Below are 121896 nucleotides of genomic sequence, written 5' to 3'. Positions count from 1 at the left end.
GGCAGGCATCCTCAGAGGTTATGACCTCACAGCCTCTGAGAATGCCTACCACAGATGCAGGCGAAACGTCAGAAGATAATGCTTCTGGAACATGGCCATACAGCCCAAAAAACTTACAGCAACCCAGTGATTCTGGCCATGAAAGTCTTTGACAACACATAAAAGGATTTTTTGAAGGATGTTGATGTTTAAAATGGGTGCAGAGGCGTTTCTCCTACTCACCTTCCCTTGTTTGCATCCTGAGAAGAGAGAGCCCATTGAAGCCAACGGTGGTTGCAAGGAAGGAAGAGGAAGGCCTTCCCTAACAAAATGTAGGTTTACTAAACAACACAGTGGGCTGTTTGCCACCCACTCACTTTGCTGCTTGTACAGAAAACGCCGCCACGGGCTAGTCTCAAAAGCATCAGAAGTATATATACATATTATTATAAACAACCCGCCCCTCAAAAAACAAACAATGGCACACTTGCAACATCCTAAGTGGCCTAAGAGCTACCCAAATGGTCTTTTAAAAATGGTCTTCCTTGTAGTGACTGACATCCTCTTTTGCCGGTGAAGAGATCTCTTCTTGAAGTCAGGCAGCACCTTTAAAAAGATGGAGAGCCCTTCTTCTGTGCCACAAAACCTTTGATGGAGAAGAGGAGCGGCCAAAAGATGTTGAGTCTGCTCAGCGGACTGGCCGGTAGGGGAAAGCCATGCCGGGTATAAACGTCTGGACCGGATGGGTTGGAAGGGCAGCATGGGCGGGGTATCCCAACGGAGGGGTGTGGATGGAGGGGTAAAAGCCGGGTGGCAGAGAGGTGTGCGCCGGTTGTTGGACTGGACCCGAAATGACCAGCTGCAGGAGGCTGTCAGAGGAAGGAAGGAAGGCAGAGGGATGAGTTCAGCTGCAAGGAAGATGGTGGCTCTAAACCAGGCATAGGAAAACTTCAGCACTCCAGGTGTTTTGGACTTCAACTCCCATAATTCCTAATAGCTGGTAGGCTGTTAGGAATTGTGGAAGTTGAAGTCCAAAACACCCGGAGACCCGAAGTTTGCCCATGCCTGTTTTAAAGCTATCCAACTGCATAGACCTCCAAACCAAAGACTTGGCTTCCAAACCCAAACCCCTCAATGGAGGCAATGTCAACAATTCCAGGAATTTTACTTTAAAAAATCAACCCAAAAAGACTCGGGTTATCTTATCAATGGGAGTATTGCACCTTAACTCTTATATTTTTTTAACAAAGGGAATCATCTCTTTCTCTGAGTAGAATGCTGGAAAAGTCCCAGTAGTGTAATCATTTTATAGCAGTGTGATTGATATATGTATTCTGTTGTATGTATTTTATGTTGATGTGTTTTGACTGAACCCTGCCTCAAAACAGGAGGAGCAGAGGATAACAAATAAAATCATCATCATCTTTATCTCTAAGCCAGCTAAACCTTCCTGTTTCTTCTTCTTCTTCTTCTTCTTCTTCTTCTTCTTCTATTATTATTATTATTATTATTATTATTATTATTATTATTATTATATCATAGGCATTTCTTGGCTAGCTGGACTTCCTCTTCCCCCTCCCCTTCCTCCTCCTCCTTAGATAGGTATCTCTTAACCAGCTAGACCTTCCTGTTTCTATTATTGCTGTTGTGTCATAGGCATCTCTTGGGAAGCTGGACATCCATATTTTTAATTACTATTATTAAATCATCATTATCATCCCAGAAGAACCTAAAAGAAGCAATGACCCCTTCAACTGTATCCAACCTGGCATGGTTTCGGACTCTTACGAATGTCTAGTGGCAGCCAGGGACAGCTAACCCTCTGAGGCTGCATTGCTGCTTTCCCTTCTTCATATAATAACCCTTGACTTATCTACAGGTCATATCAAAATCCATAATTTTGGCCCCCAAAGCTGCCCTTGATTTATACATTAATATATGTGGTAATAATCAACCAAAAGGGGTGGATCTTCAGACACAAGGGGTTAAAGTGTAACTTTGCAATGGATGCCATTAATTTTCAACTTTCTGAAATCCTAGGGATTACTTGATAAGAGAAGAGGGTACTTGGGGTTATTGCTGGTCATAAATTGAATAGGGCCCATCAATATGATCCCACTGCAAAGAAGGCAAATCACATTTCAACTTGTACTAACAGAGCTGTAGTCTGAAACACTGAACATTTCCTTACTTGTTGTGTGGCAGTCTGGAACACACAGTCCTCAGATCCTCTGAAAGCAGGGAGAACAGAATGAACAAGGATGCAGTAACAATAAGGGTGGGGGGCAGCTTTCTATCACTTATATCCTTATAATGATCAAAAGGTTTCTTTTCCCATCCCAGACTATACACAGTGGCCTTTTGGCACAACCCTCCGACCCAAAGACTTAGCTTCCAAAACAATACCCTTCAAGATGGCATCTTGGCACCTTTCCCTGACACAGAGTGCAGCTTTCCTTGCCCCCATTCACTATTCTGTCCACATAGTACCCCATGTTCTTCCCAATGCCTGCCACCTGCTGGCAGGTACCTACCTCTGGTCCAGAGCAAGGCTCCGGAGGCCATGGCCACCTGCAAGGCCTGGGCCAGCCGATCAAGGGCCAGCTCAGTCTCCTTGGAGGCATTGAGGGGGTTAAGTTCATCTGCCAGGCGGCCAATGTCCTCCACCAGTGACACCACATGGTCCAAGGGCACCAGCCCCAGGCGCCCATAGAGATTCTTTTCGGACAGGTGTCCCTGCAGCATCATCAGCACTTGCAGGACGCTGAGGTGCAGCTTGGAGTACAAGGGCTGGCCGTCTCGCTTCTCGGAGCCCTCAGGCGCCTCCTTGGCCAACCCTTTCCCATTGAGGAGGGCACTGGAAGTTGAGGGCTTCTTCCTCTTGTAGGCCAGCGGGGCCTTCACACACCACCGGATCAGGCCACTGAGCGGGGTGAGTTCCAGGAACCCAATGGGGAGGCCGGTTGCGATGGGGGTGTTCAGGAAGGTGATAAGGATCAAGCGGGGGTCCTCAAAGATCCATGAGACTACCATTTCCAACAGGTCTGGAGGCGGCACAAGGTCGTCTGGAAAAGAAAGTGAAGTCATGCTCAAAGCCACAGATATACACATCCTTGACATACAATGCTATTCCTCCTTTGGGTCTGTTTCTTCTGTGTTCTTCCCTACTATTACTATTCTATTCAAAGTTCTCCCCTCCTATTACTACTTTCCAATCAGGAGATTCATCTCACCAGGTTTCGGAGATGTCGTCCTGGTTTAAGAGTTCAAGTTCATCTTGCTTATTTCCCATGCTCTGTGCATTAGACCAGGGCTTCTTAAACTTTTTCCACTTATGACCCCTTCTTGCCCCAGAAATACTTTGTGGCCCTTTTCTAAGTGGTCTTAGGTATATAAGTATATAAAAGATAGGCATAAAAACAAATGTTTACTAATCATAAATCAGCATTTGCAATGTTTGCCAAACAGGCTGATTTTCTGAGTTGCTGTAAGTTTCTCAGGCTGTATGGCCATGTTCCAGAAACATGGCCATGCAGCCCGAGAAACTTACAGTAACCCAGTGATTCCAGCCTTGAAAGCCTTCGGCAATAGGCTTATTTTCCTCTTTATGACTACAGCTAAAGCATCTTCTTCAGAGAAAATGCTGCAAGTTGTTGGTCACAGTTCTATGTAAATGTCTAGACAGAACTCATTTGTCAGAGAAGAGAAATACACAAATTAGAAACTACTGTGGAGAAGGCCCTGCTTCACATTCCCATCAACCCAAAATCTTTAAGCACTGAGAGAAAAAACTCAACCTTTCCCGCAAGAATGTGCATACATCCCTGGATGTATTTCAATGGTTTCAATTCTTCTGCTATCTAGCTTTTTAAAAAGACAGAGCCATCATTTTCAGATTAGGTTTTGCTTCCCTTTTTCCATTTGCTCATAAAAGAAAAATGCAATGCAAGAACACAGTCAAATCACGTAGGATGAAATCTGATCAGTGAGTTCTATAGGCCAAAGCCAACTGAAGACACTTCTGCCTCACTCATGGAATTTAAAAAAACCCCACTCTCTAAACCCAGTGTTGTCTGTTTTCTACCCCTGACATTACCATATACTGAAAATCATATTCTTTCCTGCAAGAATGTGCCTCTCCAAGTAAAGGGAAGAGTTGTACGCACCTGAGGACATGTCGAAGAGCATGGTGACTGCTGTTATGAACTGGCAGCAGAAGCGGGGGCTGGCGCTGAAGATCTGCCTGAGGGTCTGGATGGAGCCTGGCACAGGGCTGCAGTAGTCCTCCACCAAGGCCTGGGCCAGTCGGACACAGAAGACAGCTGGCGTCCGCTGAAAGAGGCACAAACCACCACAATGATACCAATGGTATTTAATTCTGTATTGTCAAAGACTTTCATGGCCAGAATCACTGGAGTGCTGTGTGGTTTCCGGGCTGTATGGCTGTGTTCTTGTAGCACTGCCTCCTAATGTTTCGCCCCATATTTAATTCTGTTTTAATGTTTGTATATTTGTAGATTTTAATGTAAGTCACTCTAAGTCTCCTTGTGGAGAGAAAAAGTGGGGGTATAAATAAATATTATAAATGTAACTATATATATATATAACATATATATATAAAAGAAAAAGTAAAGGTTTCCTCTTGACATGAAGTCTAGTCGTGTCCGACTCTGGGGGGTGGTTTGTTTTCATGTCAGTGGTACTCATCTGCATTTCTAAGCTGAAGAGCCAGTGTTGTCCGTAGACTCCTCCAAGGTCATGTGGCCGGCATGACTGCATGGAGCGCCGTTACCTTCCCACTGAAGCAGTACCTATTGATCTACTCAAATTTGCATGTTTTTGAACTGCTAGTTTGGCAGAAGCTGGGGCAAACAGCAAGAGGTCACTCCACTCAATGGATTCAAACTGCCAACCTTTCATATTTTCTCAGAACCTTCTGATAATTCCTGTTTTTCTATCCTTTACATTTCTATACTTATCAACCGCTTATACACATTTCCTCCTTCCTTTTTCTCTTCCCCCCTTCCCTCTGGGAACAGTTGGACTTCTGCTCTTTGTATTATTTTATTTGTTTGATCATGAAGATTGTCTGATTCAATTCCTTGTATTTTTATTTCCCTTTTACATTGGCTATAAGCCCTTTTCTTCTCGACTCCCAGTTTTCCTTGGGATGTCCATTTGTATATTTAATGCTCCTTTCAGTGATATAATCTTGAAGTATATAATCTGATAAAGATTCATACAATTGTTTAAATTCCCATTTCATTTGCTCTTTCTATCCTAAAGCTACTGTTGCTTGGGTGCTGCTATCATGTATTTTACGATCTCACCCCATTCTTTATTTCCACCTACATTTTACTATTTTCAGAGTAAAAAATGTTTTTTGGTCAAATCTACTTTTATCCCTAATATTTCCTCTATCTTGTTCTTGGTTTTTTAAATAAACTTTTTGTAGTTTTTCACAATCCCACAACAGGGTTGTTGTAGGTTTTTCGGGCTATATGGCCATGTTCTAGAGGTATTCTCTCCTGACGTTTCGCCTGCATCTATGGCAAGCATCCTCAGAGGTAGTGAGGATGCTTGCCATAGATGCAGGCAAAACGTCAGGAGAGAATGCCTCTAGAACATGGCCATATAGCCCGAAAAAACCTCCAACAACCCAGTGATTCCGGCCATGAAAGCCTTCAAAAATACATTAAATCCCACAACATATGGATAAATATGGATAAACAACAACAACAACAACAACCCTTGAGGGCACTCCAGACAGAGAGCTTGGTGTGTACAGAATGCATGCCCCGAAAAGAGAACTTTTTAGGCAGCTCTTGAAAGGGCGGCTGATACATAATCCATGTTATGTATCATGCTTATGTAGGCTTGCATCAACTGCTGTTTCTCACCTGCAGCCACGAAGCCGCACACTCCAAGACAGGTACCCTGCAAATGGCGATCGCCATGGAGACTAGCTTGCCTAAGAGGGCCATCCGGCTATCATCTGCCTTGTTCCCTTGTGGACTGAAGAGCGAGGAGAAGATGATCTGCCGTACTGAGTCCTTGCTCTGCTCCTGGAAATAGTTGCACATAATTTCCAGCAGCTGCAGCTCCTGCAGTGAACTCAGCCTCTGAGAGGAGAGAAGACGAGAGAATCAGTCACTCTCTGGTGTATTGAAAGAAAGTTCCCTAATGCTGCTAGAAGAGTTCCTAATGCTGACTCTCATGTCTGCGCATAAGGCCTCTTGAAGCAGAGCAGGGCCTCATGGTGTTCCCTTCTCAAACAAAAGGATAATAAAGGCATATGAAATACTTTTGAGGAAGAAGAGGGAAGTGACTTCTTTGTGCAGGGAGGAAGGAAGCAAAACACCTTGAGTTACATAAGTCTAGGGAAACAGAGATTAAAACAGACATGCACTACAGCAGAGTTTTCCAATTTGTGTGTTGGGACATAGGAATGTGTTGCATTGAATATGGTCCCCCATTCCCAGACCCACTGGAAGAGGCTCCCGAAGGGCTTCCAGTCTAACCCCCTTCAGACAGACAGGAAGACACAATCAAATCGCTCCCAAGAGATGGCCATCCAGCCTCAGTTCAAAAACCTCCAGAGAGGTTAAATCACTAAGAAAATGGAGTGCTGGTGCTATTCAACTGTAGATTCTGTAACAACTTTTACAATTTGCACAGTTTGTCAACTGGGTTGCAGTGATTACCATTAAAATGGATGCATTTCTAATTAAGTTAAGGAAAGCTGTTGATAATGATGTTTGCGAGGAACCCCTTGGAGTGGCTAGAGAGGAAACTCCACAAAAAACAAATGTAGTGCAAGTGTAAAGGAGAAATTACTAAACTTCATTTAAATGAAAAGATCATATGAAACTTATAAAATGTTATCTATATTGTATGAAACTGTTGTGACAGTTTGGTTTAACTTCCAACTTGCTAGTAAAACCGAATTACTGTCTCAGGAAAGGATGCAAGGCTAAAAAGTGTGTCACCAACAAGAAAAGTTGGGAAAGTTTTGCACTACAGGTTGAATGTAAAGTGTAAAACATTAAAACATCAAAAACAAAGTTGCAGTTTCTCAAGTCACTCCTGACATGACAAAAAAAAAGAGAGATCAAAAACAGTGGGGTTTTTTTAAAGAATTAACATTAAGACTAGAAATTCACAACATTAAAAGCAGAAAGTCTACAGTATGGAGTCAATTTACACGGCTTTATATATGAGCCGCTTCTAGACTCTTTGTGGAGTGAAAAAGTGAGGTATAAATAAACATGATAATAATAATAATAATAATAATAATAATAATAATAATAATAATACTTTGGTCTGGCTGCCTCCTCCGCCGCCGCCGCTGCGCTCCTTGGGGACCTGGAAGACGAATTCCTCCAGGAGCTCAATGGGGCCCTTGTCCACAATGGGCAGCGGGACGCTCTGAAGTTGGCTGCTGAAGTAGATGTCCAGGTGGTAGAGGACCTCCTTGGCTGCGCTCAGGGCATCCCGGCGGAGCAGCGAGTGCCGGATGTCACTCATGGTCCTGATCCTGGAGGAAGAAGAGCAGGAAGAAAAAAGGAATGAGCAGCAGGAGGAGAAGCAGCCACTTTACTCAGCTGCTCCTTCCTCGCATCTCAATCGTGAGATATAGATAAATATAATAACAAACAGGGATGTCCAGCTGGCCAAGAGATACCGATGAAGATGAAGATAATAATAATAACAACACTATGTAACACTTTTTTCCCCCTGGAGTTATAAATGCCAGAGGAAAGTCACAGCTTCACTGAACGCAAACAGGATGGTTGAGCCCATGTCACGAACACAAAGAGAGGCAGGAAATAAATAAATACATTATTGTTGTTGAACTCATGTCTTGAATGTAAGGAGAGGTGAGCAATAAATAAATGAATACATTGTTGTTGTTGCTATTGAGCCCATGCCTTGAATGTAAGGAGAAGCAGGTAATAGATAAATTATTGTTACTGTTATTGAATCCATGTCTTGAACTCAAGAAGAGGCAGATAATAAATAAATAAATACATTATGATTACACTGTATAACACGATTTTTGTTCCTGGGTTGCAAATGTCATTTCCTAATTGGTTCTATAAAAACATGGGAAATGTTTATTAAATTTTGTTTTTGCGGGATATCTTGCAGCATATTTTGTAATAGCAATAATAATAATAATTGTAAGCCATCTTGCGTCCCTCTGGGGAGAAAGGCAGAGTAGAAATAAATTTCATAATAATAATAATAACAACAATAATACAAAAAAAGGCATGTCCAGATGGCCAAGATATGCGAATGATATAATAATAACAACAATAACAACAACAAAATAAGGATGTCCAGATAACCAAGAGATACCTTGATATAATAATAATAAATATATATGTATAATAATACATATTATACATAAAATAAATATGTATAAGTATTAATAATAATCATAAGTATGGATTGTCGATATTGCAATTCCAGATGACAGCAGAATTGACAAGAAGCTACTGGAAAAGGTTACACAATATGAGGATTTAAAGACAAAACTGCAAAGACTCTGGCACAAGCCAGTAAAGGTGGTCCCAGTGGTGATCAGCATACTGGGTGCAGTGCCTAAAGACCTTGGCCAGCACTTGAAAACAACAGGCACTGACAAAATTACCACCTGTCAGCTGCAAAAGGCCATCCTACTGGGATCTGCACGCATTATTCACTGATACATCACATAGTCCTAAACACTTGGGAAGTGTCTGATGCATGATCCAGTACAACAACTAGCATGGTGATCTTATTTGATGTGTACTAATCTTGTTGTGTATCAAATCAAATAATAATAAATAATATAGGAGTGTCCAGCTTGCCAATATATGCCTATGATATAATACCAACTACAACAACAACAAAATAAGGATGTCCAGCTGACCAAGAGATACCACTGATATAACAACAACAACATCAACAATCATTGTAAGTCGGCTTGAAACTCTATGGGGAGAAAGGTGGAACAGAAATAAAGCTAATAATAATAATACAAAAAATAGGGATGTCCAGATGGTCAAGACATGCCTACGATATAACAACAGAGATGTACAGCTGACCAAGAGATACCATTGATATAATAATTATAATCTATATATCTACTAGCCGTCCCCTGCCGCACGTTGCTGTGGCCCAGTTTGTGTATATGTGTTTTGTGTATATATATGTGTGTGTGTATATGTGTGTGTATATGTAGTTTTGTGCATGCATTGTAATCCGGGGATTTCTTTTTTTCTTTTCTTTTTGCTTTTTAAGTCTCTTTCACTGTATTTTTCAGTGCTTTTATGAGTGACGGTCACTCGTTGGCCTGATATGTGTATTGTGTCCAAATTTGGTGTCAATTCCCCCAGTGGTTTTTGAGTTATGTTAATCTTACAAATGAACATTACATTTTTATTTATATAGATGTTGTTGAGTGACATCATAACTCAAGAACCGCTAGACTAATTGCCACCAAATTTGGCCGCAAGACACCTACTAACCCAAGGAGTGACCATCACTCAAAAAAATGGATTTGTCATTTGGGAGTTGTAGTTGCTGGGATTTATAGTACACCTACAATCAAAGAGCACTCTGAACTCCACCAATGATGGAACTGAACCAAATTTGGCACACAGGACTCCCATGAACAACAGAAAACAAGGGTTTGGTGGGCATTGACCTTCAGTTTGGGAGTTGTAGTTCACCTACATCCAGAGAAACTGTGGACTCAGACAACGAAGGATCTGGACCAAAATTGGCACAAATACTCCATATGGCCAAATATGAACACAGACGGAGTTTGGGGAAAATAGACCTTGACATTTGGGAGTTGTAGTTATTGGGATTTATAGTTCACCTACAATCAAAGTGCATTCTGGACGCCACCAATGATAGAATTGGGCCAAACTTTCCACACAGAACAACCATGACCAACATAAGATACTGTGTTTTCTGATGGTCTTCTGAGACCCTTCTGAGACCCCCTCCCAACCCCTCCCCCCAGGGGTCGTGACCCCCAGGTGGAGTAATGCTGCCTTAAGGCCATCCAGTCCAACTATTATTATTATTATTATTATTACTTTATTTGTACCCCGCTAGCATCTCCCGAAGGACTCGATGCGGCTTACATAGGCCGAAGCCTCAAAACACAGTACAACAATACAATACCTAAAGCAAATTAAAACAGTTAAGCAGAATAACAACTCCCTTCACCTGGGCAAGAAAACACAATCAAAGCCCTCCTGACAAAGAGCCATCCAGACATAGATATAGATAGATAGATATGATTCACACACACTCATGACAGATATAATATCATAGATTTGAAAGGGACCCCTAAAGAAGGACAATTATATATTGCATGTCCCAGAGTAGGCAAACTAGACAATCTCTACATTAGTATTGACGAAGAAACAAGAAGAAACACTGCTTACTCACAAGCATCAAGAAATTACATATTTATTATTTATTTATTTATTTCTTGCATTTATTAACCGCCGCTCTCAGCCCTAGGGCGACTCGTGGCGGTGTACAATACAAAAAAGACACTTTATATTAGAAACCAACCCTTTGTGATTGTGCCTATTGTAATTTTATATTGCTATGTTTTCATATGTTTTATGTAATTACGTTGTTGTTGTTTATTGTTTGCATTTTCGGTTTTATTTTATGTAATTGTTGTCTGGGCTTGGCCTCATGTAAGCCGCTCCGAGTCCCCATTGGGGAGATGGTGGCGGGGTATAAATAAAGTTTATTATTATTATTATTAGTCATTACTTTATTTTCCAGATCACCAGACTGGGCCACAGCAACGCCTGGCAGGGGATGGCTAGTAATAATAATAATAATAATATAGGAATGTCCACCTGACTCAGAGCCCTGTCCACACAGCCACAGAAACCAGAATATCAAGGCAGATGATCCACAATATCTCATTTGAACTGTGTGGAAGGGGCCTTAGAGAGATCTATGTTGTCTTCCGTGTATTTATGCGAGGCTGGCTCATCCACACGTGTCAAGCCCTTTGCACGTGTGAATCCATTTCAACCCGCGTGTCAAGCAGCTCCTTTCACTAAGAGCGGCCCATTCTCACGTGCACAGCCCACCCAACCCAGAAAGAGGGACCAACCTGCAAGCCTGGCCCCGCCCACCCTCTGTTCCGTGTCCTTTCCGTGTCAGCCGGCCCTTCTTCTCCCGAGAGCGGCCCATTCACACGTGCGGAGCCGTGGGTCCCGCCGTACACGTGTCGAGGCGGCGGCGCCCATCCCCTTCGAAGGAAACTGAGCGAGTGCGTGACGTCACGAGCCGACCCCCCTACCTCTTCCGCGTCCCGCCACGAGCTGAGTCCCGATGGCGGACGGAGACCCGCGAGGGCCAAAAAGGACGTCCCGGCCGCGGCGGGGCGAGAGCTGCCATTGATTGGCTGCGTCCGCGGATGCGAAACAGCGACACCTATCGGCTGCTCCAGGCAGAAAGAGGCGTGGCTTGATTGAGAGGCGGGGCTTCAGCCTAGGTTCATCGCCTAGGTGCCTCTGAACATGTGCAAAGTGCTTATGTCTCTCCCCTTTCCCCCAATTTATTTTAACCCCCAGGAAGGAAGAATCGCAGGGATGGTTATGATTAATATTAATCATAGTCAAACGTCTATGCATACAAACATGAAATTATTTGCATTGTTTTGGACTACAAAGCCCATCATTCCAGAAACACAGCCATTAGATCAGGCATGGGCAAACTTCAGCCCTCCAGGTGTTTTGGACTTCAACTCCCACAATTCTATGAATGCAAACATGAAATTATTTGCATTGTTTTGGACTACAAAGCCTATCATCCCAGAAATGAAATTATTTGCCTTGTTTTGGACTACAAAGCCCATCATCCCAGAAATACAGCCGTTAGACCAGGCATGGGCAAACTTCGGCCCTCCAGGTGTTTTGCACTTCAACTCCCACAATTCTATGCATGCAAACATGAAATTATTTGCATTGTTTTGGACTACAAAGCCTATCATTCCAGAAACACAGCCATTAGATCAGGCATGGGCAAACTTCGGCCCTCCAAGTGTTTTGGACTTCAACTCCCACAATTCTATGAATGCAAACATGAAATTATTTGCATTGTTTTGGACTACAAAACCCATCATCCCAGAAACACAGTCATTAGATCAGGCATGGGCAAACGTCAGCCCTCCAGGTGTTTTGGACTTCAACTCCCACAATTCTATGCATGCAAACATGAAATTATTTGCCTTGTTTTGGACTACAAAACCCATCATCCCAGAAACACAGCCATTAGATCAGGCATGGGCAAACTTCGGCCCTCCAGGTGTTTTGCACTTCAACTCCCACAATTCTATGCATGCAAACATGAAATTATTTGCATTGTTTTGGACTACAAAGCCCATCATTCCAGAAACACAGCCATTAGATCAGGCATGGGCAAACTTCGGCCCTCCAAGTGTTTTGGACTTCAACTCCCACAATTCTATGCATGCAAACATGAAATTATTTGCATTGTTTTGGACTACAAAACCCATCATCCCAGAAACACAGTCATTAGATCAGGCATGGGCAAACGTCAGCCCTCCAGGTGTTTTGGACTTCAACTCCCACAATTCCTAACAGCCACCTGGAGGGCCAAAGTTTGCTAAAAACATTGATTTACTATAATTGATATTAAAATATACGCAACTCTCGCTTAACTGGAACTGGTGGAGACAAATCAATAAATATACTTCATATAGAAGCACAAAGTGTCTTGTTGTTGTTGTTATATTTATACAATGCTTTATGTCTTACAAAGGGGACTCAATGCAGCTAGACATCAAAGCATTGGGATACAATTTAAAATATATAAATATGGAATCAAAACAGAGCTTTGAGAGCTTTGTGGTCCAGATAATTATAAAAAGTATTTTAAAAAAACATAGTTAAAATCGTCGAAGGCTTTCATGGCCGGAATCACTGGGTTGTTGTAGGTTTTTTCGGGCTATATGGCCATGTTCTAGAGGCATTTTCTCCTGACGTTTAATCATCTAATCACCTCTCAACAAAAGATTGCTCCAGGCACTGTCAGGCAATCAAATGCTAATCAAGGTAGTCAGCTGAAACATTCGCACCTAGCTCCAACAGACAAGAGTCCTTTGTCCCACCCTGGTCATTCTACAGATATATAAACCCCTTTTTCCTAGTTCCAACAGACCTCATTACCTCTGAGGATCCTTGCCATAGATGCAGGTGAAACGTCAGGAGAAAATGCCTCTAGAACATGGCCATATAGCCCAAAAAACCCCCTATAATAACCCATAGTTAAAATCTATTAAACATATTTGAAGTTAAAAACCACAATTCAATGAACTGCCAATCAATAACCAAAACAAACAAGTATTGGAACAGAGCTAGGTCTTGAGTCGGCGAGATCCATTATCTTTGCAAAAGTCCCGCTTTTGGCTCAGCGGGAAAGCTATTCCTGCCGTTGTTCCTGGGTCTGGAAACCGAACAGATGCTCCTGAAGGTCAAGATAAAGGCCAGCGATTCAAGGGCCAAACCACACTGGGTGACCACATTCAGGCTTTCCATCTGGAATTCTTTTGCCAAGGCTGAACCTTTTGCCTCTGGTTGGATTCAGCACATTGGAGAGCTCCCTCTCATTTAGTCACTTTTGCAGATCAGACCAAAACCTGGAGTGGATTCAGCCATGCCCTCCCATTTATGGATGCAAAAGCAAAAGCTCCCAAGTTACACCTTGTTCGGGACTGTATAGGCCTCTGGATGCCTCCCCTGGCAAAAAGAGTCCATGGTAAGGAATGCTGGGAGTTGTAGCTCCAGATAGACTTGAAAGATGCATACAATGATAGGTCTTCATTCAGCCCAGTACCTTCTAGATGGGCTGGACTACAACTCCCACCACTCTCCAAAATGATAGGTTTATGCATGCACTCATTCAGCCTAATACCTTTCAGTTGGGTTGGACTACGACTCCCATCACTCTCTAAAATGGATAGGTTTTTGCATGGACTCATTCAGCCCAATACCTTTCAGTTGGGTTGGACTATGGCTCCCATACAATGATAGGTCTTCATTCAGCCCAGTACCTTCTAGATGGGCTGGACTACAACTCCCACCACTCTCCAAAATGATAGGTTTATGCATGCACTCATTCAGCCTAATACCTTTCAGTTGGGTTGGACTACGACTCCCATCACTCTCTAAAATGGATAGGTTTTTGCATGGACTCATTCAGCCCAATACCTTTCAGTTGGGTTGGACTATGGCTCCCATCACTCTTCAAAAATATAGGTTTGCGCATGGACTCGTTCAGCCCAATACCATTCAGTTGGGTTGGACTATGGATCCCATCACTCTTCAAAAATATAGGTTTTTTCATGGACTCATTCAGCTTAATACCTTTCCAATGGCTTGGACTACAACTTCCATCACTCTTCAAAAATATAGGTTTTTGCATGGAATCGTTCAGCCTAATACCTTTCTGATGGCTTGGACTATGACTCCCATCACTCTCCAAAAAGGATAGGCTTTTGCATAGACTCATTCAGCCCAATACCATTCTGATGGCTTGGACTATGACTCCCATCACTCTTCAAAATATAGTTTTTTGCATGGACTCGTTCAGCCCAATGCCTTTATGACTCCCATCACTCTCCAAAAAGGATAGGCTTTTGCATGGACTCATTCAGCCCAATACCTTTCAAATGGGTTAGATTACTATCCATGTCCAAACCAGCAGGGGTACTATATTGGCTTGGAGAGTGATGGGGCTTGTAATACAATCCACCTGGAGGGTGCCAGACTAGAAAAAAGCTGCATTAGCAAGTCTATAGAGTTAAAACCATTGAAAATAAAAACATATCAATTTGAAACTTTCCGTGTTGTCTCCGTTTTCTTACAATATATAGGATTATTCGGGATTTTTCCAAAGTGGTTCTTCCTTGCTCTCAGACCTGGCAATGGAAAATCCTGAAAATCCTTATCTCTCCGTCTTTCTTCCTCCGAAATCTCCTCGATGGAACTTGAACACCTGTGCAAATATATAACAATATCGAAGGGGAGAAAGATACCCTCCGAGGCCAGGGTTGGACGCAGTATTTTAGGAAACTTGGGGCACGTTTTGAATTGTCAAACGAAGGACAACCTTGAAAGGAAAACACCTTGGGCATAGGTTTAATCCTTACTCATTGGCAGGATTCTCAGGGCAAAAGACTTCCCAACTCTGAAAAACTTTTTGACATTGAAGGCTTTTTGGACCTTCCTAGTCTTGGAGACTGACCGGTAAGTGGAAACATAGATTTGGGATGAATTTATGAATTTGGCCCTTCCTCCAGGTGTTTTGGACTTCAACTCCCATCATTCCTAACAGCCTCAGGCCCCTTCCTGGAGGGAGGGCCAAAGTTTGTCCAAGCCTGATCCACACTGTAGAATTACTGCAGCTTGGCTGCTGTGAGCTCAGAGCTATGGAAGAATGGAAGCTGTAGTTTGCAGCTGGCTTTCACCAGCTCTGAGAATGAGGAAGCCGGGGGATTTGTGGCGCCAGCCTTGGCAAGAATAACCCTATGTTTCCATTGGGGAAGGTCACCTTTGGAGAGAAGGAAGGTATCTCCAGCAGAACACCATTACCTGTTGCGCCAGGTGAGGAGGGGTAAGGTGGTGGGAAAATGGGGATTTGCATTTTGGAAGGGTCCTGCTTGGGATCTGAGGACTTTGTGGCCCAAGTATTATATTGCACTATGCAACACGATTTTGGTCTCTGGGTTATAAATGTCATTTTCTAATTGGTTATATCGTAAACACATGGAAAAAAGCTTATCAAACTGCAAAAACATTGATTCTATGGAAGGGACATCCTGCAGCACATTTTAGTTTTCCAATTAATATTTCATGGAGCAGCATTTCTCATCCTGGGGGTTGGGACCCCTGGGGAGGTCACGAGAGGGTGTTAGAGGGGTGGCCAAAGACCATCACAAAACATAATATTTTTATCAGTCATGGGGGTTCTGTGTAAATAAACAGCGTAAATAAATTCCATCATTGGTGGGATTCAGAATGCTCTTTGAACTATAAATCCCAGCACCTACAATTACCAAATATCAAGGTCTATTTTCCCCAAACTCCATCTGTGTTCATATTTGGGCATATTGAGTATTTGTGCCAAGTTTGGTCCAGATCCATCATTGTTTGAGTACACAGTGCTCTCTGGGTGTAGGTGAACTACAACTCCAAAACTCAAGGCCAATGCCCACCAAACGTTTCCAATATTTTCTGTTGGTCGTGGGTGTTCTGTGTGCCAACTTTGGTTCAATTCCATAATTGGTGGAGTTCAGAATGCTCTTTGATTGTAGGTGAACTATAAATCCCAGCACCTACAATTCCCAAATGTCAAAGTCTATTTTCCCCAAACTCCACCAATGTTCACATTTGGGCATATTGAGGATTTGTGCCAAGTTTGGTCCAGATTCATCATTGTTTGTGTTCACAGTGTTCTCTGGATGTAGGTGAACTACAACTCCAAAACTCCAAGGTCAATTCCCACCAAACCCTTCCAGTATTTTCTGCTGGTCATGGGAGTTCTGTGTGCCAAGTTTGGTTCAATTCTATCATTGGTGGGGTTCAGAATGTTCTTTGATTGTAGGTGAACTATAAATCCCTGTAACTACAACTCCAAAGTTACAAAATAAATCCCTCCCTGCAACCCCATCAGTATTCAAATGTGGGTGAATTGGGTATTTATGCCAAATTTGGTCCAGTGAATGAAAATACATCCTACATATCAGATATTTACATTATAATTCATAAAAGTAGCAAAATTACAGTTATGAAGTAGCAACAAAAATAATTTGATGGTTGTGGGGTCACCACAACATAAGGAACTGTATTAAGGGGTCGAGGCATTAGGAAGGTTGAGAACCTCTGTTATGTAGAGTATCTCAACCCATTCAAAGTAGTTTATGGCAGCCACGAAAACCAAGTTTCTGGGGTAGAACAACTACTTTCAAAGGACAGGATCAGAATTCAGAATGAACTTAACAGATTAGGACACTGATTGGCCAAAACAAACAACATGAATTTCAGCAAACACAAATGTAAGATACTACACTGAGCTAGAAAAAATGAAATGCAAAAAATACAGGATTGGTGACACCTGGTGGCAACATGGCTAATGGAATTTGTAGTCCAACCCATCTGGAGGGGCCCAGACCAGGGAAACCTGCATTAGCAAGTCTGGGATTCAACCCTATAAAAACTCTATATAAATAAAAATGTAATGTTTGTTTGTAGGATTAACAGAATTCAAAAACCACTGAGGGAATTGACACCAAATTTGGACACAATATACCTCTCAGGCCAACAAGTGACCATCACTCATAAAAATACAGAAAAACACAGCGGAAGGGACTTTAAAACCCCCCAAAAATAAAAAAAACATTCAATCACCTCTCAACTAAAGATTGCTCCAGGCACTGTCAGGCAATCAAATGCTAATCAAGGTGGTCAGTTGAAACATTCACACCTAGCTCCAACAGACAATAGACTCTTGTCCCACCCTGATCATTCCACAGATATATAAACCCTTTTTTCCTAGTTCCAACAGACCTCACTACCTATGAGGATGCTTGCCATAGATGCAGGTGAAACGTCAGGAGAGAATGCCTCTAGAACATGGTCATATAGCCCGAAAAAACCTACAACAACCCAGTGATTCCGGCCATGAAAGCCTTCAACAATACATTAAACCAAAAATACATTACAATGCAGGCACAAAACAACATACATATACGCAAACACATATATACACACATATATATACACACATATACACACACAAAACACATATACACAGACTGGGCCACACATTATAATGCATGTGCAAAACCACATATATACACATAAACACAAATATACACACACACACACATACACACACACACAGAAAACACATATACACAGACTGGGCCACAGCAACGTGTGGCAGGCGCAAAACCACACACACACACACATATATATGCAAACACAGATATACACAAATATATACACACACACATATACACACACAAAACACATATACACAGACTGGGCCACACATTATAATGCATGTGCAAAACCACATATATACACATAAACACAAATATATATACACACAAAACACATATACATAACCTGGGCCACTGCAATGTGTGGCAAGTGCAAAACCACACATATATACGCAAACACACATATAAACATATACACAAATATATATACACACACATATACACACACAAAACACATATACACAGACTGGGCCACAGCAAGGAATGGCAGGGGATGGCTAATTGGAAATAAAACCATGCCCCGTTTGGAGAGTGATGGGAGTTGTAGTTCAACACATCTGGAGGGTTCTGGATGAGAGGAAATCTGCATTAGCAAACCTGGGATGCAACTCTATAGAAACCATTGGAAATAAAGCCCCGTTCCATTTGCTTTGCCCTTGCTCTCTTGCCTTAAAAGCTGGGAGAAAAGAGATGCAGTGGAGCTGCAACTGTGTGCATAACGCACCATTGCACTGGGACAAGCCAAACTCTTTAGCAATGGGTCAGTAGGGAAGTTGTGCCACTCGGCGCATGCTCCGGTTCCAGAACCCATTCTGGGGAATCCGACTAGAACCAAATGTCTGGAACAGAGGAGAATGGCTGATACGGAGGTTCGTCTCCCTTCCTTTCTGCGCAGGAGGGAGCCATGTGGGGTCTGTGGGTCCTGGGCCTGGCTGCCTTCGTCCGCCCTTCCCTCACACTCAGGGTCAGCGCCTTCAATATCCAGACCTTCGGGGACGGCAAACTCTCCAACGACACCATCACCGACATCATTGTCCAGGTGACATTTGCATTGAGACCAAGGGAGCATCAGCCCCAGAGCTTCCTGAACATGAGGAAGAACTTCCTGACTGTGAGAGCTGTTCAGCAGTGGAACTCTCTGCCCCGGAGTGTGGTGGAGGCTCCTTCTTTGGAGGCTTTTAAACAGAGACTGGATGGCCATCTGTCGGGGATGCTTTGAATGCAATTTTCCTGCTTCTTGGCAGAATGGGGTTGGACTGGATGAGGTCTCTTCCAACTCTATGATTCTATGTGTGTCGGGACACAGGAGTGTGTCACCTGTAGTCCAAAGGTGTGTCACATGGAAAATACTCCACACAAACAAAGACAGGAGAACACAGTCAAAACCCTTATGACAGATGGCCAGTTCAAATGCCAAGAGAAGGACACTCCACTGGAAGGGAACCCCAAAGTGCATCTGGCCCAACCCCCTTCAGTCAGGTAGGAAGACACAGAAAAAGCCCTCCCAACAGATGGGCTCATCTGGAGACGTAGACTCCACTGGACTCCCAGGCTTTCTATATCTCTCTAAAGACCGTCAATGGGCATCTAGTCTAACCCCCGTCAGCCAGTCAGGAAGTCACAGTGCAATCCCTCCCAACAGACAACCATCCAGCCTCTATTCAAACCCCAAAGTGCATTTGGCCCAACCCCATTTAGCCAGGCAGGAAGACACAGAAAAAGCCCTCCCGACAGATGGCCACCCCGCCTATCTAGAGATGTAGACTCCACTGGACTTCCAGGCATTCTATATTTCTCTAGAGACCATCAATGGGCATCTAGTCCAATCCCCTTCAGCCAGTCAGGAAATCACAGTGCAATTCCTCCCAACAGATGGCCATCCAGCCTCAGTTCAAAAACATCCAGAAAATGAGATTTCAATAGACTCTCAGGCATTCTATGCTTCACTAGAGTTGGAAGGGATCCCAAAGGGCATCTAGTTGAACCCCCATGAGCCAGTCGGGAATGCACAGTCAAAGCCCTCTCAACAGATGGCCTTCTAGCTTCCATTTAAAAATGGAAGATGTCCCCAACATGGAAAGTTTGGAAAGCTCTGATACACGCAATCAAAGGATGCAGTTTGTTACCACTTGAGCGCTTGATGATATGGGATGCTGGGAGTTGTAGTTTCACAGAGTCTTCAGCCTTCTCTGGTGCCAAACTACAACTCCTATCATTCCATAGCATGGAGCCGTGGTGAAGCCAAATGAGACTTTGGGGGGGTCAACTCCAAGGAGAGATGACCCTTAGTTCCCACCAAAGAGGGAACGCTACCTTGGCAAGCCTTCAGGGAAGCCTGATTCCAGCAATTTTATTGATATTAATAATTGAAATGAGACTCTTGCCAAGGCGAAGAAGTGGCACTGAGGTTTATTAGCGATTCAGCTGAAGCGGATGCAATTGCAGTGATCATTCACATGCAGGCATACCAATGCATTGATCAGAAGCATATTTATAGCAAAATACAGGTTTGAACGTTTCAAAACTCCCTCCCTCTTCGGCTCCTTAGCAAATCAGGGAGAGGGAGGCAGGACGGAAGAGGGGCATTGTGTCCAGAGAGGACGATGACATTCTACTGTCCTGTGCCCGAGGGATCAGCCAGCCAAGGAAACCAGTTTTTTTGTTCTTGTGATGGATCAGTGATTTAGGGATAACCATTTGATTCAGGTTTTCCCTTCCAGGATCAGATAAGGAGTGTCCTTGATGGGTTTTGGCAAAAGGAACAAACAGGGCCAGGACGAGGGGACCTCTGGGGTCGTCCTTGTCCCTTTGTGATTCAATCAAAGTGCCCAAAGAAACTTCCTTGCCTGCCAGACAAACTCAGAGAGCAAACAGAGGATATTTCAATTTGTTATTGTCCATGCAAATGTTGAATGATCAGGCTAGTTTCGAGGGAGGTGGTGGTCCTCCCTCAGGCAGTGAGCAATCTCTGGTCACAATTTTCTAGGGCAGGGGGCAAAAGATATTTCATAGCAAGATACATACATTCAAATCATAAGCATTTCATAGCAACAAAACCCCATCTTTGTCCCACATCCCAAGTATATTTAATAAGAGGATTAATTTTCATGAAGATGCCTGAAGTCCAATGTTTTAAAAGGTCTTTGAGGAAAGTTCATGAGGGAGATAGTATGTACTGAAATCCAAGACATGCAGGCAGAGAGTCCATGATCATTGGGAAGGCTGGCAGATGAAACCCCAGCTGTGCTGCAACTGATTCACACTTTGGTCCTTGGGAAACTACAACTCTCACGAAGGGCAGAAGTCCCAAGATCCAGCCGTTTCCCAAAAGCCTCGTGGGGTCCTTGTTGTTGTCAATGCCTTGGCAATGTGACCAAGACTTAACCCCTATTGCGCAGTCTGATACCTTTGTCCTTTGAAGAACTATAAGTCACCATCCCTTGTTAGGGGGGGCATGCTTGACGTAATTGGCAGTCAAGTCGTTTCTATTATAATTATGGTTATTGGACCCTATTCCGTGTCTCCCCAGATTGTGTCCGGATATGACATCACTTTGATCCAAGAAGTCCGGGACGCCGACCTGAGCGCCGTTAAGAAACTGATGCACCGCCTGAACCAGTGCGTCCCTTATTCTAGCCGCAGAGGATAGGGCCATTCCATTTGCTCTCTTTATTCACCAAAAGCACAGCCTGAAAAAATGTGGAGATTTTGGGCAATGTCTGGTGCTTTGGAAATTTACATGTTACCCCTTTCCTCCTTGGTTTTCAATGAAAACTACAAACCCCAGCGTCCTTGGTTTGCCTGTATCCCCTGCTCAATAAACGGCGCTTGTGTTTGTCAGCCACTTTGGTTGATTTGCCAAAAGCACAGCTGGACTATGACTCCCAGCATCCCCTGCCCAACTGGGGGATTCTGGAGAGCTAGAGTCCCACCTCGAAGCTTCTGTTTCCCTCCTCAGGGCATCGCTCCAGCCTTTCAGTTATGTGGTCAGCAAGCCTTTGGGACGCAGCAGCTACAAGGAGCAGTACCTTTTCATTTACAGGTGAGTCCCTTTTTACGTAAAGGGGTCATTTAGGGACAACCCAGGATGGAGTAGAGTTACACTGGGGCATGGGTGCCATTTGGCACCCTTTGGATGTGCAACCTACTCCTGGGAGTTGTAATTCTGCTAGGTATTGAGCCTTCTCTGCCAAGGAGTGCTAAACTACAACTCCTGGGAACCCATGGCCTTGAGCCAAGGAGGTTCAAGCAGCACCAAACTGCACCAGTCCCACAATGTAGATGTCCTTCTTATGGCCCAGGCAGGACCAGGCCTCCTTCTTGGACAGCTACTATTTCGATGATGGCTGCGAATCCTGTGGCAACGACACCTTTAGCCGGGAGCCCTTTGTGGTGAGGTTCGCAACACCACTGACAGGTGAGGCTCTACCTGCTGGTTGCTGTGGAGGAGTGTGGGTTGATGAAGGACTGCAACGCCCATGTGCCTCTCTCCTTCCCAGAGCTGGGAGAGCTGGTCCTGGTGCCCCTCCATGCTGCCCCCAATGATGCTGTCTTGGAGATCGATGCCCTGTATGATGTCTACCTGGACGTGAAGCACAGGTGGGGCACCCAGGTAAGAGGGGCCCTTTTTGAAGTGTGTGCTCACCCTCTCTTCGTTCATTCCCCTTCTTCCCCTTCTCTTCCTTCCTTCCTTCCTTCCTTCCTTCCTTCCTTCCTTCCTTCCTTCCTTCTAAACCTGGAAAGGAAAACTTTGGGATGCATCTATGCTGCAGAATGAATCCACTTTGATTGCCTTGGCTCAATGCTATGGAGTCATGGGAGATGTTGTTTTATGGTGCTTTGAGCCTTCTCGGCCAAAGAATGTGGATGCCTCACCAAACTACCAATCCCAGCATTGCATTGCATTGAGCTGCGGCCATTAAATTAGAGGTGACGTCCCTCCAAGAGGAGCTTCTGAAGCAGCTTTGCTTTGGCTCACTTCTGAGTTTACTGTATTATGCAAATCTCATGCACATCTTTAGGTGAGGCCATTTAGCCCCGAAAAAGTGAGCATTAGATTTGAGTCAAAACGATAACATTGGTTCTGGAAATACAAAGAGAGAGAACAAGATGGGCTTCTTGTCTTCCTTGTTGTCAGGATGTCCTCCTCCTGGGTGATTTCAACGCCGGCTGCTCCTTTGTCCGGGCACAGGACTGGGCCCACATCCGCCTGCGCACTGACCCCACTTTCCAGTGGCTCATCCCGGACACGGCTGACACCACCGCAGGGCGTTCCGACTGTGCCTATGACCGGTAACTGCCAAGCCCAGCATTCCCTTTCTCCTTGAGATGGGTCTGGATGTGCCCTGTGACCACCTTTCGGTGCTATAAACACCACAGCTGGACCGGCTCACAATAAAAATGCACCTTGTGTTGTGTGGTTTACAACTCCCATACTCCCTTGGCTCTTAGACAAGTGCTGGGATGTTGTAGTTCAGTATATCTCAATTATCAGCCAGGGAATGCGTAAACATATAGGTCTTTGCACCGTCTTCCTTGCTTCTCCCAGCACTCACTGAAGGGATTGAACTACAAGTCCCATCACCCTGAAAAAGGCATTTGTAGAGCTTCCTTTAGACCAGTACTTCCTCAGATGGGTTAGACTACAAATCCCCAAACTCCCCAACATGGATAGCTTTCTTTAGCCTTGCACTCTCTAGATGGGCTGGACTACAAACTACCATCATTCTCCAACAGCACTAGGTCCTTGTATTGGCTCATTTTGCTTACCACCTTCCAGATGGGTTGGACTACAACTTCCATCACTGCCCAGAACATATATTGTACATCCTTGCTCAGGCTCCTTTAGCTCAGCACCCTCCAAATGGGTAGGACTACAACTCCCATCACTATTCAAAACATTTACATCCTTCCACAGGCTCCTTTAGCTCAGCACCCTCCAGATGGGTTGGACTACAACTCCCATCACTATTCAAAACATTTGCATCCTTCCACAGGCTCCTTTAGCTCAGCACCCTCCAAATGGGTAGGACTACAACTCCCATCACTATTCAAAACATTTACATCCTTCCACAGGCTCCTTTAGCTCAGCACCCTCCAGATGGGTTGGACTACAACTCCCATCACTATTCAAAACATTTACATCCTTCCACAGGCTCCTTTAGCTCAGCACCCTCCAGATGGGTTGGACTACAACTCCCATCACTATTCAAAACATTTGCATCCTTCCACAGGCTCCTTTAGCTCAGCACCCTCCAGATGGGTTGGGCTACAACTCCCATCACTATTCAAAACATTTACATCCTTCCACAGGCTCCTTTAGCTCAGCACCCTCCAGATGGGTTGGACTACAACTCCCATCACTATTCAAAACATTTACATCCTTCCACAGGCTCCTTTAGCTCAGCACCCTCCAGATGGGTTGGACTACAACTCCCATCACTGCCCAGAACATATACAGTACATCCTTGCTCAGACTCCTTTAGCTCAGCATCCTCCAAATAGATTGGACTACAACTCCCATCACTGTCCAAAACATATAGGTCTTTGTAAAGCTTCCTTTGTAGAGCCCAGCATCCTCCAGGTGTGTTGGATTACCATTCCCATCACTCTTTTCCTTCCTGCAGTATTGTAGCCGCCGGAGCTCACCTGCAAGGAAGCCTCCTACCTGGGAGTGCCCAGGTGAACAACTTCCAGGAAACCTTCCGCCTCAGCGACAAAGATGTGAGAAGATCCTCTTTTGATCATTTGCAAGGAATGGTGAACTCTGTGCATGGCCAGAGGAACCACAAGCATCTGTTAATGATGGCAGAAGGAGGAGGGAGGGGGTCTAGACCAGAATAGGGGACCCTGCACATGGCCAGAGGCACCCCAATCAGGTTTCAAGGCAGGGAATCATCCTCAATATTAATATAATATATTATCATATATGATGTTTTATACATAGGGTTGCTGTGAGTTTTCCGGGCTGTATGGCCATGTTCCAGAAGCATTATCTCCTGACATTTCACCCACATCTATGGCAGGCAACCTCAGAGGTTGTGAGGTCTGTTGGAAACTAGGAAAATTGGGTTTATATATCTGTGGAATAATGTCCAGAGTGGGAGAAAGAACTCTTGTCTGTTTGAGGTAGCTGTGAATGTTGTAATTGGCCACCTTGATTAGCATTTAATGGCCTAGCAGTTTCAAGGTCTGGCTTCTTACTGACTGGGGAATCCTTTGTTGGGAGGTGATGGGAGTTCCTTCTCCCACCATGGACATTCCAGATATATAAACCTCATTTTCCTAGTTTACAACAGACCTCACAACCTCTGGGGATGCCAGCCATAGATGCAGGCGAAACGTCAGGAGAGAATGCTTCTAGAACAGGGCCATACAGCCCGAAAACCTACAACAACCCAGTGATTCCGGCCATGAAAGCCTTTACCTTTATCATTTTTTCCCTTTCTTTTTTTCCTTTCCAGGCTTTGGCTGTCAGTGACCATTATCCAGTGGAAGTGACCCTGAAATCCAATTAATTCCCTTTTTGCACCCCGAAACTCAACTTTTATTCGGGGAAATCCCTTTAATTCCCACGAAGCTTTCTGCCGCTTATGAAATCACAGTTCCTAATCATTAAAGATAATTATAAAGATAGCTGATTCTTCCACTCACGTTTTTCTTGTTCTTATGCATGATGATGAGATGCACTGGAGGCCCAATTGTGAAATTTCACGACTCACGCAATTAATCTGAATAAATCTGCTAGAGGGCATTTAATGTTATAGTCTTCCTTCCAAAGAGGTTTCTTTGGGCGAAAACTTGTGTTGGACTACAACTCCCATCATCCCCAATCACTGCCTGAACGAATCGGGAGGAGTGTTGGGAGTAACATACAGCTGGAGTTTTCTGAGCTATGAAAGTTCCAATTGGTGCCCTCCACATGTATTGGACTACAACTTCCATCGTGCCCAGCCACTGCCTGAACTAAATGCGAGGCATGGGTTTTGTTACTCCAACACAGCTGGAGGTTGTTTTTTTTTTTGAGACAAGAAGTCACAAAACCCCACTTTTCCCAATTAGCACCTTCACTGTGTGTTGGACTGCAACTCCCATCATCCCCTGCCCCTCTGCTAGTCAGGAGGCAATGGGTTTTGTTAGCCCAATGCAGCCAGAGCAAATGGAGGAAGGTCTTTTAGTATCCCTAACTATAGTCCAGTTTGGCACCTCAGCAGTGGATGATGGGCTTTTCACATTGTAAAGAAATAAGTGATGGTTTTTGTTCATAATAAACATAAGGCAGGACTTGTTTTGTTTTTAGGAGAGGGGGTCCATTGCAATAGTGGTGTGAAATGCGCTCTGACCGCAAAGGTTGCCTCTCTTCCTTCCTGCACAACACATCCCCTTTTGCAAGAACCTTGTGGCCACAGGCCTTGGGAAAGATGATCACCGGGCCTTTCCATCTATCCTTCCATCCCTCTATCTGCCCACCTGCATATCTATCCACCCATCCACTCACCCATCTCTGGATTCATTCATATACCTTCCTATCAGCCTAACCATCCATCCATTCACCCACCTAAGCTACCTATCTACTTAATTAGCTAGCTACCTATATACCTAGCCACCCCCCCCCCCCCCCAATTTCTTTATCCACTCATCCAACTATGGTCCCTTCTACAATGCCATATAAAACCAGACTATATGGCAGTGTAGTAGCGGCCTACCTGCCCTCCATCCATCCATCTATCCATCTACCTATCTATCTATATATATACCTACCCACTTGCCTACCTGCCTGCCTGCCTGCCTACCTGCCTACCTACCTACCTACCTACCTACCTACCTATCAATTTACTTATCTATTTACCAAACCATCCATCCCATCCTCCATTCATTCATTCATTCATTCATTCATCCATCCATCCATCCATCTACCTACCTATCAATTTACTTACCTATTTACCAAACCATCCATCCCATCTTTCATTCATCCATCCATCCATCCATCCATTTACCTACCTATCTACCTAACCATTACCTGCCTGTATATCTAACCATCCATCCATCAGTTTATTCACACATTCAACTATCTATCTCATTATTTATCAATTCATCTACCTATCTATCTGCCTGCCCATCTATTTAGTTATGGACTTAACCATACATTCATCTCTTTACTACCTACCTACCTACCTGTATACCTATCCATCCACCCATGGATCCAACTCTTTATTCCTCCACCCACCCATCTCTTTATCCTTTCACCCATCCACCCATCTCTTTATCAATGCATCCATCCATCTCGTTATCCATCCACCAATCTCTTCATTCATCCATTCATTGATCTATTCATCCATCCATCTATCTATTATCCATATCTTTATCCTTTCACACATCCACTCATCAATCCATCTCTTTATCAATACATCCATCCATCCATTAATCCATCCATCCATTCATCACTTCATCCATCTATCCATCCATCCATCCATCCATCCATCCCTTCATCCATCCATTCATCGATCCATTGATCCATCGATCCATCGATCTCTCAGTCCATCAATTCATTGATCGATCCATTGATTGATCCATCCATATCTTTATCCTTTCATGCATCCACCCATCAATCCATCTCTTTATCAATAAATCCATCCACCCATCTGTCCATCCATCCATCACTTTATCCATCCTTCCATCCAACTTTTTATCCATTCATCGATCAATCCATCCATCCATCCATCCATTCATCCATCCATCCATCAATATCTTTATCCTTTCATGCATCCACCCATCAATCCATCTCTTTATCAATAAATCCAGCCATCCGTCCATCCATCACTTTATCCATCCATCCATCCATCCATCCATCCATATCTTTATCCTTTCACACATCCACCCATCAATCCATTTTTATCAATAAATCCATCCATCCATCTCTTTATTCTTTCACCCAACCACCCAACTCTTTATCAAAGCATCTTTCCATTTCTTTATCCATCCATTCATCTCTGCATCCATCCATCCATCCATCCATCCATCCATCCATCCATCCATCCATGCATCCCTCCATTTCTTTATCCCTCCACTCATCCTTCCATTTCCATAGGCACCTTTCTTTTATACATGCAGAAACCCAACAGGTTTCGCTGTGGAATGCGGTTTAGTGCGTCTCTGTTGTGCAAAGAACACAATTCGCAGTGCAAGGTTTGTGATGCAACACAGTGTGGTTGCAACGCCAGCATTAAAAGGGAGAATGCTAATTTCAAAAGGGCTGGGCCCCTTCCGGCAGCAATAGCAGCAGTCCAAAGAGAGGCAGGCGGCAGGTGCCAGGGAAGCCAAGCAAGGAGGGCTTGAGCCTCTCTCTTTGAGTATCTGGCAGGAGGTTCTGAGCCAAGCGGAAGGGAAACTTGCCTTTTGGGGAGAAGCACCCCTTGCTCACCAGGTAAAGGTAAGGGTCTAGGTCATTAGGACTGATTTCATCCCTGGATAAAGAATTGGGGATATATTTTTTAATGAAAGCAGTAGATCAATATGTATTTCCAAAGCCCTAAGTCTACCCACTTCTTAAGGCAACCATTCCATAATTTTGTGTTAACCACAACATTCAGTGGCAGGGAGTTCCAAAGGTCAACAACGGACTGTAGCTATGAAGTCTTATTGTGGGGAAAAAGATTCCACATAAACATTAGGAAGAAATCCTTGTTGGGAAGGAAGTGGAATATGTCACCTGGGAGTCTGGTGGCATTTCCTTTGGAAGTTTCGAAGCAGAGGTGGGATGGCCATCTGTTGGGAGGGCTTGGATGGTGTCTTTTCTGTTGGATGACTTTTGCATCTTCTGGCTCTTTAGGAACATGAAGCAACTTCTCTTGCTCATTTTCGGCCTGGTGTCGCTGGCACAAATGGTCAGCGCTTTAAAGATCTGTGCATTCAACATCCAGAGCTTCGGGGACACCAAACTGTCAGATGAAGGCACCTCCAAAATAATTGTGAAGGTGAGCTCTCCTTCTCTGGAGGCCTTTTAACAGAGATTGGATGGGCATCTTTTGGGAGGGCTTTAGCTCAAAAGCAGACTGGGGTTGGGCTGGATGCCATTTGGGTGCCCCTTCCAGGACTTGTGGAATATGGACTGCTCTGGAGGGTGGGAGGCTCTCCTCCTTTGGAGGTCCTTAAATGGAGCTTGGATGGGCATCTTTCAGGAGGGCCTTAGCTGTGCACTGCGGAGTGGGGCAGACTGGATGCCCTTTGGGGTTCCCTCTTCTAGCTCAGGGCAGGGAATGCACCAGAACTACAGCCAGGAACTTCAAAAAATCACATCCTCTCCAGATTCTCCACTGGTGATGCCAACTAGAGGATGATGGGCATTATAGTCTAGAAGTGTGCCTTCTCTTAGATACCAAGGATCCTCTTTCTTGCTGCAGGTCCTCTCCCGCTATGATATTGCCATGGTGCAAGAGGTGCGGGACTCCGACCTGAGTGCCGTCAATGAGCTGATGGAGCGACTCAACAGGTGAGACCCCACCTTTATGGGGCACCCAGTACAACTTCCTTTTATAGATAGATAGAGTCCGTCCAAGTTATAGACATCTGACTTACAAATGACTCCTAATGAAGAATGGGGCTGGACTGGATGGTTTTTGGGGTTCCCTTCCAAGTCTATGATACTATTTCTATCTCATATATTCAATAGATAGATAGATAGATAGATAGATAGATAGATAGATAGATAGATAGATAGATGCTAGCCCTAAGTTACTGACATCTGACTTACAAACGAGTCCTAGTGAAGAATGGGCTGGACTGGATGGTCGTTGGGGATCCTAAATCTTTGATAATGTGTCTATCTCATAGATAGATAGATAGATAGATAGATAGATAGATAGATAGATATAGGTGGTATCTAATTTACAGACATCTGATTTACAAACGACTCCTAGTGAAGAATGGGACTGGTCTGGATGATCTTTGGGGGTCCCTTCCAAGTCTTTGATACTATGTCTATCTCATAGAGATAGATAGATAGATAGATAGATAGATAGATAGATAGATAGATAGAGACCGTCCCTAAGTTACAGACATCTGACTTACAAACAACTTCTAGTGAAGAATGGGGCTGGATTGGATGATCGTATATACAATAGATAGATAGATAGATAGATAGATAGACAGATAGACAGGTAGATAGACAGGTAGATAGATAGAGATAGGTCATCCCTAAGTTACAGACATCTGACTTATAAACAACTTCTAGTGAAGAATGGGGCTGGATTGGATGATCATATATACATTAGATAGATAGATAGATAGATAGATAGATAGATAGATACTAGATAGATAGATAGATAGATAGATAGATAGATAGATAGGTAGATAGAGATAGGTCATCCCTAAGTTACAGACATCTGACTTACAAATGACTCCTAGTGAAGAATGGGGCTGGACTGGATGATCTTTCAGGGTACCTTCCAAATCTATCATACTATGTATATCTCATATATAGATATAGATCGATAGATTGATAGACAGACAGACAGACCGATAGAGACCATCCCTTAATTACAGACATCTGATTTACAAATAACTCCTAGTGAAGAATGGGGCTGAACTGGATGGCCTTTGGGGGACCCTTCCAAGTCTTTGATACTATGTCTATCTCATAGAGATAGATAGATAGATAGATAGATAGATAGATAGATAGATAGAGACCGTCCCTAAGTTACAGACATCTGACTTACAAACTACTCCTAGTGAAGAACAGGGTTGGGCTAGATGGTCTTTGGCGGTCCCTTCCCAATCTATGATACCATGTCTATTTCATGTTCGTCTCATATATGTTAATGGGGCGCTCTCCCAGACTTGCCCCTTGGCTCCCAAACCCCACCTCTCTCTCTTTGACCTTGCAGAGCATCGAAGGAGCCCTACGAATTTGAGATCAGCCAGGCTTTGGGTCGGGAGAACTATAAGGAGATGTACCTCTTCATCTACAGGTAGGGTCCCAAATGTAAACATACCCCATTTTCCCCCTTTTCTCTTCCTCCCTCCCACTGGTCTGTATATTATTTTATTTATTCGATCATTAAAATTGTCTGATTCAATTCCTGATATTGTTTTTTCCCTGTTACTCTTGTCCATAAGCTCTTTCCATTTCGACTCCCAAGTCTCCCTAATATATCCACTAGTATATTTTATTCTACAGTTTCATCCCCATCTTTGTTTCTGTCTATACCTTCTATATAGCAAACTATATATCCCTTTGCTTTCTCCTCCCTCCCCAGGACAAGTTCAGTCTCGGTGGTGGACAAGTACCAGTTCCCTAGCAAGAGCGACGCCTTCAGCCGGGCCCCTTTCATCCTGAAGTTCTCCGCTCCGGAATTGAGTCCGTAACGCAGAGAGAAAGCATCTCTTTCTTGGTGGTTCCCCCCCCCCCCCCCCCGGGACAACTTTGGAAACTTTACTCTTTTGCTGTATGACGAATGCAGTTTGACCCCATTTGAAGCACTCCATGTCTTCAATTGTATGAAAATCCCGGGAGATGTAGTTTTCTAAGGGCTCGAGCTTTCTCCGCCAAAGAGTGACACACTACAACTCCCAGGCTTCCATATGGAAACTTGACTCATTTTTCATTGGGGATGCAACTGTAGAACAAATGCAACCTGACCCCATTTGAACTGCCCCGTGGCTTAAATGTTATAGGATTTGTAGTTTTCCAAAGTCTTGAGCCAAAGAGTGCAAACTAAAACACCCAGGATAGAAAGTTTCATTTTTCATTAGGGCTGCTGCTGTAGAACGAATGCAGCGTGATCCCATTTGAACTGCCACGTGGCTCAATGTTACGGAAACCCTGGATTATAGTTTTCCAAGGCTTTGAACCAAAACGTGCAAACTACAACTCCCAGGATTTCATATGGAGACTTGACTCATTTTACGTTGGGCCTGCAGCTGTAAAACAAATGCAACATGATCCCCATTTGAACTGCCCTGTGGCTTAAATGTTATGAGAGTTGTAGTTTTCCAAGATCTTGAGAGAAAGAGTGCAAACTACAATTTCCAGAATTTCATATGGAGACTTGACTCATGTTTCATTGGGGTTGCATCTGTATAACCAATGCAATGTGACGCACGCTTGAACTGCCCTGTGGCTTAAAAGTAATGGGAGTTGTAGTTTTCCAAGGCTTTGAGCTAGAAAGTGAAAACTGCAGATCCCAGAATTCCATAGCCTGGCAAGTCAGGGACATTTGCTCCAAGTAAATACATTAAAGGGTAAGGAGGGTGGAGAGGGCCACCGTTGCTGCTCCGGATGCTAACCAGGACTCTCTTTTGCAGATGGGAAGGAACTCATTCTGGTCCCGCTCCACACTGCTCCCAATGATGCCGTGGCCGAGATTGACGCCCTCTATGACGTCTACCTGAAAATCATTGACAAGTGGGGCACCGATGTGAGCATCTTATAGGGAATTTTGGGAGTCTTCATCTGTGGTATCTTACTTGGATTCTTACTTGAAAGGCAAGGGAGAACACAACAACAACAATAACTGTAAGCTGACCTGAATCCCCATTGGGAATCCAAGGCAGGCTAGAAAGAAAATTAATAATAACAATAACAACAATGGGTTGTTGTAGGTTTTTTCGGGCTATATGGCCATGTTCTAGAGGCATTCTCTCCTGACGTTTCACCTGCATCTATGGCAAGCATCCTCAGAGGTAGTGAGGTCTGTTGGAACGAGGAAAATGGGTTTATATATCCGTGGAATGACTAGGGTGGGACAAAGGACTCTTGTCTGTTGGAGCTAGGTGTGAATATTTCAACTGACCACCTGGATTAGCATTTGATGGCCTGGCAGTGCCTGGGGCAATCTTTTGTTGAGAGGTGATTAGGTGTCCTTGTTTGTTTCCTCTCTGTTGTTTTGCTGTTGTAATTTTAGAGGTTTTTTTTAATACTGGTAGCCAGATTTTGTTCATTTTCATGGTTTCCTCCTTTCTGTTCAACCACTCTAACAACCACCATGTCAGACTACACAGAGAAGCCATTGAAATCCACAAGCATGTGGACAATGTAAACAGAAAGGAGGAAACCATGAAAATGAACAAAATCTGGCTACCAGTATTAAAAAACTCTAAAATTACAACAGCAAAACAACAGAGAGGAAACAAACAAGGACATCTAATCACCTCTCAACAAAAGATTGCCCCAAGCACTGCCAGGCCATCAAATGCTAATCCAGGTGGTCAGTTGAAACATTCACACCTAGCTCTAACAGACAAGAGTTCTTTGTCCCACCCTGGTCATTCCATGGATATATAAACCCATTTTCCTCGTTCCAACAGACCTCACTACCTCTGAGGATGCTTGCCATAGATGCAGGCGAAACGTCAGGAGAGAATGCCTCTAGAAACATAGCCATATAGCCCGAAAAAACCTACAACAACCCAGTGATTCCGGCCATGAAAGCCTTCGACAATACAATAACAACAACAATAATAATGTTATTGTAAGTCGGCTTGAGTCCCCATTTGGGGAGAAAGACAGGGTAGAAATAAAGATAATAATAATAATAATAATAATAATAATTGTTTGCCTCCTTGAGATCCTATTGAGAGAAACGTAAAGTAGAAATAAAGATAATAATAATAATAATAATAATAATAATAATAATAGTAAGCCGCCTTGAGTCCCCATTGGGAGAAAGAGGCAGGGAAGAGCTAAAGATAAAGTTAATGATAATACTAATAATTATTTAAGCCCCCCCCCCCCCGGTGGCGCAGCGGGTTAAACCACTGAGCTGCTGAACTTGCTGACTGAAAGGTCGCGGGTCGAATCCAGGGAGTGGGATGAGCTCCTGCTGTTAGGCCCAGCTTCTGCCAACCTAGCAGTTTGAAAATATGCAAAAGTGAGATGATCAATAGGTACCGCCTTGGTGGGAAGTTAACGGCGTTCCATGAAGTTATGCTGGCCACATGACCTTGGAGGTGTCTATGGACAACGTCGGCTCTTCGGCTTACAAACGCAGAATTGGACACAACTAGACTTAATATCAGGGAAACCTTTACATAATAATAGTTATAAGCCAGCTTGAAACTCTATGGGGAGGAAGGTGGAATAGTTAAAATAATAATTGAATCCCGACTTGGCCATGAAAGCCACTGAGAGAGTCACACTTTCTCAGCCTCAGAAGGAGTCTAAAGCAAGTGTGGGCAAACTTGGGCCTTCCAGGTGCTCTGGACTACAACTCCCACAATTCCTAACAGCCTACCTGTTGTAGTCCAAAGCACCTGAAGGGCCAAATTTTGCCCATGCCTGGTCTAAAGGCAGGTCGCGCCCTGAAATAATCTATCCAAGACAATCCCATTGTGAGGTTTGCTTTAGGGCTGCCGTAAATCGGAAACAACTTGAAGGCATGCAACGGCAAGGTGGTCAAATGAGGACATTGCCCCACAAATGAGAACTCGGCCCCGATCCTTCTCCTTTGGGGTTTCTTCTCTTGGCAGAACATGATGTTTCTGGGGGACTTCAATGCGGACTGCAGCTACGTGGGCAAGAAGGACTGGGCCTCCATCCGCCTCCGGACCAGCGAGGTCTTCAAGTGGCTCATCCCCGATGAGGTGGACACCACCGTGGGGGACTCCGACTGCGCCTACGACCGGTACGGGATCTGGGTTATATGGCAGTGTAGACTCATTTAACCCAGTTCAAAGCAGATAATGTGGATTATGTGCCTTGTCAAAGCAGATAATGTGGATTATGTGCTTTTTCAAAGCAGATAATGTGGATTGTATATGTTAGTGTAGAAGATGCTTCTGAGAACCACTTCCACTTGCCATCTAATTTTTGTTTGTTTGTTCCTCCCTTCAACAAACAAACAAACAAACAAAAATTAGTTGACAAGTGGAAGCAGGTCTCAGAATTTATGTTAAGTTAAGGCTTGATGGTAAAACTACAGATTGCTCATCCTTATTCTCTTTTTATTGCTTTCCCACCCCTTGATTGATTATAACATATCCCTGTTGAACCTCACAAAACTATTTAGATATTTCTGAAATTCTAAACAGAGCGATACTTCCTGCTCGATTTTACAACTCGTCGCTCTCCGCTCCGTTAATAACTTTGACCCTGAATGAGCTGAAATGGAAGTGAGCTGAGGCCAAAGGTTTTGTCCTTTCATCTCACTTGGCAAACAGCGTTTGCACTTTGCTCTTAACCGGCAGCAATGGAGGTGATCGGAGCAAAAGTGGGAGGAAAGCAAAGGATCCGGGACATTTTACAAGGTGTTAGATACATGGGAAGGCAGAGGTTTCATCTAAATTGAAGAGTATTGGAGGGTATTGTTGAGGCTGGGTGCTCCAAAAATCTCTAGTATCGATATTACAATAGCTCTTACCTTGCAGCAATGGAAGTGATCTGAGCACAAAGCGAGAGGAAAGCAGAGAAACCAGGACATTTTACAAGGCGTTAGATACATGGGAAAGCAGAGGATTAATCTAAATTGGAGGGTATTGTTGAGGCTGGGTGCTCCAAAAATCTCTAGTATCTATATTACAATAGCTCTTAACTTGCAGCAATGAAAGTGATCTGAGCACAAAGCGAGAGGAAAGCAGAGAAACCAGGACATTTTACAAGGCGTTAGATACATGGGAAGGCAGAGGATTAATCTAAATTGGAGGGTATTGTTGAGGCTGGGTGCTCCAAAAATCTCTAGTATCTATATTACAATAGCTCTTAACTTGCAGCAATGGAAGTGATCTGAGCACAAAGCGGGAGGAAAGCAGAGGAACCGGAACATTTTACAAGGCATTAGATACATGGGAAGGCAGAGGATTAATCTAAATTGGAGGGTATTGTTGAGGCTGGGTGCTCCAAAAATCTCTAGTATCTATATTACAATAGCTCTTAACTTGCAGCAATGGAAGTGATCTGAGCACAAAGCGAGAGGAAAGCAGAGAAACCAGGACATTTTACAAGGCGTTAGATACATGGGAAAGCAGAGGATTAATCTAAATTGGAGGGTATTGTTGAGGCTGGGTGCTCCAAAAATCTCTAGTATCTATATTACAATAGCTCTTAACTTGCAGCAATGGAAGTGATCTGAGCACAAAGCGGGAGGAAAGCAGAGGAACCGGAACATTTTACAAGGCATTAGATACATGGGAAGGCAGAGGATTAATCTAAATTGGAGGGTATTGTTGAGGCTGGGTGCTCCAAAAAAACTCTAGTATCTGTATTACAATTGCTCTTAACTTGCAGCAATGGAAGTGATCTGAGCACAAAGTGGGAGGAAAGCAGAGGAACCAGGACATTTTACAAAGCGTTAGATACATGGGAAGGTAGAGGATCAATCTAAATTGGAGGGTATTGTTGAGGCTGGGTGCTCCAAAAATCTCTAGTGTCTATATTACAATTTCTCTTAACTTGCAGCAATGGAAGTGATCTGAGCACAAAGTGGGAGGAAAGCAGAGGAACCGGGACATTTTACAAGGCGTTAGATACATGGGAAGGCAGAGGATTAATCTAAATTAGAGAGTATTGGGGGGTATTTTTGAGGCTGGGTGCTCCAAAAATCTCTATTATCTATATTCCAATCAGAGATGAGGAGATTAAAATAGGCTGCTAGTCCAAGAGCCAGTTGATGGAGCTTTTCCAAGACCTACTTCTTGGGCCTTTGAGACTTGTAGTTTGCCTTTGAAAAGGGCCCAGTGTTGCCCAAGGGAGTCCTCACTGGTTCCTCTTTTTGCTGTTCTAGGATCGTGGTGAGTGGAGCTCAGCTGAAGAAGTTGGTCAAGCCCAACTCGGCCAAAGTGTTCGATTTCCAGAAGGAGTTCAAACTGAGCCAGGAAAAGGTGCGTCTTTCCTTCATTGCACACACACAATGGCCAGTTGAACAGAATAATTATTCTGCAGTATTTTAATCCATGGATGGTTTGAATTCGTGGATACAGAGTCGTGGATACGGAGGCCCAACTGTGCCTCTGTAAGGAAGGGATGGTGGGGTCGGAGGTGCCTTTTGTGCAGGAATGCCATGCTCTTCTGAATGGGCCTTTTCTCTTTGCAGGCTCTGGCCGTCAGTGACCATTTCCCAGTGGAGGTCACTCTGAAGTCTCAATGAGGCTCCTTTGGCTTCCCTTCTGCTGCCCTGATGCCATGCTTGCCTTCCGTCTTCCAAATGCAATTTACACATATACGAAGCTACTGTCATGCTGCGCCTAGCTATCCCCTCGAGGTCCAATGTATTCCCTTTAGGGGTGTCACATGAGTGCTCCCCACAAAGGCTGTCTGGCAGGAAGGACACGGTCAAAGCCCTCCCGACAGATGACCATCCAACCTCAATTCGAACACCTCCAGGGAAGGAGACTCTACTGGACTCCAAGGCAAGGGAGTCCCAAAGAGCATCTAATCCAGTCCCTTCTGCTGTTAAGGGAGACACAGTCAAAGCCCTCCCGACAGATGACCATCCAGTCTCAGTTCAAACACCTCCAGAGAAGGAGACTCTACTGAACTCCAAGGTAACGGATCCCCAAAGAGCATCTAATCCGGTCCCTTCTGCCATTAAGGGAGACACAGCCAAAGCCCTCCTGACAGATGACCATCCAACCTCCATTCGAACTCCTCCAGAGAAGGAGACTCTACTGAACTCCAAGGCAAGGGATTCCCAAAGAGCATCTAGTCCAGTCCCTTCTGCTGTTAAGGGAAACAGTCAAAGCCCTCCCGACAGATGACCATCCAACCTTAATTCAAACACCTCCAGAGAAGGAGACTCCTCTGGACTCCAAGGCAAGGATTCCCAAAGAGCATCTAGTCCAGTCTCTTCTGCCATTAAGGGAGACACAGTCAAAGCCGTCCCGACAAATGACCATCCAACCTCAATTCGAACACCTCCAAAGAATGAGACTACTGGACTCCAAGGCAAGGGATTCCCAAAGAGCATCTAGTCCAGACCCTTTTGCCATTAAGGGAGACACAATCAAAGCCCTCCCGATAGATGACCATCCAGTCTCAGTTCAAACACCTCCAGAGAAGGAGACTCTACTGGACCAAGGCAAGGGATTCCCAAAGAGCATCTAGTCCAGTTCATTCTGCCATTAAGGGAGACACAGTCAAAGCCCTCCCGATAGATGACCATCCAGTCTCAGTTCAAACACCTCCAGAGAAGGAGACTCTACTGGACTCCAAGGCAAGGGATTCCCAAAGAGCATCTAATCCAGTCCCTTCTGCTGTTAAGGGAGACACAGTCAAAGCCCTCCCGATAGATGACCATCCAGTCTCAGTTCAAACACCTCCAGAGAAGGAGACTCTACTGGACTCCAAGGCAAGGGATTCCCAAAGAGCATCTAGTCCAGTCCCTTCTACCATTAAGGGAGACCCTCCCAACAGATGACCATCCAGCCTCAGTTCAAACACCTCCAGAGAAGCAGACTCCACTGGACTCCCTGGAAGTTTATACTTCCCTAGAACTGGAAGAGACCCCGAGGGCATCTAGTCCAGCCCCTTTCAGCCAGGCAGAAAGACATCCAGTCAGCCAGCCTCAGTTCAGAAAGCTCCAGAGAAGGCAATTCCACTGTAAGAGAGCCCCTAAGGATATCTATACCAACCTCCTTCGGCCATTTAAGGGACAGTCAAAGCCCTCCCAACAGATAGCCATCCAGCCTCCATCTAAAAACCTCCAGAGAGCTTTAATCCCTACCAAAGTGGGGTGCTGCTGCTATTCAACTGTAGGTACTGCTATAACTTTTATAATCCACACTGTTTTTTGATTGAGTTGCAGTCATTGCCATTAAAATAGTTAAGTTTTAGATGAGAAAATGTTTTGATAATGATGTCTGTGAGGAACCCCATGGGAAGGCTAGAGAGGGACCGACACAGGAATCAACTGAGGACATGAAAAGTATAAAGGGAAACAATTCCAAACCTTGTTTATATAGTAAAGATTATGTGAAACTTATATTTAATATGCTATATATGCGCGTAACTCTACATACTGGCACAATAAAAGTGTAATTGAAAGAAACTCCAATAAAATCAGATTGAGTTGTTCTTTGGTAGTTGAGTGACTCCTTTGTTGCCCAAAATGCCGGAAACCAAATGGGTCACAACTTGCCCAAGGCAAGGCTGAGAGGAACATTCAAAAGGCAGGTTTGCAATGATGATGATTGGCATTATTTCTATTATTATTATTATTATTATTATTATTATTATTATTATTCTAAAGGTAAGTTTGCGATTATGATGATTATAATGGAAAGAGTAGGTTTCAGATTAAGATGGTTACTATTGCTATTATTATTCTAAAGGTAAGTTTGTAATGATGATGGTGAGTATAATAATGGAATGGGTAGGTTTCCGATGATGATGGATACTATTACTATTATTATTCTAAAGGTAAGTTTGTGAAGATGATGATTAGTATAATAATGGAAACAGTAGGTTTCTGATGATGATGGTTACTATTACTATTATTATTCTAAAGGTAAGTTTGTGATGATGATGATGAGTATAATAATGGAATGGGTAGGTTTCCGATGATGATGGATACTATTACTATTATTATTATACTAAAGGTAAGTTTGTGATGATGATGATCACTATTATTATTATTCAAAATTTTGGTTTCTGATTATTATTATTATTTGAAACACAAGATGAGTCCCCAGCAGATAAGATCACTCTGCTGTCCGTTGTACTGGATCACTATAATAATAATAATAATAATAATTATTATTATTATTATTATTCAAAGGGCAGGTTTGCAGTGATGATGATTCAAAGGGTAGGTTTCTGATGACAATTACTATTATTATGATTACTACTATTATTACTCAAAGAGTAGGTTTCTGATGATGTTTCAAAGGGTAGGTTTCTGATGATGATGGTGATGATTCAAAGGGTAGGTTCATAATGATGATTCAAACAGTATGATGATTACTACTACTATTATTATTAGAAGGGTATATTTGTGATAGTGGTGATTCGTATTATCATTACAGTAGATTCTTGTTTATCCAACCTTCGCTCATCCAACGTTTTGTATTATCCAACGCAGTCTGCCTCCCGCCCGGATCCACAGCTGTTTCAATACATTGCTATGTTTTGGTGCTAAATTCGTAAATACAGTATTTACTACATAATATTACCATGTCTTGAACTGCTTTTTCTGTCAATTTGTTGTAAAACATGATGTTTTGGTGCTTAATTTGTAAAATCATAATGTAATTTGACGTTTAATAGGCTTTTCCTTGATTACTTCTGATTATCCAACATTTCGCTTATCCAATATTCTGCTGGATAATCAAGACTCTACTGTATTATTATTCAAAGAGTGGGTTTCTGATCATCATCATTATCATCATCATTCCCCTTTCCTCTCTTATACAAAGCTCTAAGAAGCCAGGAAAAAAAAACTTGCAAAGCCATTACCCTGTTTTAACAGTTTATTAAGCCCATTCACATTTAACGAAGGCCACGCCTCCCCTTGCACCCTTTTAGCAATTTGGCCCCACTTTAGCTCTCATGGCTCTGTTCTTGGCAATCTTGGGATTTGTAGTGCTAGCAGGGTTCTTTGAGAGATCTAAAATTGAGGGTCCCTGGAACAGGGATGAATCAACACAGAGGTTGACTGACAAGACCCTGCTGGGGCTGAAGCCCTAAACATCTCCAGGGCCAAAGAGAGGGATCCATTGGATTAGAGCTTCCGAAGAGAGGAGGGTAAGGATCTCCCCACAGTGCTTGGATGGGTCCAAGGCAGTGAGAATGGGATTGAACTGGACTCAGCCAAAATGGCTGGGCGTGGACTATCCCTTCCCCTCAAACTGGGCTCAGTTTGCAAAAATCCAACCATAATGCACCCCAAAACTCACACATAAAGGAGGGGCAAGGGAAGACAAAGGCACTTGGACAACTGGCCAAGACTGTGCGGCTACCAGTGAAGAGCCCTTTGCCGTGGTCAACCTTTCCTTTGCTTCAGCCTCTCCATAGCCTTCTGGAGGGACTTCTGGATGGAGTCCCTGGAGATGAAGCCCACGAAATTCTGGATGTCGGCCTCCCGATGCGCCACCAAACGATCCAGCGTTGGCTTCCGCATCAAAGATTTGGAAAGCTGCCTGGCGTGATCTGCAAAAAGAGGCAAGCACCTAGAATGAAGTCTCTCCATTGGCACAAAGTGTGGACAGACAGGGGAATAGACCCCAATCTAATCTTCACAGATATCCCTTGGGGTGCATCTACACTGCAGAATGAATGCAGTTTTACCCCACTTGACGTTTCCCAGCTCAATGCTATGGAATCCAGGGCAACTAGCTTTGTAAGGTCTTTCACCTTCTCTGCCAACTGTTATGACTCCTTAGAAGTCATGTCATACATGTCAACATGAGACATACAAGCTGAATTTTGCAATGTTTTTGCCTTCTCTGCCCATTGTCACGACTCCCTAGGATTCATGCCATAGATACGCAAGCTGAAGTTTTGCAAGGTCTTTCACCTTCTCTACCAACTATCACGACTCCTTAGAAGTCATACCATAAATGTCAACATGAGGCATACAAGCTGAATTTTGCAATCTCTTTTGCCTTCTCTGCCCACTTTCATGACTCCCTAGGATTCGTGCCATAACTATCAACATGTGATATGCAAGATGAAGTTTTGCAAGGTCTTTCACCTTCTCTACCAACTATTACGACTCCTTAGAAGTCATGCCATAAATGCCAATGTGAGACATCCAAGGTTCACAACCTGGGTGTGATCCTAGATTCATTGTTGAGCCTGGAACCCCAGGTTTCAGCGGTGACCAGGGGAGCATTTATACAGTTAAAGCTTGTGTGCCGGTTGGGCCCATACCTTGGGAAGTCTGACTTGGCCATGGTACTCCACGCTCTGGTTACATCCCATATAGACTACTGCAGTGCGCTCTACAGGGGGCTGCCTTTGAAGACTGTTTGGAAGCTTCAAATGGTCCAGCGGGCGGCAGCCAGGTTGCTAAGAGGAGCGGCGCTCAGGGAGCATACAACTCCTCTGCTGTGCCAGCTCCACTGCCTGCCAGTTTGCTACTGGGCACAATTCAAATTGCTGGCTTTAGCCTATAAAGCCCTAAACGGTTCCGGCCCAGCTTACCTGTCTGAACTCTCCTTATGAACCATCTAGGAACTTAAGATCGTCTGGGGAGGCTCTGCTCTCAATCCTGCCTTCTTCACAGGCATATTTGGTGGGGACGAGAGACAGGGCCTTCTCAGTGGTGACCCCTCAGCTGTGGAACTCCCTCTCTAGGGATATTAGGTCAGCCCCCTCCCTCCTGACTTTCCAGAAAAAAGTAAAGACAAGCTTTTGGAAATGCAGTGTAATAGATAAATATGGTACTATGAAAGAGTGAACATAGAACGGCTTAGACAATGATAATGAAACATGAGTTTAACTAGAAGATATTGGTGATTATATGTTTTTAATGGTTTTTATATGGTTCTTATATGGATTTTTGTTATGTCATGTTAAATGTTTTTAATGGTATTTATGACTGTTGTGGCCTTCTTGAATCGCCTTCGGGCTGAGAAAGGCGGGATAGAAATACTTTAAATAAATAAATATGGATTGTGTTCTGTTCTGTTGCAAGACAGATCTCTTAAAGTGCCAGACCAGTATTTAGTAGCAATAAGTAGTAGTCTTTCTTCCCCTCCTAATACTCCCAGTAGTATCACTACTCGAAGACTCCATCACAACATGTACTATAGAGAAACTTACAGGGTTTTGCGGCGGACTCTAGAGCAACCAAAGAACCGAGGAAACCATAAACAATCTGCTTATTCCTGAGATTGGTGAGATCTAGTAAGGTTGAACCTCTTACTATAGATTTACATTACAATACAAAACTTTATCATGGTCCATGACCAGGACAAGTGCCCTGGGAAGGGGAAACACCGTTCCCAAGCAAGGCAGATATTAAAAAACAGAACAGAAAATAGCCTGAAACTACAGCCCAAAAACACAGGTCAATGCAGCAGGTATGGAACCAAGGGGAGCGGGAGACTGATAGGAGGAGTCAAAGCACTGGGGGGGGGGGCACTAAATGGGACGGGAGGGGCATATTACATTTCAGCTGCAACAGGTTGCTCTAACTACATTCCCAACAGGGTGTTGCCTTGCGGGGTCAGTCATCATCTGTCTAATTTTAAGTGCTGCAGCACAAAACTGAGCAACACTGTAAGTTATTGTAGTGCTAGAGTTCAAAAGCAGCAGGGTGGAGTAATATTTTTCAGTGAGCCCTGGATATTTTAGAAGACTTGGTGTAATGAGATGACTTCTAAGATCTCTGTAGAAGAGTGCTTCTCAACCTGGAGGATGGGACCCCTGGGGGTGTTGTGAGGGGGTTTCAGAGAGGCCGCCAAAGACTATCAGAAAACATATATTTTTAGCAATCCCTTTGGAAGAAGGCTGAAGATCACTTCTCCTGTCCTTCTCTTCCTTTTTGGAAACAGACTGCAAATCGCCAAAGGCCCTCCTTTGTTGTGATTGACCAGCCTCTCAGCCAAGGGGCGGGCTGTTTCAGAGACTCAAAGTGGAAGGGGAAAGTAGGCATGCTCTGCGCATTGCAGCATTGTGCACATGAGGGAGAACATGTGAGGCTGGAGGGAGGTTTGCGGCAGTGAGTAGCTTCAAGGCATGGGGGTTCTGTGCGGGAAGTTTGGCCCAATTCTCTTCTTGGTGAGGTTCAGAATGCTCTTTGATTGTAGGTGAACTACAAATCTCAGCAACTACAACTCCCCGATGTCAAGGTCTATTTTCCCCAAACTCTACGAGTGTTCACATTTGGTCATATTGAATATTTGTGCCAAGTTTGGTCCAGATCTATCATTGTTTGAGTCCACAGCGCTCTCTGGATGTAGGTGAACTACAACTCCAAAACACAAAGTCAATGCCCACCAAACCCTTCCAGTATTTCCTCTTAGTCACGGGAGTTCTGTATGCCAAGTTTGGTTCAATTCCATCGTTGGTGGAGTTCAGAATGGTCTTTGATTGTAGGTGAACTATAAATCCCAGCAATTACAACTCCCATATGTCAAGGTCTATTTTTTCCAAACTCCACTAGTGTTCACATTTGGGCATATTGAGTATTCGTGCCAAGTTTGGTCCAGATCTATCATTGTTTGAATCCACAGTGCTCTCTGGATGTAGGTGAACTACAACTCCAAAACACAAGTTCAATGCCCACCAAACCCTTCCAGTACTTTCTCTTGGTCGTGGAAATTCTGTGTGCCGAGGACAGAGCCATGAGAGCTAAAGTGGGTCTGTGCCAAGATTGGTTCAATTCCATCGTTGGTGAAGTTCAGAATGGTCTTTGATTGTGGGTGAACTATAAATCCCAGCAACTACAACTCCCAAATGACAAAATCAATCCCAAACCCCATCTGTATTCAAATTTGGGCATATTGAGTATTTGTGCCAAATTTGGTCCAGTGAATGAAAATACATCCTGCATATCGGATATTTATATTACAATTCATAACAGTAGCAAAATTACAGTTATGAAGGAGGGATGAAAATAATTTCATGGTTGGGGATCACCATAACATGAGGAACTATATTAAGGGGTCATGGCATTAAGAAGGCTTAGAAACACTGCTGTAGAGGCATTGAAGGAGAACGTGCTCAGTTGTTTCTATGTGCCCGGACTCTCAGGGGCATAATCTCTCCTTGAAGGGGGTCTTCCAATACCCCCCTCCCCCTCCAATACAGCCAATGGGAGGGCATGGCATCTTGCAACTGTACTCTATTAGCTCAGACTGCACAGATCCTGACTCAAATTACAACTCCAAGGATCTCATAGCATTGAGCCATTGGTAGTCAAAGTGGTGCCAAACTGTATTCGTTATTCCAGATGCATCCTTGGAGCGACTGGCAACCTTCCTTGCCACACCTGGGGAAGTTTGGGAAGCATTTCTCACCTGGGATGGCCAACCACTGTGCCATGACCTCTGTGGCTCGGAGGGGGACCTTCTCTACCGGCACCAACTCATCCACCAGGCCAATTTGGAGGGCCTCTGCCGGGGAATAGAGGAGGCCCAGTTGGAGGGAGCGCTCTGCAGCCCGGTGTCCGATGGTGTTCGTGATGGTGTCTTTGAACCTGGGCAAAGAACAAAAAACAATTATTGGAACTTGGAAAATAGCAGGTAAAGATGGGAATAAAAAATTATTGGAACAATTATTGGAACTTGGAAAATAGCAGGTAAAGATGGGAATAAAAATGGGCTGAAATTGTAAATTGCATGTTTGCAGCTACCCAAACAATAGTACCTATATATTCAGTATAAAGGTCACTACTTGGATGGCACCACGAGATGCAGAGCCAACCTTCAGAAATGGGGCTACAAAGTGGAATCCACGATATGCGAGTGTGGAGAAGAGTAAACCACAAGCCACCTGCTGCAATGCAACCTGAGCCCTGCCACATGCACAAGGGAGGACCTTCTTGTGGCAACACCAGAGGCATTTCAAGTGGCCAGATACTGGTCAAAGGACATTTAATCAACTACCAAGCTTGCAAACTTTGTGTTTTGTTTGACAGTTGTTTGTTTGTTAAAAAATGCAATGCAATTATTTGGTCTGCCCCTGACATGATAAATAAATACTTGGATGAGCAACACTTGAGTTGTTCAGCAACACTTGAGTTGTGCCTCAATAGGATCATATACATTTAGGTATTAAGAAACACTGTCAAAAGCAAAGTTAAAACCCAGTATTGAATATGATAGTTAAAATGGTATTTAATATTTGTAGGGTAAGGTGACGATGGTAAATACTGAAATAAATATTAAAACCTTCTAAAATTGTGATAGCACCTGCAAACTTGATAAGCATGCCTATTGTGGATTCTCATGGATTTGTTTTAAATAGTTTTAATTCCTCCTCCTCCCTGCTAAGGCAAAGAAGCCCTCACCAGAATGGGGCCACGATACCCAGCTGCGTCTCATTCAATCCAATGCGGAACTTGGGGTTGTCAGCCATGATGCGGTAGTCGCACGACAGGGACATCAAGCAGCCTCCAGCTGGACTAGATCCCTAAGAGAGAGAGAGAGAGAGAGAGAGAGAGAAATGAGAGAAGGACAAGGTGAGGATTTGGGGCATCTCTGGATTTAAGTCCTTGCAACTGTCCTTTTTTGCATGTTGAAATGATTAACCCCTCGGATGGATTTTTGGGGAGATGGAGGTGGCTGGTTGATTTTGGGATGAGGAAAACCCTTCCAAACTGCATGCATCACCTCCACAAAGGTAATTTTTAAAAATGTGGATGTTACACCACATAGTTTCAGCATTAGACCAGAGTTTGAATCCATACAAACCCATTGGGAGATCCTGGGGAAGCCACACTCTCTCAGCTTCAGAGGCGAACTCTGTGTGGATGAATTTGGCCAAGAGAACCTCATGAGAGGTTGATGTTAGGGCTACCGAAAGTCAAAAATAATCACAACAAGCAATGGGATTTTTTTCAGGAGCTGAAAAACTTGTTCCAACCCATTTTTGCAGGGTGTTTGCTAGAGTTGCAGTGAACCAGATCCCAAATGCAAGAGGAATGGACTTTGCCAAAGAGAAAGGAAGGGAATTCGGAGCCCAAAGGCCAGGAAACTCACATTAATGGCAGCGACGGTGGCCACGCGGGAATGGTAAAGGGTCAGCCAAATCTCCTGGACCACTTTCCAGAACTCTGTATAGTGAGCCTCGTTCTTGCCGCTCATTTCAGTGATGTCCAGCCCTGCGGAGAAAATGCCTGGCAGGGCCTGCAGGGAACAGAATAGGGAAGAAAAGTTACCCTGTTTACTTGAATCTAATGCTCACCTTTTGGGGTTAAATGACCTCGCCCAAATTAAGATGCACGCAAGATTTGCATAATAGTCATCTTAGTGCTGAGCCAAAGCCAAAGGGAAAGCTGCTTCTGAAGATCCTCTTTGAGAGCCATCATCTCTCATTTAATTACACTGAGTCAATGCTATGCAATCCTGGGATTTGTAGTTTGGTGAGAAATCCACATCCTTTGGCAGAGAAGGCTGAAGGCATTGTAAAATGACAGCTCTCATGACTCCACAGCAGTGAGGTGAGGCAATATGTGCATTCATTCTGCAGCATAGATGCATCTGATTGGATGATGTATTAGATTTGAGTAAAAATTGGGTATATTCCCTCGTTGTTTCCTCCTACTTCTATGTCCAGACTAAGCCCCTGGGAAAATGAATAATTTGCATGGTTTCCCATAATAATTTATTGCGTACCGAAGTCAGGATGACTCCGCGGCAAGCCTTGTCATTCTCCAGCTTCTCCAAACTGATGGAAAACTCAGTTAGTAATTCCAGGTTGAGGCTGTTCACTGGCGGATGCTTCATCGTCATTGTTGCGACTCCTACAAAGCAAACGAAAAAGGAATTATAACTCAAGACAAGAATCATAACAATGAAGAGAAAAAAACCCTACATTACAATGAAGGGTTTAGTTTGGGCAGCGGCTTGCAGTAGGATGAGCACATTTCCATGTTCTAACTTGGCTTAATTTCCTCATTTTATTAGACTACCAACTTAATAAAACAATCTAGCACATGAAACTAGAAATCCCAGCTTTGTATGATAGTTCTACCAATGTAAATGTGGCATTATTATTGTTGTTGTTGTTTATATATTTTTTGAAAAAATGAAATAAACATGATATTTTTGGCAGCCTTCAAAACTCAGGCTGAAGGCTGTTTTATTTACCTGTGTTTTCATCCAACTCCACCAGGATTTTGCTGTTGCTGAAGAGCCTGTTTTGGACGGAGGGCCTTCTGGTCAGTCTCTGGACGCTGCTCTGGTTGCCTTGGAGCCGGGAGAAAAGCCCTGCAAAGAAGTCCAAAGGTCGCCCCCCCACCCCCAAAGGGACAATGTGAACATTTCTCCTTTGAACTGCATGATATGGTCAGTGTAGACCCAGATAATGCTATTTAGATGCACTGAATGGCTGAGATAGTGAGTGTAGACCCCTTTACTGCCCTTTAACTGCACTGGACAGCCTGACATGGTCAGTGTAGACCCACATAATTCCGTTTAATTGTATTGAACTGCATGCTATGGTCTGTGTAGACCCATAGAATGCCTTTAAACTGCATTGAATGGTCTGATATGGTCTGTGTACTCATATAACATCCTTTAACTGCATTGAACAGCCTGATATTATCAGTGTAGACCTATTTCATGCCAATTTTTGTTGTTTATTCGTTCAGTTGCTTCCGACTCTTCGTGACCTCATGGAAGGAAAAAGGAAGAGGGGCCGTCACCACCCCCAGCTCCTTCAAGGTCAATCCAGTCACTTCAAGGATACCATCCATCCATCTTGCCTTTGGTCGGCCCCTCTTCCTTTTTCCTTCCATTTCCCCCAGGATCATTGCCTTCTCTAAGCTTTCCTTTCTTCTCATGATGTGGCCAAAGCACTTCATCTTTGCCTCTAATATCCTTCCCTCCAATGAGTAGTTGGGCTTTATTTCCTGGAGTATGGACTGGTTGGATCTTCTCACGGTCCAAGGCACTCTCAGAACTTTCCTCCAGCACCACTGTTCAAAAGCATCTATCTTCCTTCTCTCAGCCTTCCCTATGGCCCAGCTCTCACATCCGTAGGTTACTAAGGGGAATATCATTGCTTTAACTATGCAGATCTTTGTTGCCAGTGTGATGTCTCTACTCTTCACTATTTTATTGAGGTTGGACATTGCTCTCCTCCCAAGAAGGAAGCGTCTCCTGATTTCTCGGCTGAAGTCTGCGTCTGCATTCATCTTTACACCTAGAAATACAAAGTTTGTCACTGCCTCCACGTTTTCTCCCTCTATTTGCCAGTTATCAGTCTTGTTGCCATAATCTTGGTTTTTTGGATGTTTAGCTGCAACCCAGCTTTTGCACTTTCTTCTTTCACCTTGATTAGAAGACTCCTCAGCTCCTCCTCCCTTTCGGCCATCGAAGTGGTATCATCTGCATATCTAAGGTTGTTAATGTTTCTTCCAATTTTAACCCCAGCCTTGCATTCGTCAAGCCCCGCACGTCGCAAGTTGAATAGATTGGATGAGAGTATACAACCCTGCCGTACGCCCTTCCCAATCTTGAACCAGTTTGTTGTTCCGTGGTCTGTTCTTACTGTTGCTACTTGGTCCTTATACTGATTCCTCAGGAGAGAGACAAGGTGGCTTGGTATCCCCATACTACCAAGAGCAGAAGACAGTTCCATCTTGTCTTTACTAATAATATATAATGTATATACATAAAATATTTATATAATGTAATACAATATACTAGTAATAATAATACTACAATATTATAATTATATATTTACATTACATGTAATATTACTAATAATATTACAATATAATGGTATAGTGCAATATAGTAATATATAATACTGATATATTACTAATATAATAAATTGTATGTATATATATCTTCTAAGCTGCTCTGAGTCCCCTTCGGGGTGAGAAGGGCGGCATATAAATGCCGTAACCAAATAAATAAATAAACTTGCCACAATTTATTATGATCCACACAGTCAATTAATGCCAATTAATTGCACTGAATAGCCTGATATCGTCAGTGGACACATATAATACCATTTAGCTCCATTGAACTGTGTGTTATGAATGAGGCTAACCCATGTAATGCCCTTTAATTGCACTGGATAGCCTAATTTGGTGAGTGCAGATCCATATAATGCCATTTAGCTGCATTGGATGGGTGTACTACGCTGACCCTAGCATGCATTATATGGCAGTGTCAGTCTAGTCCAGGAGTCCTCAAACTTTTTAAATGGAGGGCCAGGTCACAGTCCTTCAAACTGTTAGAGGGGCGGATTATAATTTGGAAAAAAAACCCCAATGAATGAATTCCTATGCACAGTGCACATCTCTTATTTGTAGTGCAAAAACCACTTCAAAACAATACAATAATTAAAATGAAGAACAATTTTAACAAATATAAACTTATTTGTATTTCAATGGGAAGTGTGGGTGATGAAGTAGGATTGTTGTTGTTGTGTGCTTTCAAGTCATTTCAGACTTAGGTTGACCCTGAGCGAGGGCCGGGTAAATGACCTTGGAGGGCCGTATCTGGCCCCCGGGCCTTAGTTTGAGGACCCCTGGTCTAGTCCTTCCTCTTTAGCAAAATAATACTGTTTTGGCATTGTATTGTTGAAGGCTTTCATGGCCAGAATCACTGGGTTGTTGTAGGTTTTTTCGGGCTATATGGCCATGTTCTAGAGGCATTCTCTCCTGACGTTTCGCCTGCATCTATGGCAAGCATCCTCAGAGGATGCTTGCCATGGATGCAGGCGAAAAGTCAGGAGAGAATGCCTCTAGAACATGGCCATATAGCCCAAAAAAACCTACAACAACCCACTGTTTTGGCATTGTTTGGCAGAGAAGGTTCAAGACCTTGCAAAGCTACAAATCCCACGGTTCCTTAGTACAGAGCCATGGCAGTCCAAGTAGAGCCAACCCGTATTTGTTCTCCAGCGAAGACCCATAGTCTCCTTTTACAAATGGACCTTTTTTGTGGGGAGGGGGCAAAAGGGGTTCTAACTTTCCAGCCAAGAGGCGACCCTCCAGATTGGGAAAGTGCCCCTTTTTGTTGGAGGACTAAAACTCCCAGAATTCACCCGGCCAGGATGATGGGAGTGTCAGTCCCGTAAAGAAGACCCTTCCCCAAGTTCAGAAAGACTATCAAGGCATCCTGGAAGATTCTGGGAGCTGCATTCCCCACAAGAGAGCAAAGTTTTGCAAAGTTGTCCCTTGCAATAAAAGGAGGCCTTTTGGGAAGTTGTCCCTTGCAAGCTGGCTGGCCCTTTGCACCCCCCCCCCCAACCCTCTGCAAGGTCCTTGATACCTGAGGAAGGGAGAAAGTGCCGACCCCACACCCGGGACCCCGCTGCTGCCGCCTGAGCCGCCATCTTCTTCTGAACGAGGCGGAGAGAAGAGGCTGGCTTTCTGGCTTCAGCCAAACCCCTTTCCTCCCTTTGTAGGACGCGGCCCCTTTAAGAGGAGGCCTGGGAAAGACCTTAGGTTACATAGAAGAGGTGGGTGGGTGTATAACTGGAGAGAACTATAACTCCCAAGGGCTGGGAGCTGTAGTACACTCGACCCAAACAGGCTGGGTGACTGTCCCCAAGCTGGGAAGTCTGAGTAGTGCTGAAAGGAGTCCATTAAATGGGGGAAACTATAACTCCCAAGGGTTGAGAGTTGTAGTACACCCGACCCAAACAGGCTGGGTGACTGTCCCCAAGCTGGGAAGTCTGAGTAGTGCTGAAAGGAGTCCATTAAATGGGGGAAACTATAACTCCCAAGGGCTGGGAGTTGAAGTACACCCGGCCCAAACAGGCTGGCCGACGGTCCTCAAGCTGGGAAGCATCGATAGTGCAGAAAGGAGTGCATTAAATGGGGAAAACTATAACTCCCAAGGGCTGGGAGTTGTAATACACCGACCCAATCAGGCTGGGTGACTGTCCCCAAACTGGGAAGACTGGTAGTGCAGAAAGGATTCAATTAAATGGAGGAAACTATAACTCCCAAGGGCTGGGAGTTGTAGTACACCGACCCAAACAGGCTGGCCGACGGTCCTCAAGCTGGGAAGCATCAATAGTGCAGAAAGGAGTGCATTAAATGGGGAAAACTATAACTCCCAAGGGCTGGGAGTTGTAATACACCAACCCAATCAGGCTGGGTGACTGTCCCCAAACTGGGAAGCCTGGTAGTGCAGAAAGGAGTCAATTAAACGGAGGAAACTATAACTCCCAAGGGCTGGGAGTTGTAGTACACCGACCCAAACAGGCTGGGTGACTGTCCCCAAACTGGGAAGCCTGGTAGTGCAGAAAGGAGTCAATTAAATGGAGGAAACTATAACTCCCAAGGACTGGGAGTTGTAGTACACCTGATTCAAACAGGCTGGCTGACTGTCCTCAAGCTGGGAAACATGGATAGTGCAGGAAGGAGTCCATTAAATGGGGGAAACTATAACTCCCAAGGGATGGGAGTTGTAGTACACCCAACCCAAACAGGCTGGGTGACTGTCCCCAAGCAGAGAAGCCTGGTACTGCAGAAAGGAGTCAATTAAATGGGGGAAACTATAACTCCCAATGACTGGGAGTTGTAGTACACCCGACCAAAGGTGTGTCAAGGCAGGAGAAACCCGGATAGTGCAAAGATTTCAGGGGGAAAGGAAACAATGGGGTACTATTCGGGGAAACTACAATTTCCAAGGTCTGGGAGTTGTAGTACATGCACACAAGGGAGTGAGAGTGTAAAAAATGAGCTCATTTTAAACTTTTCCCCTTCTCATTCCTTTTCCAGATGGGTTTGGCTACTACAGGTCCCATCATCCCCTCGTGGGAGTCGTTCCTAGAAAGGAGAGCAGAGGTCAAAAAAAAAAAGCAAGCCACAAACAGAAAGATCTAAAAGGCTCAGTGCGCATGCGGCCTCAATGAAGGGTCGCGCGGGCCGTGACGTCATCGCGCCGCGCGCAGGGAATTAGGAAAGGCAGGAAGGGGTTGTTTCCGGAAGTGGCGGGGTTTCGGCGGACCCCCGGCCTGACCCGACCCGGGAAGAGGCCGGGATGGAGGTCACCAGGAGCAGTGAGTGCAAAGCCGGGGGGGAAGGAAAGAGGGCCCCTGAGCATGTGCAGAGGACTTGGCGGCCTCGGGGCCTCTCCCCTTGAGGGCCTCATCGGGGTCTGAGGGCTCCCTCATCCTAAGCATGTGCAAAGTGCACCTAACGGGGTCCAAGGTCGTTTGGGATGGTTTTGGGGGGCTCCTCTGAGCATGTACAGAGTGCATACCTATGCAGAGACCCTCTTAAAGGGCCACAGATCATATGGGGCCTCTTGGGATGGTGGCATGGGAATCTCTGAGCATATACAGAGTGCACACATATATGTTGCCCATCCTCCGGGTTCCTAGATAATTTGGGGCCTGTTGGGAAAGAGGCAAAGGGGTCTCTGAGCATGTACAGAGTGCAGACATATACATTGGCCATCCTCTGTAGTCCTAGATAATTTGGGGCCTGTTGGGAGAGGCAAAGGGGTCTCTGAGCATGTACAGAGTTCACACATACAGAGACCATTCTCAGGGGTCCCTTGTAATCTAGGTGTTCTTGGGATAGTTCTCTAAGCATGTGCAGAGTGCACACATAAAGAGAGACCATTCTCAGGGGTCCCTGGTAATCTAGGTGTTCTTGGGATAGTTCTCTAAGCATGTGCAGAGTGCACACATACAGAGAGACCATTCTCAGGGGTCCCTGGTAATCTAGGTGTTCTTGGGATAGTTCTCTAAGCATGTGCAGAGTGCACACATACAGAGAGACCATTCTCAGGGGTCCCTGGTAACTTAGGTGTTCTTGGGATAGTTCTCTAAGCATGTACAGAGTGCACACATACAGAGAGACCATTCTCAGGGGTCCCTGGTAACTTAGGTGTTCTTGGGATAGTTCTCTAAGCATGTACAGAGTGCACACATACAGAGAGACCATTCTCAGGGGTCCCTGGTAACTTAGGTGTTCTTGGGATAGTTCTCTAAGCATGTGCAGAGTGCACACCTACAGAGAGACCATTCTCAGGGGTCCCTGGTAATCTAGGTGTTCTTGGGATAGTTCTCTAAGCATGTGCAGAGTGCACACATACAGAGAGACCATTCTCAGGGGTCCCTGGTAACTTAGGTGTTCTTGGGATAGTTCTCTAAGCATGTACAGAGTGCACACATACAGAGAGACCATTCTCAGGGATCCCTGGTAATCTAGGTGTTCTTGGGATAGTTCTCTAAGCATGTGCAGAGTGCACACATACAGAGAGACCATTCTCAGGGGTCCCTGGTAATCTAGGTGTTCTTGGGATAGTTCTCTAAGCATGTGCAAAGTGCACACATACAGAGAGACCATTCTCAGGGGTCCCTGGTAATCTAGGTGTTCTTGGGATAGTTCTCTAAGCATGTGCAGAGTGCACACATACAGAGAGACCATTCTCAGGGGTCCCTGGTAACTTAGGTGTTCTTGGGATAGTTCTCTAAGCATGTACAGAGTGCACACATACAGAGAGACCATTCTCAGGGGTCCCTGGTAATCTAGGTGTTCTTGGGATAGTTCTCTAAGCATGTGCAGAGTGCACACATACAGAGAGACCATTCTCAGGGGTCCCTGGTAATCTAGGTGTTCTTGGGATAGTTCTCTAAGCATGTGCAGAGTGCACACATACAGAGAGACCATTCTCAGGGGTCCCTGGTAATCTAGGTGTTCTTGGGATAGTTCTCTAAGCATGTGCAGAGTGCACACATACAGAGAGACCATTCTCAGGGGTCCCTGGTAATCTAGGTGTTCTTGGGATAGTTCTCTAAGCATGTGCAGAGTGCACACCTACAGAGAGACCATTCTCAGGGGTCCCTGGTAATCTAGGTGTTCTTGGGATAGTTCTCTAAGCATGTGCAGAGTGCACACATACAGAGAGACCATTCTCAGGGGTCCCTGGTAATCTAGGTGTTCTTGGGATAGTTCTCTAAGCATGTGCAGAGTGCACACATACAGAGAGACCATTCTCAGGGGTCCCTGGTAATCTAGGTGTTCTTGGGATAGTTCTCTAAGCATGTGCAGAGTGCACACATACAGAGAGACCATTCTCAGGGGTCCCTGGTAACTTAGGTGTTCTTGGGATAGTTCTCTAAGCATGTACAGAGTGCACACATACAGAGAGACCATTCTCAGGGGTCCCTGGTAATCTAGGTGTTCTTGGGATAGTTCTCTAAGCATGTGCAGAGTGCACACATACAGAGACCATTCTCATGGGTCCCTGGTAATCTAGGTGTTCTTGGGATAGTTCTCTAAGCATGTGCAGAGTGCACACATACAGAGAGACCATTCTCAGGGGTCCCTGGTAACTTAGGTGTTCTTGGGATAGTTCTCTAAGCATGTGCAGAGTGCACACATACAGAGACCATTCTCAGGGGTCCCTAGTAATTTAGGTGTTCTTGGGATAGTTCTCTAAGCATGTACAGAGTGCACACATACAGAGAGACCATTCTCAGGGGTCCCTGGTAATCTATGTGTTCTTGGGATAGTTCTCTAAGCATGTGCAGAGTGCACACATACAGAGAGACCGTTCTCAGGGGTCCCTGGTAACTTAGGTGTTCTTGGGATAGTTCTCTAAGCATGTACAGAGTGCACACATACAGAGAGACCATTCTCAGGATTCCCTGGTAACTTAGGTGTTCTTGGTATAGTTCTCTAAGCATGTACAGAGTGTACACATGCACAGAGACCATTTTAAAGTATCTAAGGTAATTCGGGGCCTCTTGGGAGGGAGGGAAAGAGGTCCACAGAATAGCATCTGCACTGGAGAACTAATTCGATTTGACGGCACTTTGGGTATCCGTGGCTCAGTGCTATGGAAGCATATACAGGGTGCATACATACAGAGGTAGAGGTCATCTTAAAGAATCCCAGGCAATTTGGAGCCTTTTGGGATGGGGCAAGGAGTTCCCAGTGCTTATATACACAGAGAACGTCCTCAGGATCCCAGATTATTTAGAGCAGTGGTTCTCAAACTGTGGGTCCCCAGGTGTTTTGGCCTACAATTCCCAGAAACCCCAGCCACTTTACTAGCTGTTAGGATTTCTGGGAGTTGAAAGCCAAAACATCTGGGGATCCACAGGTTGAGAACCATTGGTTTAGAGCAGTGGTTCTCAACCTGGGGTCCCCAGATGTTTTTGGCCTACAACTCCCAGAAATTCTAACAGTTGGTAAACTAGCTGGGATTTCTGGGAGTTGTAGGCCAAAAACATCTGGGGAGCCAGGTTGAGAACCACTGGTTTAGAGGCTCTTGGGATAGGATAAGGGGTTCTCTGAGCATATATGTAGTGCCTGCATACACAGAGACCACTTTAAAGCATCCCAGGTAATTTGGGGCCTTCTGAGAGGGAAGGAAAGAGGTATTTGAACATATACTGGGTGCATACATACATACACACAGAGAGATCATTTTAAAGAATTCCAGGCAGTTTGGAGCCTTTTGGGATGGGACAAGGACTTCTCTGATCATGTACAGAGTGCATATATACACAGATACTGTCTTTAGAGTCTCTGGGGATAGTAATAAGGGGTTCTCTGAGCATGTATGTAGTTCATAAATTCGCAGAGATGCTTTAAAGCATCTCAAGTAATTTGGGGCCTTTTAGGAGGGAGGCAAGTGGGTCTATGAGCATATACAGAGCATATACATACAGAGAGACCATCTTGAAGAATCCCAGGCAGTTCTGAGCCTTTGGGATGGTGGCAAGGGCTCCTCTGAGCGTATACAGAGTGCATACATACCCAGAGATCCCTGTAAACGATGTGATGGACGATGCAACGGAAAAATGATTTTAGTGATGAGACTCTGAGGACTTGTGTTTTATGGTTTTCGTTGTTTTATTGCTTTTATATGGTTTATATTATATGTAATGTTTTTAACTATATTTATGTTGTTTGGAGGCATTGACTGCCGACTGTAAACCGCCTCGAGTCGCCTCCGGGTTGAGAGGCACAGTATATAAATATGTTAATAAATAAATGAAGATTGGCAGGCAGTTTGGGACCTTGGTACTTCCCTCTTTGAGATGGCTAGGGGTCCTGATGTCCCCTCTAAAATAACCTCCTGCCCTAATATTTCTTACGGTCCCAAACTTGTGAGTTTTACCTGTCAAGAAATAAATGGGTGGCTGTTCTGCCTTTGCCATCTTCTTCAGTGTGTTGGGATTGTGTGTCCCATCAGTCAGGCTGCCTGGGATGAGTGATGGGAGTTGCGATCTAGAGGCATCATGCCAGGTTGGGTTGAGTTGCAGGAAGGGTTCTGAGTTTTCTTTCTTTTGGCCGGTAAAGGATGTAAAGGATCAATCTTCAAAGCCTTTGTCAGGAAGCCTCCAGTGCTGACTGCACCTTACTCTTTGCACCTGCTCAGAGACAGAAGATAACAGGAAGGGTACCCCCAGAGGCCATGTAGTCCAACCCAATGGTCCTCCAGCTGAAGTATCCCCAGCAGCAGGGAGCTGTCCAACCTTTTTTTAAACATCCGAGAATGAGCCCTTACAGTTTGCTCCATTGTCACTCTTATTGTCCAGAAACTCTTCCTAAGATTCTCTCTTTTTTATTCCTACAGATTTTAAGGATAATCTCAACAAAGTCTATGAAGCCATTGAGGAGGCAGACTTCTTGGCTATTGATGGGGAGTTTTCAGGTACAGAGTCCGCAGAAGTGCAACTGCACTGGGGAACCAATTCAGTTTGACGGCACTTTGGCTATCCATGGCTCAATGCTACGGAAGCATCGGTGTTGTAATTTGCGCCCTTTTGCAGAGAAAGCTGAGGACCTTACAAAGCTGCAACTCTTACAATCACTCTCACAATTCCATAGCATTAAGCCATGGCAGTCAAAGTGGTGTCACACGGAATTCATTCTGCAGTGCCCCTGTAGAATTTGAGCTCATATTGTGGTCTGCTGTCCCAGGCTCAGAGCATTAAACTGAGGAAAAGAACAATATGTTTTATGCTTTTATAGGTATCAGCGATGGGCCGTCAGTTAGCGCCTTAACAAATGGCTTTGACACACCAGAAGAAAGGTACCAGAAGCTTAAAAAGGTAAAAATCTTAATGTTTTCCCCATTACGGTTTATGTTTTTGAAATGTTTTGAGTTGTAGGAATGCAATATCCATGCCTTGGATGACTTTCCATGGCCAAGTGTGGGAAAATATTGATTACTAAATGGGCAATTGATGTAGGATAAGTCATTGTATGAAATAGAGGACAACTGATTTTTCTGACAGTAATACAGTGGAATCTCGACTTAAAAGCATCTCAATGTAAAAGCTCTTTGAGCTAAGAGCCATTGCTCGCCCCTTTGAGTTCAGAGGGAGCATTAGCACCAGAATTGAGGAATTTAGAGCTTCAAGGGGACAGCCTCCAGGTGTGCTCTTGTCTGCTTTGGGAGATTGCTATCCGCTGTGCTCTTGTCCACTTTGAGGAACTTTAAGTTAGTTGATTTTGTGTGGTTTTTATTCCTGGTATGTTTGGCTTCATGAAGAGAGAGGGGGAGAGAGAGTTAAACTTTTAACTCAAGGTATCACTGTATTCGCAAGAACTGTTTTTATTAGAATAGAGTTTTTCTGAAATTGTTTTTATATTACTGTTATTGCTGTTATTATTATCATCATCATCGTCACCACTATATTATTGTTGTCATTGTTATCACTATATTACTACTACTACTATTACTACTGATATTATTATATTGTTCTATTCTTATTATTATTTTCTGACAGCAATATTTGCAAGAAGAGGTTTTATTGGAATGGAGTTTTCCTGAAGTTGTTAGTTGTTTTTATATTATTATTATTATTATTATTATTATTATTATTTTACCACTATATTATTGTTATTATTATTACTGTTATCACTATATTATCATTGCCGCTATATTATTATATTGTTATATTATATTCTCTTACTATTATTTTCTGTCAATATTTGCAAGAATAGTTTTTAATGAAATGTGGGTTTCCTGAAGTTGTTAGTTGTATTATTATTATTATTTCTATATAATTACTATTGTACTGTTGAAGATGATAAAACATGAACTAAATTCTCTGATCTCCTCAGAGTTGTTCTGAATTCCTTGATCACACTGTTGTCTTTTCCCCTTCTTTAGCATTCCATGGATTTCCTGCTGTTCCAGTTCGGCCTTTGCACTTTTAAATATGACCTTGCAGAATCTAAGTGGGTGACTTTCTTGATTTATTCCTTCTTTGAAAACTGCTTACTCTAAACTGTTCATTGACTTGTCTTCCTATATGTTTCCGTAGGTACATCATGAAATCATTTAATTTCTACATCTTCCCCAAACCTTTCAACCGAACATCGCCAGATGTCAAGTTTGTCTGTCAGGTCAGTTAAGAAAATGTGGTTCAAATGGCTATTAACTTGCTTTCTTCCGATTCCATAAAACAGGAGAAATCCAAAGCAGCAAGATAATAAAATTTGTAATTATAGGCTGGAAAATTTGGTTTTATCTCTCTCTGAAACTCATTTAACAAAAAAAAAAAAAAAGGATGCGAGTAATTGGATTAAAAAATTAAACAATCAATATGCCTTGTGTTATGATCTGTAGTCCATATTCCTGTATTGCAGTTCTCCAAAATTCAGACTTGGGGCTATTTATTATTGCAATCGATTTAATTTCACTTTATTGTATGCACTTGTGATTTTATTGATTTTTTTAAAAAAAAATCTGAGTTTCTTAGAGAAAGCAATATTATTACCATAATGAAGGAATACGAATAAAGATCTTTCTTTCTTTCCTTCCAGAGTTCAAGCATAGACTTTTTAGCAAACCAAGGATTTGATTTTAATAAAGTGTTTCGCAATGGTAAGCTTTCGTTTTGTATCGGGAAAGGTTACTGCGAAGATTCCAGCCTCTCTTTTGTTTGAGAGAAAAAGCGGGATATAATAATAATAATAATAATAATAATGACATTTTAATGAAAAAATATTTTTATTTGTGGGTTTCTCTATTTGTGTGCCCTTAATCATTGTGATAGTGGAAGGCTCCTGTTGTTCTCCTTCAGTGTAGAAAGAGCATGCTTTCTTCTATGACTGAACTGCACCTCCCATAATCCCCAGTCATTTGGCTGGTATTTGAAGTCCAAAACAATCGGAAGTCACCAGGTTGAGGATCTTCAATATGCTTTCAGTTTTGCATATATATGTGATGGGTTTAAAATTGTCATCGTCTTGTTTTTAGCACTCTTCGCTACTTTGAGTCCATTTAAGTGGCAGAATATAATAATAATAATAATAATAATAATAATAATAATAATAATAATAGAAAAAAGAAAAAGTATGGATCGCCGATGTTGCAATCCCAGGCAACAGCACAATTGACAAAAGCAACTGGAAAAACTTACACAATATGAGGATTTAAAGATCGAACTGCAAAATCTCTGGCACAAACCCTGTGAGACCCAGTGGTGATCGGCACATTGGGTGAAGTCCCTAAAGACCTTGTCCTGCACTTAAACACAATCAGCGCTGACAAAATTACTATCTGCCAGCTGCAGAAGGCCACCTTACTGGGATCTGCACGCATTATTCCCTGGTACATCACACAGTCCTAGACACTTAGGAAGTGTCCGACGTGTGATCGAATACAAAAGCCAGCATAATTATCTTGTTTGCTGTGTACTAATCTTGTTGTGTTTCAAATAATAATAATAGAGAGATCCAAAGCATTCATAATTATTGGCTGGAAAGTTTGGCTTTCTCTCTCTATGAAAGTCGTTCACCAAGCAAGCAGCGATTAATTGAATTAACAGCCTTGTGTTGTAATATGTAGTTTATGTCCTTATATTGCAATTTATAATTTAAAAATACAATACAAAAGAATTCAAAAAGTATAACAATATAACAACAACAACAATAATAATAGATGAGGAGGAGGAAATCCCAGTCCATTCATGCATTAACTAGCCAATAATAATAATAATAATAATAATAATAATAATATGCCAATTCATGCATGTATTAATCAGATCTCACCAATAGTATGGGTAGAAATAATAATAGTAATAATAAAGAAACCCTGGTCCATTCATTAATTAACAAGCAACAACAAGTACAACAGCAACAACTGAAAGATTGATCTATACCAGGCCAGCATCGCCTATGTGTTTCGGCTCCAGAATTCCTCACCATTGGACAATGTTCACCAATTGGGCTCTTTTTATGAGAGAGAGCCCCTTTTAAGTGACATAATAATAATAATAATAATAATAATAATAATAATAATAAATTTATAACCTGCCCTATCTCCCTGTGAGACTCAGGGCGGGTTCCAATGAAAGAGGCAAACATTTAATGCCAATAATAATAATGGTGATAACTATAACAACAGTAAAGTTGGTGGTCTATATCAGGCTGGCATAGTCTGTGGGTGTTTTGAGCTTCAGTTCCCAGAATCCCAGGGCATTAGACAACGTTCACTTTGAGTCCCTTTCAAGAGAGTATCTCTTTTAAGCATTATTATTATTATTATTATTATTATTATGGCTTCAGCTTCCAGGATCTCTGGCCATTGGACAAAGCTGGCCATAGGGCTTCAGGGAGCCAGTGCCTCAAACACTTGAAGGGCCTCAGTTTGTGCAGGCCTGATTGGCAGGTGTCCCATGGGTTATGAGGTTGCTTTTTTCCCTTTGGGCTTCACCCTTCCCACTTCCAAGCTGGGCCCCGAGACCCCTCTCTTCCTCTCTTCCCAGGGATCCCGTATTTAAATCAAGAGGAGGAGCGGCAGCTGCAGGAGCAGTACGAGGAGAAGCGCTCGCAGGCCGGCCGGGTGGGCAGCCTCTCCTTCACCTCCCCCAATGCCCAAAGCAAGTGTCCCGTCACTATCCCAGAGGACCAGAAGGCCTTCATTGACAAAGTGGTGTAAGCAGATGCAAGGGATGCAATGGCAGAGCTTTGGGGGCATTGCAGCTCCCAGAATCCCCCAGTAGGCCCCGAGGACACACATTTCTTGTTCCTGGGCTATAAATGTCATTTCCTAATTGGTTCTTCCATAAAAACATGGAAAAAGTTTATTAAACTGCAAAAACTTTGTCTTTGTGGGAGGGACATCCTGCAGCAAACTATTTTGTGGGCGGGACATCCTGCATCAATAGTTTTTTCATAAATTCCATAAATTTCTCATTGAGTCTCAACCAATTCAACATAGTTTGTGGCAGGCACAAAAACCAAGTTTCTGGAGTAGAACAACTACTTTCGAAGTAAGGACCGCACAATTAAATAGAAAATAACATTTTCAAGATAGAAACAGATTTTTTTTTTCAAATTTTGTTACATAGTGGGGTCTTTTTTTCTTTCTTTCCTCTTTTGGTGGGTCTCCGGTGCAAAATACGGTGCTCATCCTGCCCTTTTCTCTCCCCTGTTCCCAGAGACAGAGTCGACGCTCTCCTGCAGAACGAAGAAAACACCAGTTTGGAGCTGGAGCCCTGCACAGGGTCAGTTCGCCCAAAAGGAATAGCAGGGGAAGGCCTCATAGCCATCTCAAAAGATTGGAAATTGTCCTTTTGATGCTTGAAAAACCTTTCTCGTTCTTCCTCCAGATTCCAGAGGAAACTTATTTACCAGACGCTCAACTGGAAGTAAGTGTCTCTTGTTATTGAGCCGCCGCAGAGTGGGAGGGATTGGGGCAAGCCTCATTGACCCATTATTAGATGAGCCCCCAGTGATGTAATTGGTTAAACCCTTGTGCCAGAAGGACTGCTGACTGAAATTTGATCAGCGGTTCAAATTTGGGAAGTGGGGTGAGCTCCTGTCTATCAGCTCCAGCTTCCCATGCAGGGACATTCCCTGGGCAGTGTCCTTGCAGACGGCCAATTCTCTCACACCAGAAGTGACTTGCAGTCCCTCAAGTCACTCCTGACACAAAAAATATACATTTATTGCCTGCCTCTCCTTGTGATTTGAGATAAAACACTATTAAAACACATCCAACACAATACACAGAGTGAAAATACAGAGGCCAATTTCCACATTAATATTATATTTATTTATTATTTCCAGAGATTCAGAGTGGCTTGCAATAGAAACCAATACAATACAATTTCAAACCATATATATACCTATATAAATAAAAATGTCATGTTCATTTGTGGGATTGACATAACTCAAACACCACTGGATGAATTGACACCAAATTTGGACACAATACACCTATCAAGCCAACGAGTGACCATCACTCATAAAAACACTGAAAAACACAATGGAAGAGACTTAAAAAGCCAAAAAATAAAAATGCATTACAATGCATGCTCAAAACCACACATATACACATACATACACACACAGAAGACATATACATAGACTGGGCCACAGAAATGCGTGGCGGGACGGCTTGTGTGTGTGTGTGTGTGTGTAAAACATAAACCATATTTCCCTGAGCAGCACTTTGCCCATATTCTGTACACTTCCCCAAAGATATTCTGATAATAATAATAATACATTTATTGCTGGCCTCTCCTTGTAACTACATAATAAAGGATACGTTGAATTATCCTTTATTTTTTCCCCACTTGGCTCCAGGTATCCAAAAGGCATCCATGTGGAAACTCTGGAAACGGAGAAGGTAGTGTTGGTTTATGTCTAGGAATTTCTTTGAGGGGTCTTTGGGGCTACAAACTGTATTCATTGATGAGGATTTCTATCTAATATTTTGAATTATTTCCATAATGATGTTTGTGGTTGCAAGATGGACTGGGGGCTGAGCAATGACAACCATATTTGTGTGTTTGTTGTTATTGAAAAATTAGCTAAGAAGCAAATGCCTCAGATCTTCAAATCCCAATTGAAATAATAATAATAATAATAATAATAATAATAATAATCAACAATGAATGTGAAGCTGGCAGGTCATTCCTGTAAGATATCATGATAGGGCCCAACATAGTTAAAATAACATCATAAGGCAGTGTAAAATACAGGAAACAGAGTTACAAATTACAGAATAAGATATAAACAAGTGGTTGAGACAATAGGAACGACAAGGAATACAAAAATAAGAGAAATGCAGGGGAAAGTATTACATAAGTGGTATCATACACCCTGTCAATTAGTGAATTATTATAAAAAGGGGAGCAGTCAATGCTGCCATGGATGTCCACAAAAATGTGGTATATGTACATGATGTGGGAATGCGAACAGGTACAACACTTCTGGAAGATTATACTATATGTGTCAAACCAAATATTAGGAATCGATTGAGTGATAACAAAAGAAATGGCAGTCTTAGTACAAAGAGAGGAAATGGGAAATTACAGGGAAATAAAGAAAGCAATAATTGAGTGCACACAAGCAGTGATAATATTGGGATGGAAAGACACATCAAAGTGGGCAGTAAATAAATGGTATCAGTATATGGTGGACCAAATGGAATTCGAAATTACAGATGTAAAATTAGATGATTCAAAATATAAGGAAAATAGAATATGAGAAGTTGAAGAAAGATGGAACCGGATCAAGAATTATATTATGTATAAGTCTAGAGATCAGGCCATCTATATAAATAAAAATGTAATGTTTGTTTGTGGGATTAACATAATTCAAAAACCACTGGATGAATTGACACCAAATTTGGACACAATACACCTATCAGGCCAATGAGTGATCACTCAAAAAACAAAACAACAAAAAAACTCAAAAACACAGTGGAAGGGACTTAAAAAGCCAAAAAACAAAAATTACATTAGAACGCATGCGCAAAACTACATATACACAAATATATACACACACAAAACACATATACACAGACTGGGCCACAGCAACGCATGGCAGGGGATGGCTAGTAAGAAATAATATACAAATGTTATGTAGTATGTAAATCTATAAGGATTGTCTCAAAAAGGATTAATATGTAAAAGAAAATAATCCTCGTGGTGGTGGGAATTGTCAGTGTTGTGTATGTGTATGTCCTAAAATTATATATATATGCAGTGTTAAATACATATATTAAAATGTATTTCTATGAAACGCATGTGTTAAAATACACTAAACAAAGATTAAATAATGTAAATGCTGGCAATGTGTTTAAAATGCATAGAAAGTGCTGTGGCCTTACACTTCATTCTGAACGATGATGTGTCTTTTTGGGGCCTTAGAAGGAGCGCTACATCATCGTCAGCAAAGTTGACGAAGAGGAGCGCAAGCGGCGGGAGCAGCAGCGGCAAGTGAAGGAGCAGGTCTGTGGCCCCAAAAGGGACCCATAGCTCTTGGAGGGGAACCCCAAGGCCCAAATGGCCAGAACCGTCCCTTTAAGGCTTTGCATCATGGTCCCATTGGCCCTTTTTTTGTTCCCAGGAGGAACTGAAGGACGCTGTGGGCTTCTCCCGAGTGATTCACGCCATGGCCAATTCCGTACGTCAATCTCTCTTTCGTTCAACACCATAAGGTCATGTTTTTTCTACCTTGTTGAGTTGCCCCCTTGCTATCCTAACAGTTTCCCTACCTTTCACCTTCAGGGAAAACTCGTGGTGGGGCACAACATGCTGCTGGATGTCATGCACACCATCCACCAGTTCTATTGTCAACTGCCAGAGGTAGGTCATGGCTTCAACAACCATAAACAGGAGGATTGAACCCATGTGTTGATCACAAAGATAGGCAAGAAGTAAACAAACAAATGAATAACAACTATTATTATTATTATTATTATTATTATTATTATTATTATTGAACCCATGTCTTGAATGTAAGGAGAGCCGGGTAATAAATAAATTACTATTGTTAGTGTTACGGAACCCATGTCTTGAACTCAGGGAGAGGCGGGCAGCAAATAAATAAATAAATAGTTGTTGTTACTGAACCCATATTTTGAACACAAGTAGAGGCTGGCAAATAATAATAATAATAATAATAATAATAATAATAATAATAATAATAATAATTCATTTGGCCTCCTTAGCAAAAGGTTCATCCAAAAGTTCTTATTTTATCATTATCATTATTATTCATTTATTACTGGAGAAAATATACTGTTTAGCCAGTATTGCACCACCTGACATCTGTTGGGAAGTAACAACCTGTAATGAAAGGACAAAGGCAGTGACATTTCAGGCCCATCTTCTGCCGGCATGCCAATGGCTTAAATCAAGAAACAGCTTCCTAAGCTCTACAGAGATACTCACAGGAACATCTCAGCAAGCAAGAGTACAAAAGTAGCAGGTAAAAACCTAGAACCTCAATCAGTGGCCGAGACTGGATGAGAAACTCCCTCCTGGGCACACAGAAGACTGTGTGACTTGGGAGGCGCTGAACAGACTGCGCTCTGGCACCACGAGATACAGAGCCAAACTTAAGAAATGGGGCTACAAAGTGGAGTCCACAACATGCGAGTGTGAAGAAGAGCGAACCACAGACCACTACAATACAGCCTGAGCCCTGCCTCATGTACAATGGAGGACCTTCTTATAGTGACACCAGAGGCACTCCCAAGTGGCCAGCTTCTGGTCAAAGGAAATTTAGTATAATGCCAAGTATTGAACTTTGTTTGTGGTTCTTCTATACATTATAACTGTATTCTCAATTCGCTTCCGACATAATAAATAAAAACATGTATTTATTCTAATTTCTCCCCGTAGGGACTCAAGGTGGCTCCCAATTACATGACACAACTCAATAAATTTAGAAACATGGCAAATACAAACATGGAAAGCAGTTACATATTATTAAAACCCAATAAAAACATCTATACAATTAAAATTACATTTAAAACTAAATGTCTTCCCCAGCTTAATATTAGCAGTCCCATTTCCTAATTATTCTAATTGGCATGGAGTTTGCCATACACTTTTTTATATGCTCCTATTGCCTTTATATGCTCCTATTGTCAGTAATCCGAGTGTTTTGACTTTTTAGGACCTCAGCGAGTTCAAGGAGCTGACGACATGCGTTTTCCCAAGGTCAGACATGGAAACTTCTCCTGATTTGGTGGGGCATCTTTTCACAGAAGAGCCGCCTTTAAAGATTTGGGAATATTTTATTTCTTGTAGGTTGCTGGACACAAAACTGATGGCTACCACTCAGCCCTTCAAGGTAAGTGGAAGTCACATTCTCTCAGCCTCAGAGGAAGGCCAGCTTTCTCTGAACAGATCTTTCCAAGGAAACCCGATAAAAGGGTTCCCATAAGTCAGAAACGACTCAAAGGCACACAAGAACAACAAAAGTTCTGTAATTGGTACTCATTGAACCAATTGAATTAAACTGTGACACGACTTTTGTTCCTGGTTTATGAATGTAATTTCCTAATTGGTTCTATCATAAAAACATAGGGAAAGTTTATTAAACTGCAAAAATGTTGTTGTGGGAGGGGCATCCTACATTTGCTATAGTTTTTCCATAGATATCTCACAGAATCTCAACCAATTCAACATAGTTTGTGGCAGCCACAAAAAAAGAACATTCTGAAGTAGAACAACTACTTTCAAAGTAAGGACTACACAATTAAACAGGAAATAACAATTTCAAACCAGGAACATTAAAAAAAACTGGGAGAAGTAGGTGTTTTGTTTTCTGCATGTTTAGTTGACGATTAATCCTCCATGTTGTTTTTACCAAAAAGTACTTGCTTCCAAAGGTTTGATGTCCTGCTTCCTTGGCTCCTTGAAAACCCAAGTTGTTCGTCTTCTGCTTTCAGGACCTCATCAACAACACTTCTTTGGCAGAGCTGGAAAAGCGGGTGAAGGAGACCCCCTTCAGCCCCCCAAAAGTCGGTAAGGAAACTTACTTGTGGGAAGTTATGGAGGGTGCCTTTGGGAACACCGCAGAACACTTACTTACTTACTTATTTAGGCAGTCCCTCGTTTTCCGAGGAGGATTGTCTTCCAGTATTCTTGTGGGCCCGTATGTGACTGTGGAGCCCTATTCTTGCTCTGCATCTTCTTCCGCAGTGAAGGCATTGGTTTCCAGGTGGAAGGTGGTCTCGGTCGGGGTTGGCTTGACGCGCCTTCCTCTTGGCACATTTCTCTCTTTCACCCCCCTTTCGTGCCTCTTCAAATTCTGCAGCACTGCTGGTCACAGCTGACCTCCAGCTGGAGCGGTCAAGGGCCAGGGTTTCCCAGTTCTCAGTGTCTATGCCGGAGTTTTTAAGGTTGGCTTTGAGCCCATCTTTCAATCTCTTTTCCTGTCCACCAACATTCCGTTTTCCGTTCTTGAGTTCAGAGTAGAGCAACTGCCTTGGGAGACGGTGGCCGGGCATCCGGACAACGTGGCTGGTCCAGTGGAGTTGATGTCAGAGGACCATCGCTTCAATGCTGGTGGTCTTTGCTTCTTCCAGCACGCTGATGTTTTTTCCGCCTGTCTTCCCAAGAGATTTGCAGGATTTTCTGGAGGCAGCGCTGATGGAATCGTTCCAGGAGTTGCATGTGACGTCTGTAGACTCCACATCTCGCAGGCATATAGCAGGGTTGGGAGGACAATAGCTCTATAAACAAGCACCTTGGTATCCCTATGGCTGTCTCAGTCCTCAAACACTCTCTGCTTCATTCAGAAAAATGCTGCGCTCGCAGAGCTCAGGCGGTGTATTTTGGTGTCGATGTTGACTTTGGTGGAGAGGTGGCTGCCAAGGTAGCGGAAATTTTCTAATGTTACACCATTAAGCTGTATCACTGGCAGTGGAGAGGGGTTGGCTGGTGTCTGCTGGAACAGCACTTTGGTTTTCTCGATGTTCAGTGACAGGCCAAGCTTTGTGTATGCTTCTGCAAAGGTGTTTAGAGTGGCATGTAGATCTTCTTCTGTATGCGCACAGACGTCGTTGTCATCAGCATACTGGAGTTCTATAACAGATGTTGTTGTAACCTTGGTTTTGGCTTTCAGTCTGCTGAGGTTGAATAGCTTGCCATCTGTCCGATAGATGATTTCCACTCCGGTGGGAAGCTTCCCATCAACAAGGTGAAGTATCATAGCGATGAAGATGGAGAATAAAGTTGGGGCAATAACACATCCCTGTTTGACACCCGATTCCACCTTAAATGGGTCACTTTGGGAGCCACTGCTGTCCAAGACTGTTGCCATCATGTCATCATGGAGGAGCCTCAGGATGTTCACAAATTTGTTAGGGCACCCGATTTCCTGGAGAATGGTCCAGAGAGCGCTGCAGTTCACTGTGTCGAATGCCTTTGCAAGGTCAATGAATGCCATGTACAGAGGTTGATTTTGTTCTCTGCATTTTTCTTGGAGCTGTCGTGCAGTGAAGATCATGTCCACGGTTCCTCTGGAGGGGCGGAAGCCGTTCTGGGATTCTGGGAGGGTGTCTTCTGAGAGGGGCAGAAGGTGGTTTGCAAGGATTCTTGCGAGGATTTTCCCAGCGGAGGTTAGAAGGGAGATACCTCGATAGTTTCCGCAGTCTGTTCTTTCCCCTTTTTTGAAGAGGGTGGTGATGGTGGCATCCTTGAAATCTGCTGGGATTTTTTTGTTCACCCACACTTTTTCTATGAGCTGATGGAGTTGTGTCAGCTCAGGTCCTCCCTCTTTAAAGATTTCAGCAGGGATCCCATCTGGTCCACTGGCTTTGTTATTTTTTTTGTTGGTTGATGGCATTGCTAACTTCTTCCAAACTAGGCAGTGCTGCAAGCTCATCCCTGGTTTGTTGTTGCGGGATTTGTGAGAGAACCTCTTCGGCCACAATGGAGCTGCGGTTCAGGAGGCTTTGGTAGTGTTCTTTCCAACGTAGCGCAATTGACTTTTGGTCCTTCAGGAGTTTGGTTCCATCTGATGAGCGGAGAGGCTGTATGCCATGGTTTCTTGGTCCATAGATGATCTTTGTGGCTTTGAAAAATCCCTGAGCATTATGGGTATCTGCCAAGTGTTGGATTTCTTCAGCCTTCTTTGTCCACCAGATGTTCTTGAGTTCTCTTGTCCTTCTTTGGACCTCAGCTTTTGCACTGGCGTAGATCTTTTTCTTAGCAGCACAGTTGATGTCTCTCTGCCATGTTTGGAAGGCTTTCCTTTTCTTGTCAATTAGCTGTCGGATCTCGATGTCATTTTCATCAAACCAATCTTTATGTTTCTTGGTTTGGTATTCGATAGTTTCTTTGCAGGCTGTGACCCCTCAGTGGACTGTCACCTTGTCGTGGTGAGGGGGTTTGCGTGTTCTGACCCCAGAACAAGAGAGGATTCCTCTCCACTGGAATGATACTTCCTTTAGAGACAGGAAGCGATTGAAGGGACACCTTGTTGGTCCTTTTAAAACATTTGTTGGCCTCAAAGCAATCTCTGTGTGCACGGAACCTTCCGGTTCTTTTCCTTCTTTTCCTCTTCCCTGGGTAGCTATAATGTTTGTTAACTTGAGAGCTTTTCTGTCTCTCACAGACCATCTGTGGACCACAAACCACTCCTTGGGAACCACTGTTTTGAGGAGATGTTGACTAAAAGGCTTGTTGAATAAGACCCCATCTACACTGCCACAGGATCCAGTTCAACCCACATCATAATGGCAGTTTAGGTGGGGCCTAAATGAAATAATAGACTTTGAAAGCCATGTTTCCCTCTTTGCTCAGAAACGGCGGAAGGCTTCCCCAGTTATGACACGGCTTCGGAGCAGCTGCACGAGGCTGGATATGACGCCTACATCACCGGCCTGTGCTTTATCTCCATGGCAAACTATCTTGGTACGTTCATTGTCTTCTCAGTCCAATAATAATAATAATAACAATAGTGGTTGTTGTAGGTTTTTTCGGGCTATATGGCCATGTTCTAGAGGCATTCTCTCCTGACATTTCGCCTGCATCTATGGGAAGCATCCTCAGAGGTAGTGAGGATCCTTTTATGATCTCCATGCGCAAAACTCATGGCAAATTCAACCCACCAAATGATCAAGAAAGACTGGAGGAAAATATTTTACAACAATTATATGTCATGGGTGAAACTAGAATAAGTTGTAGTATGGAATGGACAGAGCTGTATTGTATGCAATACTATGCTGAGGGAGGCCACTGTATTATAGGAAATGTTCTGAAATTAGGTAATAAACCGATAATTTGTTAAAAATAGTTTTAGGAAAGAAATCATACATTTTTTAACCTTATCTTCCGCTCACTAGGTTCCTTCCTCAGTCCCCCGAAAAACCACGTCTCTGCAAGATCAAAGCTCATTGAGCCTTTTTTCAACAAGTGAGTCACCCTTCCTTTCCAATGCATGATCCCTATGGCTTTTATCTCTTACTATCTTAGGGACCCGGGTTAGGTCTTTTCTTTGCTATTTATTAGAAATAGTCAATGTTTGTTTTTGGATTTTATGAATTGTCCCATTATAAAATGCACAAGGATGTGGGCAGAGTACAACTCCCATCATTCTGGATCCATCCCCCCACAAACACTGGCAAGTATTTCGAATGTGTCATGATGGGCCTGTGTACTACGATGGGATCAGATCCATCTCTCTGGAAGCACTCCCTGAAAGTGGGTGAACTACAAATCCCATCATCCAGGGTCAGTTCACCCCCTCAAACTGCTCCAGCCCTTAAAGTGGGTCTTTGGGGGCTCTGTGTGCCACGTTTGGTCAAGATGTGTTGTTGACAGGAGTCACAGGGCTCTCTGGATGCGGAAATCATCTTGGAAAATGCATTCAAACAGAGATAGATACAGAGACATATATTTTGATTGTGGTTATATACAGGCCGTCCCCAAGTTACAAACAAGGGAGGTTCTTTAGATTTGCTCTTAAGTTGAATTTGTTTGTATGTCGGAACAGGGACATTTTTAAAGTGTAACTCCAGCTCTCTCTCTTGCTGTCTCTCTCCATATATATATATATATGTGTGTGTGTGTGTGTGTGTGTGTTTGTATGTGTGTGTGTGTGTGTGCGTAGCTATATATATATATATATATATATATATATATATATATATATATACACACACACACACACACACACACACACACACACATGTATATATATAGGGGGGCCCTGGTGGTGCTCCGGGATAATCTGCTGAGTTGCTGAACTTGCTGACCAAAAAATTGGCAGTTTTAATCTGGAGAGCAGAATGAGCTCCTGATGTTAGCCCCAGCTATTGCCAACGTAGCAGTTCGGAAACGAAAGCTGACTGGCATAACCTGGGGATCACAACCAGACACAGTGAAGACATCTGCCCTTGCGCTTTGCTACTTTGCTGCTGAGTACGCATGCCCAGTGTGGAACACATCTCACCACACTAAAACAGATGTGGCTCTTAATGAGACATGCCGCGTTATCACGGGGTGTGTGCACCCTACACCACTGGAGAAATTACACTGTTTAGCTGGTATTGCACCACCTGACATCCGCTGGGATGTAGCAGTCAATAGTGAAAAGACCAAGGCAGTAACATTTCCAGCTCATACCTTGTTTGGGTATCAGCCAGCACATCAACGACTTTAATCAAGAAATAGTTTTCTGAGATCCACAGAGACACTCGCTGGAACACCCCAGCAAGTGAGAGTCCAAAAGTGGCAGGCTCAAACCCAGAACCTCAACTAATGGCTGATACCAAATGAGAGACTCCCCCCTGGGCACACAGAAGACTGGGCGACTTGGAAGGTGCTGAACAGACTGCGTTCTGGCACCACGAGATGCAGAGCCAACCTTCAGAAATGGGGCCACAAAGTGGAATCCATGACATGCGAGTGTGGAGATGAGCAAACTTCAGACTACCTGCTGCAATGCAACCTGAGCCCTGCTACAGGCACAATGGAGGACCTTCTTGCGGCAACACCAGAGGCACTCCAAGTGGCCAGATACTGGTCAAAGGACATTTAATCAACTACCAAGCTTGCAAACTTTGTGTTTTGTTTGTTTGTTTGTTAAAAATGCAATACAACCGTTTGGCTTGCTCCTGACACGATAAATAAATAAAATAAGTTCGAAAACATGCAAATGTGAGTAGATCAATAGGCATTGCTTCTGTGGGAAGGCAACAGTGCTCCATGCAGTCATGCTGGCCACATGACCTTGGAAGGGCCTATGTACAATGCCGGCTCTTTGGCTTAGAAATGGATATGAGCACCACCCCTCAGAGTTGGACTTGACTAGACTTAATGTCAAGGGGAAAACTTTTTCATATATATATAGAGTGAGAGAGAGAGAGAGTATGTATCGCATAGGGATGGGTTAGCACCCCTGTGGTGCCTGTGCCTCTGTTGAGAATATTTCATTGCACTTTCTGTCCCTGTGATGATTGGATTTTGGAAAATATGGCTTGTTGTGGAAACGAGGATTGGAGATAAAGCTTCAACGGAGACCCCTTTCCCCCATGATAATAATTCTTCCAGGAGTGGATTTCCCTTCCAAGGGGAAGATCTCCCTCACTTCCTGTTGTCTCAGTCCTGTTCTTAACTAGAAGTTGTTTCTAAGTTGGATGGTTGTAACTTGGGGACGGCCTGGACATATATAGATTCTTTGATGCTCTTCCGGTTGAGATGGAAGCTGTAAGAATGAGTTAATGTGTCTTCAAGACAGGGGTCCTTTCTGGGCCCAAATTACATCACTGGAAATTGTGGATCTGCTGAGTTCTTTTTAGTCACCTCTTCCTTCCTCTCTGTGTCATTCAATCCCACACTGCTCAAGTCTGTAGTCCTCAATAAGAAGCAGATAGATAGAATTAAGCTAGGCTAAGGGAATCCCTTCTTTCCCCCTCATTCCTGAATGCCTGTTGTTGTTCTGTTTTCTCTCACTCTCTCTCCAGTCTCCTCCATCCTAACTCATGACTAGAATGGAACTTCTTCGGGATGCATGTTCCTTTGTTTTAAGGCCTCGTGGTCATTCATTCGTTCATTCACCTCCCTTTCATGCTGGTCTTTTCAGTCTGTGTCTCTCTCTCTTGTCGTATCTGAATGGGAACATAATGTCTTTAGAGATTTTCCCCTTTTTTTGCACTTAGAAGTCATAGAGTTAGAGAGAAAACTTAGGCCCAATCCTTTTCTACCAAATAATGTAGTTCTTATGTTTTATCAATAAACCCTTTGAAAAGTTTAAGATTGAACTCTGCTCCTTGCTTCCTTAAGCTCAAGAATTCCTTACAGTCATACTATATCGCTGCTGCTTGCTGTGAGCTGAATGCTCTGCTAAATATTGTATTTTTAAATAACTGCAATTTTGGGGAATTTCCTTATGAGAAAGAGAATCCAAATCCACAAGTGACTTTTCCCCTATTTCACTTCAGGTTGTTCCTGATGCGGGTGATGGACATCCCGTACCTGAACCTGGAAGGGCCAGATTGTGAGTTGACATTTTTGTCATTACTATTATTAATATTTATTGGGTTGTTGTAGGTTTTTTCGGGCTATATGGCCATGTTCTAGAGGCATTTTCTCCTGACTTTTTGCCTGCATCTATGGCAAGCATCCTCAGAGGTAGTGTGGTCCGTTGGAACTAGAAAAAGAGGTTTATATATCTGTGGAATGGCCAGGGTGGGACAAAGGACTCTTGTCTGTTGGAGCTAGGTGTGAATGTTTCAACTGACCACCTTGATTAATATATAATGGCCTGGGAGTGCCTGGAGCAATCTTTTGTTGAGAGGTGATTATATGTCCATGTTTGTTTCCTCTCTGTTGTTGTGCTGTTCTAAGAAACAAACAAGGACATCTAATCACCTCTCAACAAAAGATTGCTCCAGGCACTGCCAGGCAATCAAAGGCTAATCAAGGTGGTCAGCTGAAACATTCACACCTAGCTCCAACAGACAAGAGTCCTTTGTCCCACCCTGGTCATGCCATAGATATATAAACCCTTTTTCCTAGTTCCAACAGACCTCACTACCTCTGAGGATGCTTGCCATAGATGCAGGCGAAATGTCAGGAGAAAATGCCTCTAGAACATGGCCATATAGCCCGAAAAAACCTACAACAACCCAGTGATTCCGGCCATGAAAGCCTTCGACAATACATTAATATTTATTATTTATATAGAATGATATAACAATACAAGCAATTACAAACAAAATACAATCATAACAAACACAACGAACGGTTGAGGATTTAGGTTGAGAAGATATAGTTTTATAATTCACCGTTTTTATGGTTTTAAATGCATTGTGATGGGTTTGTTTTTGCTTTTTATTGATGTATGTCTTTTATATTTGGCATCTAATTGTTGCCAACTTGTACATCGCCCTGAGTTGCCTTTGGGCTTATATGGACGGGATACAAATATCGTAAATAATAAACAAACAAACAAAACATCACCCGTGAACTTACCATCTAGGACTTCAGTAGGCACTTTACTGATTTTATACCATATAGTAACTACCCTTGTAAATTCCTTAAAATATTCCCCTTGCTGCTTCCATAAAATTCACTTTTGCCTTTCTTTCAAAATATATACAAAAGCTACCCCCCCCCCCCATTTATTTCCAAACACTTAATTATTTTTACCTCGTAGTCCATTAGCTTTCTGGTGGCAAAGCGGGTTAAACCGCTGAGCTGCTGAACTTGCTGACTGAAAGGTTGGCGGTTTGAATCCAGGGAGCAGGGTGAGCTCCTGCTTTTAGCTCCAGCTTCTGCTAAACTAGTAGTTTGAAAACATGCAGATGTGAGTAGATCAATAGGTACTGCTCCACAGGAAAGGTAACAGCACTCCATGCAGCCACATGACCTTGGAGGTGTCTACAAACAACGCTGGCTCTTCGGCTTAGAAATGGAGATGAGCCCCCCCCCCCCCCCCCCCCCCCCAGAGTCGGGCACGACTAGACTTAATGGCAAGGGAAACCTTAGATAGATATAATAATTTTCATATGTATGAAACCTGTATAAACAAGGTTTGGAATTGTTTTCCTTTACGCTTTTGATGTCCTATAATTGATTCCTGTGTAGTTTCCTCTCTAGCCGCTCCATGGAGTTAATTACAAACATGGTTGTCAACAGATTTTCCTTTCTTAATTAGAAACTTTATCAATTTTACTGGCAATTACTGCAACTTAAACCACAAATTATACAAATTATTAAAATAATAACAGTGCCTACATTTGAATAGCTCCAGCACTCCCAATTCTGAAGTAATTCAACTTCTGTAGAAGGTTTTAAACAGTGGCTGGATGGCCATCTGTCGGGTCTGCTTTGGTTGTATCTTCTTGCTTGGTAGAAGGGGGTTGAACTGGATGCCCTTTGGGGTCCCTTCGAACTCCAGAAGTCTATTAATTCTATAGCTGAACTGGCTTTTATGTATTTTTGTTTATATGTATTTTATTTTTGATGTACGATGTTTTAGATTGTATTGTTAGTATTGAATCGTTGCTGTTCGCCGGTATGAGTCCCTCTATGGAGGTGGAGAAGATCGGGATACAAAAGTTTTAAATAAATAAATAATAGTCCTTATTACTCTATGAACCTGCTAATGTTTATGAGGTTGGTGGCGATCTGTCAGGAGTGCTTTGATTGTGCTTTACCTGCATGGAAGAAGAGGGTTAGACTGGGGGATGGGGGAGCCTTTTTCATGTGACACACCTAGGGACCACAGGTGACACACTAATGCGTCCCAACACACTGTTTGGAAAGTTCAGGTTCAGAAACAGATTTTTCTTACCCTTTTGTATATACATTCCCAAACTGATGTTGAAGTGTTTTTTTTTCTCCCCTTCTTTTGCAGTGCAGCCCAAGCGCGACCACGTCCTTTACGTCACGTTCCCCAAAGAGTGGAAGACGAGTGACCTTTACCGCCTTTTCAGCGCTTTCGGTGAGTGGGCCTCCTCCCTTTCCCTTTACAGCCCTCTCTTTGGGAGACTTGAGGCCATCCATCTGCTCCTCCTTCTCTTTTCTTGCAGGCAACATCCAGGTCTCCTGGATCGATGACACGTCCGCCTTTGTCTCGCTCAGCCAGGCAGAACAAGTCCAGATCGGTAAGCCTTATAAAACAGGGCCTCCTTTATTTGGAAAGTGGCACTTTTGTCTCTTCAAGGACAAAAAGAAAAATAAACTAAAATTTATACACACAAATGAGCATTCTAGCATTTTTTAACAAACATAAAATGAACAAGTACACACACATCTACAATAATAACACAACTAACTAAGAGAAAAACTAAACGCAGGAAGTAGAAAACGAAAAGCCACAAAACTAATCTACAAACCTCTTACTGCAGGCTGGTTTTTAATCTCTGTTCTGTTTCAATGCTGTTATAATGTATAGTCACTTATAATAACATCCTGCTAATTCCTAAAGACCCCAATCAAGAAATGTCCCTCTCAGTAAGTCCCAATCTTGCTTGTTGTTGGATGAATATATCCCTTTATCAGCTTAGCTAATGTGTCCATCTCTATATTCATGAATTTTCATCAGCTGTTGTATTCATTCTTGTCTTTCATTCTCTGTATTATTATTATATCATATTATATTATATTTGTTATTTTATTATATTTTATATGATTATACTATTATTTTATTTTACTGTAGTGTTGTAGTACTATTATATTATCATTATTTAGTTTTGTTATTATTATAATTATATTTTATATTATTATAATTTATTTTTGTTATTTTTATTACATTTTATATTATTATACTATCATTTTATTTTACTATATTGTTGTAGTACTATTATATTATCATTATTTAGTTTTGTTATTGTTATTATATTTATTATTACTATATTTTATATTATTATATTATTTTTGATATTTTATTACATTTTTTATAATACTATCATTTTATTTTACTATATTATTATATTACTATTATATTTATTATGTCATTTTGTTATTGTTTTATACTTATTGTTGTTGTTATATTTTATATTATTACTATTATTTTTATTATTTTACTATATTATTATTATTTGTGTCCTGCTTTTTCTCTCTAACAAAGCGACTCAAAGCGGCTCACATCCCTTCTGTTTTTCTCTTCCCCTTTGTACGCCAGTCTTGTTTCCCAATCTTTTCCCAATACAACCCATTGATAATAAAGACTCAGGTCCCCGATCGGCTGTGTTGTAAAGTTCACCGTTACATCTCTATGAAGCTTTCTCTCTGACTGATCCCATGAGAATCCAGCGTTGTAGATTTGGGATCCGGACTTTGTCCCTTTGGGGTCTTAGCTCTCCCCAATTTTGTATCATCTGCAAATGGGACTGGCTTGCCATTGTCCCATTCATGGGAGCAGAGCCCTTTGTAATGAATGGCTCCTCCACCTTCCTTGCAGCTGTCAACACCAGCAAATATGCGGAAAGCTATCGGATCCAGACCTATGCTGAATATGTAGAGAAGAAGCGCGAGGAGAAGCGGCCAGCAAAGCGGAAGTGGGCCGAAGACGGATGGAAGGAGTCTGAGGGCAAGCGCCTCAAGACCCAGGCCACCCCGTATGGCACGGTCCAGGGCCGGTATTACAACCCCAACAGGTGAGTTTATGGCACGCATGGACAAACTTCGGCCATCCTCCAGGTGTTTTTGACTTAAACTCCCACCATTCCTAACAGCTGAAAGGCTATTGGGAATTGTGGAAAGTGGAGTCCAAAACACCCTGGAGGAGGGCCAAATTTTGCTCATGCTTGCTTTAGAGCACGGAAGCAGACCCACCCTCTTTCACTCAATTAAGACAGTATAACACACTGTATTATATCCCACTCTCGTAAACTTCTCTAAAGTTACGGATGTAAATACACAAAGACATTCTTGTGCCTCCATCAACAATTCAGTAATTTATTCAGAGACAAAATATGACTCTTCAAAAGATAGTTGCATTTCTTCTGAAAGGACATTTTCACATTTTGTATAGGCAGTTATGCAGTGAAATGATATCATGTCATCAAACATATCTGGAGCCCCTGGTGGTGCAATAGGTTAAACCCTTGTGCTGGCAGGATTGCTGACCGAAAAGTTGGCAGTTCGAATCTGAGCAGCGGGGTGAGCTACCATCAGTCAGCTCCAGCTTCCCATGCGGGGACGTGAGAAAAGCCTCCCACAGGATAGTAAAAAATCCAGGTGTCCCCTGGGCAATGTCCTTGCGGACGGCCAATTCTCCCACACCAGAAACGACTTGCAATTTCTCAAGTTGCTCCTGACATGAAAAAAAAAATAAAATTAAAAAAATGCAAAAAAAAAAAAAAACCCAGAAAACCCCAGCATTTACAGGAAATGGAATTGTAATAGAATATAGTTTATTAATACATCTATAAATACATAGATGTTACAATATGTGTGCATTTAAAACATGCCTAGAAAGACCCAAGTTGGAAATAAATGCATGCAACATTTCATTTACCGGACTAACACGAGTTTTGTGCGTCATCGAAGCTAAGGCGCACCTTAATTTTCAAAACCATGAAACCAAAAAGAAGTATTGTTGCTGAATGTAATGCGATCGAGATAGATAGATAGATAGATAGATAGATGGCACCCTGGTGGCACAGCAGGTTAAACCACTGAGCTGCTGAGCTTGTTGACTGAAAGGTTGCAGGTTCGAATCTGGGAAGCAGCGTGAGCTTCCACTGTCAGCCCCAGGTTTTGCTAACCTAGCAGTTCGAAAACATGCAGATGTGAGTAGATCAATAGGTACCACTTCTGTGGGAAGGTAACAGCGCTCCATGTAGTCATGCAAGCCACATTACCTTTGAGGCATTTACAGACAATGCCGGCTCTTCTCCTTAGCAATGGAGATGAGCACCACCCCTCAGAGTCGGACATGACTGGATTTAATGTCAGAGGAAACCTTTACCTTTACACACACAAACACATCTCTCCCCCCCCCCCCCTCTCTATATATGTATGTATGAATGAGATAGGTATAATATCATAGATTTGGAAAGGACCCCCAAAGGCCATCCAGTCCAGCCTTCTTCTGCAAGGCCGGCAGGCACCATTAGAGAAGATTTATCTCCCTTCCTGTTGTCTCAGCCCTGTTCTTAACTGTGATTCATTTGCAGGTCGGATGTTTGTAACTCAAGGACTGTCTGTACTCTTAAGATGGCCAGAAATATTCTTAATACACACTGGAAATATATGGGATTTGGGGAAGACTGTACATTGGGTGCAGCTTAACCTTTGTGTGGCTTCGGCTTTCCATTTCTTCCAGCTTCACAGCAAGCAGCACAGCAGGAAAGAGGAGCATGAGCCCTATCCAGGAGGAAAGCGGCTGTGGAGACGGAGAGGAAGAAGAGGAGGAAGAAGAAGAAGACGAAGAAGAGGAGGATGAGGAAGAGCAGGACTCCACTGATGCCAACACAGACTCTGTCACCCAAGAAGGGAAGAAGAAGGCCAAGCGGTTTAAGAAAGCCAAAATAGAGCCGGACTCACCAGGTGAGTGGGAGCCAGAACAGGGCAGGGCTATTATTAAACAGAAGCTGGATGTCCACCCGTAGGGAAGGCTTGGCTGGTGCTTTCCTTTATGGGAGAAGGGGGTTGGGCTGGATGGCCTTTGGGTGTCCCTTCCAGCTCTAGGATTCTATGGTTCTGTTGTTGTTGTTATGGTTATGAAGAGGCTGGGCTTTCATCTGTGGGGAGGGCTTGACTGGTGCCTTCCTTTATGGCAGAAGAGGGTTGGGTTGGATGGCCTTTGAGTGTCCCTTCCAACTCTAGGAGTCTATGGTTCTATTATTATTATTATTATTAAACAGAGGCTGGATGTCCACCTGTAGGAAAGGCTTGGCTGGTGTCTTCCTTTATGGCAGAAGGGGATTGACCTAGATGGCCTTTGGGTGCCTCTTTCATCTCTAGGATTATATGGTTCTATTATTCTTTATTATTATTATTATTATTATTATTATTATTATTATTATTATTATGCAGGTGCTGGATGTCCATCTGTGGGAAGGGCTTAGCTAGTGCCTTCCTTTGTGGCAGAAGGGGGTAGAGCTAGATGGCCTTTGGGTGCTCCTTCCATCCCTAGGTTTCGATTCCCCTTGGCCTTGTTGTCCAGCTGTGGGAAGGGCTTGGCTGGTGTCTTCCTTAATGGCAGAAGGGGGTTGGGCTGGATGGCCTTTGGGTGCCTCTTTCATCTAAAGGATTATATGGTTCTATTATCTATTATTAATATTATTATACAGGTGCTAGATTTCCATCTGTGGGGAGGGCTTGGCTGGTGTCTTCCTTTATGGCAGAAGGGGGTTGGGCTGGATGGCCTTTGGGTGCCTCTTTTATCTCTAGGATTATATAGTTCTATTTATTATTATTATTATTATTATTATTACTATTATTACTATTATTATTATTATTATGCAGGTGCTGGATGTCCATCTGTGGGGAGGGTTTGCCTGGTGTTTTCCTTTATAGCAGAAGGGGGTTGGGCTAGATGGCCTTTGGGTGCCCCTTCCAGCTCTAGGATCTTATGGTTCTGCTGTTGTTATTATTTATTTATTTATTTTGGTTGCTTCTACCCCGCCCTTCTCACCCCGGGGGGGGGGGGGGGGAACTCAGGACGGCTTACAAAAGCGAGGCACAATTCGATGCCTGCGTCACATAACAGCAAAAGACAATAACATCATTTAACAACAGCAATTCTAATAATAACCACAATTACCATAAAGACAATAATTATTATGGGTAAAAACAACCATAAAACCAATAAAAGCAATAAAAATCCATACAAACCTCCTTGATGGTCAGCATTTCACAATCTCATAGTTAAATTCCAATCCCACAATTGTCAGTCCTTTTAGTCCTATCCATCTGGTTTCCATATCTAATTGTCAGGTTGCCCAAAGGCCTGGTCCCACAACCACGTCTTTACCTTCCTCCTGAAGGTGAGGAGGGATGTTGATGCCCTGATTTCCCCCGGGAGTGAGTTCCACAAGTGAGGGGCCACCACCGAGAAGGCCCTGCTCCTCGTCCCCACCAGCCTTGCTTGTGATAGCGGTGGAGTCGAGAGTAGGGCCTCCCCGGATGATCTCAAATTATTGTTCTGCAGAGGCTGGATGTCCATCTGTGGGAAGGGCTTGGCTGGTGTCTTCCTTTATGGCAGAAGGGTGTTGGGCTACATGGCCTTTGGGTGTCCCTTCCATCTCTAGTATCCTATGGTTCTGTTGTTGTTATTGTTCTGCAGAGGCTGGATGTCCATCTGTGGGGAGAACTTGACTGGTGTTTTCCTTTGTGGCAGAAGGGAGTTGAGCTGGATGGCCTTTGGGTGCCCCTTCCATCCCTAGGTTTCGATTCCCCTTGGCCTTGTTGTGCCTCCACTTATTCTCCACCTTAATGATCTCTTTGTTGTGCTTCTTTTAGGCAAAGACCTTCCAACTTCCTTCCCGGCTGGGATCTTTGATGTCCCGGACACTTGGTAGCCACAGTCTCCCCTCCTGGCCTCTGCTTCGGGAAATGGGCCGGCCCCATGGAGAGAGGGGTCTGGCTGCGAATCTGGATCCCTTCAGGCCCCGGTTTGATTCTTCCAACTGCCTCCTGGACCTTTGCGGCCATTTCCTTCAATGTCCGTTTCCTTCGAACCCTTTCGGTCCCGAAACCGGAGCGGTCAGTCCCATATCCGGACTTTGATGTGGAATTATGACCTTTCCTTGACCTTTCCCATTTTGGAGAGATTCCCCTTTTTGCGTCCTTTATTTCCCGAAGGAGAGAACAACAACGTCTTTCCTTCCTTCCTTTCATTCATTTCAACAGAAACAAGAACTCTTGACTTTGGGTTTGATATTTAACATGTTTTCTTTTTTTTTCTATCATGGAAAACCAGAATTGAAAACACATTTAAGAAAAAAAAATGATGTATTTCCATAAAATGAAAATTAAAGGATTTTTTTTTTCCTTAGGAGTCGGGCTTTTGAGAGTGTTTGCAAACCCAAAACCGCATCTACATTGTAAGATTTGATGCGGTTTGAGAGCAATATAATAATAATAATAAAAAAATCAGGGTATAAATCAGGCATAAGCAAACTTGGGCCCTGTGTCTTGGACTCCAACTCCCAGAATTCCTAGCAGCCTCGACCCTCTGCTGCTTTAAAATGTTAGAATGTTGAGGCTGGCCAATCAGAAACCATATGCAAATGAGTAGGTCAAGATAGCTCATGCATTGGCCAACTTGGGCCCTGGAGGTGTTTTGGACTCCAACTCCCAGAATTCCTAGCAGCCTCAGGCCCCTTCCTTTTCCCCCTCAGCCGCTTAGCGGCTGAGGGGGAAAAGGAAGGGGCCTGAGGCTGCTAGGAATTCTGGGAGTTGGAGTCCAAAACACCTCCAGGGCCCAAGTTTGCTTATGCTTGCTAGAAATACATATAATGGTGATAAAAATATTTTTGCCTTCCTTTACTTGTCTTTGAGAATCTCCGAACTCTAAATCCCAGCAATTCAGCCATGGTGGTTAAAGCGGTATCAAACTGCATTAATTCCACAATGTAAACACATCAAAAGTGTCATTGAAACAAAGCATTCTGCACTAAACTGGAGAAATAAAACTATAAATGAGCACAAAGTTGGTGCAGACTGGTCCTAAGAATGGATTAGGGAAAATCCCACCCGACACGTGTCGTTTTTTTTTTTGTAACGTGAGAATAGGAAACATGCGTGTTTCGGCTGAAATGGCCCTAAAAATGAGCCCCTCCCGCTTCCCCGCGATCTCCGCCCCCCGGAATGAGAGGCATGCGGACGAGAGAGGCTTATCGCGATTCCATCGCGAGCGAGGCACGGACGGGGTTCGAACCCGTGATCTTCGGTTTACGAGACCGACGCCTTACCACTTGGCCACCGCGCCTGCGTTGAAGGGGCCGCCTCGCTCCCTTCTAGGCTGGCGCCGCTCCCGACGTGATGGAGCGCGTTCTCGCCCGCGCCTGCGCACAAGCTGCTAGTCGCTTGGTAAGAAAGGTTCAGAGATGCCCGACTGCGCACGCGCATAAAGAAGTCCTTTCCTCCCTCTCGTTCCCTCACCGCAAGATACAACTACGCATGCGCCTCGTTTCACTTTTCCTTTGAGTATCTTTGTGTCTTAGTTTTTGTAACTGTTCAGCTTCCTTTGGATTAGCAGGAAGGGGGTCTGAAACAGAAATATATTGCTGTAGATATATAAAAATATAGAAATATAGATATATAAAAATATAGAAATATAGATATATAAAAATATAGATTTTTTTATTTACAAAAAACAAAACAGAATTGGGAAATGTAACTTCTTGGCTGGTTGGGGGATGATGGGAATTGTAGTCCACAAAAGTAAACTTTCCAAGCTCTAGTCAAAAGATAAAAATGATACAAAGGGCTTGGAAAAGTTACTTCTTGGGATCATAGTCCCCAAAAATGAACTTTCCAAGCCCTAGTTAGGAAACAAAAATAATACAGAGGACTTGGAAAAGTTACTTCTGGATGAAGGGAAATGTAACTTCTTGGCTGGTTGAGGGATTATGAGGGATCATGAGAATTATACAAAAAACTAAAACAGAATTGGGAAATGTAACTTCTTGGCTGGTTGGGGGATGATGGGAATTGAAGTTTACTGTTTGCATTTTCGGTTGTGTTTTGGTTTTATTTTTATTGTAATTTGTTGTTCGGGCTTGGCCTCATGTAAGCCGCTCCGAGTCCCCACTGGGGAGATGGTGGCAGGGTATAAATAAAGTTTATTATTATTATTATTATTATTCCACAAAAATAAACTTTCGAAACTCTAATTAGTAAACAAAAAATAATACAAAAGAGCTTGGAAAGGTTACTTCTTCTGGGTTAAGGGAAATGTAACTTCTTGGCTGGTTGGGGGATGATGGGACTCATAGTCCATGAAAGTAAACTTTTAAAGCTCTAGTTAGAAAACAAAAATAACACAAAGATCTTGGAAAAGTTACTCCTTCTGGATTAAAAGCAATGGCCTTGTTTGAATGGCCTCTCTGGAGAGTTTGACTCCATGTTTAACCCAACGGGAGAGTACCATGCTCTCAGCCCTAGGAAAAAAACGTTATTGGGTTACCATGAACCAGAAACTATTTGTAGGCACCTCAATAACAACAACAATGCTGAGCGTACAGAGCTTTATGGTGTTTTGGACTTCAACTCCCACTATTCCTAGCAGTCTCAGGCCCCTTCCTTTTCCACCTCAACCACTGATGCGGCTGAGAGGGAAAAGGAAAAGGCCTGAGGCTGTTAGGAATGGTGGGAGTTGAAGTCCAAAACACCTGGAGGGAGGGCCTAAGTTGGCCCATGCCTGATATATAATGATGATAAGGGTATTGTGTTTTACCCCACTTCAAGCTGTTAAGAGAGGCAAGTAAGAAATAATAATAATACTAATAATAAAGCAGCTCTGGCGGGATCCCTCATAATTACGGTTCTAATTGAAATCATCAAAATGATGAGCTTTGCTTCCATGGCTATATGTGTTTAATAGTTTTTCCTCCATTTCATTTCATTCCTTTCATTTCATCCCTTCTTCCTGTCAGCTGGATCCTTGCAGGAGAGTTGTCTTTACAAAAGGGAGAGCTCCCTTCCCGCTGCTACAAAGGTGTTTCCCGTGTGCTTCATTTGCACCTGGTGGTCTTTCTCTCGAAGCGGGCCACACGTGGCACCCGGTGGCCATTCATCTCCAGGATCCAACTGGGCAGCGACCAGCAGACGGTCTTGACGGCTGAGCCGCTGTCATCCAGAGGCATGCAGACATAGCAGAAGGGCCGGCGGGACCGGGACCCAGACCGAGAGGTTGGGCGGTCACTGCGGTGGGGATGGCGGTGACGATGACCCTTGGCCTTTCCATCCAGCCCCATGTCAAGGTCCAGCCGGGCCCCTTGTTTTGGCTGCAACGTGGTATCCAGCTTCTTCTGGAGGTGCAGGTTGAGCTTCTCCTTGGCCAAGTCCAGCTGCAGCATGAGGCTGGCCCTCACAATGGTGGCATCTTTTGGACGCTTGGACACTTCCTCTGTCCCAGGTCTCAGGACAGCCTTGAGGGACGGTGGCCTCTTCGGCTGCTTTAGGGGTCCTCCATCCTCCTTGATCTCGGATCTGTCCTCATCTTGATCTCTTTGGCTGAAGGGAAGTGGTGGAGGCACTTCACCAGACCTTGCAGGCTCCATCTGTTTCAGGAACATTGTGGTTTCCTCTGTCCCCATTGTTTGACCACTATCCACTCCAGGCAGGGCCTCTCCGGCCACCATTTGTGGGGGGACAGCACAAGTCAAATGTTGTTCTGGCTCCATCCCTGACTTTTCCTCATGTCCAGTCACTTCTTCAGGAGGCTTTGGGCTTTCCACAGAGGAAGACAGGAGACCCTCCTTGGACTTTTGGTCTTCAGCCTCTTGCATCTCCTCTGGATGTTGCTCTTCCATTTTGACCAGCTGTCCCTCTTGCATCATCTCCAGATGTTCTTCTTTCATTTCCTCTTCCAGTAGTTGGGCAGGTCCTTCTGTGGTTTCTTCAGCAAACACCAACTGAGAGGAAGGCGGCAAACCAAGTGGCATTTGTGACCCCGGGGCCACAAGAATTTGCCCCGAAAGCTGAGCCTCCACCATCCCTTTTTTGGCCAAGGCAGGGGTCTTCTGTTCCTCAGTAGCACCACTGGGCTCGCGGAATGGTATGGGGAGCCTCCACACATAGACCAGGTACTTGTGTTTGATGTTGAGGTCAAGGAGGCATAGGACCTCTTTGGCGATGAAAGGCAGGGTAGCTTGCTTCGCGCGGGGGACCTTGTTACCCAGGCGGATGGTCTTGGGCAGCGGGCGGCAGGAGAAGCGGCTGAAGGTGTGGAAGGAGCCCTCCACGATTTCGGGAAAGCCCCCCCTCTTGATTTCAAGCATCTTCGCCGTGATGTGGAACACGATCCGCTTGAGTTCGTCCGGCTGCATCGAGAGGAGGACGTACTTCCTCTTCAGAACTTGAGGCGACATCATTGCGGCACTAGGTTTCTTAATGGAAGAGGTGACTCTCCCTGCTTCCGTCGCCTGACGTAAGACGTAATGTTCCCTTTCTTTGAGAGGTTTCTGCCAAGGTTTGCCATAGATCTCCTTGACATTTCTGCGTGCCAAAAGAAGGCTAGCCGGACTCCTGGCACAGATGGGCATTAACCCCTTTGCTGACCGCTCCATTGGGCTGAAGTCCCCCATGGAGTGGAAATGCTGCAGTGACCGCACCACAACCGTGGGCACCCCACACTGATGCTGCACCATTTTCTTTTTGACATGGTACTCCAGGAGACCCAGAATTCCCTCGTCCATTTTGTCCACAATTAAGGCATTCGGGTCAAAATCCGACGGAGCCGAAGTGGTGCGGACGGCTACATTCCAGCCAAAATGTCCAGTTGGTGGAAAGGCCTTCAGTCTCGGAGTTCTCTCCACCTTCGAATCCCCTTCGGCGTTTACTATTCGGCCTAGCAAGGCTAGCATGTTGCGTTTGTTGCCTCCTTCTTCCTCAGTTAATATTGGGGGCTTTTCTCCATCTGGGGGCACCATGCGGATTTGGAAGGATTTCTCCACCAAAAAGACCCCATCGTCTTTCTGAAATGCTGAGCTGTGGACAAAGATTTGTGCAAATGAAGGCACGCGTTTCTCTGGAAGGGGTTTCTCTGGAAGGCGTTTCTCTGGATGGTGTTTTTCTGGAAGGCGTTTCTCTGGCTTTTCACATATTTTTGAGCATTCTGTTATTTCTCTTGTTTGGGGCTCAGGCTCTTCCACCTCAGGCTCTGGCCTTTCAAATATCTCTAAGGACTCTTGTATTTGGGGCACAGACTTTTTCACGTCAGGGTATCTATGATATACAGGGGAGGAGGGTTCCTGCTCGATTTTATGTGATCTGTGAGCATCTACTTCGGAGGACAGATCAAACGTTTTGCTTTCCAGCTCTTCCAAGGAATCGGAGACCATGCATGAAGAGTCCACTGTGGTCACCGTCGGAAATAGTCCACAACTGGTCTGAACCGCCAGATTTTTCAATTGGATTGAAGAGGAGGATGAGGAAGAAGAAGATGATGATGAAGAGAGGATTCTCGGAATGACGAGAGGATATTTCCTTCTGTAATTCGATTTGTTGACATTTTGGAGCCTGGCTCCGGAAATATGACAGATCACCGAAGAAGAGCGCCGTCTCCTGCGAATTGGCTCAAATCTGCAAGAAAAACAATAGGAAGAAGAGATTTTCGTACATGGTAAAAGTATCCTAATCTATCCAAACGGTTACATAGGGAATTTTTTTTTTCGTGTCGGGAGCAAATGGAGAAACTGCAAGTCGCTTCTGGTGTGAGAGCATTGGCCATCTGCAAGGACGTTGCCCAGGGGATGTCCGGATGTTTTTGATGTTTTGCCATCCTTTTTGGGAGATTTCTCTCATGTCCCCGCATGGGGAGCTGGAGCTGACAGAGGGAGCTCATCCGCACTCTCCCCAGATTTGAACCTGTGACCTGTCGGTCTTCAGTCCTGCCAGCACAGGGGTTTAACCCACTGCACCACTGGGGGCTCCACAGGGCTACTAAATGACGTGGAGAAGAACTGAGTTAGGAATTGAGTTTTAAAAATACAGGAGTTACTTTGAAGGATGAGAAAGAGGTTTCACCTACCTTGCAAATCTGGGAATTAGTGGTTCCCCACAGATACACAGAGAGTCTGTAAGAAAGGAAAGGGAAAAAAAACAGAGATCAATGGTTATTATTTAACAAAATTAGTGGTAGGTCTGAGTGATCAAATTGTTAACAGAGAGCCAATGTGGTGTCGTGGCTGGAGCAGCTTGGGTCAGTGATATGGAACTCTGGAAGTTATAGTTTGCGGAGGCCCCAATGCTCTTTGGCAGAGAAGACCTCAAACCTTGACAATGGCAGCCAGATAAGAGGAAAAAGGAACATACCTCTTTTCTGTGGGATTTGGAAGTCCACTTCTCTCTGTGTCTCAGGCTTTGGCTGCAGAGAGAAGTAGGAGAGAAATAATGGTCTGTGTCATCTGCCTGTCTCATCTATGCATGCATGCATGCATCTATCTGTCTATCTATCTTCCATCCATTCATCCATCGTTCTGCCTGCCTCATCTATCTATCTATCTATCTATCTATCTATCTATCTATCTATCTATCTATCTCTCCATCCATCCATCCATCCATCCATCCATCCATCCATCCATCCATCATTTGTTTGCCTCATCTACCTACGACTTATTATCTGCCTGCTCTATCTATCCATCCACCCATCATTTGCCTATCTCAGGTAGATGTTAGATAGATCTATAGCTATCTACCATTTGCTTTCTCTATTTTCCATCCATTCATCCATCCGTCCTTTTGCCTCATCTCTCTATCTATCTATCTATCTATCTATCTATCTATCTATCTATCTATATATCTATCTATCTATCTATCTATCCACCCTACTACCTACCTACTACTTATTTGCCTGCTCTATCTATCCATCATCCATCCATCCATCCATCCATCCATCCATCCATCCATCCATCCATCATCTGCCTGCCTCAGATAGATCGATCTACCGGTATGTTGTTTATTCATTCAGTCTTCTGACTCTTCCTGATCTCACCACCCCGAGTCAAGCCAGTCACTTCAAGGATAACCTCCATCCATCCTGCCCTTGGTCGGCCCCTCTTCCTTTTTCCTTCGTTTTCCCCCAGCATCATTGTCTTCTCCAAGCTTTCCTGTCTTCCTGTTATGTGACCAAAGTACTTCATCTTTGCTTTTAATATCCTTCCCTCCAGTGAACAGCTGGGCATTATTTCCTGAAGTACAAACTGATTCGATCTTCTTGCGGTCCAAGGAACTCTCAGAATTTTCCTCCGACATTACAGTTCAAAAGCGTCTATCTTCCTTCGCTCAGCCTTCCTTATGGTCCAGCTCTCTCATCCATCTATTTACCTTTTCCTTGCCCTATCAACTTTACCTACCTACCTACCTACCTACCTACCTACCATTTGCCTGCTCTATCTATATATCAATCTATCAATCTATCTATCTATCTATCCATCCATCCATCCATCCATCCATCCATCCATCCATCCATCCATCCATCCATCCATCCATCTATATCATCTATCTATCTATCTATCTATCTATCTATCTATCTATCTATCTATCTATCTATCCATCCACCTATCTGCCTGCCTGCCTGATCCATCCATCCACTTGCCTGCATCATCTATCCCTCTCTACTAACCATTTGCCTGCCCCCCCCTCTCTCTATATATACATATATATATATCTACCTCTGGCGGGGTCCCTTTGGTCCAGGTCTGGGCCCACACCCAGAGGAGGAGGGCAGCAACTCCGGCCAGGCGCAGAGCCCATTGGGACTGGGAGGAGGCCCAGCAGAAGGCCTGCGGGTAGCCAAAGGTGTTCTGGAGCTGGACCCACTTGACTGGTGGGCTATGCCAGGGAGGGGGTGCCCGTCGCTCCCAGTCCCCACTCAGGTCCTCCCGCAGGAACAGCGAGCTCAGCACCAGTGCCCCATAGGCCAAGCGCATGATGGTGGGCAAAGGCAAAGCGGGGGGCTATGGGCAGAGCATGGCCGCAGCAGTCAACAAAGGGCTCCCCAAAAGCCAAGGAGGCAAGGCCTGGCCAAGGAGACACAGCCCCCTCCGTGGCAACGAGTGACCACATTGTGACACAATGGAAATGTGGGCATGGGGTCTCCCCCTTAAGGCAGAGGGGATCCTGTTGAAGCGATGCTTTTGGACAAGGAAGGAGTGAAGAACCACAAAGGAGTTTGCCTTTTAATAGGCTTGACAACCACTTCTTATTACACAATGTAACACAATTTTTGTTCCTGGGTTATTTGTGTCATTTCCTAATTTGCTCTATCGTAAAAAAGTGGGAAAAGTATATTAAATGGCAAAAACTTCGCAACGGGGACATCCTACAACACATTTTGCTATAGTTTTGCAATGAGTATCTCATAGAGTCTCAACCTATTCAACACAGTTTGGGACAGCCACAAAAACAACAACGTTTCTGCAATAGAACAACTACTTTCAAATCAAGGACCGCACAATTAAACAGGAAATAACACATTCAAACCAGGAAATGAAAATGTTACAAATTTTGTTACATACTGTTATAAGAGATGCCATTTATTTCAGGACCGAAAACCTTGAGTTTCCATACTCGGATGAAATCAGATTAGAAATAATAAAAAGTAGTGGTAGCAATAAGGGCCTCCATGGTGGCGCAGCAGGTTAAACCACTGAGCTGCTGAACTTGCTGGCTGAAAGGTTGGTGGTTCGAATCCAGGGAGCGGGATGAGCTCCCGCTGTTAGGCCCAGCTTCTGCCAACCTGGCAGTTTTGAAACATGCAAATGTGAGTAGATCAATAGGTACTGCTTCTGTGGGAAGGTAGCAGTGCTCCATGCAGTCATGCTGGCTATATGATCTAGATGTCTACGGACAACGCCAGCTCTTCAGCTTAGAAATGGAGATGAGCACCAATCCCCCAAGTTGGACATGACTACACTTTTCTTTTGTGTCAAGAGCGACTTCTGCTTCTGGTGTGAAATAATTGGCTATCTGCAAAATGTTGCCAAGGGGGTGCCTGGATGTTTTTGATGTTTTACCATCCTTGTGGGAGGCTTCTCTCAACATCCTCGCGTGGGGAGCTGGAGCTGACAGAAGGAGCTCATCCATGCTCTCCCCAGATTCGAACCTCCTGCAGGCATAAGGGTTTAACCCATTGCACCTCATAGTGCATCTTCATGTCCTTTCCGCAACCTTCAGGTCAGCAGTCCTGCCGGAACAAGGGTTTAACCCATTCCACCACTGGGGGCTCCACGACGAGATTTAATGTCGGGGAAAACCTTTACTTAATAATAATATGTCCCTTATTTGATTGGCAGATGTCTCTTATTATATCTTCAAGGAAAGAATATCCACAAATAAGTTCGCTTTTTAAATAGGGCTGTTAACTGTTTCTTATGGATGCCACTTATTTCAGGGATGGAAATCTTGGGTCTCAATCCTCATAAAATTGATATAATTTATTTATTATTTATTTACCACTTTTGTATATCACTTTTCTCAGCCTGGAGGCTACTCAATGACAAGAACAACAACATGTCCTTTATCTTATTGTGATACCTTCCTTATTATAAGGCAGTGGATTTTTTTTACCAGGAACCACTCTCCAACATTAGTACCCAAAGGGTTACAAATCAGTTTTTGATCAACTTTAGATTTGGTTTGGTTATTTGGGGTGCTGATTCAGAAAATTGCATCAGCTCTAGTTTCTGATACAGAACATATGCCATTCATTAGTTGTCGTCTGCTTTCCCACAGAAAATCATATTTAATAAGCCTTGGCGCTATAAGGTTTTGTGAGACCAGTCGCTCTCGTTGCATCAGTGTAGTAATGGTGAGGCCATGGACCATATTTGAGTTATTGCAGACCACTGGTGGTCCACGGACCACAGTTTGGGAATCAAGGTTATAAGGGGTGGACAGAAATCTTGGGTCTCAATTCTTATGAGAAAAAAGGCAGAAATCATCACACATTGCAACAACAAACAGCAAGGGAAGAGTCTCCACATCAAAGCAGGAAAAGTATAAATAGCTTGGGTTTTTATTTCAGCAACAATTCTTTCCATAACAAAGTCGTAATCCTTTGCAAAGTGTCAGAAACTGGTCTCTGCCAGCAACAGTGCAAAATACTCAGGAAAGTACAGCCTCTCAGCCTTTCTTTTTCCTGGGCTGCAATGCCTGATTGTTGGATGATGGGAGTTGCGGTCCCAAATAACCATTCTTTAAAAACCCTGTCACTTCTCCAAGTGCTGCAGATGGAGCTGAAGGAGGTGAAGGCATGTGTCTCCCGCTCTGCATGCAAATTTGTGCAACACACAACTGAGTCCCGGATATCGCAATATTGGGATTTTTCCAGGTGAATTCACATGATCGGGCCCCCAAACTGTCCAAACTGGGGAGTCCTATCTTAGAAGGCACGATTGGTGAGAACTGGGGCACAGCCTATTTAAAGGAAGCAAAGAAGACCCTCCAGAAAAGACGGGTTGGGTCAATGAGGCAGCTGCCTCATCCCTCTCCAGGATCTGTAGTGCTAGGCCTTGCCCTGGACCCAATCCCAGCTGAGTATCCCGAAGGAGCAGAGAAACGGAGAAGAGAAAGGAGCCAAAGAGACCCAGGAAAAGGGGTTTTTTGGGGGGGAGCCAGGGAGAAGATGCCCCTGTGACCTCAGCCCCTTCTTCGGTGGTTCTCCCAAAGGCCTCTGTGGGATGGAGAGGTCTAGGATGCCAAGGGCAGGGTCACGTCTGCGCCAAAGGCACCTCCTCAATGCCTTCCTTGCCCAGGCGGTAACGGGCCAGGTCCTTCCGGGTCACCAGACCCACCACCTGCAACCAGGGGAGATGGAATATATTATTATCATAATCCTCATCACCATCACCACCATCATCACAGTAGACCAGTTTCCCAAACTTCCCATGTTAGGGACACACTTTTGAGACAGGCCTCCTTTCACGGCACAGTCATTCAGTTTTACTAGCAAATCAGAGTAAAGTAAGTTTTCCCCTTGACATTAAGTCTAGTAGTGTCCGACTCGGGGGGGGGGGGGGGTGGTGGTGCTCATCTTCATTTCTAAGCTTAGAAATGCCAAAGAGCCGGCGTTGTCCGTAGACACTTCCTGGTCATGTGGTCAGCATGACTGCATGGAGCGCCGTTACCTTGACTCAAATTTGCATGTTTCTGAACTGCTAGGTTGGCAGAAGCTGGGGCTAACAGCAGGAGCTCATCCTGCTCCCTGATTCGAACTACTGACCTTTCAGTCAGCAAGTTCAGCAGCTCGGCGGTTAAACCTGCTGCACCATCAGGGGTTTAAACCAACCCCTTATAAGATTTTCATACAAATTATTATATTATATTTTCATCATTACTGCATTTTCCCTTGCACTTCTGATGTCCTACAGTTGATTCTTGTGTTGTTTCCTCTAACCGCTCCATGGGGTTCATCACAAACATCATTGTCCACAGATGTTCTTTTCTTAATTAGAAACTTATCGATTTAACTGTTAATTGTTCAAATTATAAAAGCTATAACGGTACCCACAGCATCACCACCCCACTTCTCTCAGGAATAAACCTTTCTGGAGGTTTATAAAGAGAGGCTGGATGTTTGTTTGTGGGGAGGGATTTGACTGTATCTTCCTGCCCGACCCAAGGGGGTTGGACTGGATGCCCTTTGAGGGTCTCTTCCATACTTCCCTTCCCCCCACCCCAGTCCCCTATTGGGGGGGAGCATTATTTGTGCAACACACCTGTAGTAGACCCTCTGCAGGAGACCCTCATGTCTAGACACCTTCTGCCCCAAGACTGCCCCTCCTGCAATGCTAAGGAAGGTGTGTGTTGAGCCCTCACCTGCCTTGGGCCCTTACCTGGTTGTGCTTGTCCACCACCACAAGGTGCCGCAGGCCCAGGGCCCGGAAGAGCTTGAAGACGCGAGGCAGAGAGGCCTCCTGCAAAGGGACAGATGGACAAATGGATGGTTGCAGCCAAAGCACAGCCCTTATCCAGCCCCAAAGACCACAAGCCTTACCTGTAAGGGGACCCTGACTCTTCTTTCTCCATTGCAAATACGTTACCTGGGAGACCCATCTTTCCCACCCTCTCGGACTCCAAGACCCCTTCTACAAAAAGGGGGACTCTTCCCCTTCTACCTAAAACCCAAGTCTAAACCATGCTTTTTATGCAAAGGAGATATACCCCCTGTTAAAAAAATGCACACAAAAAAATCCAGTCCCTTTAAGGGTGTGTGTCTGTTTTGTTTTCCCAAAGCCCTGGGACTCAGATTTTGGCAGAGGCTCCTCACTTGGGAGGTGATGATGATAGTATTTATGTGTCTCCTACTCTTATCTCCTCATCTGGAGGTGACAATGATAGCATTACTATATCTCTTGTGGAATGATTGTGGAATGCATACTAATTTCAGTACCACCATAAGAAAAAAAACCCCTTATATAAAAATGGGATGCATATATGTGTGTGTGTGTGTGTGTGCATAAATGCATATGTGTGTGTATAAATTTGTGTGCGCAAGCTTGTGTGTGTATATATATATATGTATGTGTGTGATATATTCATGTGTGTGTATATATAGGTGTGTGTATATGTATGTAGGCACACATATATGTGTGTGTGTGCGCACGTGCCTATATATACTCATGTGTGTGCATATATATAGGTTTATGTATATGTATGTAGGCACACATATGTGTGTATGTGCGCACGCGCCTATAAATATTCATGTGTGTGCATATATATAGGTATGTGCATGGGTGCAGGTACCTATATATACACACACATATATACATATTCATGTGTATATTTCTATGTGTGTATATAGATCGATCGAGCGATCGATAGATAGACTGTGTCTAGCTTTATTTCTGTTGGCGGTGCTGAAATTAGCGTATGTCTTACAATCATTGGCGTCTTAGCATCTAAGAAGTATTATTTTTATATATATATATATATATATATATATATATATATATATATCGCCTGCGTTTCTAGGATGCACCCTGTTTGTGGGGGAAAAGGTCTCGCTTCGAATAAAAAAACACATTTGTTATCATAACTATTATTATTACTATTAATATAATTATTTCTATTAGTATTACTATTATTATTACTATTATCATTGTTTGTATTATCATCATCATGATGTTTGTATGGCTAAAAAGATCTGCCTCCGAATAAAAAAATACATTATGATTATTACTATTACTATTATTATTATTATTATTATTATTACTATTATAATTATTTCTATTATTATTACTCATATTTCTGTTATTATTATTACCACTATTGCCACCATTATTATTACCATTACTACTACTGGTATTATTATCATGATTATTATTATTACAATCATCACATTTTTATTCCTATGCAGCATTTGGGGGAATGGAGTTGGTATTATTTGGGTGGGGGACCCCATGTCCATGATCCCGGGGGATGATGGGTGTTGCAATCCCACCTCCCTTTTTGGGCGCACCTGGGGCACAGTGTAGGGCGAGGGGTTCATGAACTCGGAGAGGTCCATCATGCACTGGCGCTCGTCCTGGGAGACGTGGATGGACTGGATGGGCGGGAAGCGGGGGTAAGCGTCCCGGAAGTCCTTCAGCTTCAGCCGGTGCTGCACCAGGCTCAGGTTGGCCCGCTCCACAAAGACCTGCGCAGAGAGAGGGAGAGAAGCCCCAAAGTGTGGAAAATTCCTTTTACGAAATCCCGAAAGGTGAAAAACTATGGCGAAAATGCAACGCTGCATCTCTGACCTTGTGCTTGAGGAGGACGATCAGCTGGGAGCGCAGGATCAGGCCCCGCAAACCTGCCATCTGCAGAGAGAGATAGGGATGCTTTGGGATTGAGGCATACAATTACAGCATATTTACGGTGTTTGGGATTTATAGTTTTGCGGGGAACTCTGCCAGAGAGCTCCAGGTTTCAAGGAAATGTGGATTGAGTCAAGCAGTAGCCCCACTGGAGGGCTGAATGTGGGAGGACCAAGAGTCCGAATTCCTATTTGGGTGACACTCTCTCAGCCTCAGAGGAAAGCCATAGAAACCCTCCATGGACAAACTTCCACAAGAAAACCCAACAATATGTTTGCCTTGGAGGTTGCCATAAGTCGAAAACGACTTCAAGGTGCACAACACCCAAAAGGATTGCTAGGATGTATAAAAAATTTTTTAATTTTAAAAATTTTTTAATTTTTAATTTTAAAGAAGCATTTTTAATCTTTGGTTGATGTTTTGTTTTATTGTATATAGGTTTTGTTTTAATCTGTGTACATACAAAAAAATTAATTATTTTTTAAAAGGTGCATGAGAATTAACACATATACTTCTATTTTCAAAAACCGAAACCCAAAAAAAGTATTTGCTGCTGAATGTGATGCACAGAAGCAAAAAGTGCCCCAAAGGTGCGCATTACAGTTGCTACCTGCTTAGAATTCCTTCTTCAGAAATAAAAGTGTTAGAGTGCCAAAGTTTCCAGCAACAGAAAAGTGCATCTCTGCTGCACAATGAATGCACTTTAACTGCTTTGGTTCAATGCTATGGAGTCATGGGGGATGTAGTTTGACAATGCCTTGAGCCTTCTCTGCCAAAGGATGCTTTGTGGTCATGGTGGTCCACGCTCTCGTTACATCTAGGATAGACTACTGCAACGTACTCTATGTGGGGTTGCCTTTGAAGACTGTTCGGAAGCTTCAAATAGTCCAACAAGCCTTCTCTGCTAAATGATGCTTTGTGGTCACAGTGATCAATGCTCTCATTACACCCAGGATAGACTACTGCAACACACACTACGTGGGTTTGCCTTTGAAGAGTGTTCAGAAACTTCAAATAGTCCAACAAGAGGCAGCCAGGTTAATAACTGGAGAAGGATACAGGGAACACACATCTCCCATGTTACGCTGGCTCCACTGGCTGCCAGTTTGCTATCCGGCACAATTCAAAGTGCTGGCTTTGGCCTATAAAGCCCTAAACAGCCTCAGCCTTGTTTACCTGTCCGAATGCATCTCCCTTTACGAACCACCATGAAGACTAAGATTTTCTGGGGAAGCCCTGCTCTTGGTCCCGCCACCTTCAAGGCGCGTTTGGTGAGGACAAGAGAGGGCCTTCTCAGTGGCTGCCCCTCAGCTATGGAACTCTCTTCCTGGTGAGATTATATCAGCCCCCTCCCTCCTGTCCATCATAAGAAAGGCTGTGGAACCAAGCCTTTGGGGCAATGCAATGAGATAGTTCTTAAGGAACTGACTTTAAAGTGGATATAAGTGATTTTAATGTTTATGTATATTTATGGTTTTATGACCCAGCGTTGAATGTTTGCCGTATATATGTTGTGCTCTGCCCTGAGTCCCCTTCAGGGTGAGAAGGGTGGAATATAAATGTTTCTAATAATAATAATAATCATCATCATCATCATCATCTAGCCAATAATAATAATAATACTATACAGCATATAATAATAATCCAGCATATAATAATAATCCAGCATATAGATCTCATTTGCTGTGACATACTGTGGTTTTATGTCAGTAAAATAATAATAATAATAATAAGAAGAAGAAGAAGAAGAAGCCAATCCATGCATGTATTAATCAGATCTCACTAATAGTAGTAGTAGGAGTAGGAGTATTAATAGTAATAATAAAGGAATCCTGGTCCATGCATTCATTAACAAGGAACAACAACAGCAACAACAAAAATGGAAAGATGGTAAAGACTTAGCTGTGGGACCAAGCCTTTGGGGCAGAGCGATGAGGCAATAATAGGAAACCTACTCCACTGACCGGAGCCAGTATGGTGCCTTGAGATGGTTCTAAGCAGCTGATTTTAAAGTAGATATAATGTGTATATTTATATTTATTTTATGTCTCACCATGGAATGCTTTCCATATATATGTTGTGCTCCACCCTTCGGGGTGAGGAGGGGGGAATATAAATGTTTCAAATAAATAAAAAAATAATTCCCAAACAAACTACAAATCCCAAGAATCCCAGAGCATTGAATCAAAGCAATTAAAGGAGAGATGAGGTCCCTTAAAGGGGAGCTCCTGAAGCTGCTTCCCCTTTGGCTTCGGCTTAGCACTAAGATTTACCGTATTACCTGAATCTAATGTGCTCTCAAATTGTGGAGAGATTATTTAGCCATCAAAAGGTGAACATTAGATTCGAGTAAATAGGATAACTGTTTCCCCCCTTTGCTGACCCCCCAAAACAGGATCTCTTCTCACCTGTTCATGTCCAGGGACGCCTTCGACTACCGGGAAACCGTTGTGATTGGAGGTCCTGTCGCTCAGGACGTCCACGATGGTGCCTACTTTCTCGATCCGTCGCAGGCAAGTGACCGGGGTGCTCATCACTTCTCTATTGGGGGGAGAGGGCAATGTACACATGTGCAGCCCGCCTTCCCACACAAACACATTGGGAGACAGGACCTCTTTGACCCAGGGGGTGGACTCATTCAACCTTCCAGAGCTCAATGGGCTACAAGTCTGAACATGGACAATTTTTCAGTGCAGCTCACAAACATACACATAAACACAAATATAAGCTTTGGACTATATAAGGGAGGGCGAGCACCCCATGGTGTTTTCACCTCACTTTCTGTCCCTATGATTTTGGAAAATATGATTTGTTGTGGAAACACGGATTAGTGAGAAAGCTTCAGTGGAGACCCCTTTCCCCCTGATCATAACTCTTTCAGGAGTGGATTTCCCTTCCGAAGGGGAAATTTCTCTCACTATTTGTTGTCTCAGCCCTGTTCTTAACTAGGAGTCGTTTGTAACTCTTATATACACAGAAAGATAGAAAGGGGCTAATTTTCCAAATGTTGCAATTCCTAGCATTCTTCCTCATTGCTACCTAACAGAGCTGATGGGAGTTGCAGTGTGATAATACTGGGATGATGCCTCCCCTTGCCAATAGCAAACATGAAGGCAACTGAACAATTAGTCCATTGCTAGGAAGAAGGCAAGATAGAGGCAACCATGCTAAGACCCACGAAAGTCCCATGAATGAGGGAATAGGGAGGAGCCAATCCTCCAGGTGTTGCTGTACTACAACTCCCAGCACTATTTTCTTGGAAGGGGTGTGTGCTGATGGAAGTTGTGGTCTCACCTGGCGGTGAAGGAGTGGGAGGTGACAGGGGCCTCCCAATGGAGGAAAGGCACGCTCTGCAGCTGGATGTGCATATCATACAAGCCCTGGAAAGGAAGGGAAAGAAATTCAGTTTCAGAGGAAGAGATGTGGGTGAAACATCTGGAGAGAATGCTTCTGAAACATGGCCAGACAGCCTGGAAAACTCACAGCAACCCAAATTAGAGGCAGTCTTAGTCAAACATCTGTATACTTTTGCCTTAGGCATCAATTAAGTCCATTAACCCTAACCATTTTAATATTTAATGTTTTCTTTGCATCTCACCTCCGCGAAGTAATCCCCCACGATCTTTGCAGTCATCAGGACCAGCATAATGGGGAAGCCGTAGGTGACATTGCCGGTGGCCTCCATCATGATGACTGTCAGGCTCAGCGTCATCCGCACAATGCCCCCTTAAGAGACAAAAGTGGGTTAGGACCTCAAGGGAGTTGGACTAGATGGCCTTTAGGGACCCCAATGAACCCCATGGCTCTCCCAAGGGAAGGGCCTGAAGCTGAGGCTTCCAACTCCAAAAAAGAGAGAGGAGGGGACTAAGTTTATTTACAGTATTTATTTATTTTTATCCTGCCCTTCTCACCCCACAGGGGATTCAGAGCAGCTTACAGAATACACACACAGAGCAAACATTCAATGCCGATTATATATTTAACAAGGACAGACACACAGCAGAGGTAAAGGCTGTTTTTCTGGCATCTTGGAGGCTGTGCTCAATTCCGGCCACAAGGGGTTGCTGTTGCTTCATTTTCCATGCCGAAGAACTTTCCTCCGATGAATCGATGTTCTTAAGGGTGCTTTTATTACCATCTGCTAAAAGCAGTACCTATTTTAGGTTAGGTAAAGGTTTTCCCCTGACGTGAAGTCCAGTTGTGTCCTATTCTGTTGGTTGGTACTCATCTCCATTTGTACGCCAAAGAGCCAGTGTTGTCCATAGACACCTCCAAGGTCATGTGGCCAGCATGACTGCATGGAGCGCCATTACCTTCCTGCCGGAGCAGTACCTATTGACCTACTCACATTTGAATGTTTTCGAACTGCTAGGTTGGTAGAAGGTGGGGCTAACAGTGGGAGCTCACACTGCTCCCCGGATTCAAACAAGTTCAGCAGCTCAGCGGTTTAACCTGCTGTTTCACCGGGGGCTCCTGGTACCTATTTTATCTACTCACATTTCTTCTTTCAACCTGCCAGGTGGGCAGGTGAGCTGAGGCTAACGGCGGGAGCTCACCCCAACTTGGGCTCGAAATGCTAACCTTTCGATCGGCAGAATTTTTCTGCAACACAGCAGTTTAGCCTGCGGTGCTAAGACTGGTTTAACCTGCTGTGCTAAGTTGTGGTTTCCTCCATCAAGGACTGGACTAGATGTCCCTTAGGGGACCCTTTCACCTCCATAATATTAATATATTAAGTTTTGACATTCAAAACTCACACACACTACATCTATCCTTTCCTGTTTTGAAATACAGAATGGAAATAGAGATCTGCTAGAAATAAAGGAAGGGAATACGCTGGTAATAGAAATACGCTGGAAATATAGGAAGGAAATAGATATGCTGGACATTTAGGGTGGAACTATAGAACCAGATGGGGAAATATAGATGATGAAGAAAATAGGAGCCCCCGGCGGTGCAATGGGTCAAACCCTTGTGCTGGCAAGACTGCTGACAGACAGGTACGAATCTGGGGAGAGCGGGTTGAGCTCCCTCTGTCAGCTCCAGCTCCCCATGCAGGAACATGAGATAAGCCTCCCACAAAGATGGTAAAACATCAAACATCCAGGCATCCCCTGGGCAACGTCCTTGCAGACAGTCAATTATCTTACACCAGAAGCGACTTGCAGTTTCTCAAGTCACTCTTGACATATACATACACATAAAAAAGGAGATGCTAGTACAGAGCCCCTATATCTTAAACCTGCTCAATGTTGTCTAAATGCACAAGCCCCCCTCCTCAGCCTTTTCTGCTTCCCATCAACCCTTTGAACTCCCCTTCAACAAAGAACCCCTCACTCACCCAGCTGCGCTGCAGCTCCCATCAGGGCGTATTTCCCAGGATCGGCCCAAATCTGGAAAGTCCAAGATGGGAGAGGGGGCGTTATAAGACTCCTTGAGCCATGGCAGTTAAACTACATAATATCTGCAGCAGAGATGCAACTCAGTAGGGGACATAGATCTCCGACCTTGCCGACTAGGACCAGGACTTCCATTCCATTTCCTGGAAAAGGCTGGAAAAGCCAGGTGGGACCCTGATCCCAAAGCCCCCCCCCAAAAAAAAGCCCCCTCCCTGCCCCAAATGCCTCACCCATCCGCTGTTGATGTAGGAGAGGGAGATGCCAAAAAGCCGGCCCCAGGCAGCCCCGATGAGCAGGGAGGGGATGAAGACACCGGCCGAGACGGTCAGCCCGTAGGTCCAGCAGGCCAGGAAGAAGTACACCAGGGTGAACATGCCCAGTGTCATGGGGTCATAAGTCCCTGGAAAAGAGAGATAAGTCCAATGGGACTGTCAATTGCTGGCCCTAGCGTGAACCTCTGTTGAGTGACCACTAGGGGGTAGCTGTGCTTTCTCTCCATGCTGCTGTGTGCATTACTTATAACAACAACACTACACAACACAATTTTTGTCCCTGTTTTATAAATGTCATTTACTGATTGGCTCTATCATAAAACATGGGGAAATTGCATTAAACACAATTAAAATGGAAATAGAACACTTTCAAACCAAAAACAGAACATTTTTCAAATTTTGTTACATAGTGTAATAATAATTTTATTTCTTGCACGCCTCTCCTTGTGGCTCAAGGTGGGTCACTGTGCAGTCTGAACACACAAACATTGCAAAAAATATATATCTAAAAACATACATAAAGAAATGTATTTCTATAAAAGATATGTAGGTTTTGGCATGAAGCTGGCACCAGAAAGTGTGAATATATTGTTGTTGTTATATTGATTTATATCCTGCTTTAATTTCTAGACTAGCATATAAACCTAATTTCTCCCCCTCCACTTCCATTTCTCTTCCTTCTTTCCCTTTCTTTCCCCTCTTTTTCTCTTTCCTTCCCTCTCTCTCTTTTTTCTTTCTCTTTTTCCTTCCTTCCTTCCTTTCTTTCCCTTTCCTTCCTTCCTTCCCTCCCTCCCCTTCCTTCTTTTTCCTCTTTTCTTCCCTCCCTTTCTCTTTTTCTCTTTCCTTCCCTTTCTATTCTTCTTTTTGTTTTTTCTTTTCTTCTTTCCATCCTTCTTTCCCTCCCTTTCCCTTTTTTTCCTTCTCAATTTCCTTCCTTCCCTTCCTCCTCTTTCATTCTTTTTCTATTTCTCTTTCTTTCTTTCCTTCCTTCCCTCCCTCCTTCCCTCCCCTTCCTCCCCTTTCCTTCTTTTTCTCTTTCTCTCTTTTCTTCCCTCCCTTTTTTCTTTTTCCTACTTTCTCTTTCCTTCCTTTTCTCTTCTCTTCTTCCTTCCTTCCTTCCCTTCTTTTCCTGTCACACTTTCCTTCCCTCCTTCCTTCATTCTCTCTCTCCTTTCCTTCTTTTTCTCTTTCTCTCTTTCCTTCACTTTCTCTTTTTCTCTTACCTTCCTTCTCTTTCCCTTCTTTTCTCTTTTTTCTCTTTTTCCTTCCTTCCCTCCCTCCTTCCTTCCCACCCTTTCCCTTCTTTTCCTGTCACACTTTCCTGCCTTCCTTCCTTTCCTCCCTCCTCTTTCCTTCTTTTTCTCTTTCTCTTTCCTTCCATCCCTTTCTCTTTCTCTCTTTCCTTCCCTCCCTTTCTCTTTTTCTCCTCCCTTCCTTTTATTTCCCTTCTTTCCCTTCTTTCCTCTTTTTTTATTCCTTCCTATCCTTTCCGTCCTTTTCCTCTGTCTCACTTTCCTTCCCTCTCTCCCCTTTCCTTTTCTCTTTCCTTCCCTTTCTCTTTTTCTCCTTCCTTCCTTCCTTCCTTCCTTCCTTCCTTCCTTCCTTCCTTCCTTCCTTCCTTCCCCTCCTACACATGCCATCTTTTCTTCCCAGTGACATCACAGAGGGCCACTTCACCTAGCAACAGCCTTTGTGGTACAAACAGGCAGACATACATACATACATACATACATACATACATACATATATGCATGCATAAAAGACAATACCATTTAAAATCCACAACATACCAACATTAAAATAAAATGGATGGCCCACAGAGGGGGGGGGGGAGGTTGTCATATCAATAGGTGTGGAATTGGAAAGACTCCTGGAAGCGTCTTTCCAATTCCAAACCTCCCACTCCTAAGTGAGAAACCAGCAAGCCCCATAAAAATTCTTTTGAGCGAAGAGCTTCCCAGAAGCAACTGGGGCATTCAGTCGTCGGATGGGAAATGCATCCCAGACTGAGTCCAGTGGGGATTTGGGAAATCAGATCCTATTCTTCTGTTCATCCTTTTGCTTTAAGGGCATCAGGTAAAGCCTTTAAGAAGAAGAAGAGAAGAGTCAAAGACTGGAGGAGGGCCCTCAGGAATGCAAGGTTCAGGCCCAGAAACATGGAGGGGGGGGGCAATGGGCTTTGCTCAGTTCGGGAGTGGATTAGGAATGAAGAAAGAAATGCAGGCAATAGTCTGCCTCTTGTACAAACAGAAAGGAGGAAATGGAGCTGCGAGGTCCATTTGAGGGCCCTGTATCCCAGCATTTGGGAAATGGTTATCTGATATGAACACAGCTGGCTTACTCTTCTCCCCGGCTTTCAAATGCAAAGCTTTCCCAGGGATTTGACATACAATTTAATCCTATTTTCGTTGCATTTTTCCAAGCCATTTTAAAACAAACCCACATAAGCTTTTACTTATATCATAGACTCTCAATGAAGCCATGGTGATGGATGGACAGAAGTAGCAGGCAGATGATAGGTAGATACACAGACAGACAGACAGACAGCTATGTTAGGGTAGGCTGCTGTGTTATTAAATGTCCCAAAAACCTCCAGGGTCCTTTTATCCCAGTGGTTGATTTTGTCATTTGGGAGCTGTAGTTGCTGGGATTTATAGTTCACCTACAATCAAAGAGCATTCTGAACTCCACCAATGATGGAATTGAACCAACCTTGAACTCCCGTGACCAAGAGAAAATACTGGAATGGTTTGGTGGGTATTGACCTTGAGCTTTGGAGTTGTAGTTCACCTTCACCCAGAGAGCACTGTGGATGGATCTGAGCCAATCCTGGCACAAATACTCAATATGCTCTAATGTGAACACTGGTGGACTTTGGGGAAAAAAGACCGTGACATTTGGGAGTTGTAGTTGCTGGGATTTATAGATTTATCACCTACAATCAAAGAGCATTATGAACCCCACCAATGACAGAATGGGGCCAAACTTCACACAGAGAACCTCCATGACCAACAGAAAATACTGTGTTTTCTGATGGTCTTTGGCGACTCCTCTAACACCCCTTCATTACCTGCCCAGGGTCCCGACCCCCAGGTTGAGAAACACTGTTTTATCCAATCAAACGCTGGAGGAAAGGAGATCGTTCAACGTGTTTATTTGATCAAATCATCCTGCTGGGTGAACAGAGAAAAGTGCCACACAAAACTGGGACGCAACTCAGCTTTATAGCCAATACCTTGAGCATGCACACATCAGGCTATTTTCTCTCATTTATGCCTCATCTCTATCTCTTTCTTTGTTTCCTTCTGGTGTCAAATTTTATCAGTACTCCTCAGCAGCCGATCCCCCCCCCCCCCCCCCACACACACCTACTTGTTACTAGGCATTTCCTTTTTGAACGTTCCCCTTGTCTGAACTCCCCATTTGGCTAGTAATTTTCTACTCCAACTGTCCCTAGCCCTGGCTGGTAGTTTCCCTCTCCAAGCTCTAGTCCCTTCAGATAGATGAGTCAGTCAGACAGACAGGCACATAAGGCAGGAGATAGATGGATGGATGGATGGATGGATGGATAGATAGACAGACAGATGCAGTAGGCAGATGATAGATTGATTGACAGAGATAGGGCAGGTAAATGGAAGGTTGAATAATAGGTAGATGGGACAGGCAGGCAGGCAGGCAGGCAGATAGATAGATAGATAGATAGATAGATAGATAGATAGATAGATAGATAGATAGATAGGATGGGTGGATGCCGGATAGACATAGTATCTGGTTGCTTGAGAATTCCTCTTAAACATATACACTATCTCATAGAATAAGCTGCACAGAGACAGGAAGGAAGGGCTGACCTGCAGGGTCATGGAAGAGCCGGACGACGCTCTTTTCAGGAGTGTTGAAGAAGGCGGCCGCCATGGCATTGTATTCACCATCGGGACAGAAGAGCTGAAGGGGAACAGAATCAGAACGAGTCATACCATTATTCTGTTTAATGAATGCACAAATAATTCTTATTTCCAGGAGATTTCCACCCTGGCTGGTCCTATGTTAGAGTTCAACCACATCCTTATATAGTCCATAGTCCTCATCAAGGAGACAGATAGGCAGCAAACAAGATTACGCAAGAGGCCTTCTCCATTATCCTCCCTGAATGTCTGTTGCTTTGCCCTAAGTCTTCGCATGAGAGTTGAATGCAAAATGTAGTCTTTTGAGTTTTTCCTTGCATTTGACTTTAAGATGGAAATGGAGATTAAAACCAAATCTCTAGTTATACTTTGTAAAATAGTTTAGACCCTAACTTAGTAAAATAGCTTAGACCGGGCAGTGGCACAACTGGTTAGGAGTCAGCTGCATTAAATCACTACTGTCTGAAAGGTCATGAGTTTGAAGCCAGTCCAGGTCAGAGTAAGCTCCCAACCATTAGTCTAGCTTGTGGTTGACCTTTGCAGCCCAAAATTCAGTTGCATCTGTCAAGTAGGAAATTTAGGTACCGCTTTATGCGGGGAGGCGAATTTAACTACTTTATGACACCATAAAAATCTCCAGCTATGTGCAAAAGAATAAGGAAGTACTCCATGGGTGTCACAAGTGTACGGTGAAGCGGCAGCTCCCCTGGAATTCAAGAATACCTTCATGAAGCTGGAATGTTAAATAGCCTCTGTGTGTCTGTCTATATATGTTGTGTGTCTATGGCATTGAATGTTTGCCATGTGTATGTGCATTGTAATCCACCCTGAGTCCCTTGCGGGGTGAGAAGGGCAGAACATAAATGCTGTAAATAAACAATAAATTGAGAAAATGTACCTTTGGGAACTTTAAGGTAAACGCTCTTGCTTAAGACTGAGAATCCTTCAGCCAGACTGCTGCGTGAGTTACTTTGCTGTGCGAAGCTTTGCTTTTGCCTGTTACTGTCTTTACTCAAATCTAATGTTCACTTTTTTGGCTAAATGAACTTTCCCAAAATTAGGATGAGCATTAGATTAACATAATATGATAAAATTAGAAAAGGAAGAGGCCTGAGGCTGTTAGGAATCGTGGGAGTTGGAGTCCAAAACACTTGGAGGGCCCGAGTTTGCCCATTCCTGAACTATTAGCATACAGTCAATGTAAGGAGCATATTTTGTGCCAAATTACAAAGAATGCCCTTTTTGTACCTGCACATTACATTTGGTAGGAAATCCTTTTTTTTTTTTTTTTTTTTGGTTTTAGGGTTTTGGAAATTGAGTTGCGTATTAAATTCAATGGCACACTGGACTCGAGTCAATATGGGATTTCCACAAAAACACCGTAGGTCTCAGTGGCTTTCTACCTGGAGCGGGTAGGCCATGCTGTCGCCTTGCAGAGGCTGGCAGTCACTGGAGGTGTAGATCATGACAAAAGCCACGGCTGCCGTCACTGCCCCCACCAGCACTGCCTCGATCACCTGCAGCACCGGGCGGTGGATGTACCTGCGGAGAAAGACACCAAGGGTCATCCTGCAAACAGGGGAAACTGAGGCACGGCAGGGTAGGTGGTGGGGTGGGGTGTCTGCATATCACTCTGTCTTGACAAGGTTATTGTGCATTTGCAAAAGGAAGCAAACAACTGGCCAAAATGGGAAACCGAGGCACAGGAGGGTTCCGTATAGCATTCATCTAAAGAAGTATGTGTATCTATATGTGTGTGTGTGTGTGTGTATAAGTAAATAAAAGTATGTATGTATCTATCTGTTGCGGTTCAGCCAACTGATGGAGATGAGGGGATTGTTATTCCAGAGCCTGGGAGAGTGGATGGGTTTTTCAATGAGGGAAATGAGGGGAGTTTAGATCCTGTCTGTGAGAATGGGCTTGAAAGTGAAACTGCTTCAGAGTCCAGTAGACAGGGAGATGCAGCAGCTGAAGACTTTTCGTCTAGTCATAGCAACTCCAGATAAGGAATTGGATGGATGAGAAAGTTCACCCAAAAACAGGAATCTTAGGCTTCATCTTAAGGAAGAAGCAAGCAAAGTAAGGAGGTTGCAGAGACTCTGTGAGAATCAACAGTGTGAGAAATATCACAAGCAAGGGAGTTAAGGTCACAGATATGACTTCATGGCTTGTGGTCCTTAAATCAGAGAATTGTTTCCTTTAGAATTCAGATCAGGCAACGCTGCATTACAGTGGGGATCTCGAGTCTCATTTCAAATTCATGTTTTAGTCTAAGATCTTGGGAGTTCTGATTCATGTTTTTAAGAAATCCCTATAGTCTTGGTTTTGGATTCATATTTATGTTTTGACTCTTGTTTCCCTGGATTTATGCTCATGTTTTGATTTTGGTTTTTTCCTGTACCTTGTTTCATGGAACAGATTTGGACTATTTGGATTATTGCCTTTGGAATGTTTTTTTTCCTATTCCCAGTTTGGTTTGGCTATTTACTTGTTGACTGCTTTTCCCTACTACCTATTGTATTTTGCCTATCTTATTTCCTATACTGATTTTTTTTTCTTTTTATATGTGCTTTTATCAATAAACTACTACTACTTTGGGATTCCTGGTTGGTGTTGAGTGCAAGGTGAATTCTGGCTGGTGTGCAGCACTTTATATAGTTTTCAAAATTTTTATTGTTCATTGTTTTTATTATTTTAAATGTACTGTAATGTTTCTTTTTTGCTTTTTATCAATGTATGTATTTTATATATGGCATCGAATTGTGCCAACTCTGTACGCCGCCCTAAGTTGCCTTTGGGCTGATATGGGCGGGATAGAAATAGCGTAAATAAATAAATATTTTCCAAAATGGTTCCCACTGCCACTCAATTCAAAATGGCTGGAAACTGGTGGACCAGTTGGAAATTGCCTATTGGATTAGAAAGGCCTTTTTGTAGCTAGGATATTAAGATCATCTGGGGAGGGCCTGCACTCGGTCCCACCTGCAACACACGCGCACCTGGCGGGGACAAGAGACAGGGCCTTCTCAGTGGTGGCCCCTCGGCTGTGGAACGCCCTTCCTACAGATATTAGATCGGCCCCCTCCCTATTGCCATTTCGGAGGAAAGTGAAGACGTGGTTGTTCGAGCAGGCATTTGAATAGGCAGTGTAATGAATATAGGAATACGGAACAATGGATGATGAGATTGGATCTTGATTCTACTTATGAGACGCTAATGAGATGTTATAGTTATGTTTGATTGTTTATTATGTTATTGTTTTAATTGGTTTTTTAATTGTTTTATGATGTTTAGCACTGGTTTTGAAAAATTGTGCATTTTGAAAAAAACATACAACCAAGGAAAAGGACCCTGTGTCTTTATTTTGAAATGTTCCTGTCTGGCCGTTTTCCGGACGAAGTGGGTGGCTGCAGACCTGGCCAATTGGTCTTCTTCCTGTGAAAGCAATCCCAGCTTTGCAACAACTCAGAGAACTGCAAAACGGAGGGATGAGTCTTATTGGGGGGGGGGGGGGGGGGGAAGCTGAACAGAGAGACCCAAAGTGATCTCACAGATTTCTGGCTCAGAAAAAGACCGTGAAGGAATGACCGTTCTCTCCAAATACAGCTCTTTCCCTTGACCATATTATTGGGCCCTTGGGATGGACATGGCTGCCCTCCTGGTTTCGGAGACAATATAATATAATATAATATAATAATACAATATAATAATAATAATAATAATATAATATAAATAATAATAATAACCACACAATCATTACTCGCCTCTCCTTGCAATATGAACATATAAAGTATATAATATATATAATATTATAATAATATATAATGTATAAAATGCATAATAATAACAACGGGTTGTTGTAGGATTTTTTGGGCTATATGGCCATGTTCTAGAGGCATTCTCTCCTGACGTTTCGCCTGCACCTATGGCAAGTATCCTCAGAGGTAGTGAGGAGGCCTCTGCTCAATAACCTCACTACCTCTGAGGATACTTGCCATAGATGCAGGCGGAACGTCAGGAGAGAATGCCTCCAGAACATGGCCATATAGCCCGAAAAAACCTACAACAACCCAGTGATTCTGGCCATGAAAGTCTTCGACAATATAATAATAACATTTATTACTGACTTCTCCTTGCGGGATGAACATATAAAGTGTATAATATATATAATATATAATGTTTAAAATACATAATAATAATAATTACAACAACATTCATTACCCACTTCTTGCAGGATGAAATAACAAAGAAAGTGTAAACATCTATCTACCAAAATACAGAGGCAAACTGAAATATATTGCTATTTCGGTTCACAGCCACAGATATACCTTCGGTGGATTTATCCTTTTTCTCTCCTCTAAACCCATCCACTGTGGTTGCTAGCGCTGCACTCATTCTGTGGCAGTGAGTTCCACAGTTTAACTATCCTATTGTATGTTAATGTTTCAGCAAGGTTGAGCAATGAGAACTCTTTTCTTGGAGGCCTCTGCTCAATGAAACTGTCTTGCCTCCTACGTTCCCTCAATTACTTATACAGTGGGCCCTCCGTATCCACAGATTCCACTTCCATGGAGGCCACCACAAATGGCTGAATAGAACCATGTAAAAAAAAATTGACAAATGTTCTGTTCTTGGTGTAAAAGTGCTATTTCCATTTAATTGTGTGGTCCTTAGTGTAGCGGGTTAAATCGCTAAGCTGCTGAACTTGCTGACTGAAAGGTGGTGGTTCGAATCCAGGGAGCAGGGTGAGCTCCCACTGTTAACCCCAGCTTCTGCCAACATAACAGTTCGAAAACATGCAAATGTGAGTAGATCAATAGGTACCACCTTGGTGGGAAAGTAATGGCACTCTATGCAGTCATGCTGGTAGCATGACCTTGGAGGTGTCTACGGACAACGCCGGCTCTTCGGCTTAGAAATGGAGATGGGCACCAACCCAAAGAGTCAGGCACAACAGGATTTAATGTCAGGGGAAAACCTTGACCTTCATTTACTTTGAAAGGAGTTTGTCTACTCCAGAAACTTTGTTTTTGTGGCTGACACAAACTATATTGAATTGGTTGAGACTCAATGAGATATTCATTGAGAAGCTATAGTCTAATAATAGTCAAAATAATATTTTTGGTGCTACTTTTGCCGCTGGACGACCGCTCTCTGTCTGGGTTCTCCTACCTGATCCGGAACATGGTCAGCCAGTAGTTCAAGGCATTGAACATGGCCCCAACAATGCCGCCTGTTCCCGAGAAGAAAGAAAAGAGCCGAGTTCAAGGGAGGAACAGGAGATTCCAGGCCAAACAGAGGGAGAGCTTCAAGGCTGGACCCCTTTGGAGGAATGGCCACCCCATTAACATCCCCTGCCCATCTTCTGTCTTTGGCCACTCCCTTTGGCTGACGGGGACCCTGACAGTGATTCCAAGGCGGGGTTCCTTACCCACGACGCCCATGAAGATGAAAATTGGGATCTCCTGGATGGTGTACCCCATTTTCTGAAACAAAAAGGAAACATGAAAAACAGCAAGACCAAGGGGATCTCACAGCCCCATTGAATAAAACCAGACAAAGGACCTTGTAATGCAACCAAAGGGATCAGACAAAGACCTCTCTGGGAGGGAATTGGTTCATTTATTTAAAGCAGTGGTTCCCAACCTCTTTTTTGACCAGGGACCACTTGACCAGGGATCACTTTGACCAGTGACCACTCTCCAACATTAGTACCAACAAGGTTACAAATCAGTTTTTGGAAAATGATAAAAGAATGCAAACATTTTCTGGATTTTCAGACTGTTACGTATAGTCTGTGTGTTTTCATAAATTGCTAACATTTCAATGGCCCTTTAATGGGATGAATGGCTAAATGCTTTAAATGGATTGTCCTCCGCACTGTTTTAGATGTTCCGTTCGGTTTGTGTTGTGAGTCATTTGGAATCTCAATCAGTAGAAAAGCAGGGTATAAATCATACAAGAAAGAAAGAAAGAGAACAGAGGAAAGGAATGAGGAAAGGAATGAGGGAGGGAAGGAAGGAACGATTTAAGAAGAGGGGAAAGGAGGAGGGAAGCAAGGAAGGAAACAAGGAAGGGCACAAAAGAGGAATGGAGGAAGGAAAAAAAGAAGAGGGAATAAAGGAAAAGGGGAGGGAGGGAGGAGAAGATGGTAAGAAGGAAGGATGATAGGAATGGAGGAAAGAAAGGAGGGGAAAGTGGAAGGAACGAGGGAAGGAAGGAAAAGATGAGCAAGGCCTTTACCTCTGAATCGAACTGTCCGAAGTTGATGAGTCCGGGGCTGGAGAGATCGGAGGGGTTCCCTTTGTAGATGCTGAGGATGGTGTTCAAGGTGAAGGTGGAGATCATGGAGGCAAAGAACTGGGGAAGAAGGAAGAGGAACCAGAAAGGCAGACGGACTTCCTCAAAGCCAGTTCTCAATAGACCCAGTCCTCTCTGCCACTCTCAATGGCACCCCCAAAAGTTCCCACTCACAATCCTCCATGTCAGGAACTGGTTCCAGAAGGACGCACCTTCCTCCAAGCTGAAGAGCACACCACCTTGTCAGAGGGAAGAATGGAAGCCAATCAACAACACCAAGAAAGGGCAGGTCAAATACACCATGTAACAAAATGTAAATAATTTTCTGTTCCTGGTTTGAAAGTGTTATTTCCTATTTAATTGTGCGGCCTTTACTTTGAAAGTTTCTACTGCAGAAACTTGTTTTTGTGGCTGTCACAGACTGTATTGAATTAGTTGAGACTCTATGAGATAATTCGTTAAAAAAATATAGCAAAATGTGCTGCAGGATGTGCTGCAAAAACAAAGTTTTGGCAGTTTAATAAACTTTTTCCATGTTTTTATGATAGAACCAATTATGACATGACATTAATAACCCAGGAACAAAAACTGTGTTACATAGTGTGATCAAGTGCCTTTTGGAGACAGCCCAATACAACCCTTTGGACTTTCCAGGTCTTCCCTGGACTTTGCCAAGACCTGAATCCAGGATCTGCAATAACGAATAGGGAGCCAAGTCCTTTGTCTCTAGGTTCTTGTGGGTTTTTTTCGGGCTGTAGGGCCATGTTCTAGAGGCATTTCTCCTGACGTTTCGCCTGCATCTATGGCAAGCATCCTCAGAGGCGAAACGTCAGGAGAAATGCCTCTAGAACATTGCCCTATAGCCCGAAAAAAACCCACAAGAACCTAGTGATTTCAGCCATGAAAGCCTTCAACAATACATTCCTTTGTCTCTCTTAAGGGCCTCTGATCCATATGGATTCCATGGCAGCAGGCATTTCATGAGAACCAGCCCTATTGAAGACACCGGAGGAGTGGCTTTCACAGACTCTTAGAGTTGGAAGAGACCTCATGGGCCATCCAGTCCAACCCCATTCTGCCAAGAAGCAGGAATATTGCATTCAAAGCACCCCCGACAGATGGCTATCCAGCCTCTGTTTAAAAGTTTCCAAAAAAGGAGTCTCCACCACACTCCGGGGCAGAGAGTTCCACTGCTGAATAGCTCTCAGTCAGGAAGTTCTTCCTCATGTTCCTTTCTTGAAGTTTGAAGCCATTGTTCCACGTTGTAGTCTCCAGGGCAGCAGAAAACAAGTTCGCTCCCTCCTCCCTATGACTACCTCCTATAAATTTATATATGGCTATCATGTCTCCTCTCAGCCTTCTCTTCTTCAGGCCAAACATGCCCAGCTCTTTAAGCCGCTCCTCATAGGACTTGTTCTCCAGACCCTTGATCATTTTACTCGCCCTCCTCTGGACACATTCCAGCTTGCCAATATCTCTTTCACTGGACTGTAGCTCCCAGAATCCCCTGGGCAGAGAAAGAGGGGCGCTTTACCCACTGGGGCCCCAAAGGCGGCTGAGACACCAGCAGCTGCTCCGGCAGAGACGAAATCCCGCTTCTCCGTATCTCTCCGGAAGTATTCGAAAATCTAGAAGAGAAAGGGGGACCCATGGAACCTTTGGAGGCGAACCCACAAAGCCCAGGCAGAGGGAATCTGTCCCATTTTGGGAAGGGGCCCCCCAATCTGCTAACCTTGAAGTCTCTCTTTAAGGAAGTGGACCGTCCCTGGGAAATTCCCGCCGCAATGACTGCACCGGAGTGAATCATGGGGCCTTCCTGGAAACAGGAGAAGGAGAAGTGAAAAACCTCAATTGTTGTGAGAGATGACAGAAAGCATTTACAGGAAGGTTCTCCAAGTGACAGAGAACACTATCAATAATAATCCTCTGACACTCAGAACAGCATTGATAGCAATTTACCTGTCAATAATGCAAGCTCTGCAATGAGCCCATTTTACTCTACTCAAAGGGCCTCATCACACTAGAGAATGAATCCACTGTAAATCTGGTTGCTGTGTCCTACAGAATTTTGGGATTTGTAGTTTAGGGAGGAGCCTTTAACGGCATCACTAAACTACAAACCCCAGAACTCTGCAGGAGGCAGAAACCAGATTTAAAGTGGATTCATTCTCTAGTGTGATGAAGCATACAAACCAGCAAAGCTGTGATCCCAACCCAGGCCTGTGATTGACATTATGTCCAACTGGGTCATGCACAGTTGATAAAATGATTCTGGACATAACAAAACGTCCCCCATAATGGATTTCAGCTGTTAATTTTAAATGAATACCATTGATGTTTAATTCTATTTTAATGGTGCAAATATTTTTGGATTTTAAATTGTATTGAAATACTTTTAATGTAAGCTGCTTTGAGTCTCCTTTTGTGGGGAGAAAAAAGCGGGATATAAATAAATATAATAATAATTATTAACATCATTATTATTTTATGTTGCCAATTTGGTGCAAATCTAAGGATTCCACAGATATACAAACCAACAGACCTCACAACCTCTGAGGATGCCTGCCATAGACGTGGGCAAAACATCAGGAGAGAATGCTTCTGGAACATGGCCAGACAGGCTGGAAAACTCACAGCAACTTAGTGATTCTGGCCATGAAACCCTTTGACAACACAATCTAAGGATTCCTTGTGTGATAGATGTTGTATCCTAACTTGGGGACCCTTAGAAACAGTTGTTGGGTGGAAAGAATTTCCACTAATATAACTAACAAGGACTTCCAAGAACCCATAACCATAACAAATGACCCTCCTCCGGTCTGTTACCTTCCCGACCGCCAGGCCGCCGACCACTGAGAAAATCACGCCGCAGACCTTGACAACCAGCGTCTGTAAAGGAAGCAGGTCCAGAGGTTCCCTTTCAAAGCCAACACTTCCAAAGCATTTGCAAGACAGAGAAACCCATGCCTGGCCTTTGGGGGCCTTATACAGGCAGTCTCCAAGTGACAAACAAGAGAGGCTCTGCAGGTGTGTTCTTAAGTTGATTTGTTTGTAAGTCAGAACAGGGACATTTTTATGTTTGGATCATATAGGGAAGGGTGAACACCCCTGTGGGGTTTCCTTTGCTGTCTGTGCCCCTGTTCAGAAGATTCCACCCCCCCCCCCCCCCACTTTCTGTCCCTGTGAAAATTGGGATTTTGGAAAACATTGGTTTGTTGTGCAAACAAGGATGGAGGATAAAGCTTCCGTGGAGGCCCCTCTTCCCCCTTACCTTCAGCCGGACCACGTGTGGGATTTTGACTCCATTGAGGTAGCACTTGATTTGGGGGATTCCACTCCCGGCTGCTACCGGCTGCAAAGGTGCAAATAAAAGCATGTGAGTTTCCAGGCTGACCTCTCCTCTCCGGGAGCAGCCAGTAAGGTGCCTCCAAAACAACACTTGTCCCTTCGCACCTTTGATGTTATTACTCAGCTTTAGAGAAGTCCAATCATAAGAAAGGAGTCTTATTTAAGGGCCAGGAAGCTGGACTCTTACAGCATTGCAAAGTACCTCTTATAAACAGACATTTCTCAGTTTTTTACATAGTGTTATAATGACATCTCTCTTATTTTTTAGGGTCAGGACATTTTCCCTTATTAGCTGCCAAGTGTCCCTTGATTGACAGGGATCTACGTTATTTATATGGTTCGAAGGCCTTACCTTAGAGCACTGTTTCTCAACCTGGGGGTCGAGACCCCTTGGGAGGGGTCAGAGGGGTCACCAAAGATCATCAGAAAATAAAACATTTTCTGTTTGTCATAGGGGTTCTGTGTGGTAAGTTTAGCCCATTTCTCACATTGGCGGGGTTCAGAATGCTATTTGATTATAGGTGAGCTATAAATCCCAGCAACTACAACTGTGGCACAGCTGGCTGGGAGTCAGCTGCATTAAGATCACTACTGATTGAAAGGTCATGAGTTCGAAGCCAGCCTAGGTCGGAGTGAGCTTCCGACCAAATCTGTGTAGCTTGTTGTCGACCTTTGCAGCCCGAAAGACAGTTGCATCTGTCAAGTAGGAAATTTAGGTACCATTTTGTGCGGAAGCTAATTTAACTAATTTACAAGGCAATAAAAATCTCCAGCAAGCGTGCGGGGAATGAAGAAGTACTTCATCGGTGTCACGGATGGGCGGTGAAAGCAACAGCTCCCCTGTTGTTGTTGTGGGCTTTCAAATCATTTCAGATTTAGGTTGACCCTGAGCAAGGGCCGGGTAAATGACCTTGGAGGGCCGTATCCGGTCCCCGGGCCTTAGTTTGAGGACCCCTGGTCTATGACATTGGATTTTTGCCATGTATATGTACATTGTAATCCGCCCTGAGTCCCCTGTGGGGTGAGAAGGGCGGAATATAAATACTGTAAATAAATAAATAAATAAATAAAATCAAGGTCTATTTTCCCCAAACTCCACCAGTGTTCACATTTGGGCATATTGAGTATTCATGCCAAGTTTGGTACAGATTCATCATTGTTTGAGCCCACCGTGCTCTCTGGATGTAGGTGAACTACAACTCCAAAACTCAAGGTCAATGCCCTTCCAGTATTTTCTGTTGGTCATAGGTGTTCTGTGTGCCAAGTTTGGTTCAATTCCATCGTTGGTGGAGTTCAGAATGCTTTTTTATTATAGGTTAACTTTAAATCCCAGCAACTACAACTCCCAAATGACAAAATCAATCCCCTCTCCCACCAGTATTCAAATTTGGGCTTATTGCGTATTTGTGCCAAGTTTGGTCCAGTGAATGAAAATACAACCTGCATATCCGATATTGACATCACGATTCATAAAAGTAGCAAAATCAGTTTTGAAGAAACAACTAAAATCATATTACAGTTGGGGTTCACCACAACATGAGGAACTATATTAAAGTCCTGCGGCATTAGGAAGGTTGAGAACCACTGCCTTAGAGGGTTGCCAAGTGCTCCTTATTATACGGGATTTGCATTACTGTAGGGTCACAAAGCAGTCCCTTATTAGCCTATCAATTGCTCCTTATTAGAAAGGGATTTCTCTTATAATGTTAGGATCAGAAAGCTTTCCCTTACAAGGTTGTCAAGTGTGTCTTATTATAAAGGACTTCCTTCACTTGAGGGTCAGATAGCTTTCCATTGTAAGGTTGCCAAATATCCCTTATTGCAAAGGGCTGTCTCTTGTTTGGGGCTTCCTTTCCTACATAATCAGATCAGGATGTCCAAAAAAAATCCCATATTTTGGAGCCCTTCATGGAGAGAGCATAACATTATGCAACAAAATTTGAAAAAAAAATCTGTTCATGGTTTGAAAGTGTTATTTCCTGTTTAATTGTGCAGTCCTTACTTGGAAAATAGTTGTTCTTCTCCAAAAACATATTTTTTGTGGCTGCCACAAACTATATTGTATTGGTTCAAACTCAATGAGATAATTTATTGAAAAAATACAACAAAATGTGGTGCAAGATGTCACTCACGTAAAGACAACTTTTTTGTAGTTTAATAAACTTTTCCCATGTTTTTATGAAAGAACCAATTAGGAAATTAAATTTGAAAGCCAGGGACAAATACTGTAATATGTGTATCTTATAATGTATGAATGGGAACAGAAGGTCAGTTTTGCAGCTAAGTGAACTGAGATCAATGCAGGTTGAGCATCCTTCATCCAAAATGCATTGCACATCCATTGCAAGGGTGGGACAGGAGCAGAATCCAGGGCAGAGGCCTACCTCAACAAAGGCGACAATTGTGGAGCCCATCATCACGAAGCCTGCATTAAGGGTGGCCCAGAGCAGCAGCGCGAAGGACAGGTTCCCCGTCTGGGTGAATTTGTCAATATCTGAACAGAGAGTGGGTCAAGGGAGAGAAGCTCTAGGCACTGAGTATGCATCATTGTGATTATGGTGTTTTGTGGCTCAAATTAGGTTTGACTTGGCCTCTCCTGAGGCTGAGAGTGTGTGACTCTCTCAATAAGTTTCCATGGCAGAGCAGGGATTTGAACTACAGCCGTCCAACCAATCACCTTTCTCAGATGCTGAGAGAGTGTGACTCTCCTAATAGGTTTCTATGGCGCTAACTCCTCTTACGTTATGTTGGAGCCTGCTGCTATGTCCCTCTTTCCTTTATGGCCCCAAAACATCTAGGGTCTCTATCTGATCAGACACTAGGAGCAAGGCAATCATTCAACAGGGTTATTTGGCCAAACCTTCCTGCCGTGTGGAGCAGTAAAGGAAAGTACCACACCATAATAATAATAATAATAATAATAATTATTATTATTATTATTATTATTAGTACAGTGTTCCCTCGCTACTTTGTGGTTCGCTTTAAGCAAACTCGCTGTTTCGCGTATTTTTTATAAATATTAATATAAAATATTTACATTACAACAGGCCTCAGAAAAGGAGGCTAGTGTGCAGCCCCCCATGTCCTGTCACTTTTTTTTGCTCATTCTGTCGGTGGCTCGGGCTGTCCTCCTCCTCGTTCCAGGCAGGGATTCAGCCCACTGGAGGCCCCTGGCAAAGTGGTGGCCTGAGGCGTGGCGGGGAAGGCCTGCCTTCCTGGCCTACTGCTGTCTGCATGGTTCTGGAGGCGGGTAAGGAAGGGCTAGACTGCACATTTGCACTGCTTATACATATGCTAAAATAATGCATAAATATTACAATTAATATAGCATCCCTACTTTGTGGATTATAACTTATCGCGGGTAATCCTGAAACGGAACACCCACGATAAGTGAGGGACCACTGTATTATTATTATTAGTAGTAGTAATAGTAACACGACAAGATTAGTACACAGCAAACAAGATCACTATTCTTTCCAAGTGTCTAGGACTATGTGATGTATTATTTATTTATTTATTTATTTCGTATACTTCTACCCCGCCCTTCTCAACCCCCGAGGGGGGACTGTATTGGTGAATAATGCGGGCAGATCCCAGTAGGATGGCCTTTTGCAGCTGACAGATGGTAATTTTGTCATCGCTGATTGTATTTAAGTGCAGGCCAAGGTCTTGAGGCACTGCACCCAGTGTGCCAATCACCACTGGGACCACCTTGACTGGCTTGTGCCAGAGTCTTTGCAGTTTAGTCTTGGAAGGCACTGAACAGACTGCGCTCTGGCACCACAAGATGCAGAGCCAACCTTAAGAAATGGGGCTACAAAGTGGAATCCTCGACATGCGAATGTGGAGAGGAGCACTGACCACCTGCTGCAATGCCACCTGAGCCCTGCCACATGCACAATGGAGGACCTTCTTGCGGCAAAACCAGAGGCACTCCAAGTGGCCAGATACTTGTCAAAGGACATTTAATCAACTACCAAACTCATAAATTTTGTATTTTGTCTGTTTGCTTTGTTCTGTTAGAAATGTAATATAATTGACTGGTTCCCCTGACACGACAACTAAATAAATAAATAAATAGTCTTTAAATCCTTGTATCGTGTCAGCTTTTCCAGTTCTCTTCAATCCTGCTGTCACCTGGAATTATTATTATTATTATTATTATTATTATTATTATGTTTATTATGTTTATTATTATGTTTATAATTATGTTTATTTATACCCTGCTTTTTTCTCCACAAGGAGACTCAAAGTGGTTTCGTTTTACTGTCAACAACCTTGAGCATGCGCACTCAGGCTATTTCACTCACCCTTCTCTTTCCCTTTCTTCTCTTCCCTTGGTGCCAGCGGTTATCAGGGTCTGTTTTTCCTCAGATTCCCTTTGTTTCTCCCTCTTCTTGCTTGGCATTTCTTTCAACTTTCTCCTAGTAAATTCCCCCCTATTGTGCCTGCTTGTTTCTATGCAAAAACCTTTTAAACTTCCCCTAATCTGAGTTCTCTTTCAGCTGGTAAATTTCCACTTCAAGGTTCCCTTTTGTCTTTCTCCTTCATCTAGGCTGGTATGTTTTTCATAGCTACCTTAAGCCCTAGTTCTCTTTCAGTTGGAAGAAGACTAAAGAATCCGGCCAAAGGATACTGCCCTTGACAACCTTGTACTTCAGCCCGGCGAAGTATTCCACCACGATGTCGATGAAGCAAGCCACTAGGCCAGTCAGGATGCCGATCATGGCACAGATGACCCAGCGCCGGATCTCCACCGTCCGGAAGGCCTGTGCAGATGCAGAAAAGAGGAGTAAAGAGAGCCCTTCAAATTGGGCTGTTGGTTGCCTTTCGAGCCCCACATTCTCTGGGAGACACAAGGTGCAACTACCCTGCGCTTGAACGGACATGGCTCAATGCCTTGAGACCCTGGGAGTTGTAGTTTGGGACTCACCGTGTGGTTGATGCGTTTCTCCTCCTCAAGGAATAGCTGGTTTTCACAGTTGTCATAATCCAAGCTCTGCAGGGAGAGAAGAAGCGGAGCTTTAGTTGTGGATTCCTGTCTGGCGGAATAGGGTGGGCTAGATGAACTTTGGGGTCCCAATTATAAGAAGTCCTAACTTCTTGCTCCCCAAAACCTTCCCTTCCTGTCTCACCTCATACTTGAGAGAGAGTAGCTTCTCACTGTGTGGGATCTCATGGGGAAAGAGCCTTGTGGTATCTGCTTCCTGCAAGAAAGAGACAACTATCGAGTTAGTGAGCCCAGTCACTGAACCCCAAACTTTTTATTTATTTGTCTGTTTCCCAGGGTGCATCTACACTGTAATGAATGCAGCTTGGCACCACTTTAACTGCCATGGTTCCATGTTATGGGATCCTGGGAGCTGTAGTTTGCACTCTTTGGGGGAGAAGACTCAAGATCTATAAAACTACAACTCCCAGGATCCCACTGCATTGAGCCAGGGCCATTCCACAGTGCGGACACACCCATAGATAACTTTACACACACATATACATACATACACAAAAATATATCTATCTATGCATGCAGTTTCAGCCTATTGATGAGATGCTGAGAAGTGTATTTTATTATTTTAATTGTTTATTGTTATTGTTTTTATACAGTTTATACTATATGTAATTGTTTTTTACTGTATTTTATTTTGTGGGGCATTGATTGCCAAATGTAAACCGCCTCAAGTCGCCTCCGGGCTGAGAGGGGCGGTATACAAGCATAGTAAACAAATAAATAAAAAAAATATTTTAATTGCCATGGTTTCGATAGTATGGGATCCTGGGAGTTTTAGTTTGGGAATCTTGAGCAGAGAAGTCTAAACGTCTTGGAAAATTACATCTCCCAGGATACCATAACATTGAAGGCATGGCAATTAAAACAAGGCCAAACACCACGCATTCTAACAGTACAAATCTACCCACAGATGACTTACACACATATATACATATACAAATATATATGTATACATGAATATATAGGCATATTTGAATATATGTGTATGTATGTATGTGTACATGTGTGTGTAGTATATATACACACACATATATATGTATATATGTATGTGCATATATAGGTACATGTCTGTATATATGTATGTGTACATGTGTATGTCTATGTATGTAAACATATATATATACATACATATATACAAATATATATTTATAAATGCATATATATTCCTATGCACCTGTATACACATATATTTGTATATGTATATATGTATGTATGCGCATATATAGGTACATGCATGTGTGTGTATATATATGCATTGTGTGTGTATACATATATGCATATATGTATACAGATATATTCAAATATGCCTATATATTCATGTATACATATATATTTGTATATGTATATATGTATGTAAGAATATATATAAACATGCACATATATGTAATTCAGTACTTCTTCAACTGCCATAGGTCAATGCTATGCAATCCCAAGAATTGTAGTTTGGTACTCTTTGGCAGAGAAAGTCACAGACCGTGTCAAACTACAACTCCCAGGATCCCACAGTCTTGAGCCAGTTCAAGCAGGGTCAACCTGCATTAATTGGCCTCCTTGAAGGACTGGCGTAGCCCCTTGAACCCTTAGACTGACCGGTTCCTGATCATCGCTGAGGTCCACATTGCTCAGGCCTCCGAGCCGTGAAGAGGAGGAGGAGGATGAAGTCAGCTGAAAGGACAGAAAGAGAAAAGAAACATTATACATATGCAGATGCAATGGCGCCTGTCTGGGTTTGACTCAGAATTTTAATGGTGTTCTATCGAAAGGATCGTGTTCTAGGTCTTCCAGTGGTTTCCTAAGGGTTTTTATTTTTATTTCCAGGGAAGAATAATCCTGAGAAGGTGCCTTCCTTTGAGGCTGAGAGAGTGTGACCTGCCCAAGGTTAACCAGTGTGTTTCTTGAGATAGGATTTGAACCCTGGTCTCTAGAGCCATTTGTATGTATTTTCAGAAGCCTTACACCTTCTCTTCTGAGGCCACACCAAACTATAACTCCCAGGATCACACAGTATTTAAGTGGGGCCAAACTGCATTCATTCTGCAGTGTAGACTCACCTGTAGAGATGGGGCAGGGGGAGAAACACAAAGGACTGAATTATTATTATTATTATTATTATTATTATTATTATTATTAGCTGCTTCTCCGCTTCTCAGAGAAGCAGATGGCGGAAACAGAAGAACGG

At 43.6% G+C, this 121896-nt stretch overlaps 7 protein-coding genes and 1 non-coding gene across 10 annotated transcripts in view; 3 read left to right on the top strand and 5 right to left on the bottom strand.

The window, feature by feature from the left end:
• Nucleotides 1–297: 297 nt before the first annotated feature.
• INTS15 (integrator complex subunit 15) lies at nucleotides 298–11372 on the bottom strand. Of its 2 annotated transcripts, none has more exons than XM_067462103.1 (7): nucleotides 11312–11372; nucleotides 7297–7516; nucleotides 5880–6101; nucleotides 4146–4311; nucleotides 2514–3044; nucleotides 2171–2210; nucleotides 298–848 (listed from the first exon to the last, which is right to left on the bottom strand). In XM_067462103.1, exons 2-7 carry the CDS (start codon nucleotides 7504–7506, stop codon nucleotides 668–670), a joined length of 1350 nt encoding a protein of 449 aa, XP_067318204.1. In that variant the 5' UTR covers nucleotides 7507–7516; nucleotides 11312–11372; the 3' UTR covers nucleotides 298–667. The 2 variants fall into 2 exon arrangements, with proteins under 2 accessions (XP_067318204.1, XP_067318205.1); XM_067462104.1 differs by having other exon boundaries at nucleotides 11123–11371.
• A 3748-nt stretch (nucleotides 11373–15120) lies between these two features.
• LOC132782072 (deoxyribonuclease-1-like) lies at nucleotides 15121–25449 on the top strand. The gene is made up of 9 exons (XM_060786737.2): nucleotides 15121–15281; nucleotides 18714–18857; nucleotides 21348–21436; nucleotides 21777–21860; nucleotides 22120–22235; nucleotides 22318–22430; nucleotides 22956–23110; nucleotides 24445–24541; nucleotides 25282–25449. The coding sequence occupies exons 2-9, from the start codon at nucleotides 18723–18725 to the stop codon at nucleotides 25333–25335; spliced, it is 843 nt and encodes a 280-aa protein (XP_060642720.2). The 5' UTR covers nucleotides 15121–15281; nucleotides 18714–18722; the 3' UTR covers nucleotides 25336–25449.
• A 2347-nt stretch (nucleotides 25450–27796) lies between these two features.
• LOC137094740 (deoxyribonuclease-1-like 2) lies at nucleotides 27797–37117 on the top strand. 2 transcript variants are annotated; one of them, XM_067462188.1, is made up of 9 exons: nucleotides 27797–28241; nucleotides 28647–28791; nucleotides 29218–29306; nucleotides 30700–30783; nucleotides 31072–31172; nucleotides 32120–32232; nucleotides 34283–34437; nucleotides 36532–36628; nucleotides 36841–37117. In XM_067462188.1, the coding sequence occupies exons 2-9, from the start codon at nucleotides 28651–28653 to the stop codon at nucleotides 36892–36894; spliced, it is 834 nt and encodes a 277-aa protein (XP_067318289.1). In that variant the 5' UTR covers nucleotides 27797–28241; nucleotides 28647–28650; the 3' UTR covers nucleotides 36895–37117. The 2 variants fall into 2 exon arrangements, with proteins under 2 accessions (XP_067318289.1, XP_067318288.1); XM_067462187.1 differs by having other exon boundaries at nucleotides 27798–28247.
• Nucleotides 37118–40199: 3082 nt separating this feature from the next.
• Nucleotides 40200–50748, bottom strand: LOC137095394 (enoyl-CoA delta isomerase 1, mitochondrial-like). The gene is made up of 7 exons (XM_067462011.1): nucleotides 50645–50748; nucleotides 47504–47623; nucleotides 47030–47157; nucleotides 46394–46540; nucleotides 45703–45824; nucleotides 44711–44889; nucleotides 40200–40892 (listed from the first exon to the last, which is right to left on the bottom strand). The coding sequence occupies exons 1-7, from the start codon at nucleotides 50706–50708 to the stop codon at nucleotides 40726–40728; spliced, it is 927 nt and encodes a 308-aa protein (XP_067318112.1). The 5' UTR covers nucleotides 50709–50748; the 3' UTR covers nucleotides 40200–40725.
• Nucleotides 50749–52241: 1493 nt separating this feature from the next.
• On the top strand, nucleotides 52242–82020 carry LOC137095228 (poly(A)-specific ribonuclease PARN-like). Its single transcript, XM_067461655.1, has 24 exons — nucleotides 52242–52385; nucleotides 56927–57004; nucleotides 57325–57404; nucleotides 58472–58539; nucleotides 58626–58707; nucleotides 59128–59188; nucleotides 61074–61242; nucleotides 61749–61814; nucleotides 61920–61958; nucleotides 62899–62941; nucleotides 64470–64550; nucleotides 64669–64725; nucleotides 64830–64907; nucleotides 66226–66269; nucleotides 66360–66402; nucleotides 67004–67079; nucleotides 69864–69974; nucleotides 70406–70475; nucleotides 73505–73560; nucleotides 75925–76011; nucleotides 76100–76174; nucleotides 77473–77668; nucleotides 79342–79565; nucleotides 81483–82020. The coding sequence occupies exons 1-24, from the start codon at nucleotides 52367–52369 to the stop codon at nucleotides 81539–81541; spliced, it is 1962 nt and encodes a 653-aa protein (XP_067317756.1). The 5' UTR covers nucleotides 52242–52366; the 3' UTR covers nucleotides 81542–82020.
• An 861-nt stretch (nucleotides 82021–82881) lies between these two features.
• Nucleotides 82882–82953, bottom strand: TRNAT-CGU (transfer RNA threonine (anticodon CGU)). Its single transcript has one exon. It is a non-coding gene; the product is annotated as a tRNA-Thr (tRNA).
• A 1747-nt stretch (nucleotides 82954–84700) lies between these two features.
• LOC137095286 (uncharacterized) lies at nucleotides 84701–89620 on the bottom strand. The gene is made up of 4 exons (XM_067461746.1): nucleotides 89363–89620; nucleotides 88005–88056; nucleotides 87721–87766; nucleotides 84701–87272 (listed from the first exon to the last, which is right to left on the bottom strand). Exons 1-4 carry the CDS (start codon nucleotides 89618–89620, stop codon nucleotides 84701–84703), a joined length of 2928 nt encoding a protein of 975 aa, XP_067317847.1.
• A 2064-nt stretch (nucleotides 89621–91684) lies between these two features.
• Nucleotides 91685–121896, bottom strand: part of LOC132782077 (H(+)/Cl(-) exchange transporter 7) — a 36003-nt gene continuing 5791 nt past the window's right edge. Inside the window, exons 2-25 of the mRNA XM_067461678.1 lie at nucleotides 121308–121382; nucleotides 119845–119916; nucleotides 119643–119708; nucleotides 119346–119478; nucleotides 117094–117203; nucleotides 114633–114713; nucleotides 114188–114250; nucleotides 113094–113177; nucleotides 112896–112989; nucleotides 111536–111600; nucleotides 111305–111421; nucleotides 110493–110547; nucleotides 110234–110294; nucleotides 106465–106603; nucleotides 105008–105101; nucleotides 101118–101287; nucleotides 100830–100881; nucleotides 99087–99214; nucleotides 98783–98868; nucleotides 97897–98029; nucleotides 95432–95491; nucleotides 95152–95328; nucleotides 93527–93607; nucleotides 91685–92488 (exon numbers count right to left, since the gene is read on the bottom strand). Coding sequence (XP_067317779.1) covers nucleotides 92402–92488; nucleotides 93527–93607; nucleotides 95152–95328; nucleotides 95432–95491; nucleotides 97897–98029; nucleotides 98783–98868; nucleotides 99087–99214; nucleotides 100830–100881; nucleotides 101118–101287; nucleotides 105008–105101; nucleotides 106465–106603; nucleotides 110234–110294; nucleotides 110493–110547; nucleotides 111305–111421; nucleotides 111536–111600; nucleotides 112896–112989; nucleotides 113094–113177; nucleotides 114188–114250; nucleotides 114633–114713; nucleotides 117094–117203; nucleotides 119346–119478; nucleotides 119643–119708; nucleotides 119845–119916; nucleotides 121308–121382 — 2283 coding nt within the window. The 3' untranslated portion in view covers nucleotides 91685–92401. The remainder of the gene's footprint in view (nucleotides 92489–93526; nucleotides 93608–95151; nucleotides 95329–95431; nucleotides 95492–97896; nucleotides 98030–98782; nucleotides 98869–99086; nucleotides 99215–100829; nucleotides 100882–101117; nucleotides 101288–105007; nucleotides 105102–106464; nucleotides 106604–110233; nucleotides 110295–110492; nucleotides 110548–111304; nucleotides 111422–111535; nucleotides 111601–112895; nucleotides 112990–113093; nucleotides 113178–114187; nucleotides 114251–114632; nucleotides 114714–117093; nucleotides 117204–119345; nucleotides 119479–119642; nucleotides 119709–119844; nucleotides 119917–121307; nucleotides 121383–121896) is intronic.

This window comes from Anolis sagrei, chromosome Y (assembly GCF_037176765.1).
Source record: "Anolis sagrei isolate rAnoSag1 chromosome Y, rAnoSag1.mat, whole genome shotgun sequence".
NCBI lineage: Eukaryota > Metazoa > Chordata > Lepidosauria > Squamata > Dactyloidae > Anolis > Anolis sagrei.
This window is presented reverse-complemented; position numbering and strand designations above follow the sequence as displayed.

Excerpts from the sequence above, each read along its gene's own strand:
- INTS15 (XM_067462104.1), bottom strand. The coding sequence starts at position 11,202 with ATGGGCCGCTCTCGGGAGAAGAAGGGCCGGCTGACACGGAAAGGACAC. Across the intron at positions 4,312-5,879 it reads GTGCGGCTTCGTGGCTGCAG|CGGACGCCAGCTGTCTTCTG; the intron begins GTGAGAAACAGC and ends TGCCTCTTTCAG. Across the intron at positions 849-2,170 it reads TCCAGACTGCCACACAACAA|CCTCCTGCAGCTGGTCATTT; the intron begins GTAAGGAAATGT and ends TTCCTCTGACAG.
- LOC132782072 (XM_060786737.2), top strand. The coding sequence starts at position 18,723 with ATGTGGGGTCTGTGGGTCCTGGGCCTGGCTGCCTTCGTCCGCCCTTCC. Across the intron at positions 18,858-21,347 it reads TCACCGACATCATTGTCCAG|ATTGTGTCCGGATATGACAT; the intron begins GTGACATTTGCA and ends GTGTCTCCCCAG. Across the intron at positions 22,431-22,955 it reads AGCACAGGTGGGGCACCCAG|GATGTCCTCCTCCTGGGTGA; the intron begins GTAAGAGGGGCC and ends CCTTGTTGTCAG.
- LOC137094740 (XM_067462188.1), top strand. The coding sequence starts at position 28,651 with ATGAAGCAACTTCTCTTGCTCATTTTCGGCCTGGTGTCGCTGGCACAA. Across the intron at positions 28,792-29,217 it reads CCTCCAAAATAATTGTGAAG|GTCCTCTCCCGCTATGATAT; the intron begins GTGAGCTCTCCT and ends TTCTTGCTGCAG. Across the intron at positions 36,629-36,840 it reads TCAAACTGAGCCAGGAAAAG|GCTCTGGCCGTCAGTGACCA; the intron begins GTGCGTCTTTCC and ends TTCTCTTTGCAG.
- LOC137095394 (XM_067462011.1), bottom strand. The coding sequence starts at position 50,708 with ATGGCGGCTCAGGCGGCAGCAGCGGGGTCCCGGGTGTGGGGTCGGCAC. Across the intron at positions 45,825-46,393 it reads CCACCGTCGCTGCCATTAAT|GGATCTAGTCCAGCTGGAGG; the intron begins GTGAGTTTCCTG and ends TCTCTCTCTTAG. Across the intron at positions 40,893-44,710 it reads ACAGTGGTTGGCCATCCCAG|ATCACGCCAGGCAGCTTTCC; the intron begins GTGAGAAATGCT and ends CTCTTTTTGCAG.
- LOC137095228 (XM_067461655.1), top strand. Across the intron at positions 58,540-58,625 it reads TATGACCTTGCAGAATCTAA|GTACATCATGAAATCATTTA; the intron begins GTGGGTGACTTT and ends ATGTTTCCGTAG. Across the intron at positions 73,561-75,924 it reads GAACCTGGAAGGGCCAGATT|TGCAGCCCAAGCGCGACCAC; the intron begins GTGAGTTGACAT and ends CTTCTTTTGCAG.
- LOC137095286 (XM_067461746.1), bottom strand. The coding sequence starts at position 89,620 with ATGCGCTTGGCCTATGGGGCACTGGTGCTGAGCTCGCTGTTCCTGCGG. Across the intron at positions 87,767-88,004 it reads CCAAATCCCACAGAAAAGAG|ACTCTCTGTGTATCTGTGGG; the intron begins GTATGTTCCTTT and ends CCTTTCTTACAG. Across the intron at positions 87,273-87,720 it reads CTAATTCCCAGATTTGCAAG|ATTTGAGCCAATTCGCAGGA; the intron begins GTAGGTGAAACC and ends TTTTTCTTGCAG.